At 40.8% G+C, this 144,179-nt stretch overlaps 6 protein-coding genes across 13 annotated transcripts in view; 2 read left to right on the top strand and 4 right to left on the bottom strand.

Annotated features, from left to right (window-relative positions):
• The window catches only part of LOC112253057 (transcription factor COE3), a 75,085-nt gene extending 43,868 nt beyond the window's left edge, over positions 1-31,217 (bottom strand). For 4 of the 8 annotated variants that reach the window (XM_042323597.1, XM_042323601.1, XM_042323598.1 and 1 more), the window contains exons 1-6: positions 30,503-31,217; positions 30,091-30,247; positions 29,752-29,815; positions 29,430-29,485; positions 27,676-27,749; positions 25,939-26,007 (exon numbers count right to left, since the gene is read on the bottom strand). In XM_042323597.1, coding sequence (XP_042179531.1) covers positions 25,939-26,007; positions 27,676-27,749; positions 29,430-29,485; positions 29,752-29,815; positions 30,091-30,247; positions 30,503-30,633 — 551 coding nt within the window. In that variant the 5' untranslated portion in view covers positions 30,634-31,217. The remainder of the gene's footprint in view (positions 1-25,938; positions 26,008-27,675; positions 27,750-29,429; positions 29,486-29,751; positions 29,816-30,090; positions 30,248-30,502) is intronic. The other 4 variants (XM_042323599.1, XM_042323604.1, XM_042323600.1 and 1 more) reach the window with 1 other exon arrangement.
• Positions 31,218-67,828: 36,611 nt separating this feature from the next.
• On the top strand, positions 67,829-72,672 carry LOC112253055 (serine/threonine-protein phosphatase 2A 55 kDa regulatory subunit B delta isoform). The gene is made up of 10 exons (XM_024424925.2): positions 67,829-68,004; positions 68,155-68,229; positions 69,009-69,106; positions 69,274-69,439; positions 69,518-69,630; positions 69,747-69,924; positions 70,160-70,324; positions 70,454-70,623; positions 70,761-70,852; positions 70,991-72,672. Exons 1-10 carry the CDS (start codon positions 67,998-68,000, stop codon positions 71,268-71,270), a joined length of 1,344 nt encoding a protein of 447 aa, XP_024280693.1. The 5' UTR covers positions 67,829-67,997; the 3' UTR covers positions 71,271-72,672.
• A 2,485-nt stretch (positions 72,673-75,157) lies between these two features.
• LOC112253054 (BCL2/adenovirus E1B 19 kDa protein-interacting protein 3) lies at positions 75,158-83,538 on the bottom strand. The gene is made up of 6 exons (XM_024424924.2): positions 83,313-83,538; positions 82,759-82,918; positions 78,224-78,284; positions 77,930-78,036; positions 76,061-76,210; positions 75,158-75,750 (listed from the first exon to the last, which is right to left on the bottom strand). Exons 1-6 carry the CDS (start codon positions 83,353-83,355, stop codon positions 75,708-75,710), a joined length of 564 nt encoding a protein of 187 aa, XP_024280692.1. The 5' UTR covers positions 83,356-83,538; the 3' UTR covers positions 75,158-75,707.
• Positions 83,539-110,319: 26,781 nt separating this feature from the next.
• Positions 110,320-112,475, bottom strand: LOC112253433 (alpha-2A adrenergic receptor-like). Its single transcript, XM_024425408.2, has one exon. The coding sequence runs from the start codon at positions 112,063-112,065 to the stop codon at positions 110,854-110,856; it is 1,212 nt and encodes a 403-aa protein (XP_024281176.1). The 5' UTR covers positions 112,066-112,475; the 3' UTR covers positions 110,320-110,853.
• A 604-nt stretch (positions 112,476-113,079) lies between these two features.
• Positions 113,080-121,404, top strand: smndc1 (survival motor neuron domain containing 1). Its single transcript, XM_024424923.2, has 6 exons — positions 113,080-113,220; positions 116,916-117,035; positions 117,162-117,304; positions 119,062-119,217; positions 119,348-119,501; positions 120,604-121,404. The coding sequence occupies exons 2-6, from the start codon at positions 116,916-116,918 to the stop codon at positions 120,739-120,741; spliced, it is 711 nt and encodes a 236-aa protein (XP_024280691.1). The 5' UTR covers positions 113,080-113,220; the 3' UTR covers positions 120,742-121,404.
• Positions 121,405-121,548: 144 nt separating this feature from the next.
• LOC112253052 (max-interacting protein 1) lies at positions 121,549-133,601 on the bottom strand. The gene is made up of 6 exons (XM_024424922.2): positions 133,281-133,601; positions 128,974-129,076; positions 128,720-128,749; positions 127,105-127,219; positions 123,953-124,130; positions 121,549-123,350 (listed from the first exon to the last, which is right to left on the bottom strand). Exons 1-6 carry the CDS (start codon positions 133,495-133,497, stop codon positions 123,187-123,189), a joined length of 807 nt encoding a protein of 268 aa, XP_024280690.1. The 5' UTR covers positions 133,498-133,601; the 3' UTR covers positions 121,549-123,186.
• Positions 133,602-144,179: the final 10,578 nt, after the last annotated feature.

Here is a 144,179-nt window from a genome sequence, read left to right as displayed (position 1 = left end):
GGAAGAGAAAAGGAGAGAGAGACGACAGAGATAGAGGGGTGAGAGAGGGAGGGAAGAGAAAGGGAGAGAGAGAGGACAGAGATAGAGAGCCTCTTGAGATTCTCTGTGAATTCCAGTCGACAGATGAAAAGAAGTGTATCGTCCAAGCTCTTGAGTGAGCCACTCAACTCTGCTCTGTGCACTTCAACTAAGCCAGAGTTTAAGGACCTTATTTCTCAAAGCGTTTGTAGCTTTAAGATCACATGGCCATAATGATCTAACAACAATCTAGCTGTATCTCTTTCAACTGATCAGGTTCAAGAAACCACTGTTGTTTGTGTCAGTGTTGAAAATATATTTAGAATTCATATATTTCATTGTTGCATTGTATGAAAAAGTACCATCTGTACAATCTACAGATGAACAGAGCCTGTGACCTCCTTTTCCCCTCTCTTTCTCTGCTCATTAGCTACCCTGAACCTTCCCTTCTCCCCTTCTCAGTTTTGAAACCCCCAAACGAGACCTAAATTGCTTGTGATACAGGTTAGCTTGGGGGGGGGGGGCAAACATCTGTCGCACTAGGTACCCACACTCATCCCCGGGTATCTCCTGTGAGGAACTTTTGGATGTTTAATTCAAAAACGCTGTCATCCATGTAAACCTCCTGATTTCATAATGACTAACTCTTGGTACTTTAATTAATTTAATAATGCCTTTCAGAATCCATAAATGAAAGGGGCTCTGGAGTGGTGCATTAATTAGCTAACGCCGATGCTACCACTGTCAGGCTGCTGGTGGCTGTCAGACACAGGGCATGGAGGAGGATGGACACAGCTGAGAGGGGTCAAAGGTCACGCCAATCATGCTCGTCCCTACATTTAACGAGTCCTAATTTGTCTCTGGTATACACGTTCTAGGGTCATCCTTCGGTCATGTAGAGATTGTATGTGATTCTCTACTTGCTAGATTGTACGAGGCAGGTGGTTGATCGGTAGGCAATTTGTTTCACTATTGTTTTCATGTTGAAACTATTATCTGATTTTGGCAGTTTCCTGTCAAATGTGCTTTACCCACCCAACCCAAATCACTCTACCAGTTAGATAGATTATATTCCCAAATCACTGCATCTCTTCCAGAAGATGTTTTCCTTTCCATATTGAGTAAACATGAACTAGGGGAGGCTTGTGTCTGTGTCTGTCCATTTATTACCATCAAATCAGCTGACTGAAGTTTCTCAGTATCTGTGGAGGCAATTATCTGTTTTGAGAGAATGCGTAATATGGGACTTTGTAATGGTATCATTTGGAGTCAAGGCACAGATGCGCCGTGCGGAGCCATACTGTAATTAGAGAGAAACGCTGTACAGGTTTTCCACTAATTAGCAAATTATGCTGAAAATAGCATCAAGCTAATTAACAGTTATTATGGCATTTTTGAAAGTATGACTTTAATTAGCAAAGTCCTGACGCAGGCAATTTCCAACTCGTCTCCAAGAAGATGGGGGATAAAAGAATAGAAAATACAGATCAAGAAGATACCCAGATTATTATGATGCTGTCAAAACTGAAAGAGAAAAAGAAACTGAGGGAGACAGGGAGTGAGGGGTGCAGGGGGCAACGGGGGGGATGGAGCAAAGCTTTTGTGTGCTGTGCGTCTGAATCTTCATCCAAATGAGGGGACATGTGTGCTGTGCCACGTTGCCAAGAGGAGCCCTGAGCGGGGTGCCCAGTGTCAGGTGGCAGCAGTTCGCCCCACTGCGACCAGGCAGAGAGGAGGCTGAGCTCAGCTGGTGCCCACAACCACTCACTTATTCTACTCCGCTGCACATTAAAGTAGTCTGTGAGGGGAGCCAAGCAGCGGCAGCCAACCTGACAACACTGTGCCTCCTTGAACAAGTCCACCCCCTGCCAGCCTGCCTGCCTCTCTGCCTGCCTGTGCTCACTGAGAATATGCCCTATAGGGGATAGCAGACCAAGCTGAAGAGTTCAGCTCCTTAGTGATTGACAGAATTATATGGGGGGTGGGGGGAGACTAGGATATGCTATGGGGGTTGGGGGTTGTGGAAAGGAGAGTAGTGATTGTCAATACCCCCACACATCATCGTGGCAATACCATGTAGGTGTTTGTGTGTATTTTAAAATAGGTGTGTGTTCAAGGAACCAACATGGGATCTTTGGGGGTGCATCACCTGAGGATGTGGAGAGAGAGAGGAGAGGAGAGGAGAGGAGAGAGGAGAGGAGAGGAGAGGAGAGGAGAGGAGAGGAGAGAGGAGAGGAGAGGAGAGAGGGAGGAGAGGGAGGAGAGGAGAGGAGAGGAGAGGAGAGGAGAGGAGAGGAGAGGAGAGGAGAGGAGAGGAGAGGAGAGGAGAAATAGACTTGGGGGTGTTTGAAGGCCTGATGTGGTGTGGGAGAGAGAACAGAAGTGTGCCTCGCCCCAGGCAGCCTACAGCTCAGGCCCATTAGCTGGGCTGACCTTGCCTGCGCCTTTGTCTTTGTGCTCTCCTCCCGCTGCTTCCCCCTTCTCAAGCATTCTCTTTTTGTTGTCTCCGAGCCAGACTGGGAAGGAGGCCATGGCTTTCGGCTCTCTCCACTTCTCCACCACCAACCCCACTCCCCCCTCTAGCCTGCAGCTCGCACCCCAGAGGTGTCGCCCAGTGACAGTGACACCCCCAGCTAGTTTCCACCTCTGGCCCTTACTGGAACTTGGCCGGACAGTACAGCAGCCATTAGGCCTCCAGAGAAAGGCCCCAGAGAGGGGGCCCACATCACGGCGCTGCCGGCCCACATACGTGCAGCGTCCCTGGGCAGCCTGCCTCTTTATTGCCAGCCTCTCATTTGGGAGGATGGAGCCTGGCTGCCAAGTTTTGACTCTACCACATATGGCCTCCTCCATCAATCGGACTAATCAAGCATCAAGGGGAGGCAGGGCCTGCTTAATTGCCAGCCAGATATAGCTGCTCTCACTTGACACGCCACCTGAAATAGATACAGGTCTGAAATAGATACAGGTCTGAAATAGATACAGATCTGAAATAGATACAGATCTGAAATAGATACCCGTCTGAAATAGATACAAATCTGAAATAGATACAAATCTGAAATAGATAAAGGTCTGAAAGAGATACAGGTCTGAAAGAGATACAGGTATGAAATAGATACAGGTCTGAAAGAGATACAGGTATGAAATAGATACAGGTCTGAAAGAGATAGAGATCTGAAATAGATACAGGTCTGAAAGAGATACAGGTCTGAAATAGATACAGGTCTGAAAGAGATACAGGTCTGAAAGAGATACAGGTCTGAAAGAGATACAGGTATGAAATAGATACAGGTCTGAAAGAGATACACGTCTGAAAGAGATACAGGTCTGGAATAGATACAGGTCTGAAAGAGATACAGGTCTGAAATAGATACAGGTCTGAAAGAGATACAGGTCTGAAATAGATACAGGTCTGAAAGAGATACAGGTCTGAAAGAGATACAGGTCTGAAAGAGATACAGGTCTGAAAGAGATACAGGTCTGAGGAGCGCTGACAGAAGATACACGACTATGGCCACTCCTCTGACAATGATATCAAAATACACTGTTATACAACCACCGCTACTGTGTACCTCTTATCCGTACTATTGCTGCCGTTGCTATACTACTAAACAACTGCAGAGAATCATAATTACTGGCAATCACTTTTAATGTTGCCATCCACTCATTTGCATGATATTACTTTACTCTGCTACATACAGTCAGAAGTTATGCATAGGCAAGGACAAGCCCAAATTCTCTGTGCATACTATAGTGTTCATATGGAGTCTATCAGGGGCTGTCTGCTGCCTGGATAGCACTTCCTGATCCCCTGCACCCCACTGGGGCAGCAGCTAAGGAATAACTTAACACACAGGATGAGGACTGGAGATCAACCCCAGTCATCCATTCATCTCTGGTTTCTGCTGTCACTCTCTCTTCCGTTTGTAAACACCTGAGACGTTGTGGTCTGAATGGGCTGGTGTCCAGTGTGTTTTTCAGCGGCTGACTCACATTCACTTCAAACACAACAACTGACAGATGTCTGTCTGCCTTCTCTGTGTTCTTAAATACTAAGGCTACGTGATAGCATCTGCGCTGAATGTCAAAGTGGGGATATTCACCCCCCATTTGACCACAAATGCACTCAACGTAGAGAGAGATAAGACAGAAAGAAAAAGAGACAGAATGTTAATTCAATTTCCCTTTACTCATTTCTTCTCCTACAGATACATCTCAGATCTCCTGGTGAGCTCCAACTCTGCGTGCATCAAACCTGCCACAGTAGGAGTCCATAATTAACCAGTCATGTTTCAAAGACCTAACAACAACAACAAAAAGAGGACAATGTCAACAGGATTGGGGTTCTCATTCATGATTTAAAGTTTTTCATCGAGGGAGGTCTGTTCCAGTAGGAGACTGTTAGTTCTGCCCTGAAACAATAATCTGTTTCATTACCTTAAGGATGGGGAACTAAGGCTGGGTTAAGGATGGGGAACTAAGGCTGGGTTAAGGATGGAGAACTAAGGCTGTGTTAAGGATGGAGAACTAAGGCTGGGTTAAGGATGGAGAACTAAGACTGGGTTAAGGATGGGGAACTAAGGCTGGGTTAAGGATGGAGAACTAAGGCTGGGTTAAGGATGGGGAACTAAGGCTGGGTTAAGGATGGAGAACTAAGGCTGGGTTAAGGATGGGGAACTAAGGCTGGGTTAAGGATGGGGAACTAAGGCTGGGTTAAGGATGGGGAACTAAGGCTGGGTTAAGGATGGAGAACTAAGGCTGGGTTAAGGATGGGGAACTAAGACTGGGTTAAGGATGGGGAACTAAGGCTGGGTTAAGGATGGAGAACTAAGGCTGGGTTAAGGATGGGGAACTAAGGCTGGGTTAAGGATGGAGAACTAAGGCTGGGTTAAGGATGGGGAACTAAGGCTGGGTTAAGGATGGGGAACTAAGGCTGGGTTAAGGATGGGGAACTAAGGCTGGGTTAAGGATGGAGAACTAAGGCTGGGTTAAGGATGGAGAACTAAGGCTGGGTTAAGGATGGAGAACTAAGGCTGGGTTAAGGATGGAGAACTAAGGCTGGGTTAAGGATGGAGAACTAAGGCTGGGTTAAGGATGGAGAACTAAGGAGGGAGAGGAGACAGTTTAAAATGGTGGCGTTTTCAGAGTGTACCGTAATTCCAGTGTGGTGTAATGTTTATTTAACTGTCTCTGTCTCTGCCTGCTTTCGCTGTTTACATGTTTAATTGATAAGTGTGCTGCCGGTTTCTTCTGCCCATCTGCCAAGTCGTTCCCTTCCTCTTATCCTACTCATTCCTCAAACTGACAGCTCTCTCTCTCTCTCTCTCTCTCTCTGAGACACTGCTCTCACTCCTCTCTATCCCTCTTCGTCTCCTCCTCATCTTGCTCATACTACAATGTACAGCACAGTAGGTACATATGACAAGCATTTTTTTGTTTTGAGCCCAGAGTTTAATGCCCAAATATATATCAGTAGAATCTACATATACACGTATCTTAGTTGATACTATGGTGATGCTATGCTAGGGCGTTAAATGGGGGCTCGTAGAGAAACTGTGTTCCCAGCCCAGCTATTCCCCCACGTCTAAATCACCGGCTGTCAGACGCAACATGTGTGTCATTGTATTCCCATCACCCCATCGTCTTTCATTGTAACCGCCATCACCTCTGAAGAGCTGCCTCTTATCAGTAGAGTGTCAGAAAGCCCCCCCCAGCCCCCTCCTCTCTCCCTGTTAAATGCTTTTCTATTAAGAGCAGTGTTGTGTTCCTCTGATAGTGGCTGGCCCTGCACTTCATCATTCATAAATCCCTATGGGCATCAATGGACCTGCCTCTCCAGCGCAACCAAAGGCTCTGTCATTCACCGCCACTGAAAACATCCTAAACGAGAATGTTAATCTGAGGAGGCATTCATTCAAAGGAACTAGGAAGTGGTCTATTGGGCGAAAGCACTCTCCTCCAGAATGGTCCACTGGAAGGCAGTAGCCAAGACACCTGCAGATGGTTTGGTTATAAGGTTTTAGGGGCTTATAGATTTCAGGGTTTCTGCCCTACAGCAAGCTGAACAAATACAATAAGCTGCTGTGTATCAGGAAATCTCCAGCTATCTCAGGAGGATTGTCAAATTGGGTTTTCATTTTCCACAAGCAGCATATGTAAGATGGTGGAAGTGAAACACATTTCCTCCTCTGTTTTTCCTTGTAAACATCCTCTCATATGTTGCATACTGTTGGAAGGTGTCAGAATAATTCCCCTGAGGTATACAAGCACCTTGTCTGTACTCCATGCCTTGTAGGGTACATAGGATAAACAGAGAAAAAACAAACCTCTCTTCCATGTGATGGTTACTGTGGAAGCTAACTGTCAGTAGCCGAAAAAGTCCAAAACAGAGTTCCCTCCCCAGAGTGGTGAGATCCCGCTGTGGACCTCGGTGTGATCAGCAGCATCCTCACCACGTCTCCTCTTTATTCAGTAAATAGGTCTGGGCATGTCCTCAGTAAACAAAGCACTGACTGACAGTTGAGGGAGAGAGGGAAGTGGGAGTCAGCCTCGTTCCCAATTAGAGTCGCCTCAGGCCAAACTTTAAAGAGGAGATCAATCCAACACATCGCTAAACTGATCCTGTCACAGTGCTGGGGATATTTAAACCGCCGTGAAGAGTGGGGCAGGGCAGTTCCCAGTACAGTTTGGCAGCGCTGGCTAATGACTGGCGCTAGGCTATCTCACCAGGATACACACCCCACAGCGAGGCTGCAGTGATTGACGGCTGAAACCAGACCTCAGCTGCTGCTCCCTGCACACTAGGGGCCAGATGGAGAAATAGTACTCAGTGTGTTTTAGTATGCAGCTCCTTCTCTGGCGGAAATGCACTAATTGTCTTTCTCTTGCTCACCTGTGAGGCTGTTTTCAATCACGGATGCAAGAGTACATTTTAAATTAGCCCTGGATGTGTTTTTCTTCTTTAACCCAAACTTCTGAAGCTAGCAGACTGATTAAAACATGCAGGTGAACCTCCACTTGAGGTAAAAAGTTAGCTCTTACTAATGCTGAGCCAAAAGGATTAAGAAGTAACTATAATGGCATTGTCAATTTATGACATCCTGCAACTCCAGCAGATATCTACAAGTGAGTAACATACTCTTCCAAACACGCAGAGGTAAAGAGTAATGATAAACTACTACAAAAACAGAGGAACTGAACATTTAAATGAGCGTGTGATGCATTATGTATATCAAAGAGGTTCCTGTGTAGGAATTAATTATGAGCATAAAAGACAAAACATCATGCTGGATTTGTTGCTAAAATGCCATTATCTAATGCAAAGCCAATTCCTTTTCCATGCTCTGGAAGACAACGAAAATCTGTAAAAGGTTTGGTTTTGCTTGTCTGTGTCTCTTATTGAGAGTCTTTCACTTTCAACTTTATTTGGGGATTATTGTCAATCCCCGGTACAAATCATATCATGGAATCATGTAGCTGGGACATTGGATGTGTTCTGCTAATGCTCAAGGAAGATCCCCTGAGGGAACCATTGAGTGGAGAGAGAGAGCGAGTGAGCACGAAAGAGAGAGATAGTGAGGGAGTGGGAGAGAGGTACGGGCGGAGAGAGGGAGCGAGACAGAGTGGAGGAGGGGTGGAAGAGAGACAGAGAGGGAGGGTGGCAGCAGTCAAGCTGCACTTCATCCTGACAGATCTCCTTTACACACTAAGTTCCTTGTTAAAGAAGAGAAAATGGCACTCAATCTGGAGAAATCCTTTTCTCCTGCTGCAGGCCTGTCAGCTAGTGGATGAGTTGATACAAGCAGAGCTCTGTCTCTCCCAGTTCTGCCTGGCACACAGCTACACTGCTGAACACAAACCTCTCTATCTTCAATTAACACACCGTACTTGACACATACTGTAAAATGAATCATACCATGGCATGCTGATTTCACTATCTGTCACTTACAATGTTCATTTATCTGGTCGTTGAACATTTCATATGATATCAGTTGAAATTGATCATGGCATCTCCATCACTGATATGACGCAAATGGTAAACACACTGTGACACAACCGTTTCATGTTCTGTTGTTGTTGTTGTGTATGAACAATTCCAATGATGAAGGGCATGGCTTCCTTCTGTCTAACAGCAAGCAAGGGTTAAACTTGACACCTTATTAGCAATGCTGTTGATATACTCTATATGTATATCCTGTAGTACAACACATTAATCAATGAAATGTGCAATCCTACAAAGTGCATTAAGTTAGATTTGAAAGGCGAGGAGAAAAGCCCTTTTATTTGAAGTCTGAAGTGTTAGCTGTTCAGTCTGCATGTTCTCATCTCCCAAGATTACCATTTGCACGGTGTGTGTCAAGACTACTTTTCAGAAATCTCAGTAACAATTCAGATTCAATCGATAAGGAGTGACAGTTTATTTTAAAGGCTTAAGACAGGCCAAGAAAGGAACGACTCAAGCATCAAGTGGAGAGGAATGAATTTGTTTTGTATTTGATTTTTCCATTAAATTTATCACCACTTTAACCAACCCCTTCTCTCTCTCTCTGTCTCTCTCACGCGCACACTCTCTCTCGCTCTTGCTCTCGCTCTCTCTCTCGCTCTCTCTCTCTCGCTCTCTCTCTCGCTCTCTCTCCCACTCTCCCACTCTCTCTCTCGATCACTCTCTCTCTCTCTGTCGCTTGAATCAACAACAAGGCAGTAAACTAGCTGTCGATTTCTCCTCGCTGCTTTCCATGTCATCACTTTCATCCATTTTGGATCGTTTCACACCCTATACCCACAGTGCTTTTAGTGCTCATATGTGACCTCATGAAACAATGGGGTAAAGATGTCAAGAGACAAAGTCCTGGTGCCCTTTAAAACACTTCCTCATATTGGGAGATTGTTGCCAAACATCCTCTTACGAAATCATTCAATATGTTTCGTTTAAAATCAGATGGTTAAACCATTACCACATTGTCAGGGGAAACCATCAGAGGTTCCCAGCAGTTGTGCACTTAACACACTACTAGAGAACTACTCTGAGACTACCGAACTATCTCTCTTATTACAACAGATCTCAGAATCCTCCCCTTCTTAAATCCAGGGGTCACTGAGGCAGCCAGTCAGCAGGACAGACCAGTCAGGGAGTCAGTGGCATGAACGGGACAGAAACCAGCTGATGAAATTCATCCATACTTCTCACTTATGATGACATGATTGATTTTCCTTCAGAGTGCTCAAATGTAGGATTGTCTTCCAGCCCTGTGTCCTCCATCCCACCTCAATCTGTCCAGTCGTCCGCCCTGCTACCGTCTAATGGATAAAGCCTCTGTCTGTCTCAGACACGGAGGAGAGAGTTGATGTGTGGAAGAACAACTGCAGCGAATGAAGGGTGAAATTTGAAAGAGCAATTTTTCTTCTGTCAGTCTGCCGTCAAGAGAGCAACTTGACCACCAATCAGTGGAGTCGATTCAGGGTTCATAGTTCTTGAGGGAGTTTTGAGAGACAGCGCCATATCATGGCATTAAACAGCCAAAAGGGGTGTTTGAAGCGGGTGAGATAATAGTTGTTTTTTTCTTATGATTTTTAGGCAATGACATACCTTCTCTGCCTTACTGAATAAATAAATTCACACACTAATGCATAACATATCATCGTCTATAATTAATGATTCTGAATATGGAAAGTGCTATCATCTAGGTGCTTCAAAATACAACCAATTAAACTTGACTTAATTATTAAAGGTAGAAAGTGAGGGAATGAAACATGCTTTAAAAACTCCTGCTTCCAGTCAATTATGATAAAAATTTAATGAGCCTGGATAGAGAGCCATAAAAACTGATAGCCCCTCTGTCATGAATTATATATCCACATCGATTTTTTTGTTTCTTTGCCATACGAATCGCAGGTAATCGTATGTTACCACATGTAAAGTGCACTTCCCTGGCGAGGATAAATATTAACTATCAAATATATATGAGGTGTATGTGCATTTACGACCTGGCTCCCGTGGAAAATGAAGCAGAAGATATGTGGAGGCGAGGCCCTTGGGGAATGGAATAGAGGGTACCATATCAGACAGAGAGAGACCATTAGCAGCAGCACACGCTTGATATGTTGCCTAGTTAGCGTCACATATAGAAGAATAAATATGTATTTTATTATTTGTGGTTGCCATCATGTCTCTCCTAATAGACAGGCGACGTGGAGTTTAAACCACATTATCCTCCAGGAGACCATCGCAATTACTCATGAGAGAAAGGGCTGATGTGTGTACAAGGCAGGTCACTGCTGTCTAAATGAACACAAGCAATGTGGAATGGAGGAAGGAATAGTGAGGGAGGATGGGACGTAGTTGCGGGTGGGGATTGTTGATGGAGAAACCCCTGAGTTGTGTGTTATGGATGTACACTGTGCTGTGTGCTGATTCTGTAGATGAACAACCACATAGGCAGTTTTTTACACCTCCTTTCGCGATCCTCTTTCCGATTCAGTCAACACCCTTTCTCGTCTATCTATCTGCTTCTTCTCTGTCTGCTTCTTTTATAGGATGACAACAATGCCCACCGATCCTGTTTAGTGGATCTCCCGCTGAAAGCTTGTGTGTCCCGCTGTCGCTGTCAAAGCCGCTGTCTCGTTGGACACTCGCTGGAGGTGAAAGGGGCACCAACCAGAACACTGTGACACCTGGTAAAAGGGTTCCCCCCCGACACAAGTGGCTCACCTCTGGGTGAATTGATAAACTGCTGCTCCACTTCATTAGGCCGACAGAGCAGGCTTAACGAACAACACAAAGTGACTGTCACTCTGAATATATTACTCACGCCTGGGCATGAAGGGCCACCGCAGCATTCATCGCTGTTTCTGCCTCCTAGCCTACCTTATCACACGTCCAACCATTACACCACAGTAAAACTACAGTTAAAACTCGTTCTCTTTGTATCAACGTCTAGAGGATGGAGAGGCAGAGTGGTCTTGGGTGTTATTGAATATAAATATATCATGACAAGTGTAAAGAAAATCCACCATTTGGCCTATTCACAAAGGCAGGGTTGTAATGCAGCGCTAGGTGAGCGCTGTCCTTGACGTACACACTGGAGGTGGAGGTGTCAGGGGAGAGCTCACTGGAGCGAGAGGAGATTTTTATTGTTGCCCAGCCCTTCCGCTTAAGTGCACATGACTGGGAGGAATCGGGGACCTGCAGATCTGACCCCTGGCCATGTATATTTAATAGGCCATCGGTTGGCCAAGGTAGCGCTCTGATCAGGATTCAGGAAGGAGCTTTGAACCCCGCTGTGTATACCTGAGCGTAGAGCCTCAAGCTGCTCTCCCCAGCTGTGTCAATCCCACAGCACTGTTAATACAGGCTTACAGACAAACCAACGGGCTACTACACTACTACCGTCTAATGACTACGGGAAAAAACACAACAATAACAGATGGTCCAAGGTGAACTGTCTATGACCATGCAATGAGTGAAACAAGAAAAATAAAATGATACATACTGTAACCCTTGCTTTGTGAAGTAAAATCACACCCACCTAATTGTACCCTAGGTTTTCTGTATGAATTACAAAAAAGCCATCTCACGGTCACTGGACTGTGCACAGCTACAAAAATTGTAGGAATAAAAACAAGGTGTCAAACAGAAGAGTATCTCTTGTCCTCTAACAAGGTGCGCTTAGAGTCAAAGTGTGTGGGCAGCTTCGGGGATGGTTAATTTAACAGGCAATTAGTTTGCGGAGGTGCTATTGACAGGCTGGACTGATGTTTGTTCAACAGCTCTGGGTGAGTTCCACGCTACTCTGCTACGTGACAAAGCACCGCTGACAGGAACGGAGCTCCTGATCTCTGTGGAAGAGCACTCTGTTAGGGGGTGAATGTGTGACAGCCTTGTGGAGAGAGGAAAGGGAGAGAAAGAGATATGGAAGACAAAAGGATCTATAAGGCCGTCGTTATCAGACAATGTTGTTACCCCCAGTTTTGTATGCCTTCATTTGAATAGTTTGAGGAAGATGTCGCTGTTTGAATGTGGGAAGAGGTGTGTAATCTTATGAGACACACACATTTCACGTACACATATATGAACAGATAGAGTTCTTCTATACAGACTAGTTTGACTACTCGGAAATGCACACATACTCCGATAACACCTAACTATATTACTACTGTATCAACAAGTAATCCTTCCTTTGTGGAAGCCATTGCCAAAACCAACCCAATCCATATCATTATTTTCAAGTGTCTTCACAGAGTTAATGGAGGACTGAGGCGGTAAACGTTTTCCCTCTCCCTGTCAGCAGAGCACTGGTCCGTGTTGCAGCCCAGACGACTGAGCATGCCCCCCCCAACCCCCCACTGTGGACACACTGTATGAAAGGTGTCATGCAGGTAGATGGACAGGCATTGTCTCAACCTGCCAGCCACGGTCCTAGCCTTAACATTAGCCATTCAGGTTCAGATCCAGACATTCAGATTCAGTGTTGATTAGTCACATGTACAGGGTTGCAGGAGTGATTGCAGGGTACAGTGAAATAAATAATGAAAATGATATAGTTTCATTTATTTTTTTATATATATATATTTTTTTAATCAATGGAGTCATTACAAAGTCGAATAGGATGTGTTTTCTACCAAAGCAACAAAGATACAAAAATTATTATTCACGTAGCCAACTTTGGATTGTACTGCATCTATCAGAGTTTCCATGGGGCTTTAGGAAATAAGCACTAATCTATGACTGGCAATGTGGAAGCATATTCTCCGGTATAGCAGCATATGCTAAATATCTCTTCAGCCACACAGATGCCTAGCTGTAAAATAGCTCCTCTGTCTGGGTATCTGCACCACCCAGATGGGTCCCAAGCTGTGCCAAACCGCTCCTCGTCAACAGCTATGAACTATAGTGTCACATGACCAACGGAGAGAGATACTGGGTCCTTTTCTGTATCGCCTTCGCACAATGGAGCCTCGCTGCCCCATGCATTATCTGAACCTTGTCTGCCTCATTTGCTCCCAGTGTTGAGACTTCCATTCAGCCAAGGGAATACTGAACAAGATTTTTCTCTGGTTTAGTTTGAAAAGCTCTAATCTGAGAGAGCTGATTTGGACGTGCATGTGGGTGTGACTGAGTGAGGCAGACTTCATAGGACAAATGGTCATGATTCATTGAGTTATTGGTTTCCACCCTGTTTTAATCGCTCCGGGCCCGAGCCAAAAGAATTGTGGAGGTTTCCCGAAAAAACTATTTTCCACCACCGTTCAGCAGATTGGAATTTGTGTGTGAGTGCCTCACGTCATTCGAGGCGTCCTTCACAGCTTCAGGGGCCCTAATTCAAACCACATGGAGGGCAGCGTCCGGTTACGGACCTCTGCAGGGGGGCCACGCTCCCATTGGCTGAAGCAGGATGGGAAATGGTGTGTCTCGATAGAGGAGACAACAAACAGATCTAAGCAGGAGTCACAACATGGCCTGCACACACACTCATTCACATGAAGATAAATATACATACATATGTACACATTCAAATATATTATGCACATACACACACACACACACAAACTGCTACACAAGTTTACACTATGGGCCTGCAATGGCTGATTCCTTGACATGATGGAAGAGGAAGTGTTAGTCTCTTTAATATTGCTCCTATTCTTCATTGACAAGCATATATATATATATATATATTGCTGTTCCCTACTGACTTCAGAGTGCTGAACTCCATTTATGAATGATCTGACATATTTTTTGCCATTTTTATGACAGGAGTACTCAGAGGAAATTTCAAGGCACCTTTCTCCTGACAAGTAGAAATATCAATATTTGAATAAATTGCAGATTTGGATCTCTTCACATGGATGCACTCAAGCAGGGTGTGTGTGTGTGTGTGTGTGTGTGTGTGTGTGTGTGTGTGTGTGTGTGTGTGTGTGTGTGTGTGTGTGTGTGTGTGTGTGTGTGTGTGTGTGTGTGTGTGTGCGAATGTGGAAAGGGGCTCTTTTCATTCTGTTTCCACAGTCTTATCCCCCTGAGCCCGCAGGCAAAAATCTGTATGCAGCATTTCATTAGGGGAAAGCTCCACTGAGTGACATGAGAAGCACACCTCAGTGTCGACCTGATGAAGTTTACTTCCCTCAAACGACAAAAAACCACTTTGTAAACAGGAAGAGAGGGTGATGGCAGAGCAACAATAAAACATCAGGAATGTTGTTTCACAAAGTGACAGGCCAATCTGTACACAAATAGACTATCTTTGAGAAAAATGCAGCTTTAGAGACATTGGGGGACTACGTTATGTTTGGTAGAACTGACACGAGAAAAATAATAGCCAATTGTTATGTATGACAAGAAGAAAACACTTTGGTTAGGAAAAAGCATTTTCATTGGATGATTATACAGTTGTTCTACATACTCTTTATTTGTATGAGAGGTCAACGTTCAACAACCACTGTACTCAGTCTTTCTGACTCCTTCTGTTCCTGGTGTTATGCATCTTAACTGAGAAAGTCCTGCCAATCTGTCTTACGCTGATTAGCTGCAGTAGCTGCCATCCTATCTGTGTTTCTGCTGCTGATGATAGATCACTAGGGAACCTACCATTCAACCAAACACACACACACACAAACACACACACACACATATCTTTCAACCCCATTTTAGAGGAGCCTGAGAAAAGGCTAAACCATATGAGGTTGCTCAGGTACCAAAGAGGTTGCGACCTCTTAACCCCAACACTGACCTTCCTGAACTGCATGTCATACTTTCACCTTTCCCAACAGAAAACAAAAACAAATCTTGTCATGCACCTCTGTGACTGAAAAAAGAGCCCTTTTTGCAAGGCTGTTCTTTGACTATTGTAGACCACATGACCTGAGACTTTCCTGACAGTGTCTATTTGGCACTTGCACAAGAGAGGTGAAGCCATGTGGGTTGTCCATTTCACTCCACATAATCTCCTCTACCCCTATCTCTCTCTCTCTCTCTCTCTCTGCTCATTCCTCGTTGTTTGCACAACTTAATAGGCGAGCCTGGGTAGATTCCTATTATGGAATCTCTGGAAAAGGGTTGTTATCCTGGATCTCCATCTGGAGGAGCCACTCACTCTGCCCCCCTCCTTCAATCTCACTGTGTGTTCTGGTGAAGCTACACTACTGCTATGTCTTTCACTCTCCACTGGTTACAATGAGATTGTATTGTCAGGCCAGGTTGACCCTATTCGAATCGACAAGCCATTTCAATAACAAAACACCACAGTGGCATTTGAATAAAACTTTCTCGGTAGCAGACGTGGCACAACAGGTGTCAGAGTGGTGTGGCGGGAAAACAATTGGGAGAACAGTAGTTTTTCCTGATCTGGTAACCTAACCAGGTAAAACTTTGTAGCTAATACAGTATTACGTGATTAATCTGTTGTAAAAAAAAGTTATAACATGGGCTGTGATGGGACCAGAGTTTTTGTAATCATGGTCACATCCTTTGAAAAAAAATATTGGAAAAACTTGTGAACTTGGGGAGGATGAAAAACCTGTCAAACTGCAGCAACCTTGTACTTGTTCATATGAATTATATTTGAATAAAGAAGGATTAGGGGGTTTCCTATACACAGACACAGAGAAAGCAACATGATTGGACAATAAAACTCACTGGGCTGAGCTTGCTTTATCCAGGTTTACATTGTGTTGTCCTTCCCTATGCAACTGTAGGCCTAATAAAACATTTCCTCACAGTCTGTCAGCTATTGTGTTTAGTGATTAATTCCAGTTAATCATTTGGGATTGAAAAAGTCTAGGTTGCCTAGTCAGCCCAAGTTTGAATATAAACCAAATTCTCACAAACAAATGGGCTATAAAGACACAATGTTACCACTTTGTTTACCCTGGCTAGAGGGACAGGGCGCAGAGTAGGCTAGACTATGCAGCTGCTGTTGATAGTAGCCTACAGTTGATCAGAATGAAAAATATGTCTCATTTCCATGCAATACAGCATGTCAGATCTCTAATGTTTAGATGTATAGGCTGCTACATTTATGGAAGAGTTTTTGCTTGTGTCTTTTGGGAGTGATGTGTTATCCCGCTTGCTAAATAAATACTGGAGGAAAGTGGAGAGCGGGGTGCCCGGTCTGCATGATCTGTGATTTCCGTTAATCTGATTGGTCAAGACATGCAAAGAGCCTGCAGCAGCACTCCAATGTGAAGCACAGAGAAAGCGTGTGTGATTTGACAAATCATGAGGCAAATTGGTCTAAAAAACAGCACTTTGCCCCTCTTTTTAATGCTTTGTCTCAATATATTTTATTTTGTGTCAATATATGTTATTAAACTAAATCAAAAGTGGTGTGGCGCTGCCACACCTGATTGAAAAGTGCTGTGGCAAATGCCGTCTCGCCACACGTTTTCCGGCGGCCCCGTTCGGTAGTCTAAAACAATAGGGAGGTCTCAAGAACACTTGTTTTTATATTGAAATGGTTTAGATCTTACAAGTATCCTCTGAAAATGGTCAGGTTTCCTCTATCTGTCAAGGGTCTATCAGTTCATGTATGAAGCCGCCAAAAGCAGAGGATATGGTCATTTAGACTGATAAAGATTACACTCAGGTCAGCCAGTCAGTAATCCCCACAATGATTTGTGAAGACAAAGCCCACAGGTCGATAGCATATACCTCATCCCATCAGAGTGATCTGCACGTGCATAAGGGTCGAACATAATACGATGTGACTTAAACCATACAATGAGCAGAGAAAATAAATATGCTAAGAGCACGACGGTGGACTGGCAAGGCCTCTCGGACTATGTCATCACTCCCTCCTGTCTGTGCAACGTTCCCCATCCAAAGGAAGGGCTAGTGATTATGAGGGCTCAGCTTCCCTCTAAGAAAGCAAACCGGAGCTGCAGTCCAAACAAGGCCAGCCGTGAGGGAGCAGAGCAATGCCAGGCAGCTCAGGTTTAGCGTCGCCTCCAACCTGGCTGGCCCGGTCCCTGCATTAACCCTCAGTCAGCCTCTCCAGGACAAACAAACAACCAGTACATACACAGGGACAACCAGGCGAGAGACGGTGCCACAGTCACTGAGGAGGGAACTCTATTGAATTTGCTTTATCACACAATGTAATGAGTTCCAGAATGGCTGGACCAGGGCTGGTAAAATGTGCCGTGCTGTCCTGTTGGTCCGGCCTGAGTTTAGAACCAAACAGATGGGGAGGTATCCCAAAAATGTGCGCTCCCTCCAGGGACATGTGGTTTTCCCCATCATTATAAAACTGTAAACTCCTGGATGTCAGAGATTGGGGATAATATATTTCAGATGTCCATGGGCCTGCGCCGGGACTCGGACCGGCTGGATGGGAACAGTTATTTGACAGAGGGTCAGGGGGGAGGACTAAGACATGATCAGGAGCTACTAAGGCTGCTCTATACTCAACACTGGGCTCTAATAGTGAGGGTGTGGGAGGGAGAGAGCATGTCTGTGTATGAGGGTGGGATAACGAGGGGCCAATTCATATCAAGCCACAGGAAGTCTTGTCATTGTATTAACATGTAGAAATCAATCTGAAGTGCACATGGCTGAACCCACATTTAAAGCCTAAAGCCTTCCATTTAAATTTCAGACAGATTTAACATGACAGTTATACTTCCCCACTGCAATAGAGATGTATGCTAATTCAGAAACAGGGCAGGACTTCTTTCAATACATGACTCCTAATAGAAATGTTGTCCCATTAAACAATTGTTATTGGTTTGTTTCACATGACTAGAGTGGATCGTCGTTTCACATGACAGGAATGGATCGTCGTTTCACATGACTGGAGTGGAACATTGTTTCTGTTGTAGCACTTGATGGTGTACACTAACCATGTTGTCATGGTTTCAAACCAAGAATACATTTTCCTTTCCTCACATATTTATATTGCTCTGGTCCCTGCATGGTAAAGGCACAATGCTGTTTTTTCTTCCACCATATCGAATGTGGTGCTGAACAAGCATAGGAGTGTTTTTTATTGTAAATCAATAGTGATTGATTGGCAGCTTGGGTGTTGAATATGGATCAATATTACACCGGGCTGTAGAGGAGATCTGATTTCAATTGGCAAGAGGAGCCAGCAGCAGGTTTCCATCAAGCGGTAATTCAAGACATGGGGACATAAGACAGATGGATTGATATAGACTAGCCAGGACCTTTCTTGCCACTGAACCAGCACAAGGAAATTTCTGTCATATATCATTAACGCAGTTGGGGCCGGCTGTAAAGGGGGAGGGGGAGGAGGTCAAAAGGACCACACCACTCCACAGGGGAAAGGAGGCTCATTGTAGAATACAATAATATCGTTTAAGAAAATCTAATATGACGCTTTACAGTAATATAAGAATGATGAGAATCTGACTACGCCACCAAAATAGAAGTTGAAGTGGATTGTTTTAAATGCAACAAGATGGTTTTCATTTACAAAGACAAACGTTTTACAACAAACTTTTGAACGCATATTGAAATATTTTCATAGCTGTTAATAATTCCTGATTTCAAACAATAATAACTAGGTCCTTAAACAGAATACAAAATGTTCCCAGACTGAATGGAAGATGTGTATATGTAAAAAGAGGGGGTCATCCTTACAGTTATCATATCTGCGTGATTTGTGGACAGAGGGCAAAAAAGAAAAAGGAGCTATACTTAGAAATAACTTGTCACTTTTAATAAATGACACTGGTTCAGGACTTTCTCTGGGGCTTTCCCTCGGATCTATCCCAGGCACCCCTGGGGGCCATCGGAGCGACCAGAAGACCCGCTCGTTTCCTCGAGGTAACTGATGACCCCATCCCACAATTCCCCATCTTTGTCATGTGACCCCACGCCATGGGAGCAGGACCATGTCCAATGCAATCCGCCTCCGATTGCATCCCATCCTAATCTCAGCCATGTCACACTACAAATTGCTACATTCAGAAAATGGAAATAGATTGAGGTGGAGATGGAGGGAGGGATAGAGATAGAGAGAGAGAGATGGATGGGAGGGGTGGGTGGAGTGAGTGTGCATCGACAACCGGTCCCATAAGAAAAGTAGTGGAGGAAAGAACGACTCGGGAGATCCCGGCAAGGAATCACATCACGGCAAACATATTGATCTGATTTACAAAACCTCCAGCCTAATGCGAAACAAATGGCATGGGCGTGAACTGGTACTTAACCATAAAACCCCAGCATTACTCCATCTCCGATGAAATACCACATATATCCCTCACCAGGGCCTAATGTGCTGTTTTACGGCCAGATACGACTGAGGTTGACCCAACAGTTAGTTTGACAATTAGGGGGAACCTAATAAGGATTTAATGGGAGTGAGAACATGCCAAAAGAAAGAAAGGAAATATTTTTTCAGATGAATAAAAGCATGTAAAAACAGTACGACGGGTGACCTAAATTTGATTCATAGGAGCCGAGGATGTTTGAAAAAGCATTTGTACCATTAACGCATTAAGAAACCAAACAAAGACTAAACAGCTACAGAGTCTAATTATAAAGGACGGCTGTTAAACATTGGAGCTAGAGCGACATTTTATTTAGGTTTGATTTCATTTTCAAATACAATTTTCATTGTGTACTGTATTACACTTATAAATTATATTTCTACAGCATCACAATATATAGTAATTTCCAAATATTATGCTTGATTGTAATCGTCTTTTAGAGCAACTTAATGTACAGTGTTACCATGGTACTCCACAGAGTTATTGGATGTAATAGGAGACAGTGAAACCGAAGCTGGAAAATATAAACTATCAAAATTATAACAAAGAAATATCACTCGTTTTATAAATCAAAAATATGTGTGTGCACAGGGGTGCATATGTACACATGCATGTGTGTGTGTGTGAGTGAGGTCCAGTGTTGCTCTTTGCCCATGCCTTCATCCCATCGCCCCAGCTCAGGCCTTTTTCTGTCAATGCAGTGAACCAAGGGAGTAAAATGGGGGAAGAGAGGGGGAGAGAAGGAGAGGGGGAGAGGGGTTGTCTCCATGGACAGATGGACTGCTCTTTCTCAACACATGTGGAACCATGTTTCGTCTTTCAGTGCAGTCAAGCTGCGGCCGAATCCCTCACTTTGTTGGTCCAGACTTATTTCTTGTACAGCACACCTCTCTCTCTCTCTCTCTTTAATAAACACACACATCTCCTGCTCTCTCTGCACACATGTTAAAGTCATCACCCCTGCTCAGCACTAGTAAAACACAACACCCCCATCTTCTGTGCTGTTGTCAAGTCTTGCCATTAGCTGATGCCCATGGGGAATCCTACACAAGTGAGGTGGGTCTCCCCCGTATACACCAGGCACCATGTTACCTTCAGACGCCACTCATGTGAACCCAAACATGAGAGCGTCATTTGGAAAATATAATTTATACTGTGCGTCTTTGTACATGTCTTGACATTTACAAACTGTGATAAAACCGACATGAGGGAGGAGGGAATAAAAAACAGAACAGAATAATTTGAGGTCATGTTTTGCTTAGTGAACAGTATTACCCAATCCTGGATGTTGGAACAGTGGGAAGGAGTTTCTGGCTCCAAGGCTGCAAAGAGGGTCTGGGTTTCATTTTTCTGCAAGTGCAAGCCAACAGAGAGCTGCCAAGTACAGGTTTCACTCTCAACACTTCCTGCTATTCCTAATCTGGCTCAAAAGGAGACACTTTCACTCAAACATCACTCCAGTCCAGGGTGCAGTGGCCAGTTTCTTCTCTCCTTTCTCACAGGGTGTCAAAAAACTCACATCTGTCAAATAGGTTACACTGAAAACAGCCGTAAATAAAACACGGAGATGGAAATATTGTTGAGGCATGAACATGAAAAGTTTGAGTGAGTGTGTGTGTGTGTGTGTGTGTGTGTGTGTGTGTGTGTGTGTGTGTGTGTGTGTGTGTGTGTGTGTGTGTGTGTGTGTGTGTGTGTGTGTGTGTGTGTGTGTGTTTTTTCCCCCAAAGGCAGCTACTTTAATCGACTGCACTGTTTAGTACGTCTAAACTGTATGTTCACCATCCCCGAACCAAGTCCAAATCCTCTACTCAATGATACAAAGAGTCAGAGAGAAACACCTCCAGTATTGAACACAACAACACAACCTGTGCATTGCTCTGCACCTCTGCATTGCATAATTCTCACTTGTGGATGGATGGTGAATTAACACTACATACAGTTTATGGTGCAATGGAAGATGCAGTGGAAACATGTAATTTACTGTAGGTGGTTCATCAATCAATCATAAACAGACCTCTCTTTACAGGTTATCAAAACACTGCCTCTCATGAGAACACCCCCATTTTTTCATGTGTAATTAAAATGGTCTCTGAAATCCTCTTTGACAGTCCAGGGCTTAGCCAAAAATGTAAATGACATTAAAGGAGACAATGAATTTAATTTTGCTTAATGTCCCCTTTCGCTGATTCTCATTTACATAGCATTTCCAACGCAAAAAGCTGACCTTATAAATACTGGCATTTGTTCAGCTTGGGAGTTAATCACGGTTTTGCAAAACCCAGATGGGAACACACCACCACACCAATTTTCGTATTTGTTGGTAGAGAGAAGAGAAACCACATATGAGATGGTCTGACCCGGGAGTCTTTTGTTGCTGACAAACAACTCAACAACAAGTGCACTGCACTCTGGGATATGACCTCGTAGGTGTTCCACAAATAAACAATAACGCACAGTAATTTAGAAAATACAGCGCACTAATGAGCGACATAGTGCAAAATTTGCATTAGGCCAAAAAAGTAATTGCATTAACATGTGAACAGGTGTGGAGGCCTTTATAAATGAGCTAAATTAATAAAATCCTTCCACAGCACAACCATGTGTGCTGATGACTGAAAAAATAAAAAATAATAAGTCAATGTCATGAATTATTCAGTGGCTGAGCGGCCTCCAGAGGTCAGCGCTCTTTGACCTTTGTGACAGGAAGTGAAAGGGAGTGCGGTTGAAGCTGGAATAAGCGGAGCTGACATGATTTGGTCTGGTCCACAGTCCTCCTTTCTGGATGGGAGCGTAAATTGACACGGATGTTAAGCTGTGTGAACATACATTCAATTCAAAATTCATGTATGGGCAGCCAGAGCTCTGAAAACACACTCCCTCCTCTGCTATCCTCACCTAATCTGCTGCATCTCCTCTGCGATATACACAACCTTTGAACTTTGACAGAGAGAATGAGTCATTTTCTCTCTTTTTTTCCAACAGCATGTTCCTCTTTCTTATTACAAAATCCATGCGTAAGCCTGGACCATGTATATAATCTTTCACACAGGAGAAGACAAAGTCAATATGCAGGAAGACCGATACCAGTGCAGGAGAGTCATCACAAATTGAGTTATGTTTGGCACACGCAGCTCTACACATACTTTAAATGGGGAAACCAGCTAATCAGATATTGGGCACCTCATCACTATAACTCTCGATACTCAAATTACTGCCTGGATGAGCCCACGCCCTCACTCACTTTAAGGCGCCACTAGCTTATAGATGTGACACCACTGACTTCCTAACGGGAAGATATGATTATAACCAACTGCGAAGTACTGTAGTCATAGCAATAGTGATACAATTATTGACCAAATTCAGTAGGCGTCTTTTTGTTTCTGCAAGGGCCAACATAGTTTCCAACATTCTCATTTCCTGATTAGAAGAGGAAAAATTATGCATGCAAAGACACACAGAACACAATAGACTTTAAATGTACAGTCAATGCAGAGAACAACCAGCCTTTACCCAGCAGTTTATAGTTTCCCTTAACATACACAATAGTTACTTTCTTTCCCTATAAAACAAATATGAATAATGTAATGACATCAAAAGTCATATGAAATATTTAAAGATGCAATATGCAGAATTCGCTCTGCCATTTCCTGGTTGCAAAAAATCCAAAAGTTTGCCTAATTTCAGTTTATGTGACAAAACAAGCAAGTATAGTGTAGAGTATCATTGTACCATCTACACTGCTGTGAAATATATTTTCCAAAACCAAAAATATTGTATTTTCAGCTGTTTGAAGCTGGTGTACAAAACCATAAACAAAAAAGTGGAAAGCATTGAAATAGCGCACATAGAACCGATCTACTGCTCCTTAGACTTGCTTTCAATGAAAATGACAGATCTATATCACACATTTCTATGTGAATTTGGTCAGGTCGCCCAAAAAGTTACATATTGCAGCTTTAAAGATCCACCAGCATTGATACTCTGTGACAGCTGTTAGGCTTAAATCTAACAAACTTTTTTAAAGAATTCTTTCCTTTCAAAAAAATTACTGAAAATCTGCATCGAACTGGGAGAGAAAATGGGGTAAACAGATGTCTGGCTTGACCACAGGAAAATAGGACACATTTGGAATGATAAGTTTCCCAAACTCAGTCGGATATGCCAGATCCATGGGAACGCCAGTTAATATCTTGCTACATGCCAGCTAGCTGTGTGCGCTTTCCCCTCTTACCATCTGGGAAAATGTAACAGCGAGGCAACACCGTCCATGATTCACTCCAAATCTGTTTCTTAACAGTTGGGCAATGCTACTGTTTCTCTAGGAAATGTGGCAGAGCTAAACTAGATGTTTTATACTGTAATGTAGGCAGATACCTAAGACATTACCGATTTAAAATCAGACCTCTCTCCTGTTTTTCACATACTAAACTCTCAGTTCTCTTCAATTGAAAGTAATCACTTTTAGCCAGAAGCAACTGCAGCACAGGTGCTACTCACAATTTGCATGAGAAACTGAGAGATGTAGCAAGAGAGTTTAACACAATGAGGCGTCATAAAATCTCACTTATATGTTCACTGAAAATTACTATATCAGGATGGTAAACTGGGTGACATGTGCATGCAGTACAGTACACTTCAGTGATTTTGTGTAAACCCTAAAACTCCAGAACACCCCCCTTTAGTCAGTGTGAAGTCAATGGGAAGTAGTGTGGGTCCGGGAGGGTGAACTGATCTGCTCATAGTTATGGAATGGAGACAATGGGAGGGTCTAATGAGGAACATATGCTTTTGTGATTCAACAGACCGGCTCATTGTGTGAGGAAAAGGATACTCTACTCCCATTCACTCCTGTCACAATGAAAATCTGAGCCTTTTTTCTGAGCCGGTTGAGTTTACAATATCCATCCGCTTCTCCTTTTTTCCTCTTTGACGGTAATTCTCCATGCTTTCATTTTGGCTATTGTACTTATGTTACATGTTTTAGTGCACAGAATTAAGAATAATAGAGTGTGAAACTCAACGCAATGAAAGTGGCGAGCAGGGTTGGAAAGGGTTTCTTTCTAAATGTAATCTGTTACAGGTACTAGTTACTTGTCCAAAATTTTAATGAGTAACATAACTTTTGGATTAAGCCAAACTCAGTAACGTAATTTGATTACTTTCAGTTACTTTTGGATTACATTCTCCTTAAGAGGCATTAGAAGAAGACAAAAAGGATCCATCAGACGCTTTTGGTGTGTCATCATAGTGGTCTCTGACTTGTGGTCAGACTCAATCAGGTAGAACAAACTTAAACTTGTACCTTGTTTCAATGCTAAATTGAATGTCGTTAAAAAAACAAAAAGTTGTTTTAATGTATTTTGTTCTGCAAACATCCTTTCTGAATTTAAAATGAATCTTAGAAGTAATCATCTAGTTTTTCAAAAGTACCTGTAATCTGATTACAATATTTTTTTGATGGTAACGTAACTGATTACAGTTACATTTTTTTTGTAATCAGACTACATGTAACTGGTTTCATCTAATCAGTTACTCCCCAAGCCTGGCAACAAGGCAGTACTACAAAGCAAACTTTAAAGAAGTGGAAATAAGTGAGATGTTTATCTGTCATACTTTAGGTTTTTATGTGAACATTTCATCCAATAAATACTAATAGATTGGACAATCAGCTTCATAAAGGACATGATGAGAGCCCTTTATATATTTATTTGAATTATAAGTGTTGCCTTGAGCTGCTCAATATAAATCACATACATAATGGCCGGAACGTAATGTTACATCCAGTCCTACATAATAGAGGAACACCAGCTCTCCTAGTAGAGAGAGAGAGAGGTGTCTAGAGAAGCAGTAGCTGTGGTAATCCAGCCAGGCAGGCATCCTGGGCAGCTCCTACTTCCTGATACATGAGAAGCTTCTGGAGTGGCGGCAACAACTGCTCAGCCCTATTTGATTACTAATAAGAGAGTTGTCCCCTCTGTCAGATACCAGGCATTCTCCGCTAAACAAACAGTGATTCCGGCTAGTCAAACATTAGCATTGCATTGCTGTCTCTCCGTACTCCATGGTGAGAGTTACATGGGCTCAATGCTGAGGACAGTCCCTCCTACAGACACGGGGGCACGCACATACACACACATATTCCTTTTTCAGCCATGAGATAGAGGAGTCTGAATAACAGAAATACTTGATGGAAGGAATGTAAGTAGCCAATATGCCGTTTATGTTCACTGAATATGTTATCTGAATAACCAAAAAACTGTAATATATTTTTACATACTGTAAACCTAAAGGTTACGATAAGAATCACTGCCACAAACTCCTATTATATCACAACAGAGCCCTAACCACCTTTACTCACAACCGTAGCACTGGATAATGACTACTTAAATAGACAACTAAATTGATGAGATACAAAAATCATGATAAACCCCTCGCTAATTAGAAGAATACCCCGCGTGATGCACCTGTGATTGAACGCCCCTCTCCAGGTGGTGACCGCCCCTCTGAGCGCAAAGTAAAGACCTCCCTCACCTGCTCACAGAGCAATCAGCCACAGTTCCCGTAGAGTTGACCAGAAGGTTGGAGTCAACCCACCTGGGCACCAAAACACTGGGGAGTGCTCACTAACTTCCCAACAGAGCTGAATCTAACACAGATCACAATCACAGCAGTATGAAGGAGACATGGAGCAGGGCCTACCTGTCGATGATCACAGGGTCTGACGGAGTCTCGTTCCTGTTGCCACAGCTCTTCTTATCACAACACCGGCTAGGGGAAGAAAGAGTGTGTTTGAGATCACCACAGTGGCTGTTACTGTTTATATGACCATAGAGTAAATATTAGATCCTTCAAAATGTATGCTGCCTTCTAAGGCAACATGTCATTGTGTTAAATTCAAACACAAAAAATAATAGAGAAATAGAGTAAACTAAATCTATCCTGTCATGGATTCTGATGGATAATTAAAATGGCAAAAAACACATTTTGTGGTACAGCGTTTGCCTTAGCGCTGGAAAAGAGGGGAAGGAAAGTAGAAGGGGGATTGGGCCAGGAGGCAGGGGAGTCACTTTTCACAGCTTCAGCTTTTGTTTACCTCTAATTGCCAAGCTGCTATTTCTGGGGGAGATGCAAGATGCCACCCTCAACCAATATTTCTGCGGGGCATTTATCAATTATGGACTCAAAAGCACTAATCTATCCTCCACCACATGTTTCCACCATCTTTTCTCTAAACCTATAGTATACCTCCAGTTCTTTGATTGGAGATTTAATTAAACCTTAAATCAAACACAAATATACTGCTGCTTACCATTTGAAATGAAAATGTATACTTGTATAATGGCCACAGGTCCAAATGAGATTGATTAAAGTCATATGGCAAGGGAAGAAAGATAATGCATTTTAAAAGCTACTGTGAGTCCATTCTATCATTCAAATTACATGATGTGTATTTTCCACAACATGTAGACAGGGGTAGGTTGAGTGTATTTTACTCTAATACTGCATATTAGTGCAACAATGTACTTAATGTTTTACCAGAGCAAAAAAGATCAGAAGAATACTCTCATGGAGCAGGCCTATAGGCTACTTATAACCTCATGGCCTCTTTAATGATGTTAGCCTTCAGTAAGTCTTATTACATTTTACACACACACTTATGCAGAGCGAATTTCAGGAGAAATTAGGGTTAAGTGCCTTGCTCAAGGGCACATCCACAGACGTTTCACCTAGTCGTCTCTGGGATACGAACCAGTGACCTTTAGGTTATTGCTATAGGCTACCTGCCTCCCACTACAGAATACACTTTCTCTTTGACACTGACAGTAAGATTATATCTAGAGCGCACCAAATTCCACGCCTCACAAATAAGTGATAGATGCATGTATAACATGTTGTATGAGTGACGAGTTTAAAAAAAAAAGGTTTTAAGGCTAATCATTCTCAGTTCTCGGTCGGTGCACTTGCTCTCAAAAACTTTAACAATGCGCCGGTGCAACAAAAGAAGGGTTAACCGAGAGTATCCGAATTCAGTAACTGCTCACAAAGCTCACGCTGAGCTCAACAATAACAACAAAATACGTGTTTCCTTTTAGTGTCAATGACACCGTTGAATAGCAGAAGGACATGACACATGAGACCTTGAGATTTGCGTGGTTAAATGACGCTTAAAAAGCACGCTGGTCACTGATGATATGTGGGATCAACCAAGACTTGACTCCATGTTTTGAGGCGCAGACTCGCTGGCATCAGACTAATAGATTCACTAAGAGGCCCTGTAGGCTACAACTAGCCGGGTACCAGTCTGTTTGTACTCCACTCCTTGTAGGCCTACTCCGTGTCATATGCCAATACAATAAACAAGTATGGGGAGAAAATGTATAACTGTATACTTCTTCAACAGCTTTGAGTTCGTGGAGTGAAAAAAGCAACACTTACCTGCACATAATTTCGTGTGTAAGAAGACATCTGCACATTTCAGGGTTTTTGTCTTGACCCTCATATATAATCGCCTTTGGAAAAAATAAAGACACAAATGTGTAGCCTACATTAAATATCTGAATACATGAGCCACTGTATATAATCAACTTTATAGTAGCCTAAATATAAAGGACATTATGTTTAATAAAACCGAATAATCAAAAACACTTGAGTCCAAAAAACAAATAGGCTATATTGTTATTTTTGGTGGAAAAAAACAACAAGTGTAATGTTGCAAAGGCACGAAAATGATATCATTTTACAATGTCTGTCAAATGATAATAGCAGATAATAATATGTATTATCATTGTAAGTATTAGTATTATTATATATTTTTGTAATAACACATTGCCTATGTGAATAAGCATTATATGGGAAGTTTCAATGAAGTGTCATCAATATGGTTATAATCTGTGGATATTTGGGGGAAAGTGTTAATGGGCAATCTGTTGTTTATTTTGAGCTGCTAACAATGATCTTTCCGTGGATAAAAAGCGGTGTCTGGCAGTACGGTTGAGTAATTTTTAAGCATTGGCTGAAACAGATGGTGTGCAGCTATCAGTTGTGCCGCTCTTGCTCCCTCGGTTCCTCCCTCCCTCTATTTTGAAGAGAGGCACTTTGCTCCCCTTTAGTGAACTAGGCTACCTGGCATATTATACGGCACTGTAACTTGCCATATTTTCAGTATAGCACTTACTTATTAAATTAAGACATTTTGAATTAAAAGTGGGGCCTATATGATTAGGAGGAAAAAATACACAATTGCACTCTGAAATGTTGACGTCATATTCTTACTGGGATTGAACCCCACTTTACTTTTTTGATGGCTCTGTTTTTATTTGTTGAGCACTGTGCGATTATCTATATTGATTTGATTTATGTCGCTATTTGCAGCTGCAGAAACAGAGAAATCCATAAACTGCTTGTTCTGCGTCATTGATTCGGATCATTCGCAGAGGAATTTTCCCTCTGAGTGGTGGAAGCTTTAACGGCTCTATTCAGATGATCTGCTGTAACCCTCGGTAAATTAGTAGTAATAACAACCACCATGGTTGAAAAATATCAGATAAGGCCTCTTACAGATGTGTAGTTACCTTAATGTAAGGAGATTAGGGGTGTAATTTCGAGAATTCTTATAAGAATGGAAATGCTTTAACTATAGGAGCTATTTCAGAATCTCTTTCCAAACATTAGGCCTAGTTATGTTTAGCCTAATATGGGTCAAGCCTAGCAACATGCCTAAAAGTCACAGATTAGAATAAGGGACTCAACAAGTAAACATGACTTGGGCCTACTTGTAACTCCAAAACAATAAAATAGCCTACTTTATTACACAATAGCCTATGATATATCATATGTAAACAAAAAACGTTTATGTATTATTCTATTGATACATCCGTATCATCCGTATCGGCAGAAAGCACCAGCATTACAAACCATCAATTTATATTGTATAGGCACACAATTACAGGCTAAGCTTATGGTAACTTAGTGCTTGATTAATTCTTACTTAAGAATTGCGCAAAAACATGCTATATGTCTACATGCTGTCTATAATGCAATTTCAGTCAATGCATGATTGCATAAAGAAAACGCTCTCGTGAAGAGGCCTAGCCTATAGTATGCATGCGTGAAGAATGCAGGTGAAGTTTAGAAGCAATGTCTCTAGCGTAAGCAAGCTGTATGAATATATGAGTAACAGTAGCTTATACCTGCTTCGTCATGGAATCGATTAACCGTATGAAAATATCCTGTTCTGTTCTGACGCCTGGGGGAACAAATATGCCATGTTAAAACAGAGGTAGGGCTGTAAAGGCTATGAGATGTACATTTGATGACCCCAAAAAATATTTGTTTGTTTTTAACCGAGACAATTTCTAAAACTATAATAATACATAATACATAATTTTACCTGTAAATATAAATAATTATTTAGCAAATAAATTAATTGTAAATTATTAGTATCCTTATTATTATTTATAGCCTTTATCTTTTGGGTTATACTGAATTGATGAAAATAATAGTTTCACTCACCATTGCTGTACAACAACTGTACTTTGTAAATGATCCCATTGTTCGTTTTTTCACCGTTTGGTTCCTGAAAACAATCAACAATGAGATGATGGTGAGTTGAAAATAAAGCATCTATCTATATATCTAACTGTCTGACATTTCATCATTTAAAATGTATAATTTGTCAAAAATAAGATTTGGCTCTGACAACCACTCTCCTGTCATCGACGAATGGGGTTAAAAACGTCGATATTGCACGTGACCTGCCTTACTGACCCACACACATCTCTAAATACATCAAGTTAATTTCAAAGTACAGATTATGAAATTCAATAAATTATATTCTCATGCAGCGCTTACTTTATCTTTCTCCACAAAGTCCACATAAGCTGTCCTTTCAATCTCAACGGGTTGACCCTGTCTGTCGTACAGTGCCAGGACGAAATGGAAAAAATTGGATTTTCTGAGGTTGGAAGGCGGCTGCTTTTCATAGTGTGCCCGCGCCAAGCCAACACCGCTGCGGGGAGAAAACAAGAGACCATATCGGTTAAGTATCAGACACCGGGGATAGATGGTGGAGCTGATGAAAACAGTGAAGACGTGGAAGCACGTTAGAGTACGAGAGATTTCTTGATTTGTTACAATAGGGGTAATATGATGTAATGAAAGAGAGGAGAGTCGAAGGGGTGCATTGGGAGACCGTAATTGATACAGGGTAGTGAGGGTCGATATGAAAAATGCGTAAGAAAATCAGATGATTTGGCATGCGTACCTTTGGGCGGCTGTGTTCGCATCAACCACCCCAGCTGTGTGCATCCATGAGCGGACTGAATTCAGCCCACCCAGCGGTTCCTCCTTCATCGTTGTCCCACCCCGTGATATAGTTTCCTGAATCCCGAACATTTAGAACAATTTACGTGCAATGAGCCTCCTGTGAAATTGGGTAAATAAACGTCCAAAAGTGTTATCCTTGAGGGTTTACGGGATGTCGTAAGTGCGGTATCAGCCTTGCAAGGTGAAAAAAAACCCGGTCCTCAGGTCTCGCCTCCCTCTTCAGTCCGTCCTGGGTTGCAGCGATGTGAACAATTCTCAAAGTACTCTACTTAGTTGGTGTGGTATCCACAGACCGGAAAAGTGACTTGTTCAACAGACTATGATTTTTTTAGGCTATTGTTCCTTCTTTTTGTTATGCTTATTGACAAAAAAAATCGATGGTTGTTGTTTGTATGTGGATGATGCTCTCAAAGTAGCGACATCCTTGAAGCACCACATCCAAAACCTTCAGGACACTGTTGAATAAACCACTCCTGAAATGGAAAGGTGCTGCTTCACCAAAAGACAAACACACGCAGTAGCTGATCACCGTGGAGGTGTTCCCGGTACGCAGGAGAGGTGGATAAGGGGCCTTTCGCGTCGTGCAGGATGGATGGGAACATGCAAAACTAAGCCCTCTTTCCCCGAGGACTGAAATCTTTCCCGGGAGCCAAAACTCTAAACCCACGGGAGAGGCTCTGTCAGAATATGACGCTCATGGGGCGTAGCTTTTACCATATATGGAGCTCTGACTGTTCCTGTCATGCTTTGGCGCTATACTATACGAGTATAGCCTAGAAGCAACCTGAGAACACTCGCTCTACTTTCCTCTTGCAATGTGGTGAGTTGATTTTTTTTCAATGATATGAATCCAACGAGGTGTGACCGTCACACAACATCCATTCACTATATTAAAAAGCTATTCCTGTAATGGTCATTTGTCTATTGTGAACGCTTGCTTAAATTATGGTACATTATATTTTTCAGAAGATTTGTAATTAAGCATTTTCATGTTTTAATTAGGTTATTTAATTGGGAGTATTATGACACATACGATTGACATGGCCGGCAGAGAATTCACTAATGTGTGCTAAGCTAACGAAAATATTTAATAGGCCCATATGTTAGGCCTACATATATCATGTTTTAGATTAAAATATTGAAATTCGTGTCATATCTTTGTTTAATCTCAAATGTAGCCTATATTTAATCGAAAACGACATCGACTAAGAATCTCGAATAAGGCCGAGTAGGTAAACTGACTGTGTTTTAATTAATCTACAGCGACGCAGATATTAAAAGTTTTTATCAAACAAAATGATAAGAATAATGAAAGTGGATAATGAGTTTGGGAAATTACCACCACTCATTTAGGGTATGTTCCAAATTATATTATGAATCAGGAAAACATAATGAGTGCAATTTCATTCCATTTATATTCCCTGACCTCTAATGTAAACAAGATCCGGATCGCCTTATATTAAACATTATCGGGGACAATAAGGTATCGTGTCTTATTTTCATCTCGTGACAGTAGGCGTCATAAGTAGTATAATGTTTTGATGAATTGGAGGAGAGCCAATGTCCGAGCCAAAGCTTCAGAAAACCCTTCACCTTATTGAGGGTGAATATGTGAAGGAGGTGGAGGGAATGGGGGGAGGAGAGAGGAAGAGATGTATCCTCAGCAATCTATCTGGTGTTGAGGGTTAATAGCTGCTGCCAAAGATAAGTGAATAATAAGCTGTTGCTTTCACCTCTTTCAAGATCTATTGCCTTATTGCCACTCCGCATAATAAGATATATATCCTTATACATGCGTTAAAATTAAATGTTTTAAAATGTATGGACAGTACATATTTTGATCAGACAAGCAAGTAAATGCCCATTTACCAGTTCATTTTTAATTTTGTACTGTCATTCTTCTATGAACACAAATACAAAACAGTCTGGGGAGCAGAACGGAGCAAATTTGTCTGTTCATTTGAGATTGCCAACCTATCTTTCTTTACAGAACTTTGGCCTAGCCATACTGTTTTTTTTTTAACATGGCGTCAGTCGTTTATTAGAACTTAACCCCTAATTACACGCACCAATTCGATTTAAATCTGATTATCAAATTAGGAGACGTTGAGACAAATCCTCTTAGATCTGATACTGTTGACTTGAGAGGGAAAATGGATCTCCACACCCGTCACGTAGGTAACGATGCTGTCCTGAAAGGAGGCTTTAAACCGTATTTGACAACAAATGCAGCTGCCCCGCTATTTCAGAAGATATTAGAGGAAAATGAATGCAAATCTGTGTTCAGAAGCCATCTGGACGTGGCGAGAGGCAGTCAGCTGCTCCACACACAGGCGAGGAGCCTGAATCCGTCTCGGCTCATTCTCCGGGATCATCTGCATGGTGGGCATACAGCGTGGAAAATGCGCTCGCCATCATTAGGAGAATATTACAATCACACGTTCCAAATAAAATTATGTTGTTTGTTGATCTCCCATTTGATAACACTACACGTTTACGGATGAAGAATCTGATATCTATTATTGATCTATTATTTATATCAATCAATTGGTCTTAATCAACTTGCCACATAGGCCACAACTATTTCTGCATCGAAAAAAGTTCATTGTAGCATATATGGGCCTACCACATTGAACGTAAGTGAAAACAAGATTCCTGGAAGTGCATCAGTTGTTTGCTCCCAAGCATATTCATTAGGGCCTATATTTTTGATCATATTGCAATTCTCATTAAAAATATATATATTATTAGATTACCAAAAAGCTAACATGGTGATGAGGCTGAATGTCTTCAGATCATTGGCGCGTGGCTCTTTTGTGCCTTGTGACTAAGACCTCCCGTCTCGAAGGAACGAGTCTCCACAGTTGATGGTGACGTCTTCTTTTTTGTACGAATATACGGGGCCAGGCCCTCATGATCTCCGTAAATTTGCATGTAAATGGCGACATCAGCCGATGCGCATGCCACAGGCCAGAGGGCCTCCCAGATGTCAAGGCAAAGTCAATCAGACGCCCGCTGCCCAGCTGTCCTGAAGACTATGGACGTTAGGAAAACTATTATAATCACATTCACTGATTAGCCATCATGTTTTAACTTGATTGATTCACGGATAAGCCACTTTTGTGAACTTTCAGCGTTTTTATTATAAAAAATGAATGTAGGCCTAATGCACATTTACAAAAGCCATGCACAATTCACTATTTTGTGATCAAAAAGCCTAGTGTCAAATATAGTAAACAACCCAGGTATGAATTTGATATGAAAGAGAAATATAGTCTATGCATAATACGCATTTATTTTACGACAAATGTGTGTCTTTGTCAACTGGTTTCTGAATGTGAAATAGAAAATTCGTTTCAGAGTTGCAAGGAGTTCACACATCGGCCTGTTCTTTATTGCTGTATTGGCCAAATAGGTCATACGAATCAAACTCCTTATAGAAATGTCACTTGTAACATAATTATTTGCCCTAGATTGTGTAGACTTCATGTAGCCTCTGTTTAAAAGTCAATCTGATATGACACAAATGAGTAACATAGGCAGATATCACAATAAAAACATAAGTACAATATTATGAAAGACAAGGAAAAATGTACTCATAAAAAATACACTGAATGGCATAACGAAAAACGCATTGGGTTTTACATCTAGGCATACATTTCAGACATTTGAAAACCACATTCTGAGCCGTTTCCCCAAATGTTTTCAATACTTAGTTTAGCATAAAAACAACAAGTATTGGCTATGCAGCATTTTACAGAGAAATTAGAGGAACATAGACTGAGTGTACAACAAATTAGGAACATCTTCCTAATATTGAGTTGCACCCAATGTTGCCCTCAGAACAGCCTCAATTCGTCGGGGCATGGACTCTACAAGGTTCCACATGGATGCTGGCCCATGCTGACTCCAATGCTTCGCACAGTTTTCTCAAGTTTGCTGGATGTCATTTGGGTGCTGGACTATTGTTGATACACACGGGAAACTGTTGAGCCTGAAAAACCCAGCAGCGTTGCAGTTCTTGACACACTCAAATCAGTGCGCCTGACACCTCTGAATCAAATCAAATCAAATCCTACTACCATACCCCTTTTAAAGGCACTTCAATATTTTGTCTTGCTCATTGGCCCTCTGCATGGCACACACAATCAATGTCTCAATTGTCTGATGGCTTAAAAAAACGTATTTCATCTGTTTCCTCTGCTTCATATACACCGAGTGAAGTGGATTTAACAAGTGACCTCAATAAATGATCATAGCTTTCACCTGGATTCACTTGGTCAGTCATTGTCATGTTCCTAATGTTTTGTACACTCAGTGTATCTGAAGTCACATGTGGAGAAGCAAAAGGAGTTGATAGACAGCGCCCCTCGTTGGTTAAAATAGAGACATTCTGTCGATTGGGGGCATCTGTTCTCCTCAGTGATGAAATTAATCGAATATTATTTTTTTCACGCCAACAGAATGAGAAGAGTTTGAACCAAGGGTCCCGGGCAATTGTATGCAAAAGAAGATGGATTCGATTACAGGCCTAATAGTCTTTCTTTGAGTAGCCTACAAACTATTGCCCGTACCTGTTTACTACTGAAAATGGAGGCATCTTTATAGAGTTTATTTCAACACACCAAAATATTTGACAATTTTATTTTACAACGTGAAAAAATGGGCTTTATGAGCGTAAAATGTGCACTGCGAGTTTGATTTAATCTAAAATCTGAGCAATTTATTGAGACGATTTAAGTGTAAAATGTATTATTATTATTATTATTATATAGCATTTTACAGTGATACCACGAGTTCACATTTTCGTCACCAACTTGAGTGAGAGTTGTCTTGTTAATTGTATGCAATGGTGAGTTCTGTCAAGGGCATTGGCCGCTCACACAATTTGCATTTCCATTCTGCTGGAAATGATGAGAGTTGCTGCGCGGTTAGAGCCTCGCGGCGCAGTCTGCAGGCAATTCACATTTTAAAACGGCAAGATAAATTAAATAAGAAACCGAGACCACTTCAGGGCTATTAACATCTAAAATATCCCCTGGAAATTGAGGCCAAAAAAAACAGCATGACCATTCCCCATTTACACCGTTCTAAAATCCATTGTAAAATTCCCATCACTAGAAGTATATGCCTAGACCCTACATCTGAAAGTGTCACACAACAAAGTTGTCCTTTCAGTTATTTCGATGTCTTTATAAAGACTAATGAATATGATATAGGTACCAGCCTACCTCAAATCAGTTTTTAATCATCTGCAATAAACAATGAAAAACTCAGACTTAACCATTTTACATGGCAATAGTAACTGCCATTGCCAATCGAGAACATGGAAATAAATGCATGCCAGCAGATAATTTACAGTCCTCACGCCAAAGATATGCTGCCATGTTCCCTCTGAATCTAGAGATCTTTGTTTCGCTCATTGAGCCACTTGATTGACTAGTTGTTCGACGGTGATATTGCCCCACCTACAGGAGTCTGCGAAATTGTCAAGGATTTTAGGAAGGAATTGAGAGTTTTCAGGGAAGATTCTTACGGCACTCTATGAACGCTCATAATAGGAGTCTTTTCGGGTACTCTGTTTATCACCAGACCAGGGCCTCCTTTCCTAGTTGCGATGTAACTTAAACATTACGATGATTGTACTAGTTGCATCGTTATTTACGAGACAACTTTTTAAGTGTTTCCCAAACGTTCGCTATGTGCGTTGTTAGACCATGTACCAATACTGATAGGATCGAAAGAAAAGCAACGCTGCTCTCGGATCAGCCTCTACTCAAATTTTACCTTAATAACATCCTAATTATTTCACAACAATGACGATGGATCAGCTCATAGACAGATATTACCACATATTGCTGGAAATATTCCGGCGGCTTATTATAACGCTTACCCAATGAATGCACTAAATCACCGATTTGGCACATCATTGAGCACGTTAGGCTACACATCATTAAGTATATTGAGACAAATTACAGACAGTAGCCTACAAGAAGCAAAATAGAACTCCATTGATTGAACATGAGATTGAAATTGGCCAATATGATTGAAATTGGCCAATAGCCTAGGCCTGCTGTTTATATTTTAATGCAGCCATCTTTATATTTTTACAAGTCGCTTGTTTGTTTTAATTGCAAAGACATTGGCAACTTTGTATATTTGTAGTCAACTTTGTTCTGAAGTTATCAGCAGTCACATTGAGATGGATAAACCATTTGTTTCTGTGTATAAAGTGACGCGGGAGGGTAAAAAGTGTCTAACAACGCCCTTGGCTGTTCTACAAGTGGTATGAGGCAGGCGTTAGGAGCGTTTTCAAGACCTACGCTAAATTCACAGGTTTTGGGGAACAGCTCAGAGATTTAAAGATGCTCCTATGAAGGTTTTAACGATTCATTTAGCCTTAAGATGCTTTTGGGGAACCATACCCTATAGACTAGACTTAAGATAGTAGTTTAAAGTAAATCTCGGACACTCAAATTAGTATGTCACATAAAGTAGGTTACTTAACCCCTTTAACCTAACTCATAACCTTAACCTCTAGCCTAGCTAACGTTAGCCACCTAGATAACGTTCGCATTAGCCACCTAGCTAAGGCTAGCTGCAACACATTGGAATTCATAACATATCATATGTTTTGCAAATTTGTAACATATTTTGTACGAATTGCAATTCGTAACATATCATACGAAATGGATAATGGAATCCACAAATTAATACATACCATACAAAGCGTAACATATACTAACTGGAGTGTCCCGGATTTACATTCACTATGTTACCTCTACCCCTGAGTCCAGGATGCTATTCATGCTTGTTTGGGAAACACTGTTAAAAAGTTAGCACATAAATAAAGATATAACTGGTACAATCATCAAAATGCTTAAGTTAAATTGCAATTGGGAAACGAGACCCTGGATCACTCATAAATGTTCAAATGTTTTTAAGAGCAACGTAACTAACTAAGGCTCTGGGAAACAGATCGGATACTAAAGATACATCTTAAAATTGTTCGAGTGACGATCTTAACGTTACGATGGCTGTGAGAAACAAGGCCCAGGGTCATGTTGATACTGATATGAAGAAAGAAAAGCAGCGCTGCTCTCAAGATCAGCTTCCTCCATTCAAATCTCACCTTAACATTATAAATACTCCACAATACTGATAATGAATCAGCTCCTAGAGAGATATTACCACCTATGGCTGCAAATGGGCTATTGACTCGGCTTATTATACGTACCCAATGATAATGCACTAACTCACAGATGGGGAACATCATTGTGTGTGTGTGTGTGTGGGGGGGGTCCAGGCGAGGGGAATCCTCCCCCGTAAAAAAAATACAATTTCAATTTCAACAGCTAAGTACATCAATCTGGTGCACTTTATGAAGAAATATGAGAGATTAGATCTACTAAGAATTTTGTAAAATTAAAAGATACATTGATTCATGTGGGCGAACTATCTCTTTAAAACAAGGCTTGATGAAAATCATGCGGGGGGTGGTATTCTTCTCAAGTGCAGGGGGTTTGAAAATGTTCATGCTATGACTATTCGTTTCTCCAAGTCACCCTACCTTCAAGAAAAATATAAAGGTGGTTGAGTCTGACTAGTGGCAGATACTTGTCATCTTACAATACATAGGCAAGATATTTCTGTTTATGAGCTATCGAGAGTTCCCTTGCCATTTCTGCCTAGCAGCTTGTGCCCACTACTAAAATGAGAAAATAATTGAGTTAATATGCATTTCAATATAGCCTATTCTCCTTTTTCTATACTTACAATCAACATGTCCTTGACATACATAGCCTACCTAGTGATTGCCGACAAAAATGCATAGCCTCTCGTAAGTAGTCATATTAGATTTCAAATAAGTAGTTACGCCAGCAAAATTGGGTTGAAGAGGAATAATAAAAGTATGAGGAATAACAGTACTGTTCTTGCTGACAAGCACACTGATTTTCCTATAGCCTAACATGATAGCCCATCATAAGGAATAGGAACTGTTCCACTGACTTACATCAGCTAATGTGAAAGACATAAATTAAACAGAATATCTCCTGAAGACAACATGGCATAACCTAAATCTACCCAGGACTACAGCCTACCCACTTCACCCACTAGGATAAAACATTTGGGTTCACAATTTCTTTCTCCATGTGCCATCTTAAATCACATTTGTGCTTGTCCAGTTACCAGATTGTTACCTATTAAGGTAACATGGCTGAACACGTTTGTTTGTTCGCTAGTAGCCTAGTTTTAAAATGGCCCTGGACATGGTTTATTTATCAAATGTTTCCCGCAAATTCGCGATAGAAAGAAACATCATAACTCGGTAAAATGTATCATATCTTTTGAACAGTTTGGGCTAGAGACACACAGTTTTCAGTAAAGTAATGCTGAAACCACGACAGTCACAAAGTGGTGGTCGGTTTTTCTCTATGGCATACCGCCTAGCATTTAAGTGATACGCTGTGATGGGAAGTTATATACTATATCTTATCATATTATCATATCATATACAGCCTGCAATTTCAAAATTCGACCATCAAAAGGTTCAAGGCTGAACCAAAACAATTCTGGACTGTAGCCCCGGAAGACCAGGCCTAATTCAATTAACATGAAATTGATTTCAATATGTATGCATGTATCTTTTAATGCAGTCATCTCGGTTTTCATTTGAAGCATCATTTTTCCTTCACTTGTTTGTAACAATTGCATGTATTTTGGCAACTTTGTATTTGTAGTCTTCTTTCTGAAGTTTTTAGCAGTCACAGTCAGACAGATAGCCTAAACATCTTGATTCTAAGTTTAGTGATATCTTCTGTGAATAGAGTGACGCGGAAGGGCAAAAAAGCGGCTAATGACACACTTTGTCTGCTCTACGAGTGGTCTGGATCACTCATAGATGTGCAAAGCTTTTTAAGAACCAGTTAGTAAGGAAGGCTCTGGGAAACATTTTGGCTACTAAAGATTCATAGTAAGAAGGTTCTAATGATGATCAAATCAAATCAAATCAAATCAAATGATTTGATTCTAATGATGATCTTAAAACCCTTTGCTGCAGTCAATGACCATATGCGCCCTCTTTGGCATCATGGGGGGAATATTATTAATATCTTCCATAATTTCATAATTAATAAAGATTATTTTTATTTTTTTTAACTATGAAAAGACGTTGTTTCTATGTCAAGGCAATTTCAGTCTTCTGTGATGTATATAAAGTGTCATATTGGGATGCAAACTCAAAATTGAATACATTCCAACTCTATATCTGAAATGGTACAGGTGTCTTCTTTTTTTAAGCCCATAACAATATGTGTGAGGTGTATACTTTTGTTTATCATCAGTCTAAGTGTAATTTCGACCTCATAGTGTGGAAATATCACCAAAAACAAAACAGGAAAATCACGTTTTTAACTGCACTGGCCCTTTATCGCTATGAAGGCTCTGGGAAAAGAGGCTACGATTACCATGTGACATACACAGGCCCAGTGGCGACCCATCATTCAGGGCAGCTGTTTTAAGCCCCAGCTGTTTAGCCCAAAAAAATATATACAGTACCAGTCAAAGGTTTGTACACATCATCCATTTCCAGCAGATCTAAAAAGGATGATGGAACAGAATGGGGAGAGGGATGCAGGTTAAAGTTTTACGAATATTCCCTCTAATAAGATGGGAACGTTTCAACATTTGTTGTTTTTTGAATGATCTTCAAAGTGCAGAATGCACGAAAACAAAAACACAATCATAAAACTTAACAAAAGGCATAAAGTAGAAGTAGATTAATCTAAAAATACTGTACATACAGTACCAGTCAACATTTTGGATACACCTACTCATTCCAGGGATTCATTATCTTTACTGTTTTCTACATTGTTGAAAAAATAGTGAAGACTTCAACACTATGAAATAACACATGGAATCATGTAGTAACCAAAAAAGTGTTAAACAAATCAAAATGTATGTTATATTTGAGATTCTTCAAAGTAGCCACCCTTTGCCTTGATGACAACTTTGCACACTCTTGGCATTCTCTCAACCAGCTTCATGGGGTAGTCACCTGGATTGCATTTCAATTATCAGGTGTGCCTTGTTAAATGTTAATTTGTGGAATTTCTTTCTTCTTAATGCGTTTGAGCCAATCAATTGTGTTATGACAAGGTAGGGGTGGTATACAGAAGATAGCCCTATTTGGTAAAAGACCACGTCCATATTATGGCAAGAACAGGTCAAATAAGCAAAGAGAAACGACAGTCCATCATTACTTTAAGACATTGTCTTCAAGTGTTGTCGCAAAAACCATCAAGCGCTATGATGAAACTGGCTCTTATGTGGACTGCCGGGTGCTCCCAGTGGCACAGTAGTCTAAGGCACTGCATCTCAGTGTTAGATGTGTCACGACAGACCCTGATTCGATTTCAGGCTGTATCACAACTTGCCGTGATTGGGAGTCCCATAGGGTGGTGCACAATTGGCCCAGCGTCATCCGGATTAGTGTTTGGCCAGGGTAGGCCATCATTGTAAATAAGAATTTGTTCTTAACTAACTTGCCTGGTTATATAATCATTTAAAAAGGAAAGTAAGACCCAGAGTTACCTCTACTGCAGAGGATAAGTTCCTTAGAGTTACCAGCCTCAGAAATTGCAGCCCAAATAAATGCCTCACAGAGTTCAAGTAACACACACATCTCAACATCAACTGTTCAGAGAAGACTGCTTAATCAGGCCTTCATGGTCAAATTGCTGCAAAGAAACCCTTACTAAAGGACACCAAAAAGAAGAATATACTTTCTTGCGCCAAGAAACACAAGCAATGGACATTAGACCCGGTGGAAATCTGTCCTTTGGTCTGATGAGTACAAATTTGAGATTTTGGGTTCCAACCGCTGTGTCTTTGTGAGTCTCAGAGTAGGTAAACGGATGATCTCCGCATGTGTGGTTCCCACCGTGAAGCTTGGAGGAGGAGGTGTGATAGTGTGGGGGTGCTTTGCTGGTGACACTGTCAGTTATTTATTTAGAATTCAAGGCACACTTAACCAGCATGGTACCAAGCATTCTGCAGTGATACGCCATCCCATCTGGTTTGCGCTTAGTGGGACTACCATTTGTTTTTCAACAGGACAATGACCCAAAACACACCTCCAGGATGTGTAAGGGCTATTTGACCAAGAAGGAGAGTGATGGAGTGCTGTATCAGATGACCTGGCCTCCACAAGTGCTCAGCATATATGGGAACTCCTTCAAGACAGATGGAAAAGCATTCCAGGTTAAGCTGGTTGAGAGAATGACAAGAGTGTGCAAAGCTGTCATCAAGGCAAGGGTACTTTGAAGAATCTGATGATACTTTGAAGAATCTCAAATATAATTTTTTTATTTATTTGTTTAACACTTTTTTGTTACTACATTATTCCATATGTGGTATTTCATAGTTTTGATGTCTTCACTATTATTCTACAATGTAGAAAATAGTTTTAAAAAACCTGGAATGAGTAGGTATGTCCAAACTTTCGACTGGTACTGTACATATTTGTTATTTTTTGTTGCCTGTTTTGCATGGTACTTTTGCATTAATACGTGTCTCACATACCAGTTTGCAAACAATGTAAAAAAGATTGTATTGAGTTAATAAAGCTGCATACAAACACGGTCTCTTTTTTTCTTTGTTGAGTAAGTCTATCTGAGGTGAAGGGGCACCCAGCGGAAAATACAGAGCATAGGGGTTGGTAATCTTCTCTAGTTGTGCTGTGATTGGCTCAGTGTTCTGTTACTCATGGGGACACTATATTACTGCAACATCTAGAAGGAAAGCTAGAAAGTTCAAACCCCCTTGGGGGCTTTATATTAGAAGTGCCCATCCAAGAAAGATCAAGGTCATTGACCACAGATAAAATGACATCAAATCAATTTATATCTACAGCTTTGATTGGACTGATCATATCAACATCATACTTTCAAAATCTTAGCTAGCAATCTACACAAGCAGTCATCATAAATCAACTTCACAATCTACTGGCAAATCCTTTTCAATCCTTGTCATATGAAGATAAATGATAGATAAAATGTACAGTATCTGTGCTTATCGGCCATTGGACATAAACATTACACGACAAGTTGGAAATTGCAAATTCAACAATGAATGGTTTGGAAGGAATTAGTGGCTAACTGCAAGCGTTGAAAAGCAATCACTATTTTGCTTCCCCTGCCTGCTATTCGGTGGAGAGGGTGTGTGGTCCAAGGGCTTAAGGGTCTCTTTTCCAAGCTTAAAAGGATATACATTCTATGGGCCAGAAAAGGTTGAATACATTGGCCATGCTGTCAATCCAGCATAACTTCAGACACGTTCAAAACAATTGGAAACTCGGAACTGGGTAATCTCCGATGTCAGTGAGTTCAAGGCAACTGGGACTCGAAAAAAATTAGCTCCGACTAGGACAATATGTTTTGAAAGATCATCCAACTCATAATTCCAAGTTGGGAATTAGGGCCTCTTTCTAGAGCCCCGACCTGAAGATCACTGACGTCATGATTCAATGTTGTTTTTTCAGAGTTCCCAGTTGCCTTGAAAGCACCATAAATCTAGAGAATGCTAGACTTTGATGATAAAGTTTCATGACAAAATTTGCCCACAAGAGGGACCGCCAGGCTACTTTCCTGTTCAAGTGAGCACAGCACAAAGTTGAGTTAAAAAATGTATTGTATGCTGCTGCATAAATTATGTAATAGGCCAGGGAGTTATGTATTCTGTAGCTAAGAAAGTAATGCTAAGTGTATGTTGTGTAGTAAGCTGTTAGTAGTCCATGTACCTCACTCTAATAATGAAGTCCCTTTCCCCCTCATAACTTAGCCTACTATTCTGACTTTGTGGTGCACATGTAGCCTGTAGCCTGTTTTATAGACATGTCATCATCAAATTCTGTAAGAGCTTTCATTTTCTGCTTTTATGCCCCCTTAATTTATCCTATGGTTCTGACTTGGTGTACATGGAGAATACTGTAAGAATGGCCCATGTTCTGAATTCTAGCGCTGTACATTTCAAAAGTGCTGAACAAATAGTTATATTGACTACGTCTGTCTTAGCTCGCACATTAATGTCTTAATCAAAATTACGGATTGCCTCTTATCCGCTCATCATTCCCTTATGCCATAGTTTGTACATCTTAATTGTCAGTAGAAACCACATTTGTCACTCGTTTCAGAAAACTAGGCATACTGTATGTCACATGTAACTTTTTTTTTTAAATCAAAATGCATTTTTTGTCAGAAATGCCCTCTGAAACATCTGAATTTCATGTGACTTAATAACAAACTTGCATGCCATTTGTAAATACAAATAAAATTGTTAAATTACGGGCCTAGTTGGTTTAGCCATTGGAAAAGACAGGAACCTTCCCGCTAGCCATGATTGGCTGAGATAATGGTGGGCCGGACATGCCGAGAGACGAGTTCCGATCGGTCTGCCATGTAGCACGCTTCTGCCTATAACATGAGCTTTCTAATGCGGCTTCTTTGAAAGATATCACATAGTAGAACTGCAAAAGTGTTGGTCTCCACTTTCTGGAGGGCTGAGTTCTGAAATCAGTGGAATTAGAGTATGATAGCTATGGAGATGGAGAAATTTTCTGGTGTTTGATTGCAAATATGCAGAGCGAGTCGGAAAGAGAACACAATGAAGGATGTTGTTGTATAAAACACCAGTCTCCAGATTACATCTTCAAACTATGGGCAACCATGGCCTCTGTGACAAAGGGGGAGAAGCATCCATCCATGTATACGGGTAAGATAGTCCAGTTAGCTACATTTTCAGATATTGCACATTTCTAATTTTGTCAGGAAGTCACATTCATTTCAAGTTAAAGCTAGCTAGCTGACGTTACCTGGCTGGCTCGCTAGCTAACGTTACGTGTATGATCTGTGTAGTAATATTAATAGCAAGCTAGCTAACATTGATCCTGGTTGGTTAGTTACCTGCAGATTCATGCAGGGTAGTAATGTTATGAGTTTGTTTAGCTAGCTAACTACAAGTCTAAACAAGAGACTCCACTATGCAAGTAACTATTTCAATAGAATGTTCAAGATGTCACTGCGACAACTGTTGATAGACGTAGCTGGTAAATTCGCTCTGGCTATCTACTCCGATTTCATCTGAGTGTGCCAGAGCACAGAATAACTGACACATTTAAGAATGCTCAACACACGTTGAATATGGCCGGTGTCAGTAAACTTTGGCAAAAAAAGCAGAATTCAATTGTTGCCAGCAGCACAGTCAGAGTCACCAACGCTCAGGATAACATAAAAACAGCCTAACCAGCTCTGCTAGGGTGAGTAAAACGGTCAGAGTGAGCTGTTCTCTCATTTGTGTCTGGAAATAGCTAGCAAGCTAGCCAATGTTAGCCAGTTAACTTGGGTGCTTGACTGCTGTTGATAGGTTAGAATTCTTGAATCAACCATACTCCTCGGCCAGATTGTCCAGTGTGCGTTCAGAATGCTCCATGAGGGAAATGCTCTGAATTTACGAACAGACAATCTGACAACGCTCTGACTTTACGAACGCCCAGAGTGCACTCTGGGAGTCCAGATTGAATTTATGTTGTGACCCGTAGTATAAACCAGCCTTTAGTCTTGAAATCTTTAGTTGTTTAGTACATAGCCTCACATATGAATCCTTAAAGAGATGGGTGGGACTAAGGCTTAAGATGTTGTGAACGATGCTGAATAGGTGTAGACAAAGAACAGCTCTCCAGTAGGTTTACCAAAACATTCAAGGGACATTTTATCAAAAGTGAGGTTACAAGTTTATCAACTTTCAAAGCAGAATTACTTTCCCATTGTTTCTCAACAAGCCGGTTGGTCACATATGTGATTGGAACAGTAGCAATAGAACGTATGATGCAACAAACAAGTCTAAACAGCATTGTTGTCTGAAAAGCTTCTGATGGGAAATAAAGGTCTTCACAATTTTATTCCTCAATTTCACCTTCTATAGCAAACTTCATCATTCAAGCGTCACACGGAACATATCCATAGCCAAACTCATTCCATAAACCATTTTAAATAACAGGTTGCGCTGACAAAACACAAAATGTATGTTAGCGACCTAACGTTTAGAGTTGTTTACAATGTATCACATCTTGGTGAGCATAAGGGAGAAATATAACATTGTTTAGAAAAGAGGTGCGTGTCAGTTAAGGTAACAACAGCTAAATTCTTTATTATGTCAGCCATCTTTGTTTATGTTTGACAAGCGAAATTCCCTAATCCCAGAATACCCTTAATTAAAAAGGCATATAAACAAAGTCAAATTCAAAGACAGCTGCGCCCATTGCCCGAAAAATATAAACTTAGTTTGGCTACTTTTCAGCATTTTACAAATCTTCTATATACTTGTTACAGTGTATACAAGAACCGGAGCATATGACTTGACAAGTCGTTTACAGTTTTTGACAAATCACAAAGCAAAGAAAATGTTATCACCCCACAGATCTTTACCCCAAATACAAGCCTACTGCCTAGCCTAACCATAGCTTGAACGCTAAACAGGGTTTCCAGATTGATTTAGACAAAACCATTTTAGGGGGGTTTGTGGAGGGTTAGTTTCATTTGTGGGTGATTTCAAGTCCATGGGGGTAGAAATGGGGAAGGTATTGTGGGGGGATATGATGCAGGAAATATTACTAATGATGGGAGATTTATCAATAAATGGGGGGCAAACACAGAAGCAGTTTACGAGTTTAAAAACATGTAATCCCTGGGAAGGGGGGTCTGAGCTGGCAATCCTGAGTAACGATAGTCAAGTGAACCATCCCTTCACATCGTTTTGTTATGACATCTTTGGTCTGACAGACATTTACGTGACAACCAGAATGCATTGTATGATGTCACTAAACAGGCCACACAACATAGCTGGCATTTAGCTTAGCATTAGCTCATCATAATCAATACAACATTCCAAAAAGTATTTTACACGCATCATATGTGTCAATTACAATCTATACAAGAATGAGAATGCATGATTTGTCACCTGTACTTCAAAATGTGAATAAAACAGTAAATACATTATGCTCCATACATACATACAGTAGAAACGACACAATATACAGAAACTATAATAATAACATAATAAGGTATTTACTTTGTTAAGAAGGCTGTCACGCCCTGACCTTAGAGAGCCATTTTATTGCTCTATTTGGTTAGGTCAAGGTGTGATGTGGGGTGGGGTGGGCATTCTATGCTTTGTTTTATATATTTGTTTTATTTTATTTCTGTGTTTTGGCCGGGTATGGTTCTCAATCAGGGGCAGCTGTCTATTGTTGTCTCTGATTGGGAATCGTACTTAGGTAGCCCTTTTTCCCTCCTTTCAGTGGGAAAAAGGGCTACCTAAGTATGTTAGTGGCATTATCGCCCAGTTAAGCTTCACGGTCGTTTCTTTGTTTTGTTGTTTTGTTGGTGACATTCATTCAAATAAAAGGAATATGTACACTCACCACGCTGCACTTTGGTCCACTTCTTACGACGCCCGTGACAAAGGCACACATGTCCAAAGTTATTATTAGTATGGAAAACAACAATGGGAAAGCAGGTGCCAGCCGAAAAATGTGCCAGGGGAAAAAAGTTTGTGCAAGTTCTGTTCTGACTGGAGATGCGCAAATGTCTGCATACTTGATCTGGGGAAACACTGGGAAAGTGCTTAGGCTCTCGTCGAAGAGAGAAGTTTGACCGACTCAGTAAAGCAGTAAAGCCTCAAACATAAATTGTGACTGACCGGCTCGATTCGGACTTATGTAGAAAAAATTTAAATTGTGTTTTTTACATTGGATAAAAGTAGAGACTCAGAGCTAGAAAATAGCATATCACACATTACATTTGAAGAACTGAATAAAGGCCTATTTTGTATTGGATCATCCATGCTCAGTACCTATTGTCCAACCTCTTCCTTTTCCTTGCTATTGGAAGTGGTGCAAATTGTATAATGCTTCTCCTTGTTCTACAGAGTCAAGTCACATGAATAGCCGTCCTGAACACACACACACACAAAAACACACTGACTAACTGATCATCTTAAAAAAGTAACGCCCTGGTGCTCACTTGGTCTACTTTCGACGGCAGCAGTAGTAGAAGAGGGATATGGGAAGAGGAATAACATTCAGGAGAGCATGCTCTACACTGCCCTACCCAGCAAAAGAGCAGTAACTGCACATTTAGTGAACAATTAGTTAATGATATTTTTGATTTTTGATACCTGCTTTATCATGTGGACAAATATCCTGCCTCCATTGTGGAGAAAAGGGGAGGTCATGTTTGCAGTGACTGCAAAAAGTTACAGTGAAACCAAGGAAAAAAGCAGTAACTGCCATTCCTCACGTCAGTTTCTGCCTTTTACCTTGGTTTCACTAAGCTTTGGGCTGCAATGTCTATGGTTTACCTTAGTATTATTTATGTTTAGGGTTACGGTTGCAATTAGGGTTACAATTAAGGTTAGGGTTAGGGTTAGGGATTACGGTTAGGGTTAGGATTTAGGGTAAATTATAGTTTAGAGTTTACGTATAGTTTTAGGGTTAGGGAATTGGGGTTAAGGTTAGGTTTAGGGTTAAGGCTAAGGTTATGGTTAGGTTAAGTTTAGGGTTAGGGTTAGATTTAGGGTTAGGGATTAGGGAAAATAGGATTTGGGATGGGAATCAATTCTTTGGTCCCCACAAGGATAGCAATACAAGTGTGTGTGTGTGTGTAAGTGAGTGAGTGAATGTTGGACATGTTCACTCAATCAGAGTCACAGTTGTGACAGTGTTATGATAGTTCTGGGGTACAGGCTTGGTGGGCCAATAATGTCCATTCCCAGTATTGTATCCAGACTTCCTTAGGCTTGTTACAACTAACCCGGACCCTTGTAGCCATTAGCTAGCTTCAATTTTAGCTACATATTACAACTTTAGCATTGCTAACTTACATCAAATACACTGTATCTACACAGACTGGTTATAAACCTGATATAAGTTTGGTGAATCTAACTGCAAAGCAGGTGATGCCGTCACAAAAACAAAATTGATCAAAAAAATAACTTTCTCAATAAAATCTGCAGTCTATCACAAGGTCTTGCTTCTTCGCATGAGGGTTGAGGACTAAACTGAGCATGTGTACAGTTGTGGCCAAAAGGTTTGAGAATTACACAAACATGAATTTTCACAAAGTCTGCTGCCTCAGTTTGTATGATGGCAATTTGCATGAACTCCAGAATGTTATGAAGAGTGATCAGATTAATTGCAATTCATTGCCAAGTCCCTCTTTGCTATGCAAATTAACTGAATCCCCCCCCAAAATTTCCACTGCATTTCAGCCCTGCCACAAAAGGACCAGCTGACATCATGTCAGTGATTCTCTCGTTAACACAGGTGCGAGTGTTGATGAGGCCAATGCTGGAGATCACTCTGTCATGCTGATTGAGTTTGAATAACAGACTGGAAGCTTCAAAAGGAGGGTGGTGCTTGGAATCATTGTTCTTCCTCTGTCAGCCATGGTTACCTGCAAGGAAACACATGCTGTCATCATTGCTTTGCACAAAAAGGCTTCACAGGCAAGGATATTGCTGCCAGTAAGATTGCACTTAAATCAACCATTTATCGGATCATCAAGAACTTCAAGGAGAGCGGTTCAATTGTTGTGAAGAAGGCTTCAAGGTGCCCAAGAAAGTCCAGCAAGCGCCAGGACCATCTCCTAAAGTTGATTCAGCTGCGTGATCGGGGCACCACCAGTACAGAGCTTGCTCAAGAATGGCAGCAGGCAGGTGTGAGTGCATCTGCACGCACAGTGAGGCAAAGACTTTTGGAGGATGGCCTGGTGTCAAGAAGGGCAGCAAAGAAGCCACTTCTCTCCAGGAAAAACATCAGGGACAGACTGATATTCTGCAAAAGGTACAGGGATTGGACTGCTGAGGACTGGGGTAAAGTCATTTTCTCTGATGAATCCCCTTTCCGATTGTTTGGGGCATCCGGAAAAAAGCTTGTCCGAGGGAGACGAGGGGGTTGCTTCTCAGCCAAGGGAGTGAGCTCATTCACAATATTGCCTAAGAGCACAGCCATGAATAAAGAATGGTACTAACACATTCTCCAAGAGCAACTTCTCCCAACCATCCAGGAACAGTTTGGCGACGAACAATGCCTTTTCCAGCATGATGGAGCACCTTGCCACATGGCAAAAGTAATAACTAAGTGGCTCAGGGAAAAAAACATTGATATTTTGGGTCCATGGCCAGGATACCTCCCAGACCTTAATCAAATTGAGAACTTGTGGTCAATCCTCAAGAGGTGGGTGGACAAACAAAAACCCACAAATTCAAACAAACTCCAAGCATTGATTATAAAAGAATGGGCTGCCATCAGTCAGGATGTGGCCCAGAAGATAATTGACAGCATGCCAGGGTGGATTGCAGAGGTCTTGAAAAAGAAGGGTCAACACTGCAAATTTTGACTCTTTGCGTCAACTTCATGTAATTGTCAATAAAAGCCTTTGACACTTATGAAATGCTTGTAATTATAATTCAGTATTCCATAGTAACATCTGACAAAAGTATCTAAAGACATTGAAGCAGCAAACTTTGTGGAAATTAATATTTGTGACATTCTCAAAACCTTTGGCTACGACTGTACATTGAGTCACATGATTCTAGCTTGTTCCTGATTGGAGATATAGAGTACCACAGTATGAGTCATTCATAATACTTATAAAACCTAGTGGTCAAACAAGGAAATGGTTCCAATTGTTTTTCCACAATTTATTTTTCCAATAGGGGATTTTAGAAACATTTAAAATTAGGGCTATGTTTTGTGTAGGCTTACCCTGGCATGATGTTTTGATAACCATGTAAATCTCTTTAGGACAAGGTGAATTTTATCAATATATTTGCCTGTATAAAAAAATCTATGACACAGAGTTGCAAAGAAAAAGCCATATCGCAGACTAGTCAATAAAAAGAAAAGATTAAGATGGCAAAAAGAACACAGACACTGGACCAGAGGAACTCTGCCTAGAAGGCCAGCATCCTGGAGTCGCCTCTTCATTGTTGACGTTGAGACTGGTGTTTTGTGGGTACTATTTAATGAAGCTGCCATTTGAGGACTTGTGAGGCATCTGTTTCTCTAACTAGACACTCTAATGTACTTGTCCTCTTGCTCAGTTGTGCACCGGGGACTCCCACTCCTCGTTCTATTCTGGTTAGAGCCCATTTGCACTGTTCTGTGAAGGCAGTAGTACACAGCGTTGTACGAGATCTTCAGTTTCTTAGAAATGTCTTGCATGGAATAGCCTTCATTTCTCAGAACAAGAATAGACTGACGAGTTTCAGAAGAAAGTTAATTGTTTCTGGCCATTTTGAGCCTGTAATCAAACCCACAAATGCTGATGCTCCAGATACTCAACTAGTCTAAAGAAGGCCAGTTTTATTTCTTCTTTAATCAGTACAAAGGTTTTCATCTGTGCTAGCATAATTGCAAAAGGGTTTTCTAATGATCAATTAGCCTTTTAAAATGATAAATTTGGATTAGCTAACACAACATGCCATTGGAACACAGGAGTGATGGTTGCTGATAATGGGCCTCTGTACACCTATGTAGATATTCCATTAAAAATCATCTGTTTCCAGCTACAATAGTCATTTACAACATTAACAATGTCTACACTGTATTTATGATCAATTTCATGTTATTTTAATGGTAAAAAAAGTGTTTTTTCTTTCAAAAACAAGGACATTTCTAAGTGACCCCAATCTTTTGAACGTTAGTGTATACAGTTGTTGGAGTACAATTGGAGAACAACTCATGAGCCCACCTCCTGCATGGCTCACACCTAATTCAGTCCCCTTCTGTGACTGAAAAGAGGGGGAGAGATATCAATTGAAAAGCTCTCTCTTAAAAACGCAGCTAGCTGTTTAGCTACAGTTGAAGTTGGAAGTTTACATACACCTTAGCCAAGTACATTTAAACTCAGTTTTTCACAATTCCTGACATTTAATCCGAGTGAAAATTCCCTGTCTTATGTCAGTTAGGATCACCACTATTTTAAGAATGTGAAATGTCAGAATAATAGTAGAGAGAATGATTATTTCAGCTTTTATTTATTTCATCACGTTCCTAGTGGGTCAGAAGTTTACATACACTCAATTAGTATTTGGCAGCATTGCCTTTAAATTGTTTAACTTGGGTCAAACATTTTGGGTAGCCTTTCACAAGCTTTCCATAATAAGTTGGGTGAATTTTGGCCCATTCCTCCTGACAGAGCTGGTGTAACTGAGTCAGGTTTGTATGCCTCCTTGCTCACACACGCTTGTTCAGTTCTGCACACAAATCTTATATAGGATTGAGGTCAGGGCTTTGTGATGGCTGACCCAATACCTTGACTTTGTTGTCCTTAAGCCATTTTGTCACAACGCAAGTATGCTTGGGGTCATTGTCCATTTGGAAGACCCATTTGTGACCAAGCTATAACTTCCTGACTGATGTCTTGAGATGTTGCTTCAATATATCCACATCATTTTCCTTCTGCATGATGCCATCTATTTTGTGAAGTGCACCTGTGCACGATATAGGACTCGTTTTACTGTGGATATAGATACATTTGTACCTGTTTCCTCCAGCATCTTCACAAGGTCCTTTGCTGTTGTTCTGGGATTGATTTGCACTTTTCGCACCAAAGTACGTTCATCTCTAGGAGACAGAACGCGTCTCCTTCCTGAGTGGTATGATGGTTGCATGGTCCCATAGTGTTTATACTTGCGTACTATTGTTTGTACAGATTAACGTGGTACCTTCAGGCATTTGGAAATTGCTCCCAAAGATGAACCAGACTTGTGGAGGTCTACAATTTTTTTCTGAGGTCTTGGCTGATTTCTTTGGATTTTCCCAAGATGTCAAGCAAAGAGGCACTGAGTTTGAAGGTTGGCCTTGAAATATATCCACAGGTACACCTCCAATTGTCTCAAATGATGTCAATTAGCGTATCAGAAGCTTCTAATGCCCTGACAGAATTTCTGTAATTTTCCAAGCTGTTTAAAGGCACAGTCAACTTAGTGAATGTAAACTTCTGACCCACTGGAATTGTGATACAGTGAATTATAAGTGAAATAATGTGTCTGTAAACAATTGTTGGAAAAATTACTTGTGTCATGCGCAAAGTAGATGTCCTAACCGACTTGCCAAAACTATAGTTTGTTAACAAGAAATTTGTGAAATGGTTGAAAAATGAGTTTTAATGACTCCAACCTAAGTGTATGTAAACCTCCGACTTCAACTGTATATGACATAAAATGCTGTTTAGAATAGCTAAAAGGCTATAAAGTATCATTAACTGTAAAGCTATCAGTCACTAGTGGAAACATTAACAACTGCAATTAAGTTACATTATCTTTTTAATGTATTTTACCTCAAGAAGATCTGGTAGTAAGGTTGCTAGCTAGCACTCCTAGCAGATTATGCGAACTAGCTAGCCGGCTAGCATTTACTGCTAGTGAAGTTGCTAGCTAGCAAGTTAGCATAAACTAGCGTTAACTGGGATATGCATTGTCTAAATGACAGGTAGAAAAACATTAAATCAAATCAAATCAAAGTGTATTTGTCACGTGTGCCGAATACAACAGGTAGACCTTACAGTGAAATGCTTACTTACATGTCCTAATCAACAGTGACATTTTTAAGTAAAAATTAGGTATTAGGTGAACAATAGATAAGTAAAGAAAAAAAACAATAGTTAAAAAGACAGTGAATAATAACAGTAGCAAGGCTATATACAGTGGCGAGGCTATATACAGGCACCAGTTAGTCAGGCTAATTGAGGTACTATGTAGGTATGGTTAAAGTGACTATGCACATATGATAAATGAAATAGCAGTAGTGTCAAAGAGGGATTGGCGGGTGGTGGGTGGCGGGTGGCGGGACACAATGCAGATAGTCCGAGTAGCCATTTGATTACCTGTTCAGCAGTCTTATGGCTTGGGGGTAAAAGCTATTGAGAAGCCTTTTGGTCCTAGACTTGGAGCTCCGGTAACGCTTGCCATGCGGTAGTAGAGAGAACAGTCTATGACTGGGGTGGCTGTGGTCTTTGACAATTTTTAGGGCCTTCCTCTGACACCACCTGGTGGAGAGGCCCTGGATGGCCCCAGTGATGTATTGGGCCATACGCACTACCCACTGTAGTGCATTGCGGTTAGAGGCCGAGCAGTTGCCATACCAGGCAGTGATGCAACCAGTCAGGATGCTCTCAATGTTGCAGCTGTAGGGCCTTTTGAGGATCTGAGGACCCATGCCAAATCTTTTTAGTTTCCCGAGTGGGAATAGACCTTGTCGTGCTTTGTCGGCTTTACGACTGTCTTGGTGTGTTTGGACCATTCTAGTTTGTTGGTGATGTGGACACCAAGGAACTTGAAGTTCTCAACCTGCTCCACTACAGCCCCGTCGATGAGAATGGGGGCGTGCTCGGACCTCGGTTTCCTGTACTCCACAATCATCGCCTTAGTCTTGGTTACGTTGAGGGATAGGTTGTTATTCTGGCACCACCCGGCCAGGTCTCTGACCTCCTCCCTATAGGCTGTCTCGTCATGGTCAGTGATCAGGCCTACCACTGTTGTGTCGTCTGCAAACTTAATGATGATGTGAGAGTCATGCCTGGCCATGCAGTCGTGGGTGTACAGGGAGTACAGGAGGGGACTGAGCACGCACCCCTGAAGGGCTCCAGTGTTGAGGATCAGCGGGGCAGATGTGTTGCTACCTACCCTCACCACCTGGGGGCGGCTCGTCAGGAAGTCCAGGATCCAGTTGCAGAGGGAGGTGTTTAGTCCCTGATTTAGCTTAGTGATGAGCTTTGAAGGTAATATGGTGTTGAACGCTGAGCTGTAGTCAATGAATAGCATTCTCACGTAGGTGTTCCTTTTGTCCAGGTGAGAAAGGACAGTGTGGAGTGCACTAGAGATTGCATCATCTGTGGATCTGTTTGGGTGGAATTGAAATTGGAGTGGGTCTGGGGTTTCTGGGATAATGGTGTTGATGTGAACCATTGCCAGCCTTTCAAAGCACTTCATGGCTACGGACGTGAGTGCTACAGGTCTGTAGTCATTTAGGCAGGTTGCCTTAGTGTTCTTGGGCACAGAGACGGTGGTGGTCTTGAAACATGTTGGTATTACAGACTCAATCAGGGACATGTTGAAAATGTCAGTGAAGACACCTGCCCGGAGCACACGTCCTGGTAATCCATCTGGCCCCACGGACTTGTGAATGTTGACCGCTTTTAAAAGTCTTACTCACATTGGCTACGGAGAGCATGATCACACAGTCATCGACAAGAGCTAATGCTCTCATGCATGCCTCAGTGTTGCTTGCCTCGACGCGAGCAAAGAAGTGATTTAGCTCATCTGGTAGGCTCGTGTCACCGGGCAGCTCGCGGCTGTGCTTCCCTTTGTAGTCTGTAATAGTTTGCAAGCCCTGCCATATAAGGCGAGTGTCGGGGCCAGTGTAGTACGATTCAATCTTAGCCCTGTATTGGCGCTTTGCCTGTTTGATGGTTCATCGGAGGGTATATCAGAATTTCTTATCAGCTTCCGGGTTAGAGTCCCGCACCTTGATAGCGGCAGCTCTACCCTTTAGCTCATTGTGAATGTTGCCTGTAATCCATGGCTTCTGGTTGGAGTATGTACGTACAGTCACTGTGGGGATGACGTCCTCGATACACTTATTGATAAAGTCAGTGACTGATGTGGTGTACTCCTCAATGCCATCGGAAGAATCCCGGAACATGTTCCAGTCCGTGATAGCAAAACAGTCCTGTAGTTCAGCATCTGCTTCATCTGACCACTTTTTTATAGACCTGCTGCTTCCTGCTTTAGTTATTGCTTGTAAGCAGAATAGCGAGGATAGAATTGTGGTCAGATTTACCAAATGGAGGGCGAGGGAGAGCTTTGTACACATCTCTGTGTGTGAAGTACAGGTGATCTAGAATTGTTTTCCCTCTGGTTGCACATTTGACATGTTGATAGAAATGAGGTAAAGCTGATTTAAGTTTCCCTGCATTAAAGTCTCCGGCCACTAGGAGCGTCGCCTCTGGGTGAGCGGTTTCCTGTTTGCTTCTTTCCTTATACAGCTGACTGAGTGCGGTCTTAGTTCCCCCGCCCCCCACGTCTTACCGGAGTGTGCAGTTCTATCTAGCCGGTGCAGCATATATCCTTATAGCTGAATATCCATGTCATCATTCAGCCACAATTACGTGAAACATAAGATGTTACAGTTTTTAATGTCCCGTTGGTAGGATATTCGTGATCGTACCTTGTCTAATTTATTGTCCAATGATTGTGTGTTGGCGAGTAACATTGACAGTAACGTCAGCTTTCCTACTCGCCTTCTGCGGATCCTTACGATGCACCCAGCTCTGTGTCCTCTGTACCTGCATCTCTTTCTCTTGCCAATAACAGGGATGTTGGCCTTGTCAGGTGTTCGCAGTATATCCTGTGCTTCCTGTTTGTTGAAGAAAAAATATTTTTCTAATCCGAGGTGAGTGATGGCTGTCCTGATATCCAGAAGCTCTTTTTTGCCATAAGATACGGTGGCAGAAACATTATGTACAAAAAAGTTACAAATAACGCAACCCCCCACCCCACACAGAATAGCACAATTGGTTAAGAGCCCCTAAAACTTCTGCCATTTCTTCTGGCGCCATTTTCCTCATTAATAACCATAAAGGGGTAGATTGGGGGCCAGTTGCCTCCATCACACTCATCCAATATATTATTACTTTACAAAAAAAATTCTCAATTTATCTCTCTAAACAAGTGGATTATTTATCTTAAGGCTTTCCTATTTGTATAATTAAAAAATGTATTATTATAAATCTAACTTCATTTAAATATATATAACTTTTTCAAAATGTCAAAGAATTTGGTCAACTTACCACAAAATCGTTTTGTTGAAATATCTCCAAAAGTTGTGATGACACAGGATATTTTTTGTTGAGTAAGAGCTGTGGCAGCCATGAAAAGTTTTGGAGAAATAATTTGGTGACATCTTGTGGTCTTAATCTGAATTACAGGAGGGGCTAGTTACCCCCTAGTACCTTGTACTACAAAATGTTCCAAATGTTTGCTGGATATTTCAACTCTGTATGGCAAGCGTGAATGTTTGACTGAAAACCTTTATGAGGCTGCTTTGAGCCACAGCTAGTTCTAGCTAGGTTAACAATATAATCATATCATCACATCATTGTTTCCGCGAGACAGCGCGTTATCAAGAATCGTCACGGTCAACTGAAGAATCTTTGTGTGCGCACCACTACGTTGACAAGACAAAAAACTACAGGAAAGACGGTGCCCATTTCAAGCGTATCTTTCTAAAACATGTAAAGTTATTTCAGAATATTTAGGAAAGTTAGCGGGCTAACATATTAGTCCGGCTTTGTACGCCTCATGTCTGTGTGTTTTATCTCAAAGCACGCGCACACGCACGCACACTTTTTTATAAAGTAGTAATCACAGGTTGTTTTGGATTACTATTTTTCAATTATAATATTCATAGTGTATGAAGTACTTCTCAGGCTGCTGTATCTGTTTCATGTCACAATACAAATAATGCGAATGCTGTATCTGGTGCTGTGACATTACATCTTGGATTAAATGGACAGATCTATGTAACATGTTAGGAGAAAGAAACGGTTTCATCACCCAGATCATAACATGTTGTGGTGAGTAGTCTTTTGTCCTGCACCATAGGAGAGTTCTGCCGCTAAAGGGAAGGATAAGAGCACAAGGCGCCACGGGTATAAGGTTCCCCTGAGCAACGATGAAAGTTTCAACCTGCGGCACATGGGTGTAACTTTAACTGGAATAATGTGGATCAAAGACTGACAAACAAAGTGGGTGGAAATGCTGGAGTAGTGTCTGTGTTCGAGTAAAGGACGTTCACCAGAGAGGGATAGCGTTTATGAAACGCAGACAGAGAAACTGTAATTAATTACTGAGATAGTGTGTTTGTGCTCCTGAAGCTACTGAATTAAATTATCAACATTATTAACACTGTATAACATCTGTGACATATTTACATTGGTGTTATTTACATTATTTATTTAAGTAAATCGGTGGCAAATTAACAGTGCAACTTATTGTACTTTATAGAAAATATTCAAGTTCGAACTCCTGCAGTCTCAGATTTATCAAAGCTGCATTTATTCAATAAACAACTATTCAAAATAAGTGTTTGTTCCCTGAAATCCTGTCAGAAATGTGGTCTTGAAATCTGTGGCATACATGAACTCATCAGAGGGGACCAGTTCTATGTGGAAGTGTAACCTTTACACTGCAATTGAACTTCCACATACACATGTTATGAAAGGTCCCAGGTGCCCCCTGATCTTCTGACATTGATTTGAAGACTTGCTACTTTATTAGGTACTAAGCCCTTTAAACGTGTCCTATACTGTGGCATGTTATGAGCCAATGCTTCATTGTCCAGCTTTATTGAGAGTCGGTGTACGCACAGTCTCCACCATTTCCCCAGAGTGAGGTCATGGTTGTAGGAAGAAGAGACGATCCAAGTGCAATTTTGTCTCTCTTATCTGTTGTTATAACAGAAGGATTCCAATAAGCCAGGGAATGGCCTATTCAGGTGTTATTCATAAAAAATTTAAGCAAAGATATATGTGTTTTATCTTCACTTCATATATATTAATTTTGATTGTGAAACAAAAAATAAGTAACTATCCTATTGAATAATTGTTAACATGCCACAAGTTTGCATTTTCCCTGTAAAAAAAATTGTCTTGGAAGTAAGTGAGATGAAACCAAATGTATAGGTTGCTCAATTGCATGTGTGGAATCTGTTCATCTGAACATTTCATAGAAATAATGGGTTTGTAAAGATTAAAGAGTGTCTTGATGGGTCCTCCCTGTTTTTGCAAAGTTCCTCAATGAGTCAATACAATGTCAGGTGCACAAGCAGTTGATGCTTAGAATACATACTGACCCAGTCACATGTGAATTAAGACAGTAAGTTGTTCACATTGTTTTAGACTGATCTTTCAAAATGGCCTGTATGCTATAGGAGAGCTGCTATGGCTATAAGGACTATGAATAGAGTTCGCCAACGTGTAGTCCTAAATTCCAGAAATAACTTACCTCTGGTTTGTTCAGCCACCTCTATGGTAAAAATGAATGGGGAAATAAACGCCTAAAATAAGGTATGAGGTTAACACAGGTTTAGGAGATCTATGAGATAATAGCAGTCAGCATGACCTTTATGAAGTATGAAGCCTTAATGTGATATTTTTTTTACGACATAAATTCATCACAATTCCCAAAAATGTATGCTAGTTGATGAATATTATCGCATAGAACAAAACGTATAAGGTCTCCTAAGCCTGTGTCTATTGCATACCTCATTTCGGCGTTTATCCAAAACTGCATTCATTTTCTTCATAGGCTTTGTCCAATGAACCATGGCGGAATTATTGCCTACCTATAGACGCCATTACTATTTCTCTCTATAGTCAGTGACATAACGCCATCTAGTGGAATTCAATATACCAAAGACAATGACATTCCTTTGTATCTTATTGAAACTACAGAGTATGAATCAGTGCGGTAAGGTACTCAAGTAAAAATACTTTAAAGTACTACTTAAGTAGTATTTTGGGGTATCTGTACTTTACTTTACTATTCATATTTTTGAAAACTTTTACTTTTACCCCACGACATTCCAAAAGAAAATAATGTAATTTTTACTCCATACATTTTACCTGACACCCAGAAGTACTCTTTACATTTTGAATGCTTAGCAGGACAGGAAAATTGTTCAATTCACACACTTATCAAGACAATCAATCACAAACGCATCTTTTGTAAATGATATCTGAGTGTTGGGAGTGTGCCCCTGGCTATCCATACATTTTAAAAACAAGAAAATGGTTCTGCCTGCATTGCATGATTTATACTTTCACTTTCGATTATTAAGTATATTTTAGCAATCATGTTTACTCTTGATACTTAAGTATATTTAGAACAAAATACTTTTAGACTTTTACTCAAGTAGTATTTTACTGGGTGACTTTCACTTTTACATGAGAAACTTTCTTTTAAGGTATCTATACATTTTACTCAAGTATGACAATTGGGTACTTTTTCCACCACTGATGACTATACAGTACCATTATAGAGCTTTACAAATGCCCTGTGTGTTATTTAAGAAAGCAAAAGAAGAGTAAATAAAGTAGACACAAGTGCAGGTAATTATATACCCTACACATAATCTATGTAGCACTTGTGCAACTTTACTAATTGACCATGTTAGGTATTGTTATATAATAAAGAAACAAAAAAACAGAATATTATCTTATGAGCTGTTATATAGACCCATAGGGCTCTTTAGTAGGTCTGCAGTGAGACAGTTTTGAAGGCCAGTTTTATTAACAAGCCAGACCAAGACCAAACCCTCAGGCCTCATATATCTCTCAGTTTCTCCTCTCTACTTGCAAGAGGAGAGGAGAAAAAACAACAACAGAGAAATAATGAGAAAAGCACAGAAGCCAAGCAAGAGTCAGTACTGAATAATTGATTGTGTTTGTCTTTTCTGTTGTGTGTGAAGACCGAGGGTTGGGCAGAGCTCATGCCCCTGAGCTGACCAGATAGGTCCAGTGGATTGTGTCTGAGACTGACCAGGGGAGAGGGGGAGGGGTGAGTGGAATGGAATGGAATGGAGGAATGGGGCGACAGCGAATCCAGAAGGTTTCATTTATCTATGTGATACCGTATTGTGTGTTATATACGTGAGTTTGAGTGTAGCTGCTCAAGTGACAAGAGGCTTCTTTACTGGGGCAAAACACACTGAATATCGTATACCGTATATCGCCTCCTCAAGTATACTGTTAGCCTCTCTCCACAGACATTCATACACACAATATCTAGCTTGAGATTTTGGTGGCTCATCAAAATAGTATACCATAGGTCAAAGTGGCTTAAAATGATGGTTAAACTATGCATGATACTGATATCACATGCTATTTTCTGATTGCACAACTGTATGGTTTGGTAAAAAAACAAAAGCATGAACTGGGTGGTTCGAGCCCTGAATGCTGATTGGCTGAAAGCTGTGATATATCAGACTGTATACCACGGGTATGACAAAACATGTATTTTTACCGCTGATCTAATTACATTGGTAACCAGTTTATAATAGCAATAAGGCACCTCGGGGGGTTGTGGTATATGGCCAATATAAGAGCAGTATCCAGGCACTCCGTGTTGCATCGTGCATAAGAAAGTCGTGGTATATTGGCCATATACCACACCCCCTCGTGCCTTATTGCTTAAATATGAACACCTAAGTGGATCTTATCTTTATGTAGTCATATAATATGAAAAGATACTCACTGATGACTTTTATGAGTGAGACAAGGTTGTTGCTGAGGGGCCTAAGTGACCCTACACAGTACACGTGTTCTAAGAGAGAAACAATGTCAATCACGGGAGGTTGGTGGTACCTTAATTGGGGAGGGCAGGCTCGTGGTAATGGCTGGAGCGGAATAGTATTAAATACAAATGTGTTTGATGACATTCCATTCGCTCTGTTCCAGCCAATGTTATGACCTGTCCTCCCCTCAGAAGCCTCCTGTGATGTCAGCATACCTTTATTGTGAGTGTGCCAGTAATGAGGCATATTTTTCTGGGGGAAATGGCAGCTTCTCCTGAGGCACCATGTCTACTGAATGTGATCCTTGATAAAACAGGAGGCTCACCAATCAATCTCTCTATGTGGCCCACAGCCATAGAAAGCCACTGCTCCAAATGTTTGCCTTGCGTCATAGTGACAAGTTAACATACAGGCAGCAGAGTAACCATCCACAAGCAGCCTCTAGCTGTCTTATAATGAATTCCCAAAGGGATTGGGAACTATCGAAGTCAGTGTTGTTACTGGAGGCTCGGAATAAAGTCAACAGATCTCCTTTAACCCACTGTTCCCCGGGCGCCGATGACGTTGATGTCGATTACGGCAGCCCCCCGCACCTCTCTGATTCAGAGGGGTTGGGTTAAATGCGGAAGACACATTTCAGTTGAATGCATTCAGTTGTGCAACTGACTAGGTATCCCCCTTTTCTTTTACTTTCCTTTCCCTTATACCTTACAGAGCATTTGCACACACACCCCATGCACACACTCACCCCATGTACACACACACACACACACACACACACACACACACACACACACACACACACACACACACACACACACACACTCACACACACACACACACACACACACACACACACACACACACACACACACACACACACACACACACACACACACACACACACACACACACACACACACACACACACACACGCACACGCACACGCACACACACACACACACACACACACACACACACACACACACACAATAAAGGCTTAGGAAGGAGAAAACATGAAAAATACAATGCACACTGGTTATGTACACCAATTCAATAGAAAAATCACACCAACTATTATAGAAAAATCACAGTAAACATAATTTCTATGATGGTGTGAAATTGGGGCTTTTCAGTTAAGTAACTTAAAATTTGTGGAGATTTTTGACAGAGGAATTTAAATTCTAAGAACTTAGAATAATGTATCCAAATGTCGACTAGATGTCCCTTGTGGACCATCTATCACAGTAGGCAATACAGTGCTTTCAGAAAGTATTTACACCCCTTGACCTTATCCACATTTTGTTGTGTTACAGCCTGAATTTAAAATGGATTAAATTGGGATTTTGTGTCATTGGCCTACCCACTTCCCCATAATAAACTACCCCACACTACCCCATAATGTCAATGTGGAATTATGTTTTAAAAATGTGTACAAATTAATTAAATATGAAAAGCTGAAATGGCTTGAGTCAGTAAGTATTCAACCTATGTTATGGCAAGCCTAAATAGGATCAGGAGTAAAAATGTGCTTAACAATTCACATAATAAGTTACATGGACTCACTTTGTGTGCAATAATAGTACTTAACATTATATTTGAATGACTACCTCATCTCTGTACAGAGGAGATTGGTGTCACCTTAATTGGGGAGAACGGGCTCATGTTAATGACTGGAGCGGGATCAGTGGAATGGTATCAAATACATCATACACATGGTTTCCAGGTGTTTGATGCCATTCCATTTGTGCCGTTCCAGCCATTATTACGAGCGATTCTCCCCTCAGCAGTCTCCACTGTGTCATGACGTTGGCCTGGGGGTAGGTTTATGACCGTCATAAATACCTCTCCCCCCCTTTTTCCTCTCTCTACCCTACTGATGTTACATTTGAAAACCCCTTAGTTAACATAGAGATTCTGGGAACATCAGAAGGTGGGGAAAAATGAACTATATTCTGGTAATCCGACCAATTGAACATATGCAGTGGTACTTAATGAATATGATGTCAGTTCGTTTGTCATCTGATACATTCTCATCAATGATAAGATGACATAAACTCTACAGTGTAAAGTCTACACATCAGAGTTATCGGATTCACATGGAATTGTTGTTCAATTTAAATGTTTGAATATTAAATTATTTGTGATGGGATGAAATGTGATTTTAGCTTCTAAAATGTGAGAATTGGGTTTTCATGAATGAATTAGGCCCGACTCAGTGGCCCGCCCACGTGAAGAGACATAGGTTGTAAACTATGAAACACACCCCTTTTCTCCCTCCACTATATAAGCCCTTGACGAAAATGTAACCTCCTGTTCCGAGGATGTGAGGACGACGGTCCGATGTCAGAATGGTTCAGATAATAACTACAGAATGAAGCCAACATCAGCGTGAGCTTTGGTTGCGAATGGTATGAACTTTGAACTCTTATTCACTACAGAAGTGATACCTCCTAACCATTGAGTTAGCAACAGCAACTGCAAACAAGGGTTAAGAAGGAACAGACAGAGTATCCCGTCTATCACACAACGACGTTACTACAACGTATTCAATTGACCACCAGAGACATTCTTCAAAGGACTCGGTTTGGCAACACGGCCTTCCATCTACCACCAACCTACCGAAGCGCAGCTCAGAGTAAATATTTATTGCATTTTCCTTCTCTAAATGGGTGGTAATTTGGAATGCATAAGATACTGTATTTACGATAGCACAGCTTCTTCCTTTGTCCCTCAGTCTTCCCGCTTTTTCACTCAAACCCAGCCCCTTTTCTTTTTTGTAACCAGCGGTCATATCTGTTCCGCCCGCTAGGGGCGTTTTCCTTAATGACGTAATTTGTAATCAAGGTATAATTCATTCTTTGTATATGTAATTCTGTGTGAGTAGTTAGGTATTTAGTAAATAAATAATTCAACCCAATTTTGTATTGCTGATACAACTTCAACAAGAATTTACAACTTTCAGATGAGACTGAATTAAGGTGACTATTAATATTGACTGCTATTGATGTAAAATATTACTAGGTCTTTAGAGTTTATTCGGACGATAACAGCTCTATAAATATTATTTCGTGGTGCCCTGACTCTCTAGTTAATTACATTTACATGATTAGCTCAATAAGGTAATATTAATTACGGAGAAATTATTCTATAGAATAGCATGTCATATCACTTAATCCGGCATAGCCAAAGACACGACAACTGTCTCTGTACCCCACACATGCAAATAAAATATCTGTAAGGTCCCTCAGTCGAGCAGTGAATTTCAAGCACAGATTTAACCACAAAGACCAGAGAGGTTTTCCAATGCTTCACAAAGAAGGGCACATATTGACGGGTAAAAATCAAAAAGCAGGCATTGAATATACTTTTGAGCTGAAGTTATTCCTTACACTTTGGATGGTGTATCAATACACCCAGTCACTACAAAGATACAGCCATCCTTCCTAACTCAGTTGCCGGAGAGGAAGGAAACCGCTCAGGGATTTCACCATGAGGCCAATGGTGACTTTAAAACAGTTACGGATTTTAATGGCTGTGATAGGAGAAAACTGAGGATGGATCAACACCATTCTAGTTACTCCACAATGCTAACCCAATTGATAGAGTGAAAAGAAGGAAGACTGTACAGAATAAAAATATTCAAAAAAAATGCACCCTGTTTGCAATAAGGCACTAAAGTAAAACTGCAAAAAATGTGGCAAAGAAATTAAATATTAAATATAATAATGTGCAAAAATTGTACAATCTAGGTGTGCAAAGCTCTTAGAGACTTACCCAGAAAGACTCACAGCTGTAATAACTGCTAAAGGTGATTCAAACATGTATTGACTCAGGGGGTTGAATACTTACAGTACCAGTCAAAGTTTGGACACCCCTATTCATTCTAGGGTTTTTCTTAATTTTTTTGGTGTTTTCTACATTGTAGAATAATAGTGAAGACATCACAACTATGAAATAACACATATGGAATCATATAGTAACCAAAATTGTTAAACAAATCTAAATATATTTTAGATTCTTCAAAGGAGATACTGTACCCTTTGCCTAGATGACAGCTTTGCACACTCTGTATGTAATCAAGATATATTAGTGTTTATTTTTCAGTCTTTTTTTTAAATTAAATGTTTAAATCAATTTTAATTCCACTTTGTAAGACAACATATTCAAAAAGTCAAGGGATGTGAATACTTTCTGAAGGTCCTGTATCTCTTCAAAGTGTGACTCAAGTTACTAAAATGATCTGTTTTCGTAGGCTTAAAGTACACTATATATATACAAAAGTATGTGGACGCCACTTCAAATAGTGGTCTCGGGTATTTCAGCCACACCCATCGCTAACAGGTGTATAAAATCAAGCACACCGCCATGCAATCTCCATAGACAAACACTGGCAGTAGAATGGCATTACAGAAGAGCTCAGTGACTTTCAACGTGGCACCATCATAGGATGCCACCTTTCTAATAAGTCAGTTCGTAAAATGTCTGCCCTGCTAGAGCTGACCAGGTCAACTGTAAGTGCTGTTATTGTGAAGTGGAAATGTCTAGGAGAAACAATGTCTCAGCCATGAAGTGGTAGGCCACACAAGCTCACAGAACAGAACCATAGAGTGCTGAAGCAGGTAGCGCAAAAAAATAGTTTGTCCTAAGTTGTAACACTCACTACCGAGTTCCAAACTGTCTCTGGAAGCAACGTCAGCACAATAACTGTTCTTCGGGAGCTTCATGAAATGGGTTTCCATGGCCGAGAAGCTGCACACAAGCCTAAGATCACCAAGCGCAATGCCAAGCGTCGGCTGGAATGGTGTAAAGCTCGCCGCCAATGGACTCTGGAGCAGTGGAAAAGTGTTCTCTGGAGTGATGAATCAAGCATCGCCGTCTGATGGCCGAATCTGGGTTTGGCGGATGCCAGGAGCACAATTGCATAGTGCCAACTGTACAACATACAATTACATTCTAGAAGATTCGGTGCTTCCAACTTTGTGGCAACAGTTTGGGGAAGGCCCTTTCCTGTTTCAGCATGACAATGCCCCTGTGCACAAAGTGAGGTCCTGACAGAAATGGTTTGTCGAGATCAATGTGGAAGAACTTGACTGGCCTGCACAGAGCCCTGACTTAAACTCAAACACCTTTGGGATGAATTGGAACGCTGACTGTGAGCCAGGACTATATGCCCAACATTAGTGCCTGAACTTACTAATGCTCTTGTGGCTGAATGGAAGGAAGTCCCCGCAGCAATGTTCCAACATCTAGTGGAAAGCCTTCCCAGAAGAGTGGAGGCTGTTGTAGCAGCAAAGGGGGGACCAACTCCATATTAATGTCCATGATTTTAGAATTAGATGTTCGAAGCGCAGGTGTCGACATACTTTTGGCCAGTGAAAATCTCATGTTTAAAATCTGATAATCTAGTAACTCATAGCCAAATAATGTTGTTCACTCATCCGATATTTGAATTTTCGGCCAGAGCATAAGTTAGATTTTTGAAAAAATTCAAAAACCTGACCTCAAACTTGTGTCTGAAACAGACTGGGCGAGTTTGTTTTGCATGGCCTGGTTCCCCTGGTGGGTGGAGATTTCACTTAAGGACCAGGCAATGGAATGGTCTAAAATGTACAAACTCCACACATCCGGGGCACCGGTTCATGCAAAACAAACTTGCCCAGTGTTTAAAAAATGCTAGCTATTTCCTCATAGAAGATGTTGTCATGTTTTTGGCTGAGACTTCTCATTGGCTCATTGGCTGAGCAGGCAAATAAGCGGTTTACTTTCATTAATATTTTTATTGACCAGTGTTATGATACTGATGTATAGTTTATTGTTCACTGCTCGGCGACACAAAACACAATTACATTACTGATTGCTTGTCGCAACAGATGGTTTATTTACATAGCAGGTTGTGGATTAATGTGTCAGGTTAGGTGAATTAGTGTGGCAGGTTAGGAGAACTAAGGCAGCATGTTAGGTGTATTAGCATAGAAGGTTAGGAGAATGAGGTTAAGGTTAGGAAAATGGTTAGGCTTAGCTATAATGCTACGACGCGAAGGTTAGGCTTAGCTATAATGCCACTAGACGAAGCTTTAGGCCTACTCCATCTAGCCACAAAGGTAAAACTTAAACAAACCATATGTGGCAACAAACCATCAGAATCATAATACCCCTTCAAAGTAGGATTATACATATGCAAATAAATTATGACTGGTCATTGGTCAGAATAATCCAAATCATATTGTGATGTCATGCTGTGGGCCCAAAACTCCATCCCACCAGAACAGGCTATTATTACAGGTGTATTTTTTTTTTCAAAAAGTTCTTACACTAAAGGGGCATTATCAAATTTTTTGAGTACAATTTCAGTGTTATTTCAACCTCAATAGGATGGAAATATATATGTTTTTTAAACGGAAAATCAAGTTTTTGATTGCCATGTTGACACTGCCGGTGCAATAAAGGTAGCCACCAGGTGTCACAATAAACAAATAAAAAGTTGTTTCTTATAAACATTTTTATTTTTCCCGTAAATAATATATGGTACATTTCATTCACATTTCTTATATTTCATAATATTATTTCAACACACATTATTGTTCCTCAAATTGGCTCTAACAGTAGTAGCCAGTCACTTGAATTGCTTTACAGACTCTTTGAATTGGTAGGCTTCTTAGGTTACATTTACAATGCCTTAACTTGAACTTCAGTGATCAACATGAGGGGTGAGGAGCCATTTTAATTGATCCAGTTTTTCTGTTGTCTCAATTAAGTTTTAAGGAGTAGGGCCAACTGACTCAAATACAGATGGATGATAGATAACTGAAATATGCTTGGAAGCGTGTCGAAATGACGTCATTGTGTTATGCAATGTGCGCCATTTTGGATGGAAAAAATCACGGACGATTTCCGTGATCCCTGACTCCTCACTTTGCCTGTGAATGTTGACTATTTTTTACCTCACGCAAGTTGCATTGGTTGAATAAACAGTGCAATCCGTGTTCAGTAATAGCTAACTCTGCTAAATGAAACAATGGCAGGTAAGCTACTTATGTAGCCGGGAAAGGGTCCCAATACCACTTACTGCTGTGTGGCCTGAATGCAAGTTTTAAATTACACAGCATTTGACTCTAAATGGGTTGGTGAACTGACGCTAGCGAAGTAATGATTCCAATATTATTGTTATGCAGGAGTTGCCGGTGGAAATGATTTTCAGTGGTGTTTCTCACAAGTGAAAGGGGCGATAGATGAAGATGTTGCAGAAGGTGAGTACAGTAACGTTAGGTTAACGAATGAGTTAGCATTTGAGCTCAAATGTGATCAAAGATGTGATGCTGTTATCTTATTATTTCGCAAACTACGCCTTTGACTTACTGTCTTTCACGAACAAAGTCATGACACTGTTCATGTATATGAGTACCACTGCTGGGCAATTCTGAGTTTGTTTTTCTTACTAGCTAACGTTAGCTAGCTCCTCTTGCTTGCAAATCAAGTTGCCTAGCATTATTAGCAAGCTAACGTTATACTCAAACAACTGTAACTTATGTCCCGCACATGTATGTAACATATATAATAATAATTATGCAGTCAGAGTACGTCTTATTAATGTAATGTAGTAAGACACACGCACTGTCGTAAACTAGCGCGTCATCTTGCTAAGAACTCTAGCTAGTTATTTGTGGGAGATTTTGTCAGTGACGTTGAAGGTCTGCGTCGGCAATACGACAATTGAAAGTTCTGATACAGTAAGGAGGAAGTCGGTGTGTTTGATTCATTCAAAGTCAGTCATATTTCTTGGGTTGACTGATAAATCAATTATTTTCAGGGAGGTAGAAATCCACACGCTGCTCTGTCGGCTACTATGCATAGTGTATGCACCCATGAAAGTTGCACCAGGATTTTTTTTAAATATTGGTTTTGATGTTATTATTTACTAGGTTCTGTTCTTTTGCTGATGTGTATCTTTTTGATTATAACAGCCCTTATACATTACTCACAATAAAATTCCAGAATCCAGCTTTAATGGGACATGTCCTCCTTTCAGCTGATATCATCTCAACGGTTGAATTCAACCATTCTGGAGAGTTGCTAGCAACTGGAGACAAGGGAGGCAGAGTTGTCATATTTCAACATGAACAGGAGGTGCATTTTATAATTACCAGCGAAATGTATTTTCATGAACAATGACATTTTTGGAGTTAGATATGATAGGTTGTTTTGGAAAGAAAGGCACTGGATTAAATTCTAAACATAATACATGCTTAATATCCAAGTTTGTCACACAGTGCATATCTGCTTTTCTCTTTCAGTGTAAAAATCGACCAAACCTGCGAGGGGAATACAATGTTTATAGCACTTTTCAGAGTCACGAACCTGAATTTGACTACTTGAAAAGTTTAGAAATTGAGGAAAAAATTAACAAAATAAGATGGTTACCCCAACAAAACTCAGCTCACTTTCTACTCTCAACAAATGGTAAGAACATTTTGCTTTAACCTACTAACCTTTTTGTTAAGTTCTCTTCACCCTCAACATATATATTTTTTTGTACAGATAAAACTATCAAATTGTGGAAAATCGGTGAACGAGACAAGCGGGCTGAGGGTTACAACTTGAAAGACGAAGACGGACGTCTCAGGGATCCCTTTAGAATTACTTCCCTACGGGTTGGTTTAAAGTTGCTTTACCTTTTTAAGATTTCAACCGACACTGTGCAAGAAAAAACACAGTCTATGCATGCTTATAGCTTCCTCCCCTAAATAAATCTGTCCTGTGGTTACAGGTACCAGTGCTGATGCCCATGGATCTCATGGTAGAAGCAAGTCCTCGTAGGGTGTTTGCCAACGCTCACACATATCATATTAATTCAATTTCTGTAAATAGCGATCATCAAACATACCTCTCCGCAGATGATCTAAGAATTAATCTATGGCACTTGGAAATCACAGACCGAAGTTTTAGTATCCTCTTCTGAAAACGTATCAGTCCTCATCCTCATGACTTTTAGATGCAAATGTTTGCTTCATCCAAACTGTCCTCTATTAGCGTATACAGTTCTCAATTTCAGTTTAGATTTTTTTCTTATTGGTCCTGTGCAGTTGTAAGTCAAACAAATACATGTGTGAACATGTTTGACCACATCAGTATGAGCCTTTAGACCTATTTCAGTTAATTTCCTTAACAGTGTCTTCTCAGACATTGTAGACATCAAGCCTGCCAACATGGAGGAACTGACAGAGGTGATCACAGCGGCTGAGTGCCATCCAAACCAATGCAATGTATTTGTGTACAGCAGTAGCAAAGGCACCATACGCCTCTGTGACATGCGAACAGCAGCACTCTGCGATAGCCACACCAAGTGTGAGTACTCAGAGCCTAGTTCTCTGCATTCTAAATTATGTTCATTCACAGATAAATTAGTTTTAAATTAATCTATTTTCAGGGGTTTTGTCTGTCATTTTGAATATCTCTCCATGTTTGTGATTGCAGTCTTTGAGGAGCCTGAGGATCCAAGCAGCAGGTCATTTTTCTCTGAGATCATCTCGTCCATCTCTGACGTGAAGTTCAGTCACAGCGGGCGCTACATGATGACACGGGACTACCTCTCCGTCAAGGTGTGGGACCTCAACATGGAGAACAGGCCAGTCGAGACATATCAGGTACCTGCCTTGCTCTGCGTAGTGATAACAATGGCATAATTTTCAGTGTGGTCCACAATTGTCCAGTTAGGTGTATGGAAATAGTTGGATAGATGCAATTATTTTCCAAATACACTAATCAACATTCTCCCGCTCAGGTTCATGAATACCTTCGCAGCAAGCTTTGCTCGTTATATGAAAATGATTGCATCTTCGACAAGTTTGAGTGCTGCTGGAACGGTAGCGACAGGTAAGAAACTCTAGCACTTTCTCTGTTTAAGGCAATCTGCACCTACAATGTTCTTTGGACAACTTATCTGCCAATATGTACGTTTAAGGAGTATCTTTGGAGAATTATAAATTACCCACGGTTTCCTTCCTTTCTCAGTGCCATCATGACCGGCTCCTACAACAACTTTTTCCGTATGTTCGACCGCAACACCAGGAAGGACATCACACTGGAGGCCTCTAGGGAGAGCAGCAAACCGCGGGCTACACTCAAGCCCCGCAAAGTCTCCACCGGTGGCAAGAGGAAGAAAGACGAAATTAGCGTGGACAGCCTGGACTTCAACAAGAAGATCCTGCACACTGCCTGGCACCCCAAAGAAAATGTCATCGCTGTGGCGGCCACCAACAACCTGTACATTTTCCAGGACAAGATCAACTAAAAAAATAATTGGGCTCCATCCTGAGGACAAGGCTTTACTGTTCCTGCATAGTTAAGCCTAGTGGTTTATCTGTAACAGAAACAAACAGCCCTCTCGTCCTCCTGGTGAAGTTTAAAGCACTTGTCTCCTTTTTTTGTGGCAGGAGGTTGATTGGTCGGCCTGTTTTCTTTTGAGTCTGAGGTTGATTTAGCCTTGGGTAAATCAGTGCCAGGGCCAAGATTGGACCCTGAGAGCCCACCTTGTGTTGAATCAATAGAACGGCACTCATAAGAGGTCAAACTCTTGAACATTGGTGTTTGTGTTGATATTTTCAGCCTTCATTTCATAATCTTAACAACCAAACTATGGAAAGCCCTGAAGATGACCTCTTGTCATTTTTGTAACACCCTCATTAAGATTTTTTGGCCTTTCTGAAACATGGATATTTCATGGGTTATAGGCCTACCTGTTAACATTCCCCATTGACCATGCATTCAGGCTAAAGCACTTGCAACATGTTGTGAATTTGGAAAGTGGACTTCTTCTGTTCTGCACCCACACCCTCCTATCCAAAATTTATCCCCCAGACATGGTAATGTTATATCACAGACTGTATCTATTCAAATACACCTTTATGGTGTCATCCACTTAATAAAAGTAAATAGAACTACACATGTGTTTTAGAATTTAAATCATGTTTATAGTTGCTTTGCATGTTTTTATGTTGTAGTTAGGTGGAAAAAATGTAAAGTCGCACCAGTCTTTTGAGCAGTTCTTTCAAGCTATCTCTAAAATAACTACTCTTAAGTATCAGAATCACCATTTGAGACTGACCATGTGCAAGTGTCAATATATGTATTTATGTGTTGCTCTCATTTAAGATACAGGCTGGAAACTTAATGTGAAGAGACGCAAGACAAAGGGAATCTGCAGCCTTAATACCTACGTCTATCAATGACAGCTATCGGTTATGTCCCCAAATGTTTTACAAACCTTATGTGCATTATTTTTTTATTCTATTTTATAGATTTATGTCTCATATTACTGCTGCTATTTGTGGCTGTCTGTGAAAACAAGGTATATAATAGTTAGAGTACTGCACACCATACAGATAGATCTAGTGATAGAGTTCTTCCAAAACATGGAAAGTTCTTTGTGTAGTAAGAGAAGGAGATTCAGACAAACCTCTTCTTACATGTGCCCTTTAAATCATTCATTGGTATGCCACTAAAGTCAAAACTGCATACTTTGTTTTCCAAGTTATATCAATGCAAAAATGAAGGTTGAATAGACCTGTACTGATTTTAAAAACAGGAACATCAGTAACAAAGCCTTTCTCTGTTTAATCATTCTGAACATGGTGGCAGTGTATTCACTTGTTTGATTATGTTGACCAAAGTTAAATAAAATCTAATTGTGTTCATCTGCTTTATGCCTCCATTACTTTAAATGGGTGAGAATAGTCCTGGAGCTATAGTTGAAGTCGGAAGTTTACATACACTTAGGTTGGAGTCATTAAAACTCGTTTTTCAACTACTCCACAAATTTCTTGTCGCTTAGGACATCTACTTTGTGCATAACACAAGTAATTTTTCCAACAATTGTTTACAGATTATTTCACTTATAATTCACTGTCTCACAATTACATTGAGTCAGAACTTTACATACACTAAGTTGACTCTGCCTTTAAACAGCTTGGAAAATACCAGGAAATTATGTCATGGCTTTAGAAGCTTCTGTTAGGCTAATTGACATAATTTGAGTCAATTGGAGGTGTACCTGTGGATGTATTTCAAGGCCTACCTTCAAACTCAGTGCCTCTTTGCTTGACATCATGGGAAAATCAAAAGAAATCAGCCAAGACCTCAGAAAAAAATTGTAGACCGCCACAAGTCTGGTTCATTCTTGGAAGTCATTTCCAAACATCTGAAGATACCACGTTAATCTGGTACGCAAGTATAAACACCATGGGACCACGCAGCCATCATACCGCTCAGGAAGGAGATGCGTTCTGTCTCCTAGAGATGAACGTACTTTGGTCCGAAAAGTGCAAATCAATCCCAGAACAACAGCAAAGGACCTTGTGAAAATGCTGGAGGAAACAGGTACAAAAATATCTATATCCACAGTAAAACGAGTCCAATATCGACATAACCTGAAAGGCCGCTCAGCAAGGAAGAAGCCACTGCTCCAAAACCGCCATAAAAAAGCCAGACTACAGTTTGCAACTGCACATGGGGACAAAGATCGTACTTCTTGGAGAAATGTCCTCTGGTCTGATGAAACAAAAATAGAACAGTTTGGCCACAATGACCATCATTATGTTTAGAGGAAAAAGGGGGAGGCTTGCAAGCCGAGGAACACTATCCCAACCGTGAAGCACGGGGGTGGCCGCATCATGTTGTGGGGGTGCTTTGCTGCAGGAGGGACAGGTGCACTTCACAAAATAGATGGCATCATGCAGAAAGAAAATTATGTGGATATATTGAAGCAACATCTCAAGACTTCAGTCAGGAAGTTAAAGCTTGGTCACAAATGGGTCTTCCAAATGGACAATGACCCCAAGCATACTTCCAAGTTGTGGCAAAATGGCTTAAGGACAACAAAGTCAAGGGCATTGGAGTGGCCATCACAAAGCCCTGGGCAGAACTGAAAAAGCATGTGCGAGCAAGGAGGCCTAAAGACCTGACTCAGTTACACCAGCTCTGTCAGGAGGAATGGGCCAAAATTCACCCAACTTATTGTGGGAAGCTTGTGGAAGGCTACCCGAAACGTTTGACCCAAGTTAATCAATTTAAAGGTAATGCTACCAAATACTAATTGAGTGTATGTTAACTTCTGACCCACTGAAAGAAATAAAAGCTGAAATAAATACTCTATACTATTATCCTGACATTTCACATTCTTAAAATAAAGTGGTGATCCTAACTGACCTAAAACAGGGAATGTTTACTAGGATTAAAATGTCAGGAATTGTGAAAAACTGAGTTTAAATGTATTTGGCTAAGGTGTATGTAAACGTCCGACTTCAACTGTAGATGTATATTCAGTAAATTGCAGAAATCAGAGAAAATTAGGGAATTAATTTGAGTGCTCAAAAAAATAGCTTATGTTTTACTGATCATACAAAAAATTGGAGACATCTTATTTCACAGTGATATTGACTTATTTGCCTTAAAACTGCATGGTAATTACATAACTTGGGATGCTTTGAAACATGTGCTACTGCAGATGTGGTACCAGGTACTTCATTCTTTAGAGTACCTGAAAGTACCACTTCTTAGCATATTACGTACCAAATATAGTACCAGCTGTGACTGTAAAATAGTTACCAAATAAAAACGTTGTTTTGTAACATACTATAGCTATGAAAAACAAACAAAACATTTCATCATGATTATACTCAAATAGTTGCTACATTTATGGGCCTAATAGTAGACATGTTTTTATCAGATTGTCAATCACTGTGCACGTTCATCCACTCCACTAATTGCAGCATGCAAACAGTCCACTGTGCACCAGTCATTGAATGAATGGAAAGAGACAGTTGTTACAAAACACCAAAACATGTAATGACATCAGTGATTGTCATTAGGCCTTCACTCTTGTAGCCTGAATGAAATCATCTTGCTGACAAATTGAGCTTTTTTTGTAAAAAGAGAAGTTGGGACATCTGAAAAGGGCCTGAAATACAGGATGCAAACAAGTGTCTGTCCTGAACTCATCAGCAGGGGAAACTGAGGGCTCAGTTGATAATGTTGCAAGTTTGCTAGCTAGCTCAATCCAGTCAATATAATGTTGCATGTTTGCTAGCGAAAGCTCAAGATAGACATAAGAGAGAGGAATACAATTGAAAGAACCTAAACCAACGGTCACTGGTATAAAACCATGACAGAGTGGTGAGGGTGTTCATTTAATTTGGAATAAGCTTTTATTTTCATCTTTACCACTGTAACAGTACACAATAGAATTTTAAACAAATAGGAGAATAGGTTAAATTAGAGACCCCCCCAAAAGTTGGACTTTTGTTGCAATTCACACCCTGCCTTTCACATGTTGCATGAAATGTATTAACAACCCCAGCTTTTTCAAAGAAAATGAGTGCAGGAAATTATTTCACAATTAATATTCATTCACATTAATCATTCCCTTAAGAATAAGAAACAGGCAAAACACAAACACAATATGCTTGAGAAAATGAGAAACAATGCCAATTGGCAGCAGTTCAATATAAAACAACATTCTAAAATAGCGAGAGGAACATGGCAGCACAAATCAGTTCCTGATTCAAGGCATTTCTGGGAGAAAGAAGCAGTCACAGCATTCAGAAGATAAGATGAGGCAATCAGCTAAAATGGAGAATGCTACATCAACCACTTCTCCTTGGATTCTGAAGTTGCCCCCATTTGAAGGCATGCCAGCTGTATGAGTCAGTGGTCTCATAATGCAGCATCAGCTTCAGTAGGTGCTGTATGTGCTGAGGCGCCTCCCAATGTATATCCTGAGAAGAACAGAATAGCAAAGGGCCATTCAAAATATTATTTTGATTAAAGTAAAAATGTATCATGGCTACTCTGAAATATCTATCCATGGCCAGCGGCAAGCTTTCACAAAGCCTACATTTCCTCAACAGGGTAGTGTTTGCTTTATTGTATTACAACTCTCAAAAGGCATTTAGCTAAAATACAAAACAATTCGACACCCATCTGGGGCACCATACTTTTAGTAATAGTAAAAGGCAGCTTTTAAAGTATTCAATAGACTGCATGTATTTGTACTGTGTTTAAGTTACAAAATGCTCAGTCCCTTACCCCAGGCCAACTGCGAGTATATGAGAAATGAATAATGAAGGTAGGAAAAGCTTGAGGAAGTCAGGGGAGAGAACTCCTCCTTTCTTCATGACGTTGGTCTTCCTGATGCTGAGCGAGGCTGAGCGCCTGGGGTGTTTCAGCAGAAACTCCCTACAGAGACACAACACAGTTACAACCGGGTTAATAAATCTTATCTTAAATCAGTGATTACAGGTATTTTTCTGCCATTGAAATTCTTGGGTGGGCCGCCTAAGCATTTTTTCTGGTCGCCTAAGTCTAAACAGTGGGTATGGAAAAACCCTTTCAGTGTAAAATTAAACGACTAAAACCAGATATATAGTGCCTTCAGAAAGTACTCTGACTTTTTCCACATTTTGTTACGTTACAACCGTATTCTAAAATTGATTCAATAAAATAAAAATCCTCTGCAATCTACACACAATACCCCACAATGACAAAGTAAAAACAGGTTTGAACATCTCTGGAGACCCGAAATAGCTGTGCAGCAATACCTGACAGAGCTCGAATACAACCTGACAGAACTCGAGAGAATCTACAGAGAAGAATGGGAGAAACTCCCCAAATACAGGTGTGCCAAGCTTGTAGCGTCATACCCAAGACATGAGGCTGTAATCGCTACAAAAGGTGCTTCAACAAAGTACTGAGTCAAGGGTCTGATTTTAAAAAATACAATGTTTTTAACCTTTATTTAAATAATTCTGTAAATGTATATCAGTTTTTTTTTATAAATGAGGAAAAATGTCTAAAAACCTGTTTTTGCTTTGTTATTATGCAGTATTGTATGTAGATTGATGAGGGGGGAAAACGATTGAATACATTTTTGAATACGGCTGTAACCTAACAGAATGTGGGAAAAGTCGTCTCGGACCGGTAAACCGTGCCAATATATCCTCCAAACACAGACTTCGAGAGCATTATCACTTTTATACAACGGGTTACCAACATTTTCAAATAATGATTTACATATTTCCATTAAAAGCGTTATTTTGATTAATGTATTCATATCATTTCATCCTTCCACAAGATATAGTCCCGACACAAATCTAGGGTTGCTACCCAGTCCGACTGGTCGTTCGTTCTATCGGTTCGTTTGCAATAGACGCAACACAGTCATTCAGTCTTTTTGTTCTTAATGTACGGACACAACCCAGTCGTTCGTTCTAAATGTTACATTGCAATACTGGCTGGCAACATTCTTATCCCTTGCTTGCTAGCTAGCCAACTACGACTAACTTACAGTCACGTCAAAAAGTGCAGCCAGAATAACCGCTAAGTAAATGCATTTGCATTTGTTTAAGCAGTTTTCTAGTGACATGTATATGGATCCATCCACAACAATGAGCTAATGGTGAACAATTTCGCCCGGCATAGAAATTGGGCTCTTGTCAGGACACGGTTGTTCAGAGGCGCTAGCCAACAACACAACTAACACAACCACTTCAAACTGATATATATATATATATATATATATCTATCTTCTGGAATAGACACCAGCTGGAATGCGGTTTTAACCAATCAGCGGTTTTAACCAACCAATCAGCATTCATGATTAGATCCACTCATTGTATAAAGATTATGGACAATTATTTGTTTATATATAATATAATCTTTGAGAATTTACAAATCACCAAAATAAAAGCTAGACAGTCAGGGAAAATTGAAAATTCCCAAAACAATGACTAGCAGTAATGGGAGTTACAGGGAGTTGGTTTTAAAATAGCCACTAAGACCTGTAAAATGATCTATACAATTCAGCCGTGCCGAAATGTTCTCTCTCTACATTCAATTTCTATCTTCAACATTATGAACATTGGGCCCTACTGTATATAATTACTAGGTACTATGCACTTTGGTGGGTTGTTCTCAGGACGACTGGACCAGTCCCAGATCCAGTCAGCATTCTTCTTCAGTAGATTCTCTACTTCCTGGATTCTTTCTTGGTTATCTTCCTCAGACTGAAATCAATTAAGAAATTCCTTAGTAAAACCACTTTCCACATTATAATCACAAACATGTTTGTACTATTCACCTAATGTAAAGTCTGGTATTATCATGAATTATTACCTTCTGAACATCACAATACATTACATATGAGAGATCAACAGAAGACAACCTTACAACCCATAAGGACCATGTATTTACCTGTGAACTGTTTCCCTCTGAGCCTCTAAACAGAAGAAGAGGAGTCTGTGACCTAAGTGGACTGGAAAGATAGACAACAAAGATGACTCAAGATGACTCAAGACATCCCTAGAACTTTTGAAATGTGTATTAGGTCATCTGATAAGAAAGAGCATTATAAATGACAATCCTTATCTCCACATTCTCAGGCCTTGAACAGGGATACCAAGGCTTTGCCTGGAAACCATATGTTGAAATGAATTGAATTGTATAAGGGGCAAAAACGAGCATTTGAATAAGGAAAGTTTCCTCTCACAACCTCTACAAGCCAAAATGTTGAATCAAAATATGTTGCCTTCTGAGAATCCGTAGGCGAGCGAGTAAACTCCCACTGCCTTCCGTTCTACTTGCTAACATGCAAAATAAAATTGATGACATACGATTACGATTATCCTTCCAACGGGACATTAAGAACTGTAATACCTTATGTTTCACAGAGTCGTGGCTGAACGACGACACGGATAATATAGAGCTGGCGGGATTTTTCATGCACTGGCAGAACAGAGATGTTACGTCTGCTAAGACGAGGGGTGGGGGTGTGTGTCTTTTTGTCAATAACAGCTGGTGCGTGATGTGTGATATTAAAGAGGTGTCGAGGTATTGCTCGCCTGAGGTAGAGTACCTTACGATAAGCTGTAGACCACTATCTATTTACCAAAACAGACCGATGCTGGCACTAAGTACTAGAGGTCGACCAATTAATCGGAATGGCCAATTAATTAGGGCAGATTTCAAGTTTTCATAACTATCGGAAATCGTTATTTTTGGACGCCGATTTGCCATTTTTTAAAAATACCTTTATTTAATCTTTATTTAACTAGGCAAGTCAGTTAAGAACACATTCTTATTTTCAATGACGGCCTAGGAACGGTGGGTTAACTGCCTCGTTCAGGGGCTCGGGGGATCCAATCTTGCAACCTTACAGTTAACTAGTCCAACGCAATAACGACCTGCCTCTCTCTCGTTGCACTCCACAAGGAGACTGCCTGTTACGCAAATGCAGTAAGCCAAGGTAAGTTGTTAGCTAGCATTAAACTTACCTTATAAAAAACAATCAATCATAATCACTAGTTAACTACACATGGTTGATGATATTACTAGATATCATCTAGGGTGTCCTGTGTTACATATAATCTGACTGAGCATACAAGCACACAAGTATCTAAGTATCTGACTGAGCGGTGGTAGGCAGAAGCAGGCGCGTAAACATTCATTCAAACAGCACTTTCGTGCGTTTTGCCAGCAGCTCTTCCCTGTGTGTCAAGCATTGTGCTGTTTATGACTTCAAACCTATCAACTCCCGAGATGAGGCTGGTGTGACCGAAGTGAAATGGCTGGCTAGATGTCGCGCGCTAATAGCGTTTCAAACTTCACTCGCTCTGAGCCTTGAGGTGGTTGTTTCCCTTGCTCTGCACGGGTAACGCTTCGATGTGGTGGCTGTTGTCGTTGTGTTGCTGGTTCGAGCCCAGGGAGGAGCGAGGAGAGGGACAGAAGCTATACTGTTACACTGGCAATACTAAAGTGCCTATAAGAACATCCAATAGTCAAAGGTTAATGAAATACAAACGGTATAGAGGGAAATAGTCCTATAATAACTACAACCTAAAACTTCTTACCTGGGAATATTGAAGACTCATGTTAAAAGGAACCACCAGCTTTCATATGTTCTCATGTTCTGAGCAAGGAACTGAAACGTTAGCTTTCTTACATAGCACATATTGCACTTTTACATTCTTCTCCAACACTTTGTTTTTGCATTATTTAAACCAAATTGAACATGTTTCATTATCTACTTGAGGCTAAATTGATTTTATTTATGTATTATATTAAGTTAAAATAAGTGTTAATTCAGTATTGTTGTAATTGTCATTATTAGAAAAAAAAAAAAAAATCAACATTTTTTTTATAAAATCGTCCGATTAATCGGTATCGGCTTTTTTGGTCCTCCAATAATCATAATCGGTCGACCTCTAAGTACGCACTCAACGAGCTGTACACCGCCATAAGCAAACAACAAAATGCTCATCCAGAAGCGGCTCTCCTAGTGGCCAGGGATTTTAATGCAGGCAAACTTAAATCAGTTTAACCAAAGTTTTAACAGCATGTCACATGCGGAACCTAAAAATAAAATGTATAAAAATTAAAAAAAACTCTAGACCACCTTCACCTTACTGGGGTGCAACGGAGCAAAATAAAAATAAAAATTAACATTATGGGGATGAGGTAGTTGGATGGGCCATTTACAAATGGGCTATGTGCAGTGATCTGTGAGGTGCTCTGACAGCTGGTGCTTAAAGTTCGTGACGGAGATATGAGTCTCCAGCTTCAGTGATTTTTGCAGTTCGTTCCAGTCATTGGCAGCAGAGAACCCCCTTAGGGGGTGAACAGTGAGATATACCTGATTGAGCGCGTGCTACGGGTGGGTGCTGCTATGGTGACAAGTGAGCTGAGAAGGCGGGGCTTTACCTAGCAAAAACGTATAGATGACCTGGAGCCAGTGGGTTTGGCGATGAATATGAAGCGAGGGCCAGCCAACGAGAGCATACATGTCGCAGTGGTGGGTAGTATATGGGGCTTTGGTGACAAAATGGATGGCACTGTATTACAGACTGAGTCTGTAATACCTACATATTTCAAGCAGACCACCATAGTCCCTGTGCCCAATGAAGCGAAGGTAACCTGCCTAAATGATTACCGACCCGTAGCACTCACGTTGGTAGCCATGAAGTGCTTTGAAAGGCTGGTCATGGCTCACATCAACAGCATCCTCCCGGATACCCTAGACCCACTCCAATTCGCATACCGCCCCAACAGATCCACGGATGACGCAATCTCAAACGCACACCACACTGCCCTTTCCCACCTGGACAAAAGGAACACCTATGTGAGAATGCTGTTCATTGACTACAGCTCAGCGTTCAACACCATAGTGCCCACAAAGCTCATCACTAAGCTAAGGACCCTGGGACTAAACACCTCCCCCTGCAACTGGATCCTGGATTTCCTGATGGGCCGCCCTCAGGTGGTAAGGGTAGTAGGCAACAACACGTCTGTCACGCTGATCCTCAACACTGGGCCCCCTCAGAGGTGTGTACTTAGTCCACTCCTGTACTCCCTGTTCACCCACGACTGCGTGGCCAAACACGATTCCAACACCATCATTAAGTTTGCTGACGACACAACAGTGGTAGGCCTGATCACCAACAACGATGAGAAGGGCCTATAAGGAGGATGTCAGAGACCTGGACTACAGGAAAAGGCGGGCTGAACAGCCCCCCTTTAACATCAACATCAATGGGGTTGTAGTGGAGTGGGTCGAGAGCTTCAAATTCCTTGGTGTCCACATCACCAACGAACTATCATGGTCCAAACACACCAAGACAGTCGTGAAGCGGGCACGACAAAACCCTTTCTCCCTCAGGAGACTGAAAAGATTTGGCATGGGTCCCCAGATCCTAAAGAAGTTCTACAGCTGCACCATTGAGAGCATCCTGACCGTTTGCATCACCGCCTGGTATGGCAACTGCTCGGCATCTGACCGTACGGTGCTCCAGAGGGTAGCGCGTACGGCCCAGTACATCACTGGGACCAAGCTTCCTGCCATCCAGGACCTATACAATAGGCGGTGTCAGAGGAAAGCCCATAAAATTGTCAAGTGGCTCCAGCCACCCAAGTCAGACTTTTTTCTCTGTTACCGCACGGCAAGCGGTTCCGGAGCTCCAAGTCCTGGTCCAAAACACTCCTTAACAGCTTCTACCCCAAGCCATAAGACTGCTGAACAATTAATCAAATGGCCACCGGACTATTGCATTGACCCTAGTCACTTCACCCCTACCTACATGTACAATTACCTCAACTAACCTGTATTTCCGCACACTGACTCGGTACCAGTACCCCCTGTATATAGCCTTGTTTTTGTTATGTTACTGTGTTACTTTTCATAATTTTTTTATTGAATTTTTACTTTAGTTTATTTGGTAAATATTGTCTTAACTCTTGAACTGCACTTTTGGTTAAAGGCTTGTAAGTAAGCATTTCACGGTAAGGTCTACACTTGTTGTATTCGGTGCATGTGACAAATAAAGTTTGATTTGATTTAGAAAAGTATAATTACATAAAGTTTTCAAAGAGATGGTATAGTGCAGTTCAGACTTCTATAACCTGAAGCATGTGCACAAGATAAAAATACATGTTTTCACAGTTCTGCACATGCTTCAGATGATAGAAATCTGAAAGCACTACCAGGGCTTTGAAAAGTTTATATAATTATACTCTCCTGTGGATATGTTTCACATTCCTACCCCCAAAATGACCAACTGCACAGGCAACAGGTAAAGTAGTTTAAAATAGAACTGTATTCAACATTCTTGCTTGTAGAGGTCGTGAGAGGTAACTAGAAACACTCATTTCTGCCCGACATAGAATTCAATGCAATTCATCTTCGTGTTTCCTGGGAAACTAAGGCTCAGCACTGTAACCATTTCCTTTCCCCATACCTGTCACATTGTGAGCTTCCTCTCGAGGTACTCCTGCTTGACTCGTGTTGGGCGTCTAGTAGTAACTTCTCCAGGTCTACATCAAGAGCAGTTGTTGAGATCTGCTCCTGGCACACCTGACTCCCACTGCCAGTGTTATAGTGCAATTCCACCCAGGAACCTGGGGATACATATTACCCACAGATAGATAGAAAATAGTTTGGCAACTTACTAGTAACGTTTGCTAGATATTTTCCTTTGTCGTGTTTAGTGTTGAATCTTGCCAGTCAGGAATGAACAGAAGTATAACGTGATCCAATTCCGTGAGAAATATAACGTTTAATGTAGAACCATATTTACAGTCATAGGTCTAGTTAGTTACGTTAGCTATTATTTGACAGGCCTTAACAATATTCCCCTGACCTGACAATTCCAGTTGAGGCCAACATTAGCTGAACTTACGTTAGGTATATTAGCTAGTTTGTTAGTCAGCTATACAGACTTACATAAAAATTATGTGGCCAGCTAACGTTAGCTAAAAAATAGCGTATTTGATGTTTAGTTTCTGTACTGACCCTGCAAGCTCTCCTCATACGGAATTTCCTTCTGAAGCGACATGTTTATTTAAAACGCGTTCAAATCAACCCATAGAGCTCTGTCGACGAACTATAAAAACGTTTGGTCTTATTTTAATCGATCACACGAGTAAGCACTAGAAGTTGTTGTGCAACACTACCAGGCAGCCGGAAAACAATTATAACGAAATCTTTTGTTGACATGGGCCATGTGAAATGTGATTGGCTAGTAACTTATCGGCTGTCGTTGATGAACATCACGCATGCGCTGCTCACATGTACACTCTGGTCAGAGGAAGAGGTAAAGAGAAAATTCGTCTCCCTCCAGCAGGTGGCGTTTTCCGACCCAGGAATCGATTATTTTTTGTATGGCGGTCAATGAGAGAGTCAAATTTGGTCAACAAAAAAATGAGTGGCTTATTTACTGTGTCAGGTTAATTTGATTGAATATACGTTCCGTAATGCTTAGGTTGTTACGAATGCACTGATATAAGTAGGACACGTGACATCCCTGCAATGTTAAGGGAAAAAAACACTATCGGAGTTGTGTCGAGATGGCTATGCATATTCATAACATGAGGCTAGTAGTATAGCATCTCTCTCCATTGATACAAATGATTGACGTCAACATCCTTATCAAATATTCAACTATTAAAATAATGAGATGTATCTACCAATCCAAAGAAAGGATAGGCGGGAGCTAGACAGCCCGCTCTGCTGCTTTGTGGACAACTAATCCAACTGTTAGGGCAGAAAGACAATTATCTTGGCATTATATCCATAATATTTGTTTAGGTACTAGCCTTGGAGCTGGTCGTCACTAGTTACAACAGCCACAAAGTGACAGACCCCACTTACTCCAAATGCCCTATGCACTCTCCTGGCCCCATACACTAAGTCCGAATTTGTCCTGCTAGGTGACCTAAACTGGGACATGTTTAAACCACCTGTCGAAGTCCTAAAGCAATGGGCAATTGTTATCCTCACAAATAACCCTGACAGGTATCAGTCTGGTGTTTTTTGTAATGACCTTAGTGATCCATGTTTTACAGCCTGTGTTCGTAATGGCTGCTCAGTGAAACGACCTGTCCTGATTTGTCATAGACACTTGCTAAAAAACTTTAATGAGCCAGCTTTCCTTCATGATCTGGCCTCTGTAAATTGGTATTGAATCAGCTTGAACCTTCTTTTTTTATATTTTCAGTGGTATTGTTGACAAATACGCCCCCATAAAGAAAATGCTAATTAAAAACAGGTTCAGTCCCTGGTTCGACCGCGATCTGGCAGAGTTACACCACCTCAAGAAAATCCATTTGGACTAAAGGCTCGGCACACGCATACTCAGGCTGACTGGCTCTAGTTCAGGCAAATGAGAAATAAGTGCACTCAGGCTATCCGGAAGACCAAAAATGTGTTACTTTAAGGAGCAGTTCTCTCTCGGTGGGTCTAACCCCAATAAGTTCTGGAAAACGGTTAAAGACCTGGAGAATAAACCCTCCTCCTCACAGCTGCCCATGTCCCTTAATGTTGATGATGTGGTTGTTTCTGACAAGGAGCACATGGCTGAGCTCTTTAATCACCACTTCATTAAGTCAGGATTCCAATTTGACTCAGTCATGCCTCTTTGCCCGTCTAACATTTACTCATCTCCCACCCCTTCCAATGTGACTAGTCCCGATGCTCCTCCCTCTTTAACCCCTGCCCCACTGCAACGTTTCTCCCTGCAGGCGGTCACTGAGTCCAAGGTGCTAAAGGAGGTCCTTAAACTTGACCCCCAAAAAACATCTGGGTCAGATGGTTTAAAGACCCTTTCTTCTTTAAGGTTGCTGCCCCTATCATCGCCAAGCCTATCTCTGACCTTTTTAACCTCTCTCTCCTCTCTGGGGAGGTTCCCATTACTTGGAAGGCAGCAACGGTGCATCCTTTATTTAAAGGAGATCAAGCTGATCCTAAATGTTATAGGCCAATTTCTATTTTGCCCTGTTTATCAAAAGTGTTGGAAAAACTTGTCAATAATCAACTGACTGGCTTTCTTGATGTCTATAGTATTCTCTCTGGTATGCAATCTGGTTTCCACTCAGGTTATGGATGTGTCACTGCAACCTTAAAGGTCCTAAATGATGCCACCATTGCCCTTGATTCTAAGCAATGTTATGCTGCTATTTTTATTGACTTGGCCAAAGCTTTTGATATGGTAGACCATTCCATTCTTGTGGGCAGGCTAAAGAGTATTGATGTCTCTGAGGGGTCTTTGGCCTGGTTTGCTAACTAGCTCTCTCAAAGAGTGCAGTGTACTGTATAAAGTCAGAACATCTGCTGTCTCAGCCACTGCCTGTCATCAAGGGAGTACCCCAAGGCTCGATCCTAAGCCCCACGCTCTTCTCAATTTACATCAACAACATAGTTCAGGCAGTAGGAAGCACGCTCATCCATTTATATGCAGATGATACAGTCTTAAACACAGCTGGCCCCTCCCCGGATTTTCTGTTAAACACTCTACAACAAAGCTTTCTTAGTGTCCAACAAGCTTTCTCTGCCAGTAACCTTGTTTTGAACACCTCCAAAACAAAGGTCATGTGGTTTGGTAAGAAGGAGAGCCGGTGTGATTACTACGTCTGAAGGTTTAGAGCTTGAGGTAGTCAACTCATACAAGTACTTGGGGGTATGGTTAGACACACACTCCTTCTCTCAGCACATATCAAATCTGCAGGCTAAGGTTAAATCTAAACTTTGTTTCCTCTATCGCAATCGCACCTCTTTCACCCCAGCTGCCAAACTAACCCTGATTCAGATGACCATCCTACCCATGCTAGATTACGGAGACGTAATTTATAGATCGGCAGGTAAGGGTGCTCTCGAGCGGCTAGATGTTATTATTTACCATTCGGCCATCAGATTTGCCACCAATGCTCCTTATAGGACACATCACTGCACTCTATACTCCTCTGTAAACTGGTCATCTCTATATACCTGTCACAAGACCCACTGGTTGATTATTATCTATAAAACCCTCTTAGGCCTTACTCTCCCCTATCTGAGATACCTACAGCAGCCCTCATCCTCCACATACAACACCCATTCTGCCAGTCACATTCTGTTAAAGGTCCCCAAAGCACACACATCCCTGGGTTGCTCCTCTTTTCAGTTCACTGCAGCTAGTGACTGGAAAGAGCTGCAAAAGACACTCAAACTGGGCAGTTTTATCTCCATCTCTCCATTCAAAGACTCAATCATGGACACTCTTACTGACTTCGTGTGATATATTGTTGTCTCTACCTTCTTGCTCTTTGTGCTGTTGTCTGTGCCCAATACAGTTTGTACCATGTTTGGTGCTGCTACCATGTTGTGCTGCTGCCATGTTGTATTTCTACCATGTTGTTGTCATGTGTTGCTGTCATGCTATGTTGTTGTCTTAGGTCTCTCTTTATGTAGTGTTGTGTTGTCTCTCTTGTTGGGATGTGTGTTTTGTCCTATATTTTTATTTTGAATCCCAGCCCCGGACCCCACAGGAGGCCTTTTGACTTTTGGTAGGCCGTCAAACCAAATCAAATCCAATTTTATTTGTAAATAAGAATGTATTCTTAACTGATTTGCCTAGTTAAACAAAGGTTAAATAAAACAAATTATTACAAAAATTAGCTTTAAGCCTCAGAGCTTGATCAGATTCAATAGCAGCTTCAGAGGCTGATAAGTCAGGATCAAATCAAATTATTTTTGTCACATGCACCGAATACAACAGGTGTAGACCTTACCGTGAAATACTTACTTACAAGCCCTTAACCAACAATGCAGTTCAAGAAATAGAGTTAAGAAAATATTTACTAATAAACTAAAGTCATTTTTAAAATAAAAAGTAACACTATAAATGAACAATGACGAGGCTATATACAGGAGGTACCGGTATGGGGGGCAGGTTAGTCGAGGTAATTTGTACATGTAGTTAGGGGTAAAGTGACTATGCATAGATAATAAACAGTGAGTAGCAGCAGTGTAAAAACAAAGGGGGGTCTATGTAAATAGTCCAGGTGGCCATTTGATTACTTGTTCAGCAGTCTTATGGCTTGGGGGTAGAAGTTTCCGGGGTTATGGTGTTGATGTGAACCCTGACCAGCCTTTCAAAGTGCTTCATGGCTATTGATGTGAGTCCTACAGGGCAGTAGTCATCTAGGCAGGTTACCTTCACTTTCCTGAGCACAGGGACTATGGTGGTCTGCTTGAAACATGTAGGTATTACAGACTCGGTCAGGGAGAGGTTGAAAATGTCAGTGAAGACATTTGCCAGTTCGTCCTCGCATGCCCCGAGTACACGTCCTGGTAATCCGCCTGGCCGTGCGGCCTTGTGAATGTTGACCTGTTTAAAGATCTTGCCCACATCGGCTATGGGAGAGCGTGATCACACAGTCATCCGGAACAGCTGGTACTCTCATGCATGCTTTAGTGTTGCTTTCCTTGAAGCAAGTATAAATGGCATTTAGCTCGTCTGGTAGGCTTGCTTCACTGGGCAGCTCTTGGCTGGGTTTCCCTTTGTAGTCTGTAATAGTTGTAAACCCTGCCACATCCGACGAGCGTCAGAGCCAGTGTAGTAGGATTCAATCTTAGTCCTATATTGAATGCTTTGCCTGTTTTATGGTTAGTCTGAGAGCATAGCGGGATTTCTATAAGCGTCCTGATTAGTGTCCCATTCCTTGAAAGCGGCAGCTCTACCCTTTAGCTCGGTACGGATGTTGTAATCCAAGAATCAGGAGGATAGAATTATAGTCAACAAAATGCATTGTGAGCAATGATGTATCTTGTGGAAATACAGCAGTTTGGTCAAAGATTCTTATTGGTCTTGCACAAAACCCCATATGTAAATACTCAGTATCTTCTTTTCATGACTCTTCGGACAAGTTGATAGATACCATTTGGAATAATAGATTCACAATGTATATAAATAATTGAATCCTTATATCTGGAAAAGAAAAGAAGAAGAAGATTTGAAGAACATTGCCATAAGATTGGGCTCTTGAGTGGCACAGCGGTCTAAGGCACTGCATCTCAGTGCTAGAGGCGTCACTACAGACCCTGGTTCTATAAATATATCCTTCAAGGCAGTATTTTGTCTTTCTGCAAGTGGCAGTGAAGGTCCATTGTAAATTCCTGGTCTTGGTGTCAAATTCTCTCCCTCTCTGTATTACTTTTTGTTTTGATTAATGTCCTGAATGGACAGATAATTGTGCCTCAAGTCTGAAAGGCTCTGGAATAAAGACAAACTTAATTTGAACTACTTGTGAACTGTAGTTTTGTTTTCTTATCCTAGGGGGATAGGAAATATAGGGAGCTGACATTACAATTGGATGCCAGCTACCTCAAAGTACTGGTTCTTGGCAGGATAAGATGGTTGAAGTTGGGCTTTTTGCTTACTGGTGAGGACTAGCTTAATACAAATTGCCCCAAGATAGAAGCTGTTAGAATCGATAGTCATTGTAATGTGGAGATGCTGTAAGGAGATAAGTTGATTGGCTATAACTTCAACCAATGGGGAACGTATCCTCATGCAAAGACTGTCCCTTTGGAGTGGGAGAGCTCACACTGGATCATTTCAATCCATTTATAAGAATATTTCCTCTCTGGGTGAAAATAAGATAATAGGATGAGAAAAATATAACACAGGTAATAAGATCCTTGAAAGGCAGTTCAGTAGTTTTTCTGCAGATGGCAGTGAAGGTCTGTAGTAATTCCTGGATGCCCAACTCTCGTTTTCTTTTGCTTATGAGACCTGTCTTGTTTCAAACTGCCTCTAAATCGGAAGCTGCCCAATGCACTGGACATGACATTTCAACTTCAACACTCCTGGGAATTTATTGTGATGCACTAATCAATTCAGCTTCAGATTCCACATACTGTACCTGCATGTCCTCATTCTCTTTCTCTCTTCCCTATCTCTCCCACACTCACAGTTCAAAATGATATAACATGATATAGATAGAGCCATTAGGAGTTCTCGCCAGTCCATAGATGGAAAGACTACTTTTGTCGCACTGCACCACAAAAATTACACTTCAAAGTTAGCATGGGAATTCACCAGCAAACCAGGGGATGCATCAAACAGATACATTTCACACCCATATTACTACAATACATTCTCAGGAAAATGTATACCATATTAAAGCCTGAAATCCAGTCTGTTTCCACTAACATTCCCTCCTTGTACTCTGTGTCATTTGTTTGGTACATGACAAGGAGTGACAAGCAGTGGAATGATAGCTAAACAGACTGGTACCCAGGCTAACTATTATGCATGGTGTGATTCTGTTGATCAGATGGAATGGTGCAATGACTGCATGGTTAAAAGGTGCAATGCTTTGTGCTGAATCCCCTACAGTAAAACATATTGCAAAATAGGCAAATATATTCAGGGAAATCCACATGATTAAAATGACTATGGCCTCAACAGTAGGTGACTTTTCTGAAAGGTTACAGGAGATTCAAATATTTATCAAAGGATGGCATGATATTTTAATCACTGAACCTCTTATACCCTCATTCATCTGCAGCTAGTATGGAGTTAAAAAAAAAACTGCTCTCCAAAATATACTTATTTTTTTGGTGCAAATTCTGAAAGTTATTTGACGTTAGATTGACCTCTGTTTTATGTAAAAACAGTCTTACAGTGGATGCAGTTATCCAGCCAAACAAGCCAGCCAGTCAAGATTCAGAGAGCTTGACATGTCACCCCATTTTATATGGAACCTATACTTCCTGTTATTTACCTTCTTCCTTGTCAGTGTTTAGGAATATATATATACTGGCAAAATTGAATGTGATCATACTGTAGATATCCAGAAAGAGACTAAATCGACACAAATATGAAAAGTGCATAGGAATGAAATATCGTTTTTTTTTCTGCAGTTAGCACAGCAGATCAGATTTGTATAAGTTTTGGTATCTTTCAGTGTTTGCTCCAATACTTGCACTCTTGGGGCCCGATTCAAACTTATGCCCCGTTCACCTTAACTATATAATAAGGTTTTACTATATAATTTCTTCCATCCTAATGTATGAACTGAACACATCTCTTCCATCCTGAGATGTGCTGTCTGTTGCAGATCGTAATTCTCCCAAGTCGTCCTATAATAATGTGGAACATACTGTATGTTCCCGGCAGGCCCACACATTTAGCCATTTTTGTAATTTTATCATTAAGTAACTAACTGTTTTAATCAACAGTATCATAATGTATGAATACGGTAGATGAATGTAGAATGCACAGTAAAATACTGTACATTTGTTTTACTGCGCATTCTAAGACCTTCCTGTAATCTCAACAGTAAAACACTGTAAAATGCACAGTAAAATACAGCAAATGTGTTTTACAGTTTTAATTATGGTGTATTGTGAGAAAATGTGGGTGGCGAAAGAGTCTCTGGCTCATTAACATATTTTAAGGTGTGCCTTGTAACGGGCTATATTTGTTGCACCCATGATTGAGAAGGCTGTACCCACACAGAATATGGTAATATAATGGTTTTTTTTAGGAATACTACAAACTTTGCCAATTGCTGCCAGTAATTGACTGTAACTCAGAATATAGTACCATACTGCATTTTTGGAATGCCAAAAGCCTTTTGAATACTAGTGGGTATATGGTATTGTTGTTTCTCACCCATTAACATATTTTGAGGCATGTCTTGTAAGAGCCTATATTTCTTGCTCCTGTTTGTGAAAGTGCTGTACCAATTTAAGTGATATGTGGTAGTGGTACTCTAACAATAAAATGTTTAAAAGGGACAGATTAGAATGGCAGCAAGTCTCAAACTTTTAATGGTTGAGTGGCTAGCCATGTCTTTTTGTTCTGTTTTGCTCTTTAGTCACAGTCAGTTTAGAAGCCTTTGTTAAGACTTAAAGTGCAAATGATATCAAACACCAAATATCAGTTGGTATGTTGTATTATAAACTGTGTGGTTCGAGCTCTGAATGCTGACTGGCTGACAGCCGTGGTATATCAGGCCATATACCACGGGTATGACAAACGGGTATGACAAAACATTTCTTTTTACTGCTCTAAATACGTTGGTAACCAGTTTATGATAGCAATAAGGCACCTTGGTGGTTTGTGATATATGGCCAATATACCACGGCTAACGGAAGTATCCAGGCACTCCGCAAACAGGTACAAAAGTATCTATATCCACAGTAAACGAGTCCTATATCGACATAACCTGAAAGGCCGCTCAGCAAGGAAGAAGCCATTGCTCCAAAACTGCCATAAAAAAAGCCAGGCTACGGTTTGCAACTGCAAATGGGGACAAAGATCGTACTTCTTGGAGAAATGTCCTCAAGTCTGATGAAACAAAAATAGAACTGTTTGGACATAATGACCATCCTTATGTTTGATGTAAAAAGGAGGAGGCTTGCAAGCCGAAGAAAACCATCCCATCCGTGAAGCACGGGGGAGGCAGCATCATGTTGTGGGGGTACTTCGCTGCAGGAGGGACAGGTGCACTTCACAAAATAGATGGCATCATGAGGCAGGAAAATTAGGTTGATATATTAAAGCAACATCTGAAGACATCAGTCAGGAAGTTAAAGCTTGGTCGCAAATGGGTCTTCCAAATGGACAATGACCCCAAGCATACTTCCAAAGTTGTGGCAAAATGGCTGAAGGACAACAAAGTCAAGGTATTGGAGTGGCCATCACAAAGCCCTGACCTCAATCCTATAGAACATTTTTGGGCAGAACTGAAAAAGCATGTGCGAGCAAGGAGGCCTACAAACCTGACTCAGTTACATCAGCTCTGTCAGGAAGAATGGGACAAAATTCACCCAACTTATTGTGGGAAGCTTGTGGAAGGCTACCCGAAACGTTTGACCCAAGTTAAACAATTTAAAGGCAATGCTACTATATACTAATTGAGTGTATGTAAACTTCTGACCCACTGGGAACGTCATGAAAGAAATAAAAGCTGAAATAAATAATTCTCTCTACTATTATTCTGACATTTCATATTCTTAAAATAAAGTGGTGATCCTAACTGACCTAAAACAGGGAATTTTTACTAGGATTAAATGTCAGGAACTTTGAAACACTGAGTTTAAATGTATTTGGCTAAGGTGTATGTAAACTTCCGACTTCAACTGTACATTTACTGCAGCATACTGTAAATGATGGTGCATTGTGGAGAAATATTGAGGGAGGAGAAAGAATCGCTGGGACATTAAAATATTTTAAGGCTTGCTTTAAGTGCCTATATTTGGTGTACCTGTTAGTGAGAGTCCTGTACCAATTTAAGTGATATATGGTAGTAGGTCCATAAGAATGAAATGTCTGTAGGGAACAGATCAGACGGGTAGTGTGTCTTAAACGTTTTAATGGTTAAATATTTACCCATGTCCATTTGATTTGTTTTGCCCTGTATTCACAGACTGTTTGGAAGCCTTTATTTAGGCCTCTACAAGTGCAAGTGATATAAAACATCAAGTATTCTTTAAAATGCAAATGCCTTTAGCCAACCTGCTTGCCCTAATCTCTTGTAATTGCAGTAAAATACTGTAGAAAAGATTGTCTTACAGTTTAATAGTTACTTTTAATGTATTATACTGCGCTTCATTGCTCTGGCATCAAGTTACTGTGAATATCTCAGTATATCAAAAGATAGCTTGTTGTCATTTGTTTTGCTCCTTCTTCAAAGTAGCCATCCTTTGCCTTGATGACAGCTTTGCACACTCTTGGCATTCTCTCAACCAGCTTCATGAGGAATACTTTTCCAACAGTCTTTAAGGAGTTCCCAAATATGCTGAGCACTTGTTGGCTGCTTTTCCTTCCCTCTGCCGTCCAACTCATCCCAAACCATCTCAATTGGGTTGAGGTCAGGTGATTGTGGAGGCCATGTCATCTGATGCAGCACTCCATCATTCTCCTTAGTCAAATAGCCCTTACACAGCCTGGATGAGTGTTTGTCCTGTTGAAAAACAAATGACAGTCCCACTGAGTGCAAACCAGATGGGATGGCATATCGCTGCAGAATGCTGTGGTAGCCATGCTGTTGGGAACCACACATGCAGAGATCATCCATTCACCTACACTGCGTCTCACAAAGACAAGGCGGTTGGAACCAAAAATCTTAAATTTGGACTCATCAGACCAAAGGACAGATTTCTACCAGTCTAATGTTCATTGCTCGCGTTTCTTGGCCCAAGCAAGTCTATTCTTCTTATTGGTGTCCTTTAGTAGTAGTTCTTTACAGCGATTCAACCATGAAGGTCTGATTCACGTGGTCTCCTCTGAACAGTTGATGTTGAGATGTGTCTGTTAGTTGACCTACGTATGTGAAGCATTTATTTGGGCTGTAATCTGAGGTGCAGTTAACTCCGATGAACTTATCCTCTGGAGCAGAGGTAACTCTGGGTCTTCCGTTCCTGTGCCCGGTCCTCATGAGTGACGGTTTCATCATAGCGCTTGATGGTTTTTGCGACTGCACATGAAGAAACTTTCAAAGTTCTTTCAATTTTCTGGATTGACTGACCTTCATGTCTTAATGTTATGATGGACTGTCATTTCTCTTTGCTTATTTGAGCTGTTCTTGCCATAATATGGACTTTGTCTTTTACCACCCCTACCTTGTCACAACAGAACTGATTGGCTCAAACGCATTAATAAGAAGGAAAGAAATTTCACAAATGAACTTTTAACAAAGCATACCTGTTAATTGAAATGCATTCCAGGTGACTACCTCAGGAAGCTGGATGAGAGAATGCCAAGAGTGTGCAAAGCCGTCATCAAGGCAAAGGGTGGCTACTTTGAAGAATCTCAAATATAACATATATTTTGATTTAACACTTTTTTGGGGGTGACTACATGATTCCATATATGTTATTTCATAGTTTTGATGTCTTCACTATTATTCTACAATGTAGAAAATAGTAAAAATAAAGAAAATGAGTAGGAATGAAATGAGTAGGTGTGTCCAAACTTATGACTGGTACTGAATGTACTGTATTTGTTGATTAATATACTTCTACTTTATGCTTTTTGTTAAGTTTTACAATTGTGTTTTTGTTTTCGTGCATTCTGCGCTTTGAAGATCATTCAAAAAACAAAACCTGTTGTCCCGTCTTATTGCAGGGAAGACCCCTCTCCCCATTCTGTTCCATCATCCTTTTCAGATCTGCTGGAAATGGATGACTCATTACTTTTTGACAAGATAGAGTGCCTTCCATCAAGTGAAGGACACACACACACACACACACACACACACACACACACACACACACACACACACACACACACACACACACACACACACACACACACACACACACACACACACACACACACACACACACACACAGAGAGAGACATTCTGACTTCCCAAATCCGCTGAGGACACGGAATATATCCAAATTCATTAGCATTCATGGTCTGTAGCTTCTGGATGTTCTTAGTTCTTGTAATCAAAATTACAACCAGGGGTATAATGAAGGCATGCGTCATGCATGGTCAGCTATGCATACATTACAATTAAAAGCTTTGGTTAAGCACAGTTTTTAACTGACACTAAAATGGTTGAATGTGAATGCATGTGTATTAATCTCAATTGCTCAAAGTGATGAGGAAATTGTGGAAGCAAAGACGGTAGCCTATTTGTTGAACCTTTGACTTGATAATTGCTGAAAGTAATGCGATCATCACAGATAAGTTATGTTCATTTACATATGGATGTTACAGGTATGATCAAACAAGTATTACCTTTTAACCTATAACCCCTTTGATTTAGCGTCATTTTAACTGATTGTTGCTTTTATTCCAGGTTACGATAGCATTGCTACACATTCGCACACATACAGTTTTTACTCTGGATTTCCGTTAGTGATTTATTTCCCACTCTTAGGCTCTCGAACATGGTCGCAATTTATGGCTGTGACACCAAGGCTGGTAAAAGTATGCTTTATAAACTGCGTATGGCAGTGGTTCTCACTGCTTTCACATCGCTCTCAAGTCTGCCTCTCCCTATTTCACCCTCCTATATAAGCCACAGTAAGTCACAGTGATTCTGGAAAATTCGACTGTGCTGTCTGAAACATTGCTGGTGTAGTCAGTGCCAGAGGGGGTTTCACGCAGTAGGGAGAGAGGGTCAAATACAATACTGAACAGGTTGAGGGAGGAGCGCCTGTAAGAATGAGAAAAAGTCTGAAACCAAGGCACAAAGTGTCAGAGCACATGCCAAGAATACTGAGAGGGTAAAGTGTACATAATCAAACAAAGATCCTGCAAGACCACAACAAAGAGGGGAATAGCTAGGCCTACTAGAAAAGCAAAAGGAAAAATTCTAACCACAAATAGGTGCGAAGTGGCATACAAAATCCAAGTCCAGGGACTTGTTAAAAAGCCTAAGTGGGCTCCTGAGTGGCGCAGTGGTCTAAGGCACTCCATTGCAAAGCTTGAGGCGTCACTACAGACCCGGGTTCGATCCCAGGCTGTGTCACAACCAGCCGTGACTGGGAGTCCTATAGAGTAACTCACAATTGGCCCAGCTTCGTTAGAGGAGGGTTTGGCCGGGGGGACTTTACTTGTCTCATTGTGTTCTTGTGGCAGGTGGGGTCCCTGCAGGCTGACGACGGTTGTCAGTTGAGCAGTGTTTCCTCTGACATGTTGGTTAAGCAGGCAGGTGTTAAGAAGTGTGGTTTGGCAGGTCATGTTTCGGAGGATGCATGACTTGACCTCTCCTGAGCCCGTTGCAGTGTTGAGACAAGATTGTAATTGGATATCATGAAAAGGGGGATCAAAAATAAAACTTAAGTTGGTTAAGTTCATTTTTAAATACACCCTGATGATGGTGTAAGCCTATAAACTGAGCAGAGTTGGGACAATTTTTTGAATAAATACAAAATAATGGCAATGAATTGAAAATATCATTCTCTTCTATGGACCTTCTCTCAAAAGACAGTTGAAGAAGTTGGTCTAGTTTTTTCTTATTTCTGATCTTTGAGTGGACATTTGTAGATAAGGGAACATGGGCATATAGATTTATTCATTTCAGTCTTTTCTTAGCATGAAGTCAGCTAGGCTATATTGTGGCTATATTGTGTTGGGGATATTACAATATCCTTGTGTAGGACATACAGCAACCGTACCTCGCTATTGCCAAACAGTACACTATCTTTGCCAAGGTAATTGATTGTGTTTTTCTTGCCCTTGTACAGTGCATTGCAAATATTCTTGAGATTTACCAGATACAACATAGGATTATATATGGTACATTTTCTACACCTCTACCTCATTGAGTTGAGTTGATTTAATGTTTTACAGAGACAGGGCACATTAATCAACGTTTCAGTAAAAGTGCCGGTTTTAGCCAGCCGGCTCATTTTCAACCGCAGTACCTGGGCAGGTAATTAAAAACAATTACAAAACAATTACAATGTAGACAATCATTGAGCAGTGAGCACACACAGAGCAACATAGGACAAGCAAGACGTAGCATACAGACAGAGCGACATAGGACAAGCAAGACGTAGCATACAGACAGAGCAACATAGGACAAGCAAGACGTAGCACAGAGCAACATAGAACAAAAAGCAGCAAGACATTGATTACAGTTTCTATTTTCAGAGGTAGGCCAACTTATTATTCAGCCACTGTAATACCACAGCAAGTTGTTGAATAACTTAATGTTTGTATCTTGAAATTCCCTTATTTTCAATGACAGCCTACTAGGGAACAGTGGTTTAACTACCTTGTTCAGGGGCAGAACGACAGATTTTTACCTTGTCAGCTCAGGAATTCAATCCAGCAACCTTTTGGTTACTGGCCCAACGCTCTAACCACTAGGCTACCTGCCGCCCCAGCAAACGAGCTGCCAAGTATAGTCTGTCCAATTGGAGTGCTCATTCATCTGCCTCCCTACTGTTTGATGATTGATCAGGCTAAAAAGAGATGACTAACTTGTCTTGCAGTAACTCAGTTCTACTAAGCAGTGTTTTCTATTAGATTAAACCCCTGGTTATTCTCAGAAAGTGATGCTAGTGTACTGTTTAGTGGCCATTGAGACCACTCCTATTGGGATGTTATTAAACGGCTGAGCTTTTAACAAGCATGAGATCTCTCTTCCATGAGAAAGATAATGAGAGAGAGTGATCGCTTGGATGAACAAATTCCTTTGGTTTCTTTCTTTGCTTTGCTCATCAGAAAATGCAAAACGTTCTTGTCTGAGAAGATTTCATGACCCCCATGGGAAACTCACAGAGCATAGTGCATGTGGATTTAACAAAGGATAACACACCAATCAAAAATTGAGATTTCAGTTTCTATGGGACAGCCAGGGGAGCTTCTGTAGAGTACACTCAGACTGTCTGTGTTTTACAGACTGTATCAAATAGCAAAGTTTTATTTATTTATATAGGCCTATTGCTTTGAAAGTTTGATGAATTATTCAAACACTACACACCACTTTCACAAAGAACATCTCATCTAGTGTTCAATTGTACCACCGTGAAAACAAAATACAGAATACCTTTTTCAGGTGCTAAGAGTAAAAATGTGTGAGCATTTTTAAAAGTGATTACATCTGTACACTAAGCCAGGTGCTTCATTACTTAAAGATGAAGAGGTCTGGACTATGGGACATCAAATCAGGATCAGATATCTCCAAGCAGTCAAAGATTATACACTGTATGTTCTCAAAGCCATACCCATTTTTACGTGCTTAAATTTATATCGATATTCACCTGATTAGAACTCATCTTCATATTCATGTAGTTAAAACATAGCTACTGTATATCAGCAGTAAACCTACTATCTCACACGTCAAAGACTTTATCAAATGGTGTATGCTAGATGGTTTGGATCATCAGTTTGGATTACTTTCTCTGATTTGTCTCTGAAACCCCTACTGTGTAATGATTGGCCAGGATTTAATGTGGTATTCGTAAATCAAACATTCTTATGAGAAGTCTATTAAGTTTGCCTCACTAGAGGTTACTACTTTCCAGACAAATGAGGTACCAGGATTTTCTGGAGACACTCTGCCACAGATTGTATTTTGAGTGCATTGACACACATTTATAAAGTCCTCCCACCGTATAAATGTAAACAACTAAAATACACTAATGGATCCTTTGAGTGAACTTCTCTGACCCCATGAGAGTGAGTGAGAGAGAGAGAGAAAGAGAGAGAGAGAGAGAGAGAGAGAGAGAGAGAGAGAGAGAGAGAGAGAGAGAGAGAGAGAGAGAGAGAGAGAGGGCATATTGTTTACAGAAGGATGTACTGTATCATAAGTTGTCAAGTCCTTGAAAATTTCCAGTCGGTTCAACACTCTTAGAAAAAATGTTCTTTGGCTGTCCCAATAGAGAACCATTTTTGGTTCCGTTCTTCAAAGGGTTATCCTATGGGGATAGTCGAAGAACCCTTTTAGGTTCTAGATAGCACCTTTTTTTTACCCTGTTTTCTCCCCAATTTCGTGGAATCCAATTGGTATTTACAATCTTGTCTCATCGCTGCAACTTCCGTAAAGACTCGGGAGAGGCGAAGGTCGAGAGCCGTGCGTCCTCAGAAACACAACCCAACCAATCCGCACTGCTTCTTGACACAATGCCCACTAAACCCTGAAGCCAGCCGCACCAATGTGTCGGAGGAAACACCGTGCACCTGGCGAACGTGTCAGCGTGCACTGCGCCCGCCCCGCCACTGGAGTCGCTAGTGCGTGATGGGACAAGGACATCCCTCCCGGCCAAACCCTCCCCTAACCCGGACGACGCTGGGCCAATTGTGAGCCGCGCCATGGGTCTCCTGGTCGCGGCCGGCTGCGACAGAACCTGGACTCTAACCCAGAATCTAGTGGAACAGCTCCTTTTTTTCTAATAGTGTACACTCTATTCAAATAAAACTGCCAAAGAGTGTGTCTCTGCTCATAGTTCTTCTTACTAATGGAATGGTTTTTCACAACTCATCACATGAATCAGAAGTAAAGATGCTGTCCCCTGCATCCACTTGCAGCTCTCGTTTCTCTCTGTAACAAATTCTACAGTACGCTGATGCCAAACCCTGCTCTGGCTAATCTCCCACCCTGGACGCCATAATTCTCTTTTAGCCGCCTCACCTTGTCTACACTATCAATCTACTTCAATTCCAGCCTGGCCTTTTCCTCTGCTCTGCTCTCCTCCCCTCCCCTGTTGTATCCACCTTCCCTGATGCCTGGTTCCATCTCTACCCAGCAGCTCAGATCAGATTCCCATCATTGCTGTACTTTATCTCTCTAGTCAGCAGTCAGCAGTGCTGGATCACAAATTACCCCTCAGTATGTTGTCGATTACCATTCCACTCGCTGTATATTACAGTGCTATGTGCCATAAATCACTCCTCAATGGCCTTTCTGCTTCTGCTAGCCGCTGCAAGTGCCATTGGATTGTCCAGACATCCAGATATTCTCTCATTTAGACAGGTGTTCTCTGGCAGAATGATAAAATACTACACATATCCATCCAATAGCTCTGTCAAGTGCTGCATGGCTTTAGCACTGAAGGACTTCAAGATGTTTCCATTGTTACATATCTCGTGATTAAACGTAGTGGTTAGACACAAGAGCCTAAGAATTTATCAGCAAGAGGGTAGAAATGTCTGTCAACTAGGTGCAAATGTATGGTCTTTTAAAATGACAAACAACAACGGCACACATGAACACCCACAACAGAGGACGATGGTGTGATTGACCATCACACTCAGATTTGTAGGTGCAAGGAATCTCTCGAAAAGGAGCGGTGTTCTGTTTTTGATGTTTGGATGAAAAACATACCCAAATTAAACAGCCTATTTCTCAGGCCCAGAAGCTAGAATATGCATATAATTGTCAGATTAGGATAGAAAACACTCTAACATTTCCAAAACTGTCAACAAATTGTCTGTGAGTATAACAGGACTGATATTGCAGGCAAAAACCTGAGGAAAATCCAACTAGGAAGTGCCTCTTATTTTGAAAGCTCCCTGTTCCATTGCATGCCTTCCCTCCATTTAAAGGGATATCAACCAGATTCCTTTTCCTATGGCTTCCACATGGTGTGAACAGTCTTTAGACATAGTTTCAGCCTTTTATTCTTAAAAAATGAGCGAGAACAATCACATCGCGTCAGTGGATGGCTGGGTGCCAGCAGAGTTTTGCATGCGCAACAGCTTGGAGCAGACATTTTCTCTCTCTCTCCTATTGAAAAAGCTATGGTCCAGTTAAAATATTATCAATTATTTGTTGTAAAAACAACCTGGATGCTGGCCTTCTAGGCAGAGTTGCAAAGAAAAAGACATATCTCAGACCTGCCAATAAAAAGAAAAGATTAAGATGGGCAAAAGAACACAGATACTAGACAGAGGAACTCTGCCTAGAAGGCCAGCATCTCGGGGGTCGCCTCTTCTTGACATTGAGACTGGTGTTTTGTGGGTACTATTTAATGAAGCTGCCAGTTGAGGACTTGTGAGGGGTCTGTTTCTCAAACTAGACACTCTATTGTACTTGTCCTCTTGCTCAGTTGTGCACCGGGGCCTCCCACTCCTCTTTCTATTCTGGTTAGGGCCAGTTTGCACTGTTCTGTGAAGGGAGTAGTTCACAGCGTTGTACGAGATCTTCAGTTTCTTGGAAATTACTCACATGGAATAGCCTTCATTTCTCAGAAGTTTTTTTTGGAATTGTTAGTTAGATTACTTGCTCGTTATTACTGCATTGTCGGAACTAGAAGCACAAGCATTTCGCTACACTCGCATTAACATCTGCTAACCATGTGTATGTGTGACAAATAAAATTTGATTTGATTTGATTTGATTTGATTTGATTTGATTTGATTTGATTTGATTTGATTTGATTTGAACAAGAATAGACAGACGAGTTTCAGAAGAAAGTTCTTTGTTTCTGGCCATTTTAAGCCTGTAATCGAATCCACAAATGCTGTTGAAGGCCAGTTTTATTCCTTCTTTAAATCAGTACAACCGTTTTCAGCTGTGCTAACATAATTGCAAAAGGGTTTTCTAATGAGTAATTTGCCTTTTAAAATGATAAACTTGGATTAGCAAACACAACGTGCCATTGGAACACAGGAATGATGGTTGCTGATAATGGGCCTCTGTAAGCCCATGTAGATATTCCATTAAAAATCCGCTGTTTCCAGCTACAATAGTCATTTACAACATTAACAATGTCTTCACTTTATTTCTGATCAATTTGATGTTATTTTAATGGACAAAAAATGTGATTTTTGTTCAAAAACAAGGACAATTCTAAGTGACCCCAAACTTTTGAACAGCAGTGTACATTTATATCTGTCACTTTAGCTTCCTTGGATTTAGCATGTAATCAGTTACTGCCAACCTTGTGCACGCACACACAGTATTTGCATTCTGGCAACCTGAATTCAATGCTCCAACCATTTATTCTTAAAGAATATTATGAATAAGGCGCACCCATCCCTTATTCTCAAAGAACATTGGAAACCATATGAAACCATGTTGTCCCGTGTAGAGACTCAAATAGAGACTCAAATAGTTTATTAAATTAAACTATTATATTATGTGACTCCTGGTGACAGCTGCAACTGGCTAATGCTATTTTCTATGTTATCCGTAATGTAACTCAACTTTATAAAGCGAGGTACCGTGGCCAGCAAAATGTTTACATCTTAGTGTTTTATTCCATAACAACAGGCATAAGGATGTGTTTCTGGCAGAGAGCCTTTGTCTGTAGTTACCATGGAGATAACACAGCACCATTATCTCTCTGTCCATCCCAACAGGACAGGCTGGTCTCAGACTCTCAGCAGGATGTGACATAATGAGGTCACCACACTGCAAATGTCCTTATTTCAGCCAAGTTGCTCTAAATTGACGTCGAAATTGGACATATTTCCATATCCTGAGGACGTCGGGAAATTACTTCAAAACCAGACACTAGGACAACAGTGAGCGCTATTACCATCAAGTAGGGTTGGGTATTGCTAGGGCGTTGTGGATAGGTGTAATCTCATGACTCTGGATCAGAAGGTTGTGTGTTTGATCCCAGTCGTAGACACAGTTGTTTTATGTTGACCATGAGAAGCAAGATTAACTTAACCATTCAGAATGATTGCCTAAACTTAACCCTTATTAACAAAAATGTGACTTTTGGAGAAACGGAATATACAGAGCAGCAGGAGCAACAGAAACACAGAGAACGTGGATCAAATCAAATCATATTTTATTGGTCACATACACATATTTAGCAGGTGTTAGAGAAATGCTTCTGTTCCTAGCTCCAACATGAACATCTGATTCTGCAGTGAGCCTGTGAGAGCTTGTTGCTTATTTACCAAGGGGGTCATTCCGACCTGAGTTAAGCGCAGGTAAATGGAACGTAATTCCCTTTTTATGCACTTTCCTCCCTAGGTGTATTCTGACCTTGAACTTAAGCATGAGAATAGCATGCTATTCTCAACAGCTATTCGTTTGGGGTGGATATCAAAGAAATCAAGGTGTGGCAGAGGTGTGTCTACAGATACACCGTATTTTGGCCTTGACTTAATTCCCTCATAATTCCACCACCTTTAAGCGTGATAAAATTATGAATAAGGTCGGGCAACCTAGCGGTTCCAAGTGGAACAACATCTACTTTATTTTTTTCTCATAGAAATAACACCAGGCATGCTCCATATATTGTAATTTACAAATTGATAAGAGGCTAAAATATTGATAAGAGCTAGGTAAACAAGGACATTCAGAGACTTGTCCTGAAGCCACTCCTGCACTGTCTTGGCTGTGTGCTTAGGGTTATTGTCCTGTTAGAAGGTGAACCCTTTGCCCCAGTCTGAGGTCCTGAGCACTCTGGAGCAGGTTTTCATTAAGGATCTCTCTGTACTTTGCTCCGTTCATCTTTCCCTCGATTCTGACTAGTCTCCCAATCCTTGCAGCTGAAAAAAATCACCACAGCATGATGCTGCCACCATCATGCTTCACCGTTCTGAGGGTGTCAGGTTTCCACCAGACATGACGCTTGGCATTCAGGCCAAAGAGGTCAAGGTTGGTTTCATCAGACCAGAGAACCTTGCTTCTCATGGTCTGAGAGTCCTTTAGGTGCCTTTTGGCAAACTCCAAGTGGGCTGTCATGTGCCTTTTACTGAGGAGTGGCTTCCATCTGGCCACTCTACCTTAAAGGCCTGATTGGTGTAGTGCTACAGAGATGGTTTTTCTTCTGGGTGGTTCTCCCATCTCCACAGAGGAACTCTGGAGCTCTGTCAGAGTGACCATCGGGTTCTTGGTCACCTCCCTGACCAAGGCCTTTCTCCCCCGATTGCTCAGTTTGGCTGGGCGGCCAGCTCTAGGAGGGGTCTTGGTGGTTCCAAATTCTCTCCATTTAAGAATGATGGAGGCCACTGTGTTCTTGGGGACCTTCAATGCTGCCGACATTTTTTGGTACCCTTCCCCCAGATCTGTACCTCGACACAATCCTGTCAACATTTCTAAAAACCTGTTTTCTCTTTGGCATTATGGGGTATTGTGTGTAGATTGATGAGAAAAAAATGCTTATTTAATCCATTTTAGAATAAGGCTGTAACGTAACAAAATGTGGAAAAAGGGAAGGGTTCTGAATACTTTTCGAATGCACTGTCAGATGGTTCGTGGGAATCCATCAAAGATGGATCTATAATTTACCATCTGTGGTGAGTAATAGTTGTTGTATTTTGAGACTGGCAACATGGCTAACCCCAAGTATGTGTAGCACAGGAATGTTAAACAGCAGAACTTATGCAACAGAGACATAGTCCATCAACTGGAATGAGAAAGGACTTTTGGAGATGAGTTATGAGAATATCAAATGGTGTGTATTTTACTGTGTGCCTTTCTCACTGGCAAATACAGATATGAAAATGTTTTATAACAACAACAAAATGAAATAACTCATATTTGAACTGATAATAAGAATGCCACCATCATTCTGTTGTATAATACTTGAAGAACGAGTGCAAACTTGTTTCAAAGGGAAACAAATAGAGTAGCCTGTAACATTTCCACAGAAGAAAAGAACATGCTAATCAAAGAAACTGTCTGGCACAGAGGCAACCATAAATAAGGCCGTGAATATAACCTCACAATGATATTACATGCACCATAATGTGTGTGCAGGGCCTATAACAATAACCAATCAAATGTGGCTCTTGGTATGTTTCTTGTTTGACTTGGGGGAAGGATGTAATGATATCTCAAACTGTAGCGTTATCATTTCTTGAGAGCTGAACTGTTCTGTGTTCAATATTGTTGTGCCAGCCATGACCTTGTAGGCATAATTTCCCTCTCATTTGATTGCCTTGTTCTCATTGGTAGTTTGGGGAGGAGGGGGCTCTTTGAAGGCAATGCAATTTGTTTTGATCAAAAGTTTCCTCTCCCAATTGTGAGCAGATGATGAAACATAAGGAGATCTTGGCTCCCCGGAATACACTTATCATGTTCCAATTGCCCTCCTGAATAGGGCTTAATGTAATGTTCACGTTCTAGATTTTCTGCCATTTTGTATATATTTCAGTGCTATATTCCCCTGCTCATGTTCATAATATGTCATTCTCAAATAAACTTTTATTCAAATGTTTATTCCTTATGGAGACCATTTCTAGTCCAATTAGCCTGATGAGCTAAGGAAGGACATAACACAATATGGCGTGTGATGATTTAAAGGAGAGTTCCACAGCATGTTGCATAATCCTTACTTATGTGATAATGCAAACAGAACAATTTCTAACTACAGCGCATTCGGAAAGTATTCAGACTCCTTGACTTTTTCCACATTTTGATACGTTGGCCTTATTCTAAAATTGATTAAATAAATACAAATCCTCATCAATCTACACACAATATCCCACAATGACAAAGCAAACACAGGTCTTTAGAAATTGTTGCACATTTTTTCAATATAAAACACTGAAATATCACATTTATGTAAGTATTCAGACCCTTTACTCAGTACTTTGTTGAAGCACCTTTGGCAGCGATTACAACCTTGAGACTTCTTGGGTATGGCGCTACAAGGTTGGCACACTGGTATTTGAGGAGTTTCTCCCATTCTTCTCTGCAGATCCTCTCAAACTCTGTCAGGTTGGATGGGGAGCATCTCTGCACAGCTATTTTCAGGTCTCTCCAGAGATGTTCGATCGGGTTCAAGTCCGAGCTCTGGCTGGGCCACTCAAGGACATTCAGAGACTTGAGCCAAAGACACTCCTGCGTTGTCTTGGCTGTGTGCTTAGGGTCGTTGTCCTGTTGGAAGGTGAAACTTCACCCCAGTCTGAGATCCTGAGCGCTCTGCATCAGGTTTTCATAAAGAATCTCTCTGTACTTTGCTCCATTCATCTTTCCCTCAATCCTGACTAGTTTCCCAGTCCCTGCCGCTGAAAAACATCCACACACCATGATGTTTCCACCACCACGCTTCACCGTATGGATGGTGCCAGGTTTCCTCCAGACGTGATGCTTGGCATTCAGGGCAAAGCGTTTGATCTTGTTTCTCATGGTCTGAGAGTCCTTTAGGTGCCTTTTGGCAAACTCCAAGAGGGCTGTCACATGCCTTTTACTGAGGAGTGGCTTCCGCCTGGCCACTCTACCATAAAGGCCTGATTGATGTAGTGCTGCAGAGATGGTTGTCCTTCTGGAAGGTTCTCCCATCTCCACAGAGGAACTCTGGAGCTCTGTCAGAGTCACCATCAGGTTCTAGGTAACCTCCTGACCAAGGCCTTTCTCCCCTGATTGCTCAGTTTGGCAAGGTGGCCAGCTCTAGGAAGAGTCTTGGTGATTCCAAACTTCCTCCATTTAAAAATGATGGAGGCCACTGTGTTCTTGGGGACCTTCAATGCGGCAGACATGTTTTGGTACCCTTCCCCAGATCTGTACCTCGGCACAATCCTGTCTCTGAGCTCTACGGACAATTCCTTCAAACTCATGGCTTGGTTTTTGCTCTGACATGCACTGTCAACTGTGGGACTTTATATAGACAGGTGTTTTGCCTTTCCAAATAATGTCCAATCACTTGAATTTAACACAGGTGGACCACAGGTGGACTCATCTCAAGGATGATCAATAGAAACAGGATGCACCTGAGCTCAATTTCATGTCTCATACTAAAGGGTCTGAATATTTATGTAAATAAGGTATATATATATATATATATATATATATATATATATATATATATATATATATAAATAAATAAATAAAAATCACCTTTATTTAACCAGGTAGGCTAGTTGAGAACAAGTTCTCATTTACAACTGCGACCTGGCCAAGATAAAGCATAGCAGTGTGAACAGACAACAACACAGAGTTACACATGGAGTAAACAATAAACAAGTCAATAACACAGTAGAAAAAAAAGAGTCTATATACATTGTGTGCAAAACGCATGAGGAGGTAGGCAAATAATTACAATTTTGAAGATTAACACTGGAGTGATAAATTATCAGATGGTCATGTGCAGGTAGAAATACTGGTGTGCAAATATATATACAGTGCCTTGCGAAAGTATTCGGCCCCCTTGAACTTTGCGACCTTTTGCCACATTTCAGGCTTCAAACATAAAGATATAAAACTATATTTTTTTGTGAAGAATCAACAACAAGTGGGACACAATCATGAAGTGGAACGACATTTATTGGATATTTCAAACTTTTTTAACAAATCAAAAACTGAAAAATTGGGCGTGCAAAATTATTCAGCCCCTTTACTTTCAGTGCAGCAAACTCTCTCCAGAAGTTCAGTGAGGATCTCTGAATGATCTAATGTTGACCTAAATGACTAATGATGATAAATACAATCCACCTGTGTGTAATCAAGTCTCCGTATAAATGCACCTGCACTGTGATAGTCTCAGAGGTCCGTTAAAAGCGCAGAGAGCATCATGAAGAACAAGGAACACACCAGGCAGGTCCTAGATACTGTTGTGAAGAAGTTTAAAGCCGGATTTGGATACAAAAAGATTTCCCAAGCTTTAAACATCCCAAGGAGCACTGTGAAAGTGATAATATTGAAATGGAAGGAGTATCAGACCACTGCAAATCTACCAAGACCTGGCCGTCCCTCTAAACTTTCAGCTCATACAAGGAGAAGACTGATCAGAGATGCAGCCAAGAGGCCCATGATCACTCTGGATGAACTGCAGAGATCTACAGCTGAGGTGGGAGACTCTGTCCATAGGACAACAATCAGTCGTATATTGCACAAATCTGGCCTTTATGGAAGAGTGGCAAGAAGAAAGCCATTTCTTAAAGATATCCATAAAAAGTGTCGTTTAAAGTTTGCCACAAGCCACCTGGGAGACACACCAAACATGTGGAAGAAAGTGCTCTGGTCAGATGAAACCAAAATTGAACTTTTTGGCAATAATGCAAAACGTTATGTTTGGCGTAAAAGCAACACAGCTCATCACCCTGAACACACCATCCCCACTGTCAAACATGGTGGTGGCAGCATCATGGTTTGGGCCTGCTTTTCTTCAGCAGGGACAGGGAAGATGGTTAAAATTGATGGGAAGATGGATGGATGGATCCAAATACAGGACCATTCTGGAAGAAAACCTGATGGAGTCTGCAAAAGACCTGAGACTGGGACGGAGATTTGTCTTCCAACAAGACAATGATCCAAAACATAAAGCAAAATCTACAATGGAGTGGTTCAAAAATAAACATATCCAGGTGTTAGAATGGCCAAGTCAAAGTCCAGACCTGAATCCAATCGAGAATCTGTGGAAAGAACTGAAAACTGCTGTTCACAAATGCTCTCCATCCAACCTCACTGAGCTTCGAGCTGTTTTGCAAGGAGGAATGGGAAAAAATTTCAGTCTCTCGATGTGCAAAACTGATAGAGACATACCCCAAGCGACTTACAGCTGTAATTACAGCAAAAGGTGGCGCTACAAAGTATTAACTTAAGGGGGCTGAATCATTTTGCACGCCCAATTTTTCAGTTTTTGATTTGTTAAAAAAGTTTGAAATATACAATAAATGTCATTCCACTTCATGATTGTGTCCCACTTGTTGTTGATTCTTCACAAAAAAATACAGTTTTATATCTTTATGTTTGAAGCCTGAAATGTGGCAAAAGTTCGCAAAGTTCAAGGGGGCCGAATACTTTCGCAAGGCACTGTATATCTATATATATATATATATATATATATATATATATATATGAAAAACATTTCAAACATTTCTCAAACAAGTTAAGGGGTCTGAATACTTTCCGAATGCACCGTATATAGTATGGAAAACCGTTTTTTCTTCCAGTCACATTGATAAGGCAATAGAATTCCTCTATTTGGATTCATTCAAGCTATCTGAAATGGTGGTGTTAAAGCAAATGCAAGTTCCCAGAGAGAAGGAAGTGAAGACAACTGCATAGACAGGTTGGTTGTTTAGCAACAAAACCGATGCGTGCACAACTATGGGGCAAAACAGACAGGGTTGGCATAGATTGTTGACAACATGTAAACTATATTTAGTCTCCAATGTTTATTGAAAACATAAATACATTTACACAGTGAGCACCTCTTGTCTCTCAAATACATCATTACAGATGTTGGTTAGTTGGCTCGTAAATGTTTTGCTATATTAGCATTAGCATAGATATGACATCTGTCAAACACCTCAAAACAAGACATGGTATCAAGAACAAGATAACACTAGCTGAAATGAGCCACATACGATTCCCCACATGGCAGCTTCTTGTCATTGTTGCTAGCTATCTGGCAATCCAGAATTATAACCACACACAGCCTTCCGCTCCATTAAAGCACGCATCGTTTCATGACATTGTCAGCTAACCGGTCTATACATATTATGATTATATAGTTTGTTTTGCTATGGATCATCAACAGGGGTTGCAGTGACTCCTGTGTGCATCACTAACATAATTTACTACTCTCTGATGGCAGAAATCCAACACCCATCAATTAAAGGAAAATTCCACCCAAAAACTATCTTTTGTTATTTGTTTCATTAGTCCATTGTTGACATAGTCCCAAAATGTTTTGCTTGTCAGCAATCAAGTTTTCAAGATATGCAACTTTCAAAATATAAAAATCATCCCCATATGATGCATTATGCATCATATGATGCAACAAAATATATCTATTTTGAAAGTTATATATCTTGAAAACTTGATCGGTGACAAGCAAAACATTTTGAGACTCAACAATGGGCTAATGAAATAAATACCAAAATATATTTTTGGGGTGGACTTTTCCTTTAATGTACTGATGTTTTACTGAAAAAAATAATAACCTTTTGTGTTCATCCTGCCTATTTGCAGGCTGTGAGTGAAAGATCATATAAATAATATACTGTATTTAGCATGCACCATAAAATCAGTTGATTCTGGGTGGATTACTGGCATGGTGTTTCCTCTCGCTACTGATAAAGACAGAAATAATCCAATTATACTGGTAGGGATGTCTGCAGTAGGATGATTCAGTCTGTCTTGCCATGTGGGAAACCAGGGATCTCTTTCTGTTATCTCCTCTGGGTCTGTGCAATATGGTACATGAAGGTTGAAACATTGTCCTTATTCAGTAGGTAGAATACAATGAACACGTTTAGAGCGTAGTGTTTTGAGTTATAGTACTGGTTTTCTGGAACATTTACATAATGTACAAAAATCATACCCCTCAAACTCAATTGGTATCCCAATGCATGTATGCTTATAGAACTTACTGTAATATTCAGGGAATACTGTAATATTCAGGGAAGACATGTTTAAATATGTTTATTCATAATACATGCATATGCTCCCTGACATTATGCATGAAAGAATTATAGCCTAGATATTAACATTTAGCATTACATTATGGGCAGCAGTTAGCCTAGTGGTTAGAGTGTTGGGCCAGTAACTGAAAGGTTGCTGGTTTGAATCCCAGAGCCTACTGGGTGAAAAATATTTAGCTCCATACTACCATGGCTGATCCTGTAAAACGAGACATTTCACTGCACCTATCCGGTGTATGTGACAATAAAAACATACTTTTAAAAATGTATTTTTATTAAGCAAGATCCATGGAGATATTAGCCAGCTCCCTCACAACATGCGTGAAGTAATAAACAACATGGCATTCATTAGTTTCAAAGTCAAATACATCTAAATGGTTGGAGTGGGATTAAAGATTGTAATGAACTCAAAACTGTTGTACATTGACACACACATAAAAACAGTACTCATTGAAAATAAGAATTTGTTCTTAACTGACTTGCCTAGAAAAATAAAGGTCAAATAAAAAAATTAAAAAATTAAAGATGCATTACAAATTGATCACAGTTTGCTTGCAGCACCCCACTGGGCACAAACGTCAATTTAACATATATTCCAAATTGGTTCTACGTAATTTCATTGAAATTACGTTGAAACAACATTGATTCAACCAGTGTGTGCCCAGTGGGACAGAACTGAATATGGAACATTTTGTGAAGTTGGGAAGTTTTTCCAAATAGGTACATTTTCTTTCCATAAGAGACTGTACATGACTCCAACTTGTAAACAATGAAATCTGTATTCAGACAGGAAATAGTAGCTAGTCCAAAAAAAGCTTATTCATAGCCCTCGTCGATCCCTTTTGCAAAGGATCTTTTTGAAAGACCTCCTGAAGTCATTGTTGAATATAGTGTATATGACTGGATTCAGCGAGCTATTGCAGTATCCGAACCAGAAAAAGAAATTGAACAATGACTCAGGGACACAGCAGGAGTCACATATTGCGGTGAGTGTGTACGTGAAGAAGAAGGGGAACCAGCAGACAACAAACACTCCCATGACTACAGCCAGAACAAATGTGAAGCGCTTTTCTCGGTTCTGCCTTCCTTTCCATCGGCTCACTTTCACATACTGCTGTGCATCATCACCTTTAGGGGACGGTTCTCCTAGTTTCACCTGACACACTTTTGTCTTTTCCTTGCTCCGCTTCATTTTGATGGAGCACTGGTTCTCATTCCCATCAGACGAGGAGCACTCTTCCTCCATATTTAGTCCATTGACCTCCTCGTCCTCCTCCACTCCATCTCTCCCTCCTTTGTTCCCTCTCTCCAAAGGGTCCTGCTGAACTAAGCCATACTGACTTTTCTCTGGATTATTGTTTTCTCTTCTCCTCTCACCCGGAGGGGCCCTGGTTCTCTTCTTGGCAACCTGGTAAATTCGAACGTACACCAGAATCATGATCACACATGGGGCGAAGAATGAGGCGGTGCTGGAGAATATGATGTACCACTTCTCCTCATTGATCTTACATGTGGGACCCTCCTCTTTGGCTCCTTCCTTCTCCATCGAAATGAGAGGTGGGAATGATATAATGGCAGCCAGCACCCACACGAATAACACTATACATTTGATCCTGCGTGGTGTCCTTTTTGAGTTGTACTCAATGGCTTGAGTGACCGACCAGTATCTGTCCAGACTTATGGCACACAGATGTGTGATGGACGAGGTGCAGAACAGAACATCCAGGGCCAGGTAGATCTCACACCACACTTGACCAAAGTACCAATATCCCATCAGTTCATTAGCCAGAGAAAAGGGCATTACCAGAGTGGCCACTAAAATGTCTGCACATGCTAAGGACACTAAAAACAAGTTCTGAGGGGCTCTTAGGGCCCGGCTGGTGAACACAGCGATGACCACCAGGACATTGCCGAACACTGTGAATAGAATAAGGATACCCACCAGTATTGTCAGAGGCACAGAAGTCTGCACAGTGTAAGGGAGCCTAGCAGGCAAAGTCCCGTTGCTGTTGGTCAAGTTATCACAACCCATAAGGATGAAGCATGTGTCTGTATAAGAAGAGTCCTTGTTCGAAGAGCCACAACCGATCCACTATTTTCACACATTTGTTAATGAAGCAGAAGTAGCCTTCATTTTTGCCCACTGGGGAAAATTATGTCATATGAACAATCTAACAAACAATCTAACAAACAATCTCAATGTTAGTTATTTTTGTTGATAAAAAAAAGTTGATACCAAAATAAATAACCAGGTAAAAGAGAAAATACTCCTTAAACAGAACTGTAGTTTTACTCCCTCTTTGTTTTCCAGCATCCAAAACCTCAGCTTTACCAACTACATAATTCAGGAAAAAAGTGGTTAATCGTTATCCTTCAAAAACGTAAAATGGCCCCACGTTGTGCGTAGAATAGCATCTGAGCAGGATGATATTTCTCTGCCCACTGAAACAGTAGTTGGTGAAACAGACCTTTATGTGGCAGAGGATGGGATTGCTGCTTTATATATGGTTTGGAGACTCCGCTCCCCAGTCAGTATATTTCAGTGAGAATTATGGGCGGGGTCCAACTACCATCGCAGCTCCAGATTAGTTGTATTGCTGCTTTCCAAACTGAACATTGACAAAATATCGTAATTCTGAATATTCTCCGGATATACATATATATTTTGTATTTTGTGACTACGTCTACTGTTTATTAATGAGACAAATTAGACATTGATAAAAATGTTAATGACAGGAAATAGCCCAAGATAAACGCTGCAAGGAGTAAATTATAGTTCAATATACTAATTGGAGCGGGGGTTAAATTGACATGACATGTTGAAGACAACATAATGGCTTTTATTTAAGAAGACAACACATTATAGAATAAGATTTACAGTCAGAGTTGACCTTTTACAGGTAATTCGTTAGGGAGTCGAATCAAAGACACAATTGTTAAATTTAATCACCATGGACAGAAATGATTAGGATTAAAGCCCCATCTGCTGACAAAGTGCGATATGACACTTTAGGATACTGTAGTATCGCGAGAAGAACATGTTATATCAACAATCGGCATTTCCGGTAAAATTTGCTGAGGAGGAAAGGAACTGTTTTGTTGTTGTCTACGATTTGAGTTATTAGAAACAATTTAAGTGAAATCTGAATATCCTGAGTCTGTATTAATTTGAAGCAAATACGGGAAGGTAAGATTATTAATGAACATTTAATCATTTTGAATTAGTTTTTTTATTGCCAAAATTGTCATTGCTGCCAGCGGTCGCTGTGTTGTGATGATGGCCTAGCTGCTAACGTTACTTGCTAACGTTAGCTATCTAGTGGTAGCTAACATTCTAGCTAGCGATGCCTATTTGAAATTAATTTGAAAGTCGGTAGCTAGATTTTTATACCTATCAGAGTATGGAAATATAGGTCAATAACTAACTAGTTACTTTAAAAACGAGTGAAAATGTGTTAATTAACCTTCCCCTAACACCGAAATGTAACTAGCTAACGTTAGCTAAGCCTACTACTACTTAGCTTTGTAGCTAGCTAACTTATTTGCTATTTGTTGGTCGTCCCAACTTGCCACAAAGTCATAATTATAGATAAACCGCCTATATCTACAATCTCTGTTTAAAATCAGTTTTTAAATCTAACCATAAACTTTACCACACTGCTAACCTTATGCCCAACCATGTCCCTTGATCATGACTCAGTGTCATTCAATTTCACACAAGTATTTGCTTTGGACAAAGCCGTCTTCGGAAGGGGGGGACTTTTGTTAAGAGCAGCGACGCTCGGTCGGAACATTAACACGCATCGCTTGCGTTTATGTTTTGGAAGCATAAGGAGCAGATTTTATATATTTTCAAATCGGCGGAAAAAAGTTTAACCTTTTATCGATTGTGGGTTCCCGCGCGGACATATTTCCATGTTACAGCGCTTGTTTATGAAAACAGATGGAAGACCGAGTGGAGTAGCTGTGCTAATAGGCTGTCAAACACCAGTGGCGTAAAGTACTTAAGTATAACATTAAAGTATTTATACTTCAAGTTGTTTTGGGGGGTATGTGTACTAAACTATTTCTATTTTAGACAACTTTTCCTGCAATACATTTCTAAAGAAAATGTTGTACTTCTTACTCCATACATTTTCCTTGACGACCAAAAGTACTCGTTACATTTCGAATGCTTAGCCGGACAGGTAAATTGTCAAATTCATGCACTTATCAAGAGAACACGTGGTCATTCCTACTGTTTATGGCCTGGCAGACTAACTAAACACACGCATCTTTTTGTAAATAATGTTGGAGTGTGCCCCTGGCTATCCGTAAATTGTAAAAACAAGAAAGTTGTGTTTTCTGTGCTTAATATAAGGAATTGTAAATAATTTATACTTTTACTTTTGATACTTAAGTATATTTTAGCAACTACATTTACTTTTGATATGTAAGTATATTTAAAACCAAATACTTTTAGACTTTTTCTCAAGTAGTATTTTACTGTCTGACTTTTACTTGAGTAACATTCTATTAAGGTATCTATACTTTTAGTATGACAATTGGGTACTTTTTCCACCACTGCCGAACACCTGTGTTTTAACGGAAGGCAGACGCCTCAAAAGCGTTATCTTTAACTATGTTAATTAAGCGATAAGGCATGAGGGGGTGTGGTATATGGTCAATATACCACGGCTAAGGGCTGTTCTTAAGCATAACGCGGAGTGCCTGGATACAGCTCTTAGCCATTGTATATTGGCCATATACCACAAACCCCCGAGGTGCCTTATTGCTATTATAAACTGGTTACAAACTTAATTAGAGCGGTAAAAATATGTTTTGTCGTACCTGTGGTATACAGCCTGATATACCACGGCTGTCCGCCAATCAGCGTTCAGGGCTCGTTACATCCAGGTTATAAAACCGTGTTTAAAAAAAAAATGTAGAGTAAATTTGTATTTTGTATTTGTGAAATCATTTTTTGTGATATGGAAGTAGCCATTTCTGTTCATAGAACCATACTGTAATTGAGAGTGGAATCCATAGCCAATTCATCCTTTCCGCAGAACATGTAAAGTCCTTCGATTAAGGAGTAACGTTAGTCCAATATTGAGCTAGCCTAACCCTAGGAAATATGACTTTTGCTTCCAAAACTGGACTGCGACTCATAACCCCCCTTACAGATGAAGCCTTCGTCCAATTATTATTTATTTTTTTTCACCTTTATTTAACCAGGTAGGCAAGTTGAGAACAAGTTCTCATTTACAATTGCGACCTGACCAAGATAAATCAAAGCAGTTCGACACATACAACAACACAGAGTTACACATGGAGTAAAACAGTCATTAATACAGTAGAAAAATAAGTCCATATACAATGTGAGCAAGTGAGGTGAGATAAGGGAGGTAAAGGCATAAAAGGCCATGGTGGCGAAGTAAATACAATTGAGCAAGTAAAACACTGGAATTGTTGATTTGCGGTGGAAGAATGTGCAAAGTAGAGATATAAATAATGGGGTGCAAAGGAGCAAAATAAATAAATACAGTAGGGAAAGAGGTAGTTGTTTGGGCTAAATTCTAGATGGGCTATGTACCTGTGAGCTGCTCTGATAGCTGGTGCTTAAAGCTAGTGAGGGAGATAAGTGTTTCCAGTTTCAGAGATTTTTGTAGTTCATTCCAGTCATTGGCAGCAGAGAACTGGAAGGAGAGGTGGCCAAAGGAAGAATTTGTTTTGGGGGTGACCAGAGAGATATACCTGCTGGAGCGTGTGCTACAGGTGGGTGCTGCTATGGTGAAAATAGGAAGCCAATTCTAGATTTAACTTTGGATTGGAGATGTTTGATGTGAGTCTGGAAGGAGAGTTTACAGTCCAGACACTTAGGTATTTGTAGTTGTCCACATATTCTAAGTCAGGGCGATCAGTTGAAGAGCATGCATTTAGTTTTACTTGTATTTAAGAGCAGTTGGAGGCCACGGAAGGAGAGTTGTATGGCTTTGAAGCTCACCTGGAGGGTTGTTAACACAGTGTCCAAAGAAGGGCCAGCAGTATACAGAATGGTGTCGTCTGCGTAGAGGTGGATCAGAGACTCACCAGCAGCAAGAGTGACAATGACTCTTATGTGTAATGTAATGGCATTAAGAGTCATAATCAACGGCTAGCCTAACTTTAAATGAAGACAAAAAGCACATTTTAGTTCTCATGAATTTTTACGATGTGGTCAATTTTGACTTTGTGGTTGTGGTAACTAGTGACAACCATATTTGTTGTTAATGTATTTATTTTATTTTACCTTTATTTAACTAGGCAAGTCAGTTAAGAACAAATTCTTATTTTCAATGACAGCCTAGGAACAGTGGGTTAACTGCCTGTTCAGGGGCAGAACAACAGATTTGTACCTTGTCAGCTCGGGGGTTTGAACTTGCAACCTTCCAGTTACTAGTCCAACTCTCTAACCACTAGGCTACCCTGCCGCCCCATGTATAGATAGTTAGCAACACTAACAAAGTAGTAGAAATGTATTGATTTTATTTGACACTTTAAAAACACAATACAAGCACGTGGATACAATGCATTAAAAAATGTCTAGGATAACAAACTTATTTCGATTGTGGTCCTTTTCAAAAATATAAATCATGTTACACATTCACAGCTAAGAGCTGAATTGTAATAAACATCACCAAAAATAATGAAAGTATGCAAAGACCAAAACAATAACACATTTAAATAGTCCTTCACTGTCCAACCCCGTTAGTTGCGACGACTTGCGAGTAGCCTGGCTCCGCCTTGCAAGACTGTCCACTGCCTTGCCATCCTCACTGAGTTGTTTATTTGCTATTGTCACTTTGTTTCAAGTGTAATTTTACTATGTTGTATCCCCCCCTTTCGTTGTCCATTTATTAGATGTCAGAAGATTTGTTGAAACAGTTGGGCAGCTACAAAGCCCAGTTACAACAAGTGGAAGCTGCCTTATCAACCGATCCTGAGAACGAAGACCTTCTCAAATTACAGAAAGACTTATCGGTAACTAGCTATCCATGTCATGATTATTTAAGTCAATGAGTGTCAATAGGTTTCTTAGTGTGTCGGTCTTCAAATGTGATTATTATCGAGGAACAAAATGACCTCAATGTTATGTATCCTTCACAGGAAGTCATAGACTTGACAAAAGACCTCCTGACGTCGCAGCCCTCTGAAGGTACTGCTAGTGCCAACAGCTCCGATGCAGCCCCCCTGAAACACAGCTGGAGCGTTGGGGACAGGTGTATGACTGTGTGGAGTCAGGATGGACAGTGAGTGTCACCAGAAGTTCCTCAGTCAATATTAACCTACACTGAACAAAAATATAAATGCAACAATTTCAAACATTTTACAGAGTTACAGTTCATATAAGGAAATCAGGCATTTTAAATTAATTAATTAGGCCCTAATCTATGGATATCACATAACTGGGAATACAGATCTGTTGGTCACATATGCCTTAAAAAAAGGTAGAGGCGTGGATCAGAACCAGTCAATATTTGGTGTGACCACCATTTGCCTCATGTACCGCGACACATCTCCTTCGCATAGAATTTGTGACTGTGGCCTGTGGAATTTTGTCCCAATCTTCAATAGCTGTGTGAAGTTGGTGGATATTGGCGGGAACTGGAACGCGCTGTCGATCCAGAGGATCCCAAACATGCTCAATGGGTGACATGTCTGGTGAGTATGCAGACCATGGAAGAACTGGGACATTTTCATCTTCCAGGAATTGTGTACAGGTCCTTGCGACGTAGGGCCGTGCATTATCGTGCTGAAACATGAGTTGATGGTGGCGGATGAATGGCACGACAATGGGTCTCAGGATCTAGTCACAGTATATCTGTGCATTCAAATTGCTATTGATAAAATGCAATTGTTAGTTGTCCGTAGCTTATGCTTGCCCATACCATAACCCCACCGCCACCATGGGGCACTCTGTTCACAATGTTGACATCAGCAAACCGCTTGCCCACACGATGCCATTAACGTGGTCTGCGCTTGTGAGGCCGGTTGGACGTACTGCTAAATTCTCTAAAATGACAGAGGCGGTTTAACATTCAATTATCTGGCAAGAGCTCTGGTGGATATTCCTGCACACTCCTTCAAAACCCCGCGGGGCACTCTGTTCATAATGTTGACATCAACAAACCGCTTGCCCAAACCACTCCACACACGGTCTGCCATCTGCCTGGTAAAATTGAAACCGGGGTTCATCTGTGGAGAGCACACTTTTCCAGCGTGGCAGTGGCCATCGAAAGGGAAGATTTTTCCATTGAAGTCGGTTTACGACTCTGAACTGCAGTCAGGTCAAGACTCTGGTGAGGACGACGGGCACGCAGATGAGCTTCCCTCAGAGAATTTCTGACTGTTTGTGCAGAGGTCCTTCTGTTGTGCAAACCTACAGTTTCATCAGCTGTCCAGGTGGCTGGTCTCAGACGATCCCACAGGTGAAGAAGCTGGATGTGGTGGTCCTGGGCTGGCATGGTTCCACGTGGTCTGCGCTTGTGGGGCCGGTTGGACGTACTACCAAATTCTCTAAAACTACGTTGGAGGCGGCTTATGGTAGAGAAATTAACATTCAATTCTCTGGCAACAGCTCTATTGGACATTCCTGCAGTCAAAATGCCAGTTGCACGCTCTCTCAACTTGAGACGTCTATGGCATTTTAGTGGCCTTTTATTGTCCCCAGCACAAAACAATTATGGGACCAACACTTTACGTGTTGCGTTTATAGTTTTGTTCAGTGTAAAATAATCAACTGATAAATGACCAATTTTACAATGCTGATAAGTGGGAAGGTAATCTTTGTTAATCTTGCTTGCACACCATGGTCTTGACTTACCATTTGACCTACACTCTAGTCATTTATTTGTTCAACAAAACTGTTGTGAGATATTTTTAATTAAGAGCCTAGGCCCTGAATAAGAACAATAACACACTCAACTATATTTCTTCACAATGTTGTGTAGTAGGGCTTGGGTCTGTGGCTCGTACTCACCTGCTTACAGCCGTGATTCTTTGACAGGGTGTATGAGGCTGAGATTGAGGAGATAGACGGCGAGAACGGCACGGCGGCCATTACCTTCTTCGGCTACGGGAACGCAGAGGTGGTGCCACTGCAGAACCTCAAACCTGCCGAGGAGGGCAAGCATTCTGAGGAGGACGGGAAACCCAAGTCCAGGTAGGAGAGACGACACTTATGTTAAATATGTCCTGTGTAGTAGGGTCAGGAGTTTTTCACTTTTCCGTGATGTCCCGAACAGTCCATGGAGGATCAAAAATTGTAACTTTGTGTGTGCGTGCCATGATAGGAAAGAGCAGATAGCAGACCAGAGGGAGTACAAGAAGAAGAAGGCTCAGAAGAAGGTGTTGAGGATGAAGGAACTGGAACAGGAGCGAGAAGACCAGAAATCCAAGTGGCAAAGTTTCAACAACAAGGCCTACAACAAGAACAAGAAAGGACAGGTAACACATGTTCATCTACTTTACACACACAACTTAACACTAGAAAAGCCAGGCTCCGTCATTTTTTTTACTCAACATTCAAACAGTCAAATACATTCCATGTATGCTATTGCAAAAATAATAATTTGGTTATGTTGATGAAAGTATTAGGTAACATTTAGAGTGGGGGGGGGGTGTGAGTGATTTAAAATTTAAAAAATACAATAGCATTTTCATTAGTTTGTTACTGTAGACTATACATAAAAATGAAAACACACCACAATTCAGTATTAAATCCATCACAAAGAAATCCATCATTATTCCATTTTGGTAGGTCTTAAGAAACAACCTAAGAAAATCTATTTCAAAAGAACAGAATACCATATTTGAAGTTGTATTATGTTACTAGTCTGTGTTTAGTAGCCTAGGCTATATGCTGCAGCGAGTGCTTGTGTGTTGAATGCATACATTTTCAGTTGTTCTTGGAAAAAGTGATATTTTGAAATGCAGCCTGTTGTGGTTTGGCAAAAGTATTTTGTTTTTTAGAATCCTTAGAATATGCTATTTCAAAACGTCTTACCTGTGTGAACCTCGGTAGGGTGATTTGAAGAAGTCGCTTTTTGGTAAACTCTGGTCCCCGCTTTGTCAATTACGCAAGCATCAATTACCATTTGACAGATGATAATATTGTCGCCCATCATACTTTTGTCAATGTAATATTTTCTTTAGGCTACATCTATATATGAAATTAGTTTTGATATAGTTTAGGTAGGTGTAGTTTCGATGGGCCCCGTTATCAGATGGGCAGTCAACTGTCTGGTGAAAAGAGGGGGGTTACATTTCCTCCCCAAACTGCTTATAACACGAACTCTGATATTGAAATTCTAACAATGTCAGCGTGTTAGACTTATTTAGGAAAATGTAAAGATGAATGGGGACACAACTTAAAAAATGGCAAAGATATTACAATTTGAAATTCATGTGAAGTCAAAATGACAGTCTCTGCGCTTCAAGTCTTAAACTAAGTAACATTTCATATGTTATTTGCACATTTTCAGCCATTGCTTTGAAGCAGGAGAGAGTACCATCACAAATAGTCTGAGATTTCCATTGTGTGTTGCAGGTGAAGAGGAGTATATTTGCATCGCCGGAGAGCGTAAATGGAAAGGTGGGAGTAGGAACATGTGGCATAGCAGACAAACCCATGACCACGTATCACGACACATCCAAATATAACGTCAGGCATCTCATGCCACAGTGACCAAAAATGTTTTCTTGGTGTTTAAAGTATCCCATTGTATAGTAGGAGGATCAGTGTTTACCATTGTGTTTATATGGCTTAGGTTACTCAAGTAAAGGAGCTTTGAAACTAATCGCTTACTCACCATTGGTTGGCTCATTGGAATATTGTTCTTACCGGTATGTCATATAGAACAGCAGAATTCTTAATAAAATAAATTACCCCTGTAATGGATCAGCACAAATAAGTGTACTCAAGTGTTTAGATTGTGGTGACATTTGTATGGATTGCTGTATCTTTCTGAATGCAACAAAGGCAAAAACTATAATATGTGCATGTTTCAATGTTACACATTTATTATAGCTTTTTCAGGGTGAACTGGGCTATATTAGACATTTTTACTTTTTGCTGTTTAGTGGTAATAACTCTTTTTAAAGCATTTCAGTTTTGTACATTTACAGTAAAACAAATTGTCATTTTTGTTGAGGTAAGATGTCCCTCTCATTTTGCCCTGAAATTACGAGTAGGTTTCCATATTGGTACTGAATGTTTAACAGTTCCTCCAGATGGCAGTAATGCATTTTGTACCATCTTTGTTTCCGTGACGTACATCAATGACCTTGTATCACTGCTGGCGACGTAAGCTTTTCTTTTTCTCAATTAAAATCAGGGATGAGTTGTGTAGTCTCCTATGTTTGTGATTTATTGACAGATTGCATCTGTCTGGTGCTAGCGCAGAAGTGTACTGCATAGAAAATACATGATATCAGTAATGAAGTGTATATATGATTATAGCTTTGGACACACCAATAACAAGGACCAACTGGACACTGTATAGGTACCTGGGGTGGTAAAGGTTTATTGATCTAGTTTAAGGGACCACTACCAGGAAACACAAAATGGTAGCAGGGGGCCAGCAACATGTTCTTTTGTAAAAGTCACCTTTGATGGCTGATTTAGCACAGTAGTGTTAAGAGACACTTTCTTAGAACAAGTCTTTTTCATAGTGCGTTTTACAAATTACCCAACACTGACACTGAATAAAGACTTGGAACTAAGAAACCTGTGCAAGAGTCAATTTAGCCATGTTAAGACACAGTTGGTGGTGATAATCTATTTAGTTGTACCACAAAAATATGGGTATGGTCATAAGATGACATTTCCAATTTGGTTAGTGGAATAGTCTTGCAGTGCAATTAGGGGAAAGTGTGATTTTTGTACATAAATACTCAGAATATACAGTGTCAGGGTTTTAACATTGGAATGCTTCTTAGCTACAATGCAACAAATAAGTTACTAAGTAAAAACTCTTGCCCTGTGTTCATCAATACAAAGACATGAGCTCTCAACTGGTCAATCCAAAGCCCATGATTAAAAAAATGGAGAACTACATTCAATACACATGCAACATGACTTGTTCAAACCATTATCTTAATATTGATTACTATTTGTAATTAAAGCTATTGAAGTTACAAAATAAGCACATTCAATTTGGTGTTGATGGCCAAAATGGTGTGCCTAAAACAGCCAACTTAAGAGTTGACATGACTGGCAAGTGTTATTGCTTCAGAATTGTGCTTGGGCCTTGAAGTGCGGTATATCTCATAGCTGCCTAATGTATACAAACAATTATTTTGAAATCTCAACGGGGATAAATGTCACTCACAACAGACCAGAGTGATACATTTAGCGTGTCGTGTACCATTGCACTAGCTTTTGTCTAAACTTAACGCTCAGTTCAAAACCACAAGACTTATATAAAACCAAACATTACAGTTGTCAAAACATCCAAATAATATTATCCATTCATTTCATAATTCAAGTGTGACCAAGACAGTACAGCACGATAAATATTGGGAAAATAAATACATTTCTCAATCATAAGGTAGGAATAACAGTGGTGGCTTGTCAAAGATTTGGGGTATAACTGTGGGTACTGTATAAGAAAAGTGGTTTGGATTGGAGATAGAGAGGCCCTAGTAACTTGCTTGGTGATTGACAAGAATTGTTTCTTTTCTCAGATGGTCATCTGCTAGGGGTTTCCAAAGTGGGGGGGAAAGTTGCCCTTGTCACTGGTGAGCTTCTGGCTGGTTTTATGTCGTTTTTGTGCTGGTTTTAGGAGGAGACGGGTAACAGACACATCAGAGTCAAGATTTTACAGTTGAGGTAAGATCTGTCCTTTCAAACTGTAGGTGGGGTTTAGCTTTTAGCTGGTTCTTGATTTAGGCTGGTTCTTAGGAGGTGAGTCCAGATTTAGACTGCATAAGGAGGAAAACTTCAGGTTGGTTCATAGTATAGGACCAGTTATAGACTGCAGGTGGAGTGGAGTTTTAGACTGGTTCTTAGAAGCCCAGTTTAGACTGCAGGTGTGGATGAGGAACTGCAGGTGTGGATGAGGAGCTTCAGGATGATTCTTAGAAAGCCCGTTTAGACTGCAGGTGTGGATTAGGAGCTTCAGGCTGGTTCTTAGGAGGAAAAGGCCAGTTTTAGGCTGCAGGTGGAGTAGCCCTCGTCGCTGGCTAGGCTCTGCCGACTGTTGTGGTCTTCCAAGTCACTGCAGCCATTGGTGCTGATACTGTCCAACTCTCCATGGGAGAAGTCAGTGCTTTCCACGTCCACCTTGATCTCTTCTACAGAAATTAGAGTCAGAGGAAAATATTTAATAATGATCCTCCCACACTTATCAGGTAAATGTATTGAGTGACAATTAATGCTTGATGACACCCAATGCTACACTATATAGACTATAACACATGTAAATTATATTGACTGGTTTGAAATGGAACTGAAATAAACTGTCTTAGTATAATATAACATTGCCACAGACAAAATACAGTGAGCTCCAGAAGTATTGGGACAGTGTTTTGTTTTGGCACTACTCCAGCACTTTGGATTTTCAATTTGAAACAATGACTGAGGTTAAAGTGCAGACTGTCAGCTTTAAATTGAGGGTATTTTCATCCATATCGCGATGAGCAGTTTAGAAATTACAGCACTTTTTGTACATAAGCCCCCCCCCCCCATTTTGGGGGACCAAAAGTATTGGGACAAATTCACCTATATGTATTAAAGAAGTAAAAAGTTTATTTGCTCCCATATTCATTACACGCAATGACTACATCAAGCTTGTGACTACAAACGTTGGGTGCATTTGCTTTTTGTTTGGGGTGTGTTTCAGATGATTCTGTTCCCTCTAAGGGACTAACTAAGCTCTGTGGAATGGTTGGCTCACCTTGGTCCGAGTCAGAGTGTTCTGAGGCCAAAGGGGAACCTAGGCTGTCCATACGGACCCTGTCCCTGTCTCCGCCTCCGGGGGTCTGCAGGTGGGCCAGCTGCCTCTGCAGGTGCCTCTGCTCTCGCTCCAGGCTTTCCAGCTGGTGCTGGCTCCTCCGGTCCATCTCCTCTAGTTTCTACAAACATTCAGAGAGGACAGAGAGTTAATCAACCTAATGTGTGCATAATCCTTAATATTATATTACTAATAATTGCATATATATATATTTTAAATGTAACCTTTATTTAACATATAAATGGTGTAGGCTAAAGAGCAGCTATTTATCAAATTTCCTCAGACATCTGCACATCCCGAGTGGCACAGCGGTCTAAGGCACTGCCTCTCAGTGCTAGAGGCATCACTACAGACCCTGGTTTGATCCTGGGCTGTATCACAACTGGCCATGATTGGGACTCCGATAGGGCGGCACACAATTGGCCCAGCATCGTCAGGGTTAGGGGAGGTTTTGGCCGGGGTAGGCTGTCATTGTAAAATAAGAATTTGTTCTTAACTGACTTGCCTGGATAAATAAAAGGATAAATAAATACAATAAAACACACTGTCTCACAGTACACATTCAGTTTTACTGTACAAATTATAGAATCTTCAACAGCTGCCATTTACAAACATTTTAAATTGAATGTTTTTATTTTCATTTTACTCTACTCTTGCAACATTCAAGATTGAGGGACAAACTGTGTGTTGTGTTCTCCTGAGCCGGAATAATCATATGTGAATTCATCAACATCAGACCAGGCTAAAAATACCAACAGATCCAAACGGCTGTAGTGGCAACGTAATTCCAGACATTTTTCCATGACGGCCAATTGTAGACCTGAATTTGCTGCTTGGTGGAAAACAAAAGGCAACAGCTGTGTTGGTTAAGGCTGAACATACAAGCCACACTTCCTTTCATTTTGTATTTTAATTCTGAAACACATTAATGTGCCAAAAATCGCAGATCAATTGCAAAGGCTTTTTCCGAGTTAACAGGGGGGAGACAAATAGGTTCTCCAGACTATGGGCCGGTTGCAGGTTTAAGCAGTCACCCTCCCCCTCCAAGAGAATACATTGTATTCGTAAAGTACTCAGACCCATTGACTTTTTACACATTCTGTTACGTTACAGCCTTATTCTAAAATGGATTCAATTGTTTTTGTTCCTCATCAATCTATACACAATTCCCCATAATGACAAGACACATTTTTGCTAATGTATTCAATATAAAAAACTGAAATATAACATTAACATAAGTATTCAGATCCTTTACATCCACACAGCATGATGCTGCCACCACCATGCTTCACCGTATAGATGGTAGCAGGTTTCCTCCAGACGTGACGCTTGGCATTCAAGCGAAAGAGTTCAATCTTGGTTTCACCAGACCAGAGAATCTTGTTTCTCATGGTCTGAGAGTCCTTTGGGTGCCTTTTGGGAAACTCCAAGCGGGCTGTCACGTGCCTTTTCCTGAGGAGTGGCTTCCGTCTGGCCACTCTACCATAAAGACCTGATTGGAGGAGTGCAGCATAGATGGTTGTCCTTCTGGAAGGTTCTCCCATCTCCACAGAAGAACTCTGGAGCTCTGTCAGAGTGACCATCAGGGTCTTGGTCACCTCCCTGACCAGGACCCTTCTCTCTTGATTGCTCAGTTTGGCCGGGCGACCAGGTCTAGGAAGAATCTTGGTAGTTACAAACTTCTTCCATTTAGGAATGATGGAGGCCACTGTTCTCGGGGACCTTCAATGCTGCAGAATTATTTTTGTAACCTTCCCCAGATCTGTGCCTTGACACAATTCTGTCTCGGAGCTCTATGAACAACTCATTTGACCTCATTCCTTGGTTTTTGCTCTGACATGCACGATCAACTGTGAGACCTTATATAGACAGGTGCCTTTCCAAATCATGTCCAATCAATTGAATTTACCACAGGTGGCCTCAAGTTGTAGAAACACATCAAGGATGATCAATGGAAATGGGATGCACCTGAGCTTAATTTCGAGTCTCATAGCAGAAGAGTCTGAATACTTAGGTAAATAAGGTATTTCTGTTTTTGCTAAAATGTCTAAAAACCGGTTTTTGACTTTGTAATTATGAGGTGTTGTGTGTAGATTGATGAGGAAAATGTTTTATTTCATCAATTTAAAAAAAAGCTGTAATGTAATAAAATGTGGAACAAGTCAAGGGGTCTGAATCCTTTTCGAAAGGTACTGTATATATATATATATTTTTTTTAGGAACTCTATTGGGGTCTCAACTTACTATTGAGAGTAAGAATAGGAAAATACACCTGGTGAAATTTGGTTGTGCATCAGCAGTTTCTCTCTGGTTAGAGTAGGCTATGTCAGTCACTCAATTAGGCATGTCGGCTAACTATTTTTAGATTGGTAGTTAGTCTAGCCAGCTATCTATCTAAACTTGTAGTAATCATGGCCGAATACCAACCGGGCATGCAGGGCACGTGCCCAGGAGCCCTGACCTCCAGTGGGCCCCCATAGATTTTTTTTTGTCATTCTCACTCAGATATAATTAGGCATAAGTCTTTACAAAATATGTAGAATTGCAGGAAATTAGCTGTAAAACTGCAGAAATGTTCCATAGCAAAACGAATAGAATTGCATGACATTTTGTATAAAATTGCCTTATTGCAAAATGACTTAATTTATAACTGCAAAATCTTCTGTACACCCATTGCAAAATGTGTACAATTTCAGGAAATTAACTTTAAAATGTACATTTTTCTCTCATTAGAGCTGGCCCTGTCCACACTACATCTACAGCTAGATAAAATGGGGGAAAAACCTTTCTAACCAATCATGTTTGATCAATCAGTTAGACCCATTAAAAGGTATATTCACATTTTCATTGGATTTGCTTGAGTTCCATTGGATTTGCTTGAGTCAGGCCCAGAAGTGTGCAGTCAGGAGTAGCAAGTGATTTGCAGGCTGAGAAAGTAGATCACATTGTGTTTCTGTGCTGCAGTGCTATGGCAGGTCATGGGAGAACAAAGCTTCTCTATCCATAGGCTAGGGGCTTCAATTTAACCATTCACCAGATCCCATGACACCATGGTCCCCATGACACCACCATGGCGGCATTGTTGACTACAATACCTTAATGTGACCCTTGGCCTTGTTAAGCAACCCCAGGGTAGTGTGCCGACTGCAGTCTGGTCCCAGTGGGATCAACATCTTTAACCTCTCCAAACACAGGCGGAGATGTGCTCGTCTGAGAGGGGGAAGAAACAATAGAGGACTAATCTTTAGTGAAAACAATAATAGGAACAGTCCCTCTACATCCAGATGCAATTCCTGGAATTGAATGACATGATTGATTTTATACATAAATTAATTCCTTGATGAGGCCCTATTATTCCCATCCCCTCCACATCGATGGATGAATACATTCATATATTTGGACAAATTAGACATTGATCTGTTTTTTTTAGTAAAAGCAGACCCTTTATATTTTTTTCCATTTTATTGGATAGACAGGCTAATCTATTACTTAGATGGAATACATAGTCTGTGCCCAGAGCTATGAGCTGACAGGCAGGCAGACAATCTCATTTTAAGGCCAGGGCCTTTGCGCCATAAGAACTGAAAATCCTAGTGTCTTGATTTGGAAGGTCATTATTCTTACTATCAAATGTATTGAAATGTAGGTCAAGTTGGGATGTCAACTCCTGTCTGGCTAATGATGACCAACCCTTTGTAGTGCAAAGAGTCTGTTTGAGATTAAGTTTTTATCATCCAGATGCCTGGCCCTTCACTCTCTGTGATCTACATGATTCCCACACTGGCTGCTCTCAACAGATTAACACTTGTCACTGTATTTTGGGAACCGTGCCCTGACATGTGCTTTTCATTGGAAACAAAGATCAGGTCCTGTGCAATAAGCTGATTTTCAATGCACAGAAAAGCTTAGTTTATGTGGAGGGAGGCACACCGTCTAAAACAAGCAGTTCCAGTTCCAACTGTGGAAACGTATGGTTAAGAACCTGTACTGGACTACACGCCCTAATTTGCCTTGCAAAACAGACATCTTTGTTCTATGCATTATGCTTCCCCCAGAATGCTAGCATGACCACCACTGTACAAACAAGCTTGAAATGGTGAAGATATTGATCAAATAAGTGGTGTTTGAAGTCCAACCATCAAATAATAAATAAGCCAGTATTACATTTTCAAATTGTGGGTCAATATATTTAGCATATCACCAGGATATGCAAATAATATATGCAGCCTCCAGAGTATTTTGGATTATCAGCTTGAAGTTCCATTTTGAAAAGACAGCTTGCTCTAGAGATAAACTCCCCGGAAATAGCTATTTGCCACATTACTTAAAATTGTATGAAATTTGTAGAAAAACAATATTTCCATCCCTGTATTACATGTGTGCTATCAAGCCATGTATCGGTCTGCACAGTTGAATGGTTTTGTGGACACATAAGATATAAGCATAAGATATAAGACCATAAGATATAAGCACAATATCTCTTTGACTACTGAATTATCTTGTAACTCAAGTGTTTTACCCCGTGGGACACAGTTGCGTGAGCAAATCACAGTTCGGTGAGGAACGGAGTAGAGAAGAAAATGGCAGATTAATGCAAATGTGGTACTTCCAGAGATCTTCAATTGATCAATAATAACCATTAACTGTCAATGGAAATACTCGTAATGGACTCTTAACACAGAATGATGGTCACAACCCCTTCTGACTCACCTGTTTTTTTCCAGCTCATTGTGTGCTGACCTGGGTGTAAAATAAAATGGACAGGTTATAGACATAAATCAAAAAACAAGATTTTAGCAAGAGAGAAAAAAAGAGACTGGTTTGACTGTTTTTCCCCCCACATTTGACTGATGTTGGAGCCAAGTCCAATAATGAAGAAGGGATAAAAATGAAATGTTATCATGCAACTGTAACATGGGTATTTATAATAAGAGTTATGAATAATTATGACAAGATTAATTTACCTGTTGTGAATATTGTCCATTTTCTTATTCTTGAATTTCCGTGGTCTCTGATGATGCGTGCTTTGAGTTGCAGGGTATGTTGAGGCATATCCATGTTCACATTCTGGTGATGAAATATACACTAAGTATACAAAACAGTAAGAACACCTGCTCTTACCATGACATAGACTGACCAGGTGAATCCAGGTGAAAGCTATGATCCATTTTGGATGTCACTTGTTAAATCCACTTCAGTCAGTGTAGATGAAGGAGAAGAGATGGGTTAAAGAAGGATTTTTAAGCCTTCAGACAACTGAGACATTGACTGTGTATGTGTGCCATTCAGAGGTTGAATGGGCAAGACAAAAGATTAATGTGCCTTTGAACGGGGTATGTTAGTAGGTGCCAGGCGCACCGGTTTGTGTCTAGAACTGAAAAGCTGTTGGGTTTTTCAAGCTCAACAGTTTCCTGTGTGTATCAACAATAGGGGGGTACCTAATATTTGGTATACTCAGTGTATATAAGTAACACATTATACACTACAAATTATGTCATTTCCGTCAGACAAAGACTTACTTTCATGGTAGTGTTATGTTCTGTAACATTTGTGACATCAAGCTATAGTCCCAACACAACAGGGAATGCACAGACAACATGTCACATACCCCACTCCCTCCTCTTTAGATATGCTGAACATTCCAATAATCTTTCAATGTTGGCAAACAGTACTCATATACTACTGTTGATTATTGTAATATATACACTACCATTCAAAAGTTTGGGAGCACTTAGAAATGTCCTTGTTTTTGAAAGAAAAGCAAAAAATGTTGTCCATTAAAATAACATTAAATTGATCAGAAGTGGAAACGGCTGATTTTTTATGGAATATCTACATAGGCCCATTATCAGCAACCATCACTCCTGTGTTCCAATGGCACATTGTGCTAGCTAATCCAAGTTGATCATTTTAAAATGCTAATTGATCATTAGAAAACCCCTTTTAAATGATGTTAGCACAGCTGAAAACTGTTGTCCTGAATAAATAATTAACTGGCAGCTTCATTAAATAGTACCTGCAAAACACCAGTCTCAACGTCAACAGTGAAGAGGCGAGTCCGGGAAACTGGCCTTCTAGTCAGAGTGCTTCTGTTCAGTGTTTGTTCTTTTGCCCATCTTAATCTTTTATTTTTATTGGCCAGTCTGAGATATGGCTTTTTTTGCAACTCTTTTTGCAAGGCCAGCATCCCAGAGTCACCTCTTCACTGTTGACATTGAGACTGGTGTTTTTGTGAAGCTGCCAGTTGAGGACTTGTGAGGCGTCTGTTTCTCAAACTAGACACTAATGTAATTGTCGTCTTGCTCAGTTGTGCACTGGGGCCTCCCACTCCTCTTTCTATTCTGTTTAGAGCCAGTTTGCGCTGTTCTGTGAAGAGAGTGGTACACAGCATTGTATGAGATCTTCAGTTTCTTGGCAATTTCTCACATGGAAAAGCCTTAATTTCTCAGAACAAGAATAGACTAACGAGTTTCAGAAGAAAGTTCTTTGTTTCTGACCATTTTGAGCCTGTAATCAAACCCACATATGCTGATGCTCCAGATACTCAACAAGTCTAAAGAAGGCCAGTTGTAATTGCTTCTTTAATCAGTACAACCGTTTTCAGCTGTGCTAACATACTTGCAAAAGGATTTTCTAATGATCAATTAGCCTTTTAAAGTGATAAACTTGGATTAGCTAACACAATGTGCCATTGGAAAACAGGAGTGATGGTTGCTGATAATGAATGGGCATCTGTACACCTATGTAAATATTCATTTTTTAAATTTTTATCTGCCGTTTCCAGCTACAATAGTCCATTATAACATTAACAATGTCTTCAATGTATTTCAGATCAATTTGATGTTATTTTAATGGACAACTTTTTAAAATGTTCTTTCAAAAACAAGGACATTTCTAAGTGACCCCAAACGTTTGAACCGTAGTGTATGTTTGTGTGTGTGTGTATATATATATATGCCTGTAGCTTGACCCAACACTGTTGTTTACCTTCTCAACAGCTGACAAGAGGACAGTTTTAAAGCCACCTGCAATGCATTTGGGGATAAATTCCATAAAGGTTATTTTGTTTGAGCAGCAACCAGTGATGTATATATACTGTATATACACACTAGATTACCAATAGGGGGCTCTGTGTTGAAGCCACTGTTCCTCCATCTTGGCACTTCCCCACCATTAAGGCAGTTGTCCTGATGAGCCCTTCCCAGGCCCAGCAAGGTTATGCTGGCTAGCTGGCAACAGCAGCATGGTGCTAGTGGAAACTTGTCATCTGGATTTGTTCACCATCTCCAATTCCACTTGATTTTATTTAGAGTAGGATAGCTGCCTACACAAGAAATAACTTGTAATATTGATTGTTACCATCTGGATGTCACTGTGATGCAGTCTATACTGCTCAATGGGGAGAGTTTGCGCTGAAAGCCGGCAACACAACCACACTGGACACAGTGTCCATTGCTCCCGCTTGCCACAGTAAGGAGAGGGAAGCGGCCGCTAGATAGTGCAGCCAATATCAGGCCAGTGTGACAACTAAAGAAGATTTATTGTAGTGATTTTCACCGAAAATGTACAAAGTTATGGCTTTAACATTAACATTTCTGTAAAATAATCACTCTTGTAAAAACATAATTATTCTAAACACTCCCATGTCCTAACTTTTGCAGACAAGTTTAAAATTCCAGCTGAAGTTCCTATCCACAAGCATAAAATAGCTAGATGGGCAGGGCTCATCAGGACAACTGACTGAAACTGACTGAACTGAATCTGTTCATCTCCACTCATCAAACGTCATCAATTTGGGCACCAAGCATGTCAGTATAGCTTAAACATGTTTTGGAAGCTATAGAAATGCATTTATTAATGTCTACATTCGTTTTTGACACATTGTATTTTATTACAGACACCTTAAATGCATACTTTTAAATTATGTGAGCTAAGTATAATTATTTCAGATAACTAATGTTACTGTCCCCACTACAAAAAAACAAAAAATATTAAATAGATGTAATTGTGTCCTTGAAACGTTTAATTGAATTACTGTATAATTCCATTAATTCCCTATGGGGGCCTGCTACTACTGGGGAGTGCCAATATGGCCGACATGTTGTTTCAAAACCACTCAAATGCCAATAAATAGCAACGTCATAAATCCAGTTTATATACATCATTGGCAGCAACCTAGTGTTCGTGCTGCAAAGCACGTAGGCCTAAACCTATATTTACATGGTTTATTAAAAAATACCAACGAACTCTTTCTTCAAGACATAGGCCTATTCATTAATTAGGTAATGATGGAATATCACATAGTAGGCTATTACAGTACGCAATAAAATGCATATAGAAGACTAAAATGTCCATAAGCCTACAAATCCCAGAGACACATTGCAAATCGGATTTCGACGTCAAAGTTGAACCTGTGTTTGATTGGATATCTGCAAGGACTCGCAAGATGGGAACATGTGTTTAGTCCAATCAAAACGGTACATTTTGTTCCATGTGGATAGAGAGGAAGCGCAATTGACAGGAATAACGAAATTATAGGGATGGAATAATAGGGGTTCTCTATTTAGTTTTTGCACAATATGCCGAGTTTTCTCAAATAAAATTAATATTTGTAAGAGGTTTGATTTGCTTCATTTGACTTTGGTCTGAGATAAACAGGCCGCATAGGAATTAAATTGCTTTTCTTCGGCCTGCAGGCACCCACAGTTAGAAGTTGAAGGAAACCTTATGCTAAATGTTGAGTAAACTAGATTTTAAAAAAGAAAGGTGAGTGAGTTTGATAGATCGATTAGCCTATTATGTAGCCTAAATATTTTAATACGTAATTCGACGTGCTCAAAGGAAGACAGTCTATTTTACAAACACAGGGATGCCTTCACGGATACCATTAGGCTGTTTAGTTTAGACTGTCTTTAAGGAAAGGAATTAATGGAGCCATAGGCAAGTCTCATCCAAATGGAAAATGCGCAATTTAATATACATTTAAATACGGTTACCGTTCATGGAAAATGCCAGAGGGTGAGAAAGTAATTCGATGTCACGGGTTTGTTTTTGACCATGTATTGTTATTTGTAGGCTATAGGCTCTATTTCATTTAAACCAATTTGCATTGGCATAATAGGTTTCAATATTATTCACAATCAGGCAAATTGCCTCATGTTTACTGTTGCCTCTCATGTTTGCGTCTTTTGTCGCCATTTCGGTCCATTGCATTGTTGTCTGCCTTGGCCAGTCTGCGTCTGAAATCACCAGAATAGACCACATTACTTACTTCCGTTGTTCTTTTCATGGTTTTCAATGTAATTAGCTGCATCCAGCAACACCTGAACGTTTTTCATAAAAGTGTCGATTTGCTCCATTGCGGAACATTCGGAGTATATGACGTCGTTAATAGAATAACCAGACATCTCGCTAAAATCTTGTTGGTCCATGGACTCATCCGACTCCAAAACAACCTCGTTGGATTTCAACTCGCTCTGCTGTCTCATATATTTAACTATTTTATTTTATGACAACTGCCAGTGAGACTGAAGGTCCTCTTGTCCAGACTGTACTGTGCAGAGAGAGAGACTGAAATGAACTGGAGTAGATGAAATTGTGCAGTCCTTGAGCCACTTGCCCTACCTACTTGGTGGTTAATCCCTCCCACCAACGCATGCGTCGCATTCAACATTGTCAACTGTATTGAAGCGTCATAAACATATTGCTGGAAAGTAACATTAATACATGTAGCCTATGTGGTCTTAAACGCACTACATCAGTATGCTCAATATAGATAAACAATTACAACTACCGGAAATGGACTGAACAATATACTTAAAATGTTTTGCTCAAGTGATCACTCCACCTTCATGATACAAATAGTTCACATACTTTGTAACACATTATTTTATATATTTGGTTTTAGACTGGTTCAAATAATTGCTTTACTTGTCTTGTATATTGTTACCATCATTATGACTAGTATCTGTATCAAAAAAACAAACTTAAGTTACGAGGTAAAAACAAATGAGGCTGGAAGTCATTGAACGTTATCAGTTCTAAAAAATCAAGTGTGACCAAGGAGAGAGGAAATGAACCTGCTGGAAATGTCTTCTTCTACCTATCACGTCAAGTCCTCACATAAAGTGCATTGTCATCCGGCCTCAATCACTTTGATGTATTGAAATTGGATGCTGTGCAGGGCCTTGATGTGATTGGGAATGTGCCTCCAAAGTTAGAGTTTAGAGTATGAGTACACACTGTGGAAGCATTTGGGATTATATATCCCACGTGTTCCTTCCCCAAAGTTTAGGGCTCTATTCAATCACGGCTGTAAAGTTCAACTTCCGGGATGCGGGTTGAATAGAGCCCTTAGTTACTTTAGCACCCCCTGTTGCTACTTTGAGACAGTTTTAAAACATACAGTGCCTTCAGAAAGTATTCATATCCCTTGACTTATTCCACATTTTGTTGTGTTACAGCCTGAATTCAAAATGTATGAAATACTTTTTAACCCATCTACACACAATACCACATAATGACAAAGTGAAAACATGTTTTCAGACATTTTTGCAAATGCAGCCACCACCATACTAGAAAATATGAAGAGTGGTACGCAGTAATATGTTGTGTTGGATTTTCCCCGAACATAATGCTTTGTATTCACAACATAAAGTTCATTACTTTGGCAAATGTTTTGCAGTTTTACTCTAGTGCCTTATTGTAAACAGGATGCATGTTTTGGAATATTTGTATTCTGTGCAGGCTTCCTTCTTTTCACTCTGTTGTGTAGGTTAGTATTATGGAGTAACTACAATGTTGTTGATGCATCTTTAGTTTTCTCCTATCACAGCCATTAAACTCTGTAACTGTTTTAAAGTCAACATTGAAATCCCTGAGCGGTTTCATCCCTCTCCAGCATCTGAGTTAGGAAGGACACCTGTATCTTTGTAGTGACTAGGTGTATTGACACACCATCCAAAGTTTAACTTCACCATGCTCAAAGGGATATTCAATGTCTGCTTTTTTTACCCATCTACCAATAGGTCCCCTTATTTGCAAGGCATTGGAAATTCTCCCTCGTTTTTGTGGTTGAATCTGTGGTTGAAATTCACTGCTCAGCTGACGGACATTGCGTATAATTAAATGTGTGGGGTACAGAGATGAGGTAGTTGTTAAAAAATCATGTTAAACACTATTATTGCACACATAGTGAGTCCATACAATTTATTATGTGACTTTGTACTCCTGGACTTGCCAGGACTTACTCCTGGACTTGCGAATTTGTACTCCTGGACTTTGCCATAACAAAGGTATTAAATACTTATTTACTCAAGACATTTCAGCTTTTCATTTATTTATTTATTGTAAAAATCGCAAAAGACATTCCACTTTTACATTATGGGGTATTGTGTGTAGGCCAGTGACACAATCTCAATTTAATCAAATTTAAAATCTGTCTGTAGCACAACAAAATGTGGAAATAGGGTGTGAATACTTTCTGAAGAAACTGTAAACATAACATATTCTGGAGACAAGATTTATTTACCAAGTTAACATTTTGTATTGTTATGTTTGACTTCAATAGACTTGACTTCTGAAAGAGTCAACTCTAAATAAATTGTTCCATTGTGGGACCACTTCAAATGAAGTACAGAATAATATTTATTGGCCCATATATATAGGATACCATGAAATGACCATATTTCACCATCTAAAATTGAAAGCCCCAGAGCTCTACAATAAAACTTACTTTGAAATTGAATTCATTTCTAGTGGACGGTCTATTACTATTGTGCCTTTGACTGATTAAGAAGTCATTTTTTCCTTGGCAGGAAAGGAAGGGGGAGGACAGAGGGTAGAGGGGCTGGCTTTTAGGGGGCAGCCATGCGTGTGAGCCTGTGTTGTGCAACTGAGACAATGGCCGCAGATGGCTGCCCCACTGCAGAAGCAACCGTGGCTGTGGCTGTCACGGACGCCTGGGAGAGAGAACACCCTCCCACGGAGTCTATTTCAGCTGCCTGGCAAGGACTCACACACACACACACACACACACACACACACACACACACACACACACACACACACACACACACACACACACACACACACACACACACACACACACACACACACAGAGAGAGTTAGAGAAAGGGAATGAGACAGATGCTCATGTTAAAAGTGTATGAGGACTGGGTTTAGGTACGAATAGTCAAGGCCTTTTAGTATAACACGTTTTGTGTGGTACACTGAGGCTCAGCTTTTCTTTAGAAAAACTATTTCAGCTAGCACTCTAGTAGGCCTTTCCTACAGTCTGTCCCTTGCCAGGACTTGCTCGGCGCAATCCGCTGTTATTAACTATATTTGTTGACTTGCTGAGACGCATGCTCAGGGATAGTCAGCTGTGTAGTGAGGTTAACCAGGTTTAATCCGCTGTCTTTTTCTTATTGGATAGATATACACTTTGTTTTTTACCTAATTAATATGCAAATTCAAAGCACACTCATAGAGCAGAGAGGGTGAGGATTTTGTCGAGACTAGAGAATGTCCTGTCCATATTGCAGACTGGGCTAGTGGACAGACTGTCAGCTCTCTACTTTGACACAGACAACATAGAAAACTGACCCAGTGTAGGATGTGACCCCAACTGGAGTAATCTGAAAAGCTTGAGGATTACACCAGTGGCTCGGCTGTCACAGAGGAGGCAAAGTCACACGTGTGTGTCAGTCAAACCAGCAGTCCCTATGGTTACCCTCAGTAGGGAGTGTATCACATGTAATGTTCTGAACAGCAAGCTGTGTGTTCTTAAAGAGGAAGGAAAACTATAGATAATAGGCATGTGGAAATTACTAACATTGTCTCTTTCAGCGTGTACAGACATCATGTGGGTGATTTTTCTAATGCAGGTCACATTTTGAATTGCAATTGTGTCTCCTGACTAATAACAAATGCTATCACATAGTGGACAGAAATAAGTCATGCTGAACATATATAAACACAACATGCATCAATTTCAAAGATTTTACTGAGTTCCAGTTCATACAGTGTAAGGAAATCAGTCAATTGAAATAACTTCATTAGACCCTAATCTGTGGATTTCACATGATTGTGCAGGGGTCCAGCCATGGCTTGGGCTTGGAGGGCATTGATTCTAACATACTGTGACAAGAAAAAGTATTTGAACCTTTTGGAATTACCTTTTTTTCTGCATAAATTAGTCATGAAATTAGATCTGATCTTCATCCTAGTCACAACAAAAGACAAACACAGTGTTCTTAAACTAATAGCACACAAATAATTGTATTTTCTTGTCTATATTGAATACATCATTTAAACATTCACAGTGTAGGTTGGAAAAAGTATGTGAACACCTAGGCTCACGACTTTTCCAAAAGCTAATTGGAGTCAGGAGTCAACTAACCTGGAGTCCAATCAATGAGACGGGATTGGAGATGTTAGTGAGAGCTGCCATGCCCTATAAAAACACTCACACAATTTGAGTTTGCTATTCACAAGAAGCATTGCCTGATGTGAACCATGCCTCGAACAAAAGAGATCTCAGAAGACCTAAGATGAAGAATTGTTGACTTGCATAAAGCTGAAAAAGGTTACAAAAGTATGTCTAAAAGCCTTGATGTTCATTCAAAAAAAATATATATATATATTTCACCTTTATTTAATCAGGTAGACTAGTTGAGAACAAGTCCTCATTTGCAACTCCGACCTGGCCAAGATAAAGCATAGCAATTCGACACATACAACAACACAGAGTTACACATGAAATAAACAAAACATAGTCAATAATACAGTAGAACAAAAGAAAACACAAAGTCTATATACAGTGAGTGCAAATGAGGTAAGATAAGGGAGTTAAGGCAATGGTGGCGAAGTATTTACAATATAGCAATTAAACACTGGAATGGTAGATGTGCAGAAGATGAATGTGCAAGTAGAGATACAGGGGTGCAAAGGAGTAAGATAAATAAATAATGTATGGGGATGAGGTAGGTAGATAGATGGGCTGTTTACAGATGGGCTATGTGCAGTGATCTGTGAGCTGCTTTGACAGCTGGTGCTTAAAGCTAGTGAGGGAGATATGAGTCTCCAGCTTCAGAGATTTTTGCAGTTTGTTCCAGTCATTGAAGGAAAGACGACCAAATGAGGAATTGGCTTTGGGGGTGACCAATGAGATATACCTGCTGGAGCGCATGCTACGAGTGGGTGCTGCTATGGTGACCAGTGAGCTGAGATAAGGCGGGGCTTTACCTAGCAGAGACTTGTAGATAACCTGTAGCCAGTGGGGTTGGCGACGAGTATGAAGCGAGGGCCAACCAACGAGAGCGTACAGGTCGCAATGGTGGGTAGTGTATGGGGCTTTGGTGACAAAATTGATGATACTGTGATAGACTGCATTCAGTTTGCTGAGTAGAGTGTTGGAGGCTATTTTATAGATGACATCACCGAAGTCAAGGATAGGTAGGATGGTCAGTTTTACGAGGGTATGTTTGGCAGCATGAGTGAAGGATGCTTTGTTGTGATATCGGAAGCCAATTCTAGATTTAATTTTGGACTGGAGATGATTAATGTGAGTCTGGAAGGAGAGTTTACAGTCTAACCAGACACCTAGGTATTTGTAGTTGTCCACGTATTCTAAGTCAGAGCCGTCCAGAGTAGTGATGCAGGTGCGGGCAGTGATCGGTTGAATAGCATGCATTTAGTTTTACTTGCATTTAAGAGCAGTTGGAGGCCACGGAAGGAGAGTTGCATTGAAGCTCGTCTGGAGGATAGTTAACACAGTGTCCAAAGAGGGGCCAGAAGTATACAGAATGGTGTCATATGCGTAGAGGTGTATCAGAGAATCACCAGCAGCAAGAGCAACATCATTGATGTATACAGAGAAGAGAGTCAGCCTGAGGATTGAACCCTGTAGCACCCCCATAGAGACTGCCAGAGGTCCGGACAACAAGCCCTCCGATTTGACAGACTGAACTCTATCAGAGAAGTAGGTGGTAAACCAGGCAAGGCAATCATTTGAGAAACCAAGGCTGTCGAGTCTGCCAATAAGAATGTGGGGATTGACAAAGCCTTGGCCAAGTCGATGAATACGGCTGCACAGTAATGTCTCTTATCGATGGCGGTTATGATGTCGTTTAGGACCTTGAGCGTGGCTGAGGTGCACCCATGACCAGCTCTGAAACCAGATTGCATAGCGGAGAAGGTACGGTGGGATTCGAAATGGTCGGTAATCTGTTTGTTAACTTGGCTTTCGAAGACCTTAGAAAGACAGGGTAGGATAGATATAGGTCTGTAGCAGTTTGGGTCTAGAGTGTCACCCCCTTCGAAGAGGTGGATGACTGCGGCAGCTTTCCAATCTTTGGGAATCTCAGACGATACGAAAGAGAGGTTGAACAGGCTAGTAATAGGGGTTGCAACAATTTTGCCAGATCATTTTAGAAAGAGAGGGTCCAGATTGTCTAGCCCGGCTGATTTGTAGTGGTCCAGACTTTGCAGCTCTTTCAGAACATCAGCTATCTGGATTTGGGTAGAGGAGAAATGTTGGGGGCTTTGGCGGGTTGCTGTAGAGGGTGCTGGGCAGTTGACCGGGGTAGGGGTAGCCAGGTGGAAAGCATGGCCAGCCATAGAGAAATGCTTATTGAAATTCTCAATTATAGTGGATTTATCGGTGGTGACAATGTTTCCTAGCCTCAGAGCAGTGGGCAGCTGGGAGGAGGTGCTCTTATTCTCCATGGATTTAGAGTGTCCCAGAACATTTTTGAGTTAGTACTACAGGATACAAATTTCTGTTTGAAAAAGCTAGCCTTAGCTTTCCTAACTGCCTGTGTATATTTGTTCCTAACTTCCCTGAAAAGTTGCATATCACGGGGGCTATTCGATGGTAATGCAGAACGCCACAGGATTTTTTTTTTGTGCTGGTCAAGGGCAGACAGGTCTGGAGGGAACCAAGTACTATATCTATTCCTAGTTCTATTTTTTTTGAATGGGGCATGCTTATTTAAGATGGTGAGGAAGGCACTTTTAAAGAATACCTAGGCATCATCTACTGACGGGATGAGGTCAATGTTATTCCAGGATACCCTGGCCAGGTCGATTAGAAAGGCCTGCTCGCAGAAGTGTTTTAGGGAGCGTTTGACAGTGATGAGGGGTGGTCGTTTGGTCGAAGACCCATTACGGATGCAGGCAATGAGGCAGTGATCGCTGAGATCTTGATTGAAAACAGCAGAGGTGTATTTGGAGGGCGAGTTAGTTAGGATGACATCTATGAGAGTGCCCGTGTTTACGGATTTGGAGTTGTACCTGGTAGGTTCATTGATAATTTGTGTGAGATTGAGGGCCGGGGTGTTAAGCATGTCCCAGTTTAGGTCACCTACTAGCACGAGCTCAGACGATAGATAGGGGGCAATCAATTCACATATGGTATCGAGGGCACAGCCGGGACCAGAGGGAGGTCTGTAGCAAGCGGCAACAGTGAGAGACTTGTTTGGAAAGGTGAATTTTTAGAAGTAGAAGCTTGAATTGTATGGGTACAGACTTGGATAGTAATACAGAACTCTGCAGGCTATATTTGCAGTAGATTGAAACACCGCCCCCTTTGGCAGTTCTATCTTGGCGGAAAATGTTATAGTTAGCGATGGAGATTTCAGGGTTTTTGGTGGTTTTCCTAAGCCAGGATTCAGACACGGCTAAAACATCCGGGTTGGCAGAGTGTGCTAAAGCAGTGAGTAAAACAAACTTAGGGAGTAGGCTTCTAATGTTAACATGCATGAAACCAAGGCTTTTACAGTTACAGAAGTCAACAAATGAGAGCACCTGGGGAGTGGGAGTGGAGCTAGGCACGACAGGACCTGGATTATCCTCTACATCACCAGAGGAACAGAGGAGAAGTAGGATAAGGGTACGGCTAAATGCTATACGAACTGGCCGTCTAGCACATTCGGAACAGAGAGTAAAAGGAGCAGGTTTCTGGGCACAGTAGCATAGATTCAAGGCATAGTGTACAGACAAAGGTATGGTAGGATGTGAGTACATTGGAGGTAAACCTAGGCATTGAGTAGTGATGAGAGAGATATAGTCTCTAGAGACAACATGGTAGGAGGTGGGACAACATGGTTGGTTAAGGCATATTGAGCAGGGCTAGATGCTCTACAGTGAAATAAGACAGTAATCACTAACCAGGACAGTAATGTACGAGGCATATTGATATTGGAGAGAGGCATGTGTAGCCAAGTGAACATATGAGTCCAGTGAGTGGTTGGGCTGACTGGGAACACGGCGATTCAGACAGTTAGCAGGCCGATGCTAACACGCTAACAGTTAGTAGGCCGGGGCTAAACAAGCTAGCAGTTAGCAGACCGGGGCTGGCATGCTAGCAGTTAGCAGACCGGGGTTGGCAAGATAGCAGTTAGCAGATTGGGTTAGCAAGCAAGCAGTTAGCAGGGGCTAGCAGTTAGCATACCGGGGCAGGCAAGCTAGCAGTTAGTAGACCGGGGCAAGCAAGTTAGCCTTTGGGGGACGTCGCGATGGGGGTAAGTCTGTGTTTGCCTCTTCGTGCGGTGACGTCGATAGACCAGTCGTGGAATTAGTAGGGTTCCAAGTAGCTCTAGGTAGCTAGCAGGCCTAGCAGGTTAGCAGAATGGGCCTTCAGCAGGCGTCGCGCCTAAGGGGCCTGTTGAAATCCTTGGGCAGATTATGTCGGTATTTCAGTCGTAGAGGATCGGCGGGGTTCCGTGCCCCGTACCGGCAGTAGAAGGTGTCCGGATATTGTAGCCCAGGAGTGATCTTCGGTGGTAGCACAGGAGCCCTGTCCGGGCTAGCTTCAGGCTAATTGGTGCTTGCTCTGGGATGGAAACGCTAGCCAGGAGTAATCACCCGGGATTGAGGTTAGCTAGTTGCGAAGATCCAGATTAAAATGTTCAGAGTTTGCAGTAGGAATCCGAGGATATGGAGAGAAATAGGTCAGTTATGCTCTGGTTTGAGTCACGTTGTTCGAACTGGCGACAGCTTTCTGAGCTAAAGGTTAGCTGATGACCGCTAGCAATGTTTTGCTAACTGATAGTTGGTAGGTAGTTAGCTGGCTAGCTTCAGTTGAGGGATTCCAGATCCGAAGTAAATAGAAATACTTTAGAAAAAAGCAGATTCACGCCACATTGGGTGAGGCGGGTTGCAGAATAGTATTTACAAGTTGAGGTTTAGGAAAATATTTTTAAAAGATATGTGAAGAAAAAGATGTAAAAAGATGTATAAGGGACACTACCGGACAAAAGACAAAGACATCTGACTGCTAAGACAAATTGTCTATAAATGGAGAAAGTTCAGCACTGTTGCTACTCTGCCTAGGAGTGGCCGTGCTGCAAAGATGACTGCAAGAGCCCAATGCAGAATGCTCAATGAGGTTAAGAAGAATCCTAGAGTGTCAGCTAAAGACTTACAGAAATCTCTGGAACATGCTAACATCTCTGTTGACGAGTCTAAGACACATAAAACACTAAACAAGGATGGTGTTCATGGGAGGACACCATGGAAGAAACCACTGCTGTCCAAAAAAACACTGCTGCACTTCTGAGGTTCGCAAAAGAGCAACTGGATGTTCCACAGTACAGATTAAACTAAAGTTGAGTTTGGAAGGAACACACAACACTATGTATGGAGAAAAAAAGGCATAGCACACCAACATCAAAACCTCATCCCAACTGTAAAGTATAGTGGAGGGAGCATCATGGTTTGGAGCTGCTTTGCTGCCTCAGGTCCTGGACAGCTTGCTATCATCGACGGAAAAATGAATTCCCAAGTTTATCAAGACATTTTGCAGGAGAATGTCAGGCTATCTGTCCACCAATTGAAGCTCAGCAGAAGATGGGTGATGCAACAGGACAACGACCCAAAACACAGAAGTAAATCAACAACAGACTGGCTTCAACAGAAGAAAATACACCTTCTGGAGTGGCCCAGTCAGAGTCCTGACCTCAACCCAATTGAGATGCTGTGGCATGACCTCCAGAGCAGTTCACACCAGACATCCCAAGAACATTGCTGAACTGCAACAGTTTTGTAAAGATGAATGGTCGAAAATTTCTCCTGACCATTGTGCCGGTCTGGTCCACAACTACAGAAAACGTTTGGTTGAGGTTATTGCTGCTAAAGGAGGGTCAACCAGTTATTAAATCCAAGGGTTCACATATTTTTTCCACCCTACACTGTGAAAGTTTACAGTGTGTTCAATAAAGACATGAACATGTATAATTGCTTGTGTGTTAATAGTGTAAGCAGACTGTGTTTGTCTATTTTGACTTAGATGAAGATCAGGTCAAATTTTATGACCAATTTATGCAGAAATCCAGGTAATTCCAAAGGGTTTGCATGCTTTTTCTTGCCACTGTACTGTCTGCTGACTGACTGTTCTCAAAACTGGTACACAAAATGAAATATTGTGTAAGTGCTCTAAGATATTGTATTTTACTTTAAAGAGTAAGATATTTCCTATCTGACCTTATTGGAACATATTGTCTATATATGACTATGTTATTACATACCGTGGTGATCATCTGATCCGAGATGCTATTTATGTCTGTAGTGAGGCATTATGCAGTTGTGCCTATTGTCTGAACACAATGGTTGTTCTTTGCCCTGAGGTCACAGCAGACGGTCACTCCACCAGGCCAGAGTGTGTCACCTGTTCCTTAAAGCATACCACCACAGACTCCTCCTCCTGTTAACACTCAGACAAAGCGGGGGTTGTTGTTCAGAAAAGTTTCAAAAGTTTGTCACCTACTTTTCCTGAATTACATTCTGAATGATTTAATCCTCCATGTTTGCCTGTCACTTATTGTGTGGTTCACTAGAGGATACAAATATGCATTTTATATAAATTCCAAATTAAACGGGATTACAAACGCTTATTTGACTACTTTAAGAATAATTTAAGCTACTGCTTAATGCAGGGAGATCTCACTCCCAATTATAGTCAATCTGTCACCTCCTGAGATGAGGGTGGTGGTATGATCCTGTCTCACACCCCTTACAGGAACACCTGTCGGATTGTAAATCACCTCTTTGTCTCCACGGCCCCTCTCCTTGGATTACCATGGCAACCTCTATTTAGGCACTACAGCAATAGACCAAATAATATAGAAAGGGCTTCACAAGCAATTATCAATCAGGAAAATGCATAGTT

This window comes from Oncorhynchus tshawytscha, linkage group LG06 (genome assembly GCF_018296145.1).
Source record: "Oncorhynchus tshawytscha isolate Ot180627B linkage group LG06, Otsh_v2.0, whole genome shotgun sequence".
Classification (NCBI taxonomy): domain Eukaryota; kingdom Metazoa; phylum Chordata; class Actinopteri; order Salmoniformes; family Salmonidae; genus Oncorhynchus; species Oncorhynchus tshawytscha.
Note: the sequence above shows the minus strand (reverse complement) of the source record. Positions and strands in the feature narration are given on the sequence as shown.

Excerpts from the sequence above, each read along its gene's own strand:
- LOC112253052 (XM_024424922.2), bottom strand. The coding sequence starts at position 133,497 with ATGAGACAGCAGAGCGAGTTGAAATCCAACGAGGTTGTTTTGGAGTCG. Across the intron at positions 129,077-133,280 it reads CCATGAAAAGAACAACGGAA|AATGTGAACATGGATATGCC; the intron begins GTAAGTAATGTG and ends TTTCATCACCAG. Across the intron at positions 124,131-127,104 it reads AGGCCAAGGGTCACATTAAG|AAACTAGAGGAGATGGACCG; the intron begins GTATTGTAGTCA and ends GAATGTTTGTAG.
- LOC112253054 (XM_024424924.2), bottom strand. The coding sequence starts at position 83,355 with ATGTCGCTTCAGAAGGAAATTCCGTATGAGGAGAGCTTGCAGG. Across the intron at positions 82,919-83,312 it reads GTATGAGGAGAGCTTGCAGG|GTTCCTGGGTGGAATTGCAC; the intron begins GTCAGTACAGAA and ends ATGTATCCCCAG. Across the intron at positions 78,285-82,758 it reads GGAAGCTCACAATGTGACAG|TCCACTTAGGTCACAGACTC; the intron begins GTATGGGGAAAG and ends CTATCTTTCCAG.
- LOC112253433 (XM_024425408.2), bottom strand. The coding sequence starts at position 112,065 with ATGGGTTGTGATAACTTGACCAACAGCAACGGGACTTTGCCTGCTAGG.
- smndc1 (XM_024424923.2), top strand. The coding sequence starts at position 116,916 with ATGTCAGAAGATTTGTTGAAACAGTTGGGCAGCTACAAAGCCCAGTTA. Across the intron at positions 117,036-117,161 it reads AATTACAGAAAGACTTATCG|GAAGTCATAGACTTGACAAA; the intron begins GTAACTAGCTAT and ends TATCCTTCACAG. Across the intron at positions 119,502-120,603 it reads ACAAGAACAAGAAAGGACAG|GTGAAGAGGAGTATATTTGC; the intron begins GTAACACATGTT and ends TGTGTGTTGCAG.
- LOC112253055 (XM_024424925.2), top strand. Across the intron at positions 69,925-70,159 it reads AATCACAGACCGAAGTTTTA|ACATTGTAGACATCAAGCCT; the intron begins GTATCCTCTTCT and ends GTGTCTTCTCAG. Across the intron at positions 70,853-70,990 it reads TGCTGGAACGGTAGCGACAG|TGCCATCATGACCGGCTCCT; the intron begins GTAAGAAACTCT and ends TTCCTTTCTCAG.